The sequence below is a fragment of the Brachyistius frenatus genome, unplaced genomic scaffold, assembly GCF_029030835.1.
Source record: "Brachyistius frenatus isolate BFR_SWC_R1_liver_20210118 unplaced genomic scaffold, ASM2903083v1 Contig_152, whole genome shotgun sequence".
NCBI classification, from domain to species: Eukaryota; Metazoa; Chordata; class Actinopteri; family Embiotocidae; genus Brachyistius; species Brachyistius frenatus.
In genome coordinates this window covers 149,848-294,026 of record NW_027210751.1, presented here as the reverse complement: position 1 = coordinate 294,026, position 144,179 = coordinate 149,848, and the positions used below count along the sequence as shown (strand labels likewise).

At 40.0% G+C, this 144,179-nt stretch overlaps 2 protein-coding genes and 1 pseudogene across 2 annotated transcripts in view; 2 read left to right on the top strand and 1 right to left on the bottom strand.

Annotated features, from left to right (window-relative positions):
- The first annotated feature begins 46,201 nt into the window (after window positions 1–46,201).
- On the top strand, window positions 46,202–113,539 carry arhgef39 (Rho guanine nucleotide exchange factor (GEF) 39). Its single transcript, XM_069716124.1, has 11 exons — window positions 46,202–46,353; window positions 49,746–49,840; window positions 59,392–59,512; window positions 61,449–61,567; window positions 72,083–72,153; window positions 82,605–82,733; window positions 91,850–92,079; window positions 101,600–101,688; window positions 109,111–109,231; window positions 109,766–109,863; window positions 112,010–113,539. The coding sequence occupies exons 1-11, from the start codon at window positions 46,204–46,206 to the stop codon at window positions 112,044–112,046; spliced, it is 1,260 nt and encodes a 419-aa protein (XP_069572225.1). The 5' UTR covers window positions 46,202–46,203; the 3' UTR covers window positions 112,047–113,539.
- Window positions 113,540–117,889: 4,350 nt separating this feature from the next.
- On the top strand, window positions 117,890–130,371 carry LOC138631298 (NLR family CARD domain-containing protein 3-like; annotated as a pseudogene).
- A 10,167-nt stretch (window positions 130,372–140,538) lies between these two features.
- Window positions 140,539–144,179, bottom strand: part of rergla (RERG/RAS-like a) — a 4,819-nt gene continuing 1,178 nt past the window's right edge. The window contains 4 exon segments of the mRNA XM_069716147.1: window positions 140,539–140,688; window positions 140,691–140,821; window positions 140,907–141,057; window positions 143,119–143,196. Of these exon segments, the coding sequence (XP_069572248.1) occupies window positions 140,540–140,688; window positions 140,691–140,821; window positions 140,907–141,057; window positions 143,119–143,196 (509 nt within the window). The 3' untranslated portion in view covers window position 140,539.

The following is a 144,179-nucleotide window of genomic DNA, read 5'->3' as shown; positions in this document are numbered from 1 at the left end:
ACAGATGGTGTGGCCCTGATCTCAACATCATGGAGTGAGTCTGGAATTACACGAAGAGAAAGAAGACACAGAGACAGCCTTAGAAATACACACCTCCAAGATGGTGAACAACTACTTGCCAAGTACTTTGAAGGGTGTTCAGACCAAGTTGAGATTTTATTTAGTTTTATTCCATTTACTGTGCTTGTAATAAATTCATTGATAAATAAGGGTTTGTATTTCTCCATATTCTGTTATTTAACTTGTAAGTACTAAATCTATAATCTAAATTTTCAGTAGGCGGATTCCACCAGTTTTACAAATCTTGAGTTATAATCAATGGTCAAATCAAGAACAACCTGATAATTAATTAAGAACATTAAGCTGCATTTCTTGTATGAAAAGGGATTTACAGAAAACATTTATTATTATTATTATTATTATTAATTGATCAGACACTCGAGAAGTTACTTTATAACACCAAGTGGAGGATTATATTGTAGGTAACAATGTAATAATAATAACATTGAATTTGTTTCTTACTTAAACATTTTGTAAAAATCTGTGAATTGACATGTTTTTGAGTCTGATGTCATTACACTGCAATTCCACCGTGGAAAGGCTCAACCCAGATGTTGACTGTTTATGTCCTTCATCTTCTAGCATAGAAAAAACACCAAACAATAAATAGCTTAAGTGCCCCAATACACCGCCCTAGGTTAACCTGCCTCAGATTCTGTTGCAACAAAATGCAGCATTTAACACTCTTCTGTGTAAACCCAGATTCAAGAAATAACACTTTGCTTTGTAAATGGAGAAATTGAATTGTTCCTTCTGTTCACAGTAGAAGATGAAAAGATTGTTGCTCTAATAATTTTTCAAAGTAACAGAATCCTGTCCCACAGTATGGACCCAAAACATCTTTGGTTGTAGGTGATGAGACATCGACCGACCACCCAAAGTCCTGCCAGATGCTTTTCATTTGCAAACTTGTGAAGGTCAGACAGCTATTGTTGGTAATTAACCCCCAGTGTTAACGCAAGAAAACATTGCCAACAAAGCCTCACCCCAGAGGGCCATTCACCCTTAAACGTGTACGTATGACCCATAGCCAACAATCAACATCACCAACACACATACACTGGGAGGATGAGAAAAGGTCAAATGTAGCACTTCTCCAAACCTTTTGTGGTGTTTTGCTTTGCCACTGGGAGAGCTGCATGTTGAGGGACTGTCAGAACTATGAGGGCTCTGCCAACAGAGAGGTGTGCAACCTTTATTGTCCTGGCCTGGAGGAGTACCACCGCTCTCACCTTAACATTGTTTTAAAGGCCATGTGTACTATTTACACTTTACATTTACCCTTTAGTTTGTTGTCTTCTCAGTTAGGGGTATGACCAGCATATTTATGAGCAGCTATATATAATAGTTGAGACCACATAAGGCATGAAAGAATCCTGAAGAATGAATACACAAAGCCCTTTAGATTGATACCCCATTTAAACATTTCATTAGAAAATGAATTGTAGTCCATAGTACAGAAGGAAACTTTCATCTCACTCTCTTGATCAGTGCTTTTGGTTGCAAAGCATTCTGGGAAACAGAAGAAACCCTCAATGCTTGATTTTCGTTTTAGAAAGATGCATGCATACGTGGAAAGCAAAAAGTGTCATTTTTGACCAGGTCACAGTCATTTTTCCCAGAGAAGTTAAATTACTTTGGGGCACCGGGGAGTTTAATCTCAAGACAGACTTTATTATGAGCAAATGGCGACAGGAGTACTTGGTAAATAACCAAACACATTTCAGTGCAGCAATAGGCAGTCAGTCTCGTCTGGCATTAAATATCTGCAGAGAGTAAAGTTGGACGTCACATCTGGAAATCGCAGAGTCTACGAGCCAATGGGAAGAGAGTAGAGACCCCAGAACCGAGGTTGGTCATGTCTCTTAGCAGTTTTCTGTTTTTCTAAGCCTGACTTAAAAACTCAGGGGTGTAGTGGTAATTAAATGTCCATTGCAATTAAGAAACTAGCTAATTATTATTTCTTATACTGTGTAGGTATGCTTAGGTATATGCTTGAGGTCTGACTACGTTAAGGCTACTGGTTAAGGACTTGAGAAAGGTCATGGATTACTTTAAAATAGCTACAGAAGAAAAGTAAATACTTGATTTAACAAAACCAAGGCACCAAATGCAGCCAAGATTATCAGAGAACACTGTTATGCAATCAGTCCAAAAAGAAATAGACATAGACAATTTGCTACATTAGCAACAAGGTGTAAATGCAGTGTGTGTAACGTAAATGGAGTTTTGTGATTCTGGAGAGGTCTGAATTTTTAGACCTTTGCCAAGTTTTGCCACCAAAATTGCATTGCATCTTTGCGATAAGAGGTGGGACCAAAACTGTGCTGCACTGTCTAATTTGCATAAACACAAGCTCATCCCATTAAAGTATAGACATGCACTTTTGGTGGCTGGAAATTTCCACACAGGCATTGAAGGAAAAATATCAAGAATCTATAATAATTCAATCATTTGCTTTAATGCTGTTGGCAAACCACTGTTATTGTACCGGCAGGAATATCTGGCCTGTTCTGCCTCAAAGTTACTTAGTATCAAACCAGATAAAAACCTGCAATCTAAACATAGCCATAAAAAGTCCATGTGCACCTAAATGTGGTTTAATATTCTGATCTAATGTGTTGCAAGTGAATTCTGAGCTCATATTAGAACAAAGAGTTATGGGAAATGATCTATATGCCCTGCACTGTGCTGTCTGAATAAAATCAAGTGCTGGAGACAAACAGCAGTGGGTGGTAACTTTCACTACTTTTACCTCCTTAAATCACACTCCAACTTTCTTGAATAAGTTGTACCTCCATTAGACACGAAGACTTTCACATTCAAATGGACTCACATGGATTCACACTCCCACTGTTTTCATGCGATAGCTACAGCAAAAGGGGTTATATTATTGGGTTGTCTGTCTGTACAAATGTACATACGGATGTCTGACCCGTTCTTGTGAACACGATATCTCAAGAAGGTCTTGAAAGAATTTCTTCAAACTTGCCATAAACGTTCACTTGGTTCCAAGGATGAAGAGATTTGATTTTGGGGATCAAAACACAAGGTCACTGTGACCTCACATACACTCATTCTCATGAACATGATATCAAAGGAATGCCGCAAGCAAGTTTTGTCAAATTTGCAACAAATGGTGACTTGGACTCAAGGATGAAGTGAATCGATTTTGATGATCAGGGGTCAGAGGTAAAGGTCTCTGACTTCACGTCCATCCCATCCATCTGTCCCATTCTCATGAAAGGGATATCTCAGCAATGTCTCCAGGACATTTCTTTAAATGTGGCACAAACATTTATTTGGAATCAGGGATGAACTGATATGATTTTTGATGGTCAAAGGTAAAGGTCACTTTCACCTCACATCTATATTTGAAGTTCTTTTCTACTGTCAATCGCTTATTAGTGGATGTAAACTACAACCTGGCTGGTTGTGGAGGCATACAACCACAAGGCAGTCATTCAAGTTTACGTTTGCTATCATCCATATTGTATTCAGTCTTTTTCTTCTCAAACTCTAAGGAGGCCAATGCTCAGGTCAAAGACTTAGGTGTCGGCCCGCGACACCCTGGCAGCGTGTCGTATTTAAGTGGACATGAGACGTCTTAATTTTCGTTTTGCCGCCCATGTTAACAGGCTAGAGAAGTCACAGTGTGCGTGAGATGAGCCAGTCATGTAGTGCATCATCTAGAGCAGAGGTCTTCAACAGGGGGTCTGTGACTCAATGGCCAGTTTTTGTTTGTTGTCTCTCAATGCTCTTCTTTTCTCTCCACGCTCTCCCTTATCAAAACCAGTCGGAGCAGATTGTCGCCCACCTCTAAGACACACTCAGTCTGAGGTTTCATCATGTCAAAAGGGAGTTTTTCCTTCTAACTGTCGCTCATTTGGGAGTTAAATAATTGAATCAAAATGTTGGGTTTACCTCTGTAAGGTTGTAAGATGTCAACCTTTCTTTTTTAAGTGCCCTGAGATGAACTATGTTGTAAAGTGGTGCTATACATTAAATTATATATATAAATTATATACTGTATATATAGTATTTAATAAAATTCTTCCATTAAAGGCATGTTTATTTTTGTGTTATTATTTAAAGTATTATTATTTTTTTGTTGTTCTTTGTTTTTAGGGGAAGTCAGTTAGTATTACAGCATAGTATGTAAAGCCTCCTGCAACATTCATGTTGGATTTTTTTTTTAACCACCAAGACAAGTCGTCCCCTAAACCAAACCAAGTAGCCTAAATCTAAGCAAACCTTTGTGGTAGACGATAGGCGAGGCAGATCTGGAAAAGTTCATATGTTTTGTTTTGTGACATTCATACCATTTAGTTCTAGTTAAAGGACTGAGTATCTTCTGGCAATTCTATTGATATCCACATTATAATTACATGGACTTCATATTAATGGTTTGACCAAAAACCTTCAGAAAGCATTTTGAAACACATCTGAATTGGCTTCACCAGCATTGTTTTGCTGCATTGCTGTACCTCGCAGAGGTCACTGGTTTTTATTTTAAGATGTTTAAAAATGTTATTATCATGTCGATCAAAAGGTGCATTTACTGTTGCCGTTTATATATATAGTGCATAAACATAATTGTTTAAAGACCTGGTTGTTTCTTGGTTTACTCCACAATAACCCATTGCCTGAATATTTAATACCTCCGATGAATCCTTAAATTATTCTGTAAACTTACTGTTCATGTTTGATCTTTATTGAGAGTGAGGCATGTTTCATTACAGCTTTTACATACTGACACCTCTAAAGCTGTCAAGTAAAGTCATGTCCTATGTACTATATTAGTTTCACTGATATGGGCCACTCCCTGGCCACTACATGGGTTTTATTGAAAGGCCAATATCAGCACAATGATAAATGGCTTCAACACTAGTTTAGATGGCCCGGCTGGCGGCTCATTTGGAAGAGGAGCTGCATACAAAGTTCAATCCCATCTGTCTCCAGCAGAGTTAAGAGTCAATGCTGGTGCCACAAACACTCATCCATGACATTTGCAGTCAGCTCTAAGACACAAATTATCCTGTGGGGAGTCTTATAATTAGGAGTGTTTTGCATGATTTAATCGATCAACAGAAGGGGGAAAAAAACAGAAATATCCACAAGGTATTAATTACGGGTCTCTACAAATTTCTGTTGCCATATCCAGAATTCACTCAAGTGGGACACATTTACACACATAGTCTCTTCACAATGAAACATGAATGAGCATCCAGGGTGGTCCCAGCTTCCAACTATGCCCTGAGCCAATGCCATAGGCAAGGCGTTCCTCTGGCTCCTTTCTATACAACATCCCTCTAGCCAAGAACCAATGCCTTTTCAAGTGTGTTAGACAAAGTGGAAATGTTGAATATGAGGAGGAAGGAGGACTGCACAAACACAGGTACATGAATCAAAGGCCTGTCTGTGTCGGGGGAGGGGGAATACAGGAATACACACACCTTAATCAAGACAAGATTGTATATTTTATTTATTGCCTATTTATTATTGAGTATATATCACCATTAAATAATTCACCAACTTCTTCTTTCTTACCCGTAAGTTAGCTCTCAGTGCACAATACCTAGAGGGTACATTTTCAAATTCATTTTTTTCCACTGGTAACATGAGATCTCAACTTTATTTTACTCCCCTCAGGGAACCTTTGATTCATAATTCAATCATTAATTCCTTCAAGGTGAGGGAGGACTTCCAACTAGGTCCAGGTTTTGCTTTGGTAACATAATTAGCCATTAAACAGACACCGAGATATTCTAAAGGTGACATGCTCTGTCTATGTCAAACTTCATCACATCCACCCTTAAGGCTCACAATCAAACGAGGATATGTCCAAGTCAAATTACACAGATTACCAGAGTAATCACAGATGGTGTGGTGGCAGAGGCACTGTCAATCACCAAGCTGCAGTAAATGGTGTCATCAGGTGGTCACGTCAGTCCGGAGTCACTCCTGGAGCACGTGAGAAGTGAATAAACAGTGTTGCTGGCCAAGCAGGCTGCTGGAGATGGTTTAATTAAAACTGTGACATTATATCAGAAAAACCAGAAACCTAATCGTGATGAAATAAGTATAATGTAATTATCAGCCAGGTTATAAATAGCTTTAATTTCATGCTTTGCAGAAAATGAAATGGAAATGGCATCAAGGGGTGTGTGTGTGTGTGTGTGTGTGTGTGAGGGTAGTTTAACCAGCTTGTCTCCACCCTCTGCCAGCACCAAGAGACAGGAGCCAAATCCAATTTCTTCTCTCAGGTAACACGTCTGTCCACTCAGCCATCCTTCAAACTTCTCTCGATCTGTCACCCTCCTCATCATCATCCTCACTGCAACATTATCCAGTGTGACTCGGAAGGGATCCAGGACAGCAAGGAAGCCACCTGGCAAACCACAAAGTCCTGACAGTTTGTCACCTTCCCTTCCAGATGCTTGATTAATCCCACCTCCACACTCACCCCAAAGCCCTTACATTTTAATTCAGCGTGTACAAACTGAAACTAAATCCTGAATGACCAGAAGCAATGAAGGGAGTTGAGACTGTGTTGATGAGTTCAGAGACATTGCAAGATTATTTATAAATAATAACAGTTTTTTGCTAAAGTGGTAAACCTACTGTAAAAATAACCTTTTAAAGGGAGCTTTCTCAATTGTAGTTATTTCATGATAGTATTCAACTAAAATTCAACTCATGGCATGATGAAAATGATGAAACGTCCCCACTCTTCACTATGGGTTAAGTCTGATCAAACTTTACATCATGAGGCTCTCCAATGTCCAACCAAGCGGATAAACTCGTAGAATTGTTTCTATCCTGACAGTCAGGTCAAAGAAATGCAGTGATGCAGAGGGGCAGCTTATTTGATGCAGTGAAGGCAGAACAGCGATAATCATCAAGGGCCTGATTTACTGAAGGTTTGCGTGGGTAAAAGCACATGCAAACTTCACACCACCTGCAAACAAATGTCCAAGCTATGATAATATAATAATAATAATGTTTATTTGTATAGCACCTTTCATACAAGAAATGCAGTCAAAGTACTTTAAAGCAAGAAAATTACATGCAGTGTTTCACATATAGAGTAACATGTAAAAATATAGTAAAGAAATAAAATGCATAAAATAAAATAAAAAAAATTAAACACAATAGAATTCAAATATAAAATAAAGCAATATGCATAGAGCTTCAGGAGTAGCTAGTTAAATGCTAAAGTAAAGAGATTTATTTTGAGCTTTCTTTTAAAAGTATTTACATGCGGTCATTCTGTTTTTTCATGTCTGGAATCACTTTAAAACATGCAAACCTCTCATTTAAATAAAACCATTTGCACCTGATATCAAAATGCAATTATTTTCATTAAATTACCCGCAAAACGGGTGCAATATTAATGTGCAAACTTTTGGAATAAACGCGCAATTTAGTACCCTTTATTTGAGATATTAGTAAATCAGGCTGTAAGTGTTTATTTACTGTGGAATGCTGTTGTTACTCTGCTCGTCATGCTAGCTACATGTGTATTATATGATATGATATGATATGATATGATATGATATGATATGATATGATATGATATGATATGATATTATATTATATTATATTATATTATATTATATTATATTATATTATATTATATTATATTGTAAATGACCATAGTACTCCTTTTTTTCCAAGTCCAACCTGAAACCACCCTTACATTTAAGTTTAGTTGGGTGTTTTTCCACAGCATATAATCTGCATGATGCTTGGATAATGACTGGAGGGGAGGATAAATTAAGAAACTAGGGAGGATGATTTAAACTGGAGCCAAATTCCTTGTCATTATGATATTTGTAGGATTTAATTTACTAGAGGAAAAGCATCAGGAAGGCATGCACCTTTTGGTGAGCGGTCATTCGTAGTGGTTTTGGAAGGCATCAACGTTTTACATGTTTACTTTAGATGACTTAGCTAGTATATTCTGCCTGTTTTAACAGAAAATACTTTACAATAATTTACACAACAATATTAAAATCTTCTTGTGTCATTAAGGTTAAAGTTGTCCAAATGAGCCAATGTAACAAAAAACAAAACAACTCAGTGTTCTGTTCAATTGGAAGACAAATGAGCAGCTCAACAATCAACAACAAAGAGGAGAAAAGGCTGAAATGAAAGGAGCACAAACAGAATTGCGGGTTTGCTTGTGGGAGGATAGAATTTATGAAGAAGGTTCATGGGTGCGAGAGGTGAAAATCCAACCACCTGAGAGCCTAATGATCTGAAGGAGCCTTGAAGTACTCCTTGGGGAGCCTCACTAAAGGCAAGCGGGAGAGGACCACACCAAGAAAAGACATGGTGGTCACACTGAGCCAAGAAGTGAGATATCCTTTCAATAATGCAGAAGCTGATGAGGTTTGATCATTGGAAAATAAGGAAAGCATGTTCTGAGCTTGCAGAGAAACATGCGCAATGTTATAAATTGGAGTCTTTTCTAACTTGTCTCTGGTTTTTATGATCAAAACATAGTTTGATTAGCAGATGTAATTTGTGCAAATGCTTCAAGTGCAGTTTTTTTTCCCCGAAATGTATTTGCTAGATTTGCCTCATTGCATCTGAATTATGTTCATAAAATGTGGAACACTATTCATGATTTTTAAAAGGGTAAATAAACAGCAGGTAGGTCAGCTTTTATGAAAAGTATATTGAAGACCATTCTGGTAGGTCTAAGCATCAGAATCAGCATTTAATAGAAATGCTTAATGCTTTCAATGAAAAGCAGGGGCGATAAAAAGAGTGTTGCAGAATAATACTGGGCATTTTCAACCATCCACTATAAAAGACCAAATGAAAGAAGAGTCTTAATTATATCTGCAGTAATGGCCTACATATAGTGAAGACTGAATGAGCTCAGACCACACATAATGGTGAAGGACAAAGTCATTTTTTTCCCAGTGTAATCATGAAATATAATTCCCAGTGTCCATTAAAATAAACGAGTTTGTTATGTCCCAAATGCCAAAAGCTTGCTGATGATTAGAATGTCTCTAAAAATGGCATTTTCCTGTTTATGTTTATCTCAGCACAGACTCTTAAGTCTTTATTTATGCTTTTATTGTTTCATTTAGCCAGCCTGCTGCTTGGTTTTTAGTATGTCGTATTAATTTCCCCTGAAGTGACATTCTGATAAGAGCAGAACAGATGGAAATCCAGGATTGTCCTAGCAAAATTCATCATGAAAAATGCATCCGACACCTGTGTAATTTGCCTAATCATCTTTTCCTAATAAGCTCCCTCCATTAATTATGCACGACTTCCACAATGCAATCAAGATAAAAGTAAATCTGATGACTTAATACCCTTCAAAATAATTACCCCCTCCTCCTCCCCTCTCCCCCACACCCCACACACGCGCGCGCACACACACACACACACACACACACACACACACACACACACACACACACACACACACACACACACACACACACACACACACACACACACACACACACACACACTTATCCCACCAGCCCACACCCATCTCTGGGACACTTCTTCTTTTGATACCCCACCCCCCACCTCTCCCAGGATATTAATTGGGATTAGAGAACGGAAAATATCAAATGTGGCCTGTTTTCTGCTTCAGTGTAGATTTCTTTGCAAACTAAAAGTGACTTTAAATCCTAGCTTACTTTAGTATTCACAAAGACTTCACTGCATTTTTATTCTGTGTACTTTGTTAATTCAAAAACTGAACAATGTTTATCCTTTTCATTCTGTTATTTCATTGCATGCTAAATATCCAATGTCTATCATTTCTTACAGTATATTTTAAATGAGCTTCTTGTTCTTAAAAGTGACCACTTGTTCAGTGTTTGTGGGGGCCTGTAATGTTTTGTTTTCTTCCCAGTGTATAAGCTACTTAGCCTAGTTCGAGGCGTCATCATTTACTAAATTGGGCAGTAATGCATTAGTCACTTACACATCATTAAAAAAAAAATTCTCAGCAATTATAACATAAGAGAACACAATTTGAAATTCTGAAATTATATGACACTTACCGGTAAAGCTGGGTTACTTCAACATTTCGGGGGTCAGCTTGTTTCCCTTCTTTCTAGCAGCTGGATGTGATCGATGTTCACATAATACTCATGTCATTTTCTCAAACGCTCGTGCTTCCACTTGACAAGTACCTGTTGTCATGTGAAATATGCCTCAGTTAGAGCCGTGGGGGTTTTGAGGGAGAGAACTATAGTATTTGAAAGTGAAAACACGGGAACTCTGTCATAATTTTAGACCTACAGTAATAGAGGACCGAAGCGCAAGATTGAGACAGATCTGATCAAAACACATCTTTTTTATTGTCCTTTATAGGTAGCGGGGGTGGTGTACAGACAGTTAATAGGGCAATTTAGTGGGTCTGGCTGGATTCTATTGGCTCTTTTTAATCGGGCCATGTAATGGCGGCCACCACACAGGATAAGGAAAAGATCTCATCTGCACCTGGAGGAGGCTGATTGGTGGCGAGCTCCTGGTGGAGAAGTTTGGATGTCGGTGACAGTCTGTTCCTTATTCAGTCATTAGAGACTGACAGTCTGCTGCGCCACAGCAGCCTAAAAGGGCTGATTTGATTGGCCATGATTGAAGTCGGCTGTAGCAGACATTAAAATGATCAATTCCTCATAGTTCACCACTGCACCGCGCTGAGTTATGCTTGTGTTCACCAAAATACAAGTGGGTCTCACCTACTTGTACCCCAGCGCATTTGTGCTTGCGCTGCGCCTGCACTGTTCCTTGGAGGATGAAATTAGGGCCCATACTGTCCATACTCCTTAAACTCAGACAGGAGGTTAATGCATTTAAAGCTTTGTCAACTGACAACTGTCACTGTGTGCTGAACTCCTTTATTTGCTTTAGTTAGAATTTTTAAACGGATCACACCCTGCAACAGCCATTTCCACACAGTGCTTATTTGTGCAGTTACAGTTAGGTGAAGCCAATATGGTTTATGTATCTTGGAGAGAAAGAAGTGTCTTTTAAACATTGGGCTACACTTCAAGTTTCAGTCCCTCTTGAATGCACGAGATTGTAGCTTTCTGAGATCTAATAATCAACCAAAGATGTGTGAAAGTGATTAATGGCAGATTTATACTTTATGTTACGGGTAACCACGGGTCACAGAGGAACTGGCATGCAGACCGTTAAAATCTCAATGCATCGAGCAGACCTGCACATCAAGAAAGCCGATTGGTTGGTTCAACTGCAATGTCTTGGGTTTAAAACAGTGATTACAAGTAACATGAACATACTACATATAGTTCAAGTTTGAAAGAAACATATTTGAGTCTTATGAGCCATAATGAACATAATGAGTAGCTTTACAACTTCATTTGTCTGTACTTTTACTCAAATCAAATTTGAATGCAGAACTTTTAATTGTAACAACATATTTCTATCTTTGAATTGTTACTTTTATGAAAACAAATGACATCAACCTTTCTTTGGCCATATAGATGTTAAAGATGTGAAAAAGAGGAAGGAGATGACTATATTGAAATACAAAAATTAATAAAATACTCAAGTCAAACTTCAACTTCTCCCTTTTTCCAGACCTTTCGAGCTTGTTTGTGGTCCTCCTTCAGCAAGTAGACGTAGCCAGGCACTTGCCAAGTCAGCAGTGCTGAGTACAGAAATACAGAACCTTGGTCACATGATAGAAGGTGGTTGTATATGGGGAGTAATGGTGAACTCCTTCTCTAGGGGTCAGATGTCAGTGTCCTTGATCTTTCTTCTGCTGTACTGACTCCCAGTCGATGGCCTTGAGCCTCATTCTCATCAATGTTTTGAGGCAGCATTCAGTGACTGCTGTGCTTCTCAGCTCCTGCAGACTGGCATGGTCATGTCAATTCATTATACCTGGTTGTGGCATCATTATGTTACCTTCCCACTGCAGATCTCATTGTGCTTTAAATGAACTTGTTTGAGTTTGTACAACAAGACATCCAAGCATGTATACAGGAAAACTTATTTCTGTTTGGAGTTCAAATTCAAAAGACAGTGTGAAAACCTAATATAACCCTACAGACTGCTTACCAGAATTCTCCCCAATAATTGTCATGTCATATCTTTATGGTCTCAACACAAGGAGCTAAGAGTCATAAGGTTTATCGCGCACCAGAATAATGCTCCACCACGTATTTATACAAGAGAGGAAATAAAATGTTCAAAGTTTTCTTGACCTAGCAGAAATGTATTGACATTTTTGAAGTGCTTGAATATCCAATTATCTCTAAAGTGTATATCATGCAAACAAAATGTATGGTCAAAGTTGTCATATTGACATTTAATGTGTATTGATTGATTGACTAAATCCACTCGAGGCCTTGTTTTGATGAGCTATACCATCCTGGGTAACACTACATGCGTTACCTGTTGCTGTGTGGCGTGTTTTCATTTCAGAGTCCATGTTAACAGATTATAAATATAAATAGAATATATATAAAATAGAACCGACGCCTATTTTCTTCGTGAGCAGTTCCCAGCTAAGTTATATGGGGAAACTATCTGTGATCATATGTGCACTGTATAATCATAACAAAAACCCAGTGTAGGCTGTAATTATATCATGATGACACTTCCCCAGGTGAAGGGAGGGGATTTCCCTGCTGCTTTTTCCAACCCTCCACCTTTGGTTTCAGTCTCGTTGTGAGTGCCAGTGTGTGTATGAGCGTCTCGCTCTGAACGAGGGCAAACAAAAAAACACATGCCTGCTATTTGGTTACAAATCATCACTTGTTGAGCCCTAAAAATTCTAAATTTAGGTACTCATTGGTAGGACCTGCAGCCGCAACACCACAGATGACACGCAGCCGGTACCGAGCCACAGCTTAGCAACGCGTGATAGGTAATGCACGTGCCACGCAGGCAGTGTGTCTTTAGGCCTTGAAGTTACTGTGTTATGCATCAATAAAAACTGAACCTCTACTGTACTGTTTGAAATAAAAAAGACCACCAGTGTTTCAGCAGACAGAAATTCTTAACAATGCTTTATTTGTGAAACATTTGCAGGAAGATGTTGGGACTGAAATCAGAAACACTGTAGATGAGTAATCCAGAACCACCACTGAAAATAGCATGATTATATTGTTGACTTTATTAAATTTAAACAGCTAAAATATTTAGACTTCATTATTGACTATTTTATGTAAACTTGCCTCCATCTGGTTGCACAACCTTAGAAATGAGCCACAAATGAATAGTGTGTGTGCTTGTGTCGGCTCGTTACAGGTGCGCTCTGGTACTTCAACAAGCAGCACTACAGAGTGTTTGTTTTCAGAAGTAGTTTTATTTTATGACTCATAATGATGTCTTTCTGAACAATTGTGATTCTTCAAATTTCATTAATGGAGGTATCCTGTAATATGTACACTAATGTACAGATTTGGAAATACATGATTTTCCATAAAGCTCTCTACAGCTTTAGATTTAATCCTGTCGATTCCGTTCAAAGTGATCACCTCAATTAGACTCTGTCTGTTAGGTGTGATTACTTTAGCCAATGTAGGACATTTTTACGTTGCCTCCTCTTGCCTCTGGCCAGGTGTGTGGTCCCAGGTCACAGCTGCAGGTATAGATGAGTGTTGTTAAGGCTGACAGTATGACCTGCAGATCTAATGAGATTCTGTCGTTCCTTGGTTACTGTCTTGCAACGCCACCACCTGTCAGGTTGTTACAGGCTCCATGTGTCAAGACTTACTTTCCTAAATGAGCTGCTAAGGTGGAGTAAAGTTGGGAATCTTCAGGTGTCACTACTTGTGAAGCAGCATTTAGCATTCTAAAATATGACAGTAATTTGGCTGAAATGTTACTCATTGATTATTACTGTGACTTCTGCTCTGCCTGTTGCCGGGCAGACCGAGGGTTACCAGTGCCGTTATAGGCAGTAAGTCTATGCTGGTAATTTTAATAAGTGTGTCCTTATCAGTGTACCTTCTGCTTCTCTCCTCTCAGGGTGTTTTCAGGTTACCTGTATTTCCCAGTTAAATAATCCAACGGCAAAATTTATGTGTGTGCTCTATAGAATTGTGAGACTGACATTGACAATTTTAAAAGGAAATAAAAGCAGAAAAGCAGAGTAGAGCATATTTTGTTTTGTTTTAGTCTATTTATTCTTCAGTTTGTCAAAACCTGGAGCCCCCATTACCCACAATTCAACTCCACCAACTGGATTTATTTATTTTTGACTCCACATCCAAAGAGCTTCCAACCTGTAGTCTTCAATGTAAAGTGGTGTCGACCCAAGTGACATTATTTGAGGAATTTATCAGTATTTACACAACTCCTTCTGGAGACAATAAAGGGCTTTATTTTCAACATATGAAGTAGTACTGCCCAACACCTGCAAACACTTCGATCTGAAAGATCTTTGGCATTCCCCTGAAATTCTTGTAAATTTGATGTACACATTATTATTATTTCTTTCTGACATTTTTTCTATCTTGTCTGGTGCCTACATTGTCAGCAGTAGCATTAAACTGCAGAGAGTTCTATGCGAGATTCAAACTACAGAGTCCTCATTCCCACCAACATATTCATGAAACCTCTCTCTGGAGAGACTAAAGGTTTAGTACTCCTTTTAAGATGTGCAGTAGTGCACATTTAAAAAATCTGTCAGGTTGAGCTGAATAACCCTTTAAATCCTAGTCGTGTCATATACACTGTAATCCAAAGCAGTAAAAGTTTAAGATCCAATAAAAACTGTTGACAATTAGAACCTGCAGCATCATTCTATTTTAAATACCAGTATAGTGACAATTTGGGTGAGCTTCCATGTGGAAAAGTAGTCACAGACCCTTCACACAGTGGACATATTGACTGGTGTAAATCTGCAGTGTAAAGTGTAAATCTTAACAACGGGTCCATTAAAGTAAGAGTCAGAGTAGGATTTTCATTTTCAGACAACACAGCCATCATTAATTGTATCAATTACACTTCTGATTTTTCCACTCTTACAAGTCAAAATCAGCAAAAGACAAGCAACCTGTCGGAAGAATGAGGTCTGCATTTTGTATTTTACTGTAAATCCCATAGTCTTAGATATATCTCATAGATGATTGAATGGTTCAACTGAGCTTTTTCACTAAACCACCTGAGGGAAAAATCAAAACAATGAGTTAAATGAGTGTGAAAAGCACTGTAGGGGAAACCTGGCTCTGCCAGACTATAATCATAGCTTCAGCTTTCCGCTGTGATTATAGTCTGAACGTTCATTAACGTTCGTTTAGCCACTTTGAAGGGCAGACCAATCAGAAACTAGTGTTGGTGGTTAAGTGCAATGATGCTTAGGTTGAGTGTTTTCTTTTGTTTTCTTTTAAGGTAGTAACAGCAGTGGCAGAGTGTCGGTTGGTTCAGACACATGCAGATTGGTTAAAGCTGCTCCAATAGTTTCAAAACTAACTCAAGGTCTACGCCCAGTAGGATGCAATGACTGCGAACGATTGCCTGTGGAGGGTACACAGACCCAGATATTCACACATTGGATTTGGGTAACACCAGGATAGTTTAGGGAAGAGTTTAGTAAGAATTCTCTGTGGAGTTGTCACTCTGAGAATTTTTTCATATTGCAGAGTAATTTGATGCATTTGTAATATTATTATACTGTATAATTAGAGGCAAGAACATTTAGAAAAATTAGAGTTGATCAAAGTTGAAAACAATATTCCAGATGGAGGAAGCAGAATAATTATCTGATCAGTTGAACCCATTTCCTGAGACATCCTGTAAAATAAAGATATGCGTTGAGATATCAATATCTTTTATGTTGGGAAAATTAGTTGACACCAGCTAGTGTGATCAGGACTGCTCCACCCTCATGGACGCTGATCTCAGGATAACGCTTCCTTCTTTGACACCTGCACATCACAATGGTGCTCTGCGGCTCTAAGCAGCTGTTTACGGGGGCTTTTCCTTCATTCATTTGGTGACTGCTCAAGTTATAAGCAATGCCATTACTGTGGCAACCGAGCAAAACAGTACAGCAGAGTTCTTGTTGATTCTGCTCCAATGTTTCTGGCTCATGCAAAGAGAGTGACAGAGAAAAGATGGTGAGAAAAGGAGGGTTCAGTTTACAATACAATGTCTCTGCTCATTGCAATGGCAAAGCACATTTCCACATTTATTAATTACAACAAATTAGGCAAATTAACTAATTTGATCAATAAAATGTAACATTTACAAACTTGAATGAAGCCGGAACTCACCCAGGTTATTTTTTTTATTGGGGATAGCTGCCCATTAAGTCAGACTGTACTTCACTGACATGCAGGCAAAATCACTAACTGGGAAAATATTGCACTGGCCCCCCAGCCCTACGCCTCCTGTGGGACCTCACTCACTGTTTATCAGTTGGGTTGTGGTAAATTGGGAATACTGTACACAACTAATCACATTTAAAACTAAACTGATAAAACTTTCTTCTTTCTGACAGGGAGATCTTCAGTAGTCTTGAATAGTCTCAGAGCTGTGTTCAGTCTGAGCCGCGTGGAGGGGTTGTGGCATAGATGGTGGAGCAGGTTGCCCATATGTCATGAGGTTGGTGGTTCGATCTCTGGGTCCTCCTGTCCACGTGCTGAAGCGTCCTTGGGTAAGACCCTGAACCCTGAGTTGCTCCTAATGGCGGGCGAGCAGCTTGCATGGCAGCTCTGCCGCTGTTGGAGCACAAGTGGGTGAATTGGAGGCAAACTGTAATTCACTTTGACTCTGCCAAAGTGCACTAAAAGGCCAACAATAGGCGTTTTGGGACCAAACAGTTCTAAGGACTTTCATGAGGGGAACGACCCCCTGCAGAGTTTGCCCCAAAACTAGATAGGTTCTAAGGCCTTTTTCTGTTTGCATTCACATCGCCAATAGGACCTGTGAAATTACACTCTGCTGCTGGAGCGACACTCCGCCACTTATTTCTCTAATTGAGGAAATACAGTTTTGAGTTCACTTGATCTTGTTGAAATTCATGTACATATTTTACCTGTTTGAAGATCCATTGACGATGTATTAACTGATTCACTTGAAGCCTTGTTATGATCCGTTGCATTGTCAGTTTTGCATTATGGGTCAATAGAACCGCAACACTTCCTGTATTTTTTCAAACTAAAAGCCTGATAGCCTTTTATAAGAAAAGAAACCCCCCATAAAAAGGCCTTTATCGTAATACATTTGCAGGAACAAGTTGTGCCTGAAGTCAGACGATTACACTTTAGATGATTGCAACGGGGGAGAGTACCTAGGCAGAGGTAGGAGCTAAAAAAAAGTCCCACAAAACGTAGTTATGAGAACGAAAAAGGTTCTAAGTGACCCCGGGGGGGACACACACAACAGGGGGAAACCCACCATTCTTAGAACGGTGAAATAGTACCTCCGGTCCGAAAATGCGTAATCAACACCACTGAATGAACACCCCCCACAGACATTGCACTGAAAACCACATCCTCCATTGACAATACTTGTACTCTGCAATTACTACCTTTGTGTAATACCAAAACTGGTTGTATCCTGTTTCTTCAATCAGGAAACAGAAATATGAAACTGACCTGAAGTGCTGGAACTATTTGTTGAGGAATAATTTGCTGATCAAACTTTTCATCTGTGTAGTATCCCTGATTATAGTACAAACTGCACGATTAGGCTGGTTAACTCAGGTTTAGGTTTATTCTCTGGACACTGCTTGTTGTTTAGTATTTCTTACAAAAGATATTTTAGACATGGTCCCAGACAAAGTGGAGTAAATCAGAATATACTGCTTCGAATTCATTCCTCATGCTGTGGACTGATTGAAATGTCTTTTGTGCACATCTGGAAAGCTATAAAGCACAAAAATGAAGATCTCCAGACCTCTGGAAATGTTGTTTGTTGACATTAATTTGACCACTTTTTTTTACTAAATTATTTATTTAAAAAGAATTGTCCAAGGAAAAAAAATCCTCTAATACCTTAAAGTGGCTTGTAACACTACACATCTGCATTCATTCTAGTGGATCTATGAATATGCAAATAGCTCTTGCCTCTCTCCACCTACCTCTACACTGCTCGCATGCTGCTCAAACTGGCAACTTGATTGTGTGGAAAGCTCCGTAGGTTCCATTGGTACAGTATGTGCCAAAACCCTGGCTGTTTATATTTGTTTTGAGACTGTCAATGGTATTCTGTAATTCCACAACAAAATGCTCAGTTGACTCCTTATTTGGCTCATGAGATGTCTTCTAGCATATAAAATAGACCACATGGACATGTTAATGAGGTTAAAATCTGGATTTTCATTGAAGGGGTCTTTAAATTAAAGAAAGGCTGTATGGACAGAAATAGCATTTAAATAATGCAGGTGGTGAAAAGGGTGATATGTGAATAGAAACAGATTTTTCTTTGTCAAAATGTCATACCATCTTGATGATAGTTTGTGTGAATCATAAAAGTTACCAAGCCTTAAACAGTGTTAATACTGTTACACTTATTTATTCCAAAAATTAAGTCACAGACACACCGGCCGGAGTCGGAGCAGGAAAGGCAGCCGTGATAAACCAGTTTCAGCAGCTTTTAGTTGAAATACACATTTCCTTCTTTTCTATTTGGTGCTCCTGTCTAGAAATGCACTAAATCACATGTAACATTTTTCCAAACTTTTATTTTTAAACAGTGCATGAATTTCTGTCATCTGCACTATAGTATATGTTTTTTCTCCTTTGTTTTGTCATATCTCCAATAACTCCTGAGAATCATCCTGAAACATTATGAATCCTGTTTGAATTGCTGCGATGTGAGAAGTAAGGAACCAGCCTCCACTTAAAGACCTTTACTAATGTAATCTAGTGTCATTTTTCATAAAACTTAGAATAAAACATACCAAATGAGTTTAATCTTATAATTAAAAATATTACCAAATTCACGACCAGTTTGATACTACTATCCATTGACAAAACCCACTTTTGCCAACCAAACTGCTTTGTGCTGATAAAATGCTAATATTCTGTACTTCATGTCCACTATGAATAATTTCACAAAACAAAAAAATTAGAAGTTGTTTGTAAAAAAAAAAAAAAAATCAGTTGGAAGTTTTAATGGGTTTTATGTTAGTAATGATAGAGGAGGTTAAGAGGCTAGGGCACGGGTTAATGGCACTATCAGGACATAGACCAAGTTAAGTGTAAAGGAAAGGTCTACCACCAGAGGTTAATTAACCTTTCTAAACCCAAGGTGTCTGAATGCGTATACATATTGAATGGAAGCTGCCACAAAAAGCCTGTAGGTCACAGCTAATACATTCTGCACGTTACAATTAAAACATCATCAGACCAACGCCTGATCTCAATTTAAGAGCCATTTATGAAGCCACAATTCAGGAGGCAATTTATTACAGTCAAAAGTCATCTGAATGGGGGGGCAGGTTAGCAGATATGTAATTTTAGTCAATGCAAAAGCGGTGACTGGGAAGGAAAGGCCAGTGATGCAAGCAATGAAGCATTTACTGCATCCACAGGCTCTTAATTGATAGTGAGAGAACATTGAGATTATGTGGGCCCTCTGGAAGCTTTTTAGCACTTTGTATATGTTGTTCATGAAGTGCTTAATTGCCGTCAGGGATGGGGTTTCGTGCCCACAAAATGTTTTTAAAAATGTCCTTACCCAACGACATTTGCAATAAACAGTCAACAAATGCCTCCAAAACCTGTAAGAAAGCTAATTTTATCTCCTTAATATTTAGTGTTAAATTAACTCCAAAACAGACTGGTTGCTCACTGAACTCAACTTGCTTCATTTTTAAGGACACACATGTTAAATCTAAACCAGCGTGTTACTGTTCTTAACACATCTGCTCAAGCGTTCGGAAACAAGCTAGAGGATGAATTTCATTCAATCAGTTTCCTTTTGAAATTCTTGTCTGTAGTGTATTCTTCACTAAACTGTGTTGTTGGTCAACATACACACAATGTGCACACTGTCTGTGGCCACTCTGCACCCTGTGTGTCATCTGTGTTGTGCTGCTGATTTAAAAATTTGATACTAAAAAAACAGAGAAATCCTTAGAGTTTCATCAGTTTTAAAATGGGCTTTTATTGTACTTTTAATATTTGACCTTACAGTGAATCTGGGATAAATTGTACTTCTTTTTTTTTTGTCAGATTTGAGTCGTAATTATTCATGGTATAAAAAGATGGTACAAATACCTTAAAAAAAAAAAAAAAAAAAACTATTACAAAATGTAAAAAAAAAACCAACAACAACAAAAAACATCAGTGGCACCTCTCCACAAGGAAGAGACAGCAAAAGGACAAATCCACAACACTACCTGCAGAACCACCACAGTATGTGCCAACTACCAAATCCAGAAGCTACTTCATCCCACACAGGAAACAGTATGTGTCCATATGGCAGAACACATTAGCCATTAGTGGAAACACAAAACTTTAGACGAGAGGCCTGTACTACAAAGCAGGTTCAACAAACCCACGATATATTTTTGTTATCTGGCTTAACGCATCTGAACAAATGAGATCACACAGAGCTGGCTGCAATTGATTATGTCCACCCAGTGTTTTCCAATCCATCTCTGAGCACGTTCACATAAAAGAGGCGGTGTTTGCAGCCCATGACCAAATACAAACATGGACATGCGTACTGGCAGTGGAGCGGCATATTTCACAAACGAAAACTATACTATTACAAAAGAATGAGAGGAAGTTAAAGACATGAAGGCTGAAAGCAGCACAGCTTCAGCTGTTAAATGCAGGAAGAATGTGCTAGCAAACATAAAGCTGCCTTCTCTGTCTCGCTCCAGACGCCAAGCTCCACAGGATCTTCTGCGATTGGTGATGACATTTTTCCAAGAGAATTCATTAGTCAGTGGGAGGAGCTCCGGGCCAGGTTAAGTTTGCAGCATCAGTTACCATAGTGACGTAGCCAGGTTAAAAGACAGCTACCTTTGTGACATTGAGAACCCTGGCTGGCTGTAGTCTGAACAGACCTTGCTCAGGAATAATCATTCATTTCCAACCTAACTCACGGATCATGAGCTCGAGATGAGTCCGCCTGTAAGTGACAGCAGAGTCTGATGCTCAGTTTTCAGTTGGAATACTCAGACTATTTTATAAATGTATGGATTGTGCCCCAGAAACCTTAAGATCCAGGCATAACACTGCATACATTAAAAGGACAGGGGCTCCAACTGAGACATCAAATGGATCTTGGTGTTTTGTTTCATGCAACTGAAAGGGGATCTCTTCATGGCCAGTATGGAGGAATGCTTACCCTCCACAATAGAATTCATAACATATGGCATGCAGGTATTGTATCAAGATAGCTTAAGATATCCTTGAACCAAGCTGAAAAATCTCAATGCTGGGCCATATTTCTTTGTTTGTTGTCTGAGAAATATTCAAGTTCAGATACTGTGTTATACTGTAAATACTATAAAATACTTAAGAAGAATGGATGCCTCTTTGTGAAATGGTGTGATGATGGATGAAAAGCAGTTTTATAGGGACTAAGGTCCCACGCTGGATTCAGACACTGGCTGTCCTAGTAGTGAAGTATGAAAAGAAAATATGTTTTAAAGTGATGTTAATTAGATCTGCTGTGATTGGGGGTAAATTTGACTCGGTGTCAATGTGTTGCAAAATGTAATGATAGGTAACAGCTACACAAGATGTCGCCAGTTTATGTGGTATACTGTCCTGAAATTATTTCAACTAATGCATTACACAGGGTGGTGTTTCAGTTATCAAGCCTATTCTCACAGATATAAATAAAAGAAATTATAGATACACCTGCCACATGTCATACATTTGAATAGCGCCACAAACTACAACCTGCGAAGTGATCACACAGTTGAATTAACACCAATGGAGCTAATTTCCTAAACAAAACATGTTTTTCCAAATGCCCTCTGGTTCAGTCACCATCACTTAGCAGCCCTGGCTCTTTTCATTCAATTGTAAATTATATTGAAGTGCTGATGAATCAGCAGCAGATTTGCTTTGAGTGAATGCTACTAAATAATCAAAAGCTTTGTCAGTGACCCCAGATGTGTGTCGGTGGGGGTTTGATATTTAATTCTACAAACAGATTCCAGTTTATTGCTATGGGCTATACCAAGATAAACTGAATGTAATCTAATCTAATCTAATTTGATCCAATCGAATCTATTTTAATTGAATCAAATCCAATGTAATCTGATCTAATCTAATGTAATGTACTCTGATTTGATCTAATCTAATCTAATCTAATCTAGTCTCATCCAACATTCCTGTGGTAAATCTTCATTTCAAGAAAATTATAATGATCAGTTTATGTTCAAACAAATAAACAATGTATTAGTATGTTTGCATGTTTCATACAGCATACAAAACACCAGTAACAAACTAATATTTTTTTTGTAAATAAGTCCCTATCAAACAAATAAATAACATATTCCGCGTGCATCATACTTCAGATACGGTTGTATAACTCCGCTAACCACTCAAATTGTATTTTATATGCATATCCGTCCAAACTCATATAAATGTTGCTGCAATGAAGCTATCAATTCAAAAATGTAGATGCTTCACACACAACTTCAACCCTGATAACAAAGATCTTTACAATCACTACAATTTCTAGATGGCCACGCAGGGTAATATCATTAATTCAGTATCTGTCATACCAATGACCTTGACCTGTGACCTTTGGTAATGTGGCTGGACATTCCAAGTCAGATAGTTTAGATAACATCAAACTGCTAGAAAATCAGACAGGGGGCAAGAGATTTAATATTAACCACAGGCGATCAAAGTGTTTCCAAAACTTTCCCTCAAGGTATTCCTGAAATATCGCATTAGCGAGCATGGGTCGACGTGTGGTGATAGTGACCTTGACCCTTGAATTTTGACCACCATAATCGGATCATTTCATCGTTAGTACCAAGGGAATTTAGTTTGAAGAAATTCGCTTAAGGGGTTCTTGAGCTTATCGTGTTCAAGAGAAATGGATGGACGGATGGAAGGGACGTGAAGTCACAGTGGCCTTCAAGTTCAACTTTTGACCATCAAACTCTCACTGGTTCATCCTTGAGACCAAGTGAACAATTGTGCCACATTTGAAGAAGTTCCCTCTAGATCTTGCTAAGAGATCATGTTAATAAGAATGGGTCTAATTGACCAAAAAAAATCTATTCAGTTCATCCTTGGTACCAAATGAATAATTTTGCCAAGTTCAAAGAGATTCCCTTAAGGGTTTTTTTTAGATATCGCATTCATGAGAATGGAGCAGGCGGATGGGCGCCCGGAAATATACTCCGCGGAGGCATTAGAATATATCTTATGTGACTTTTGGCAAAATCTTGATTGTGTTCATGATGAAATCATGACAAATGAGTAATTCCACACTTGCCCACAACACAGGTTGATGTTATGAGTCAATTGAAATACACGGATGTTCTGCTTATCCAGACAATATAAATAAATCTTTGCAGCTAAATCTACTCTGACAAATAATGTATCCCCACTTTTAAATGTCTCCCGTCTCCCAGAATCAAATTTGGTATTGAGAAGGAATATTTGTCCATTTTGGCCCAAGATTGTGAACTTCAAACATCACACACTCACTTAATCTAAATGGAATGGAAAGAATCTGCATCTACTTTTAACTTTATTTCTGGAGATGCATGAGTTAGATGGTTTGTCAATAGTTTGATTTTAAAGATCGCTTCCATAAAAGTTTTACCAACTTAACATTTATGTGTTGTGTTTTTTTATATATATATACTATATCACACATCATAAGCAAAATAAGCAGTCTATGCTAATGTCTTTTTGTTTTGGAACCGCAGTGGCAGTCGGACAGTCACAAAAGGACAGATTGAGGCTGCCAGGGTTTCCATGTCATCCAGCTGCCAACTACAGCTGCAGGCGAGCAGTGGCGGGGTGGGTAGAGATAGAGGTGGGGACTACTTGCATATTCATACATCCGTGCATACTGAATGAAGGCAAAAATGTAGACTTACATTTAAACCAAATTATGTCCAGTGCTAAAACATTATTTGACAGCTTTAATCAGCAGTGCATCCATCCCTTACACTTAGAAAAGACACATTAAATAAAACTGAGGGAGCAATGATACAGTACTACCAGCACACTTTATTTGATAAACTTTTACTTGACTGATGTCATTCCAGATTTGTAGAACAATTTTTTTATAACTGTTTGAAATGAAACACCAGGTCAAACATCTCACAACTAATCAGGTTAAATGGCAACAAGTCAGTGACCTGATTGTGTACAAAAAGAGAATTTCAGAGGAAGAGTCACTCAGCAGTGAAGATAGGGAGAGGTTCACCACTTTATGAAAGACTGGATGCAACAATTTAAGAATAATATTGCACAATGTAAATTTTCATCATCTATGGTACATAATATCATTAATAGATTCAGAGAATCGAGGGGAAAATCTTTGTATGCAAGGCAAAAGGCTAAAAAAACAAAAACTGGATGGTCGTGATCTTCGGGCCCTCAAGCAGCATCGCATAAAAACACAATTCTAAAGTGGAAATCACTTCATGGGCTCAGGAACACTTCTGAAAATCATTGTCTGTGAACACAGTTCATTGCTGCATCCACAAATGCAGTTTAAAACTCTAAAAAGAAGAAACCAGATATAAACATGATCCAGAAACACCGCCACCCTCTCTGGGCCCGAGCTCATTTAAAATGGACTAAAGTGAGGTAGAAAACTGTCCTGCGGTGTGACGGGTCAGAATTTTTAATTATTTTTGGAAATCATGGACAATGCGTCCTCTGGGCTAAAGAAGAGAGGGACCATCTAGCTTGTTATCAGTGCTCAGTTGAAAAGCCAGCCATGGTATGCGTAGCTTGCAAATCTGAGAAGGAACCATGAAAGCTGAACAATATATACAGGTTTTGGAGCAACATATGCTGCCAGCAAGACAATGTCTTTTGCTTATTTCAGCAAGACAATGCCGAACCAGACTCTACATGCATTACAACAAGGAGTTCAGGTGCTAAACTGGCCTACCTGCAGTCAAGACCTGTCACCCATTGAAAAAATTTGGAGCATCATGAAATGAAAAATATGACAAAGGAGAACCTCAACCGTTTAGCAGCAGAAATCCAATATCAGGCAAGAATGGGACAACTTTCAAAACTCCAGCAACTAGTGTCCTCGGTTCACAAACGTTTAGTATTATTAAAAAAATTACCAAATTTTTTAACAACACTATGTAAAAGTTGCAACACAGTATTAAGCATGCCAGTGTCCCAACTTTTTTTTAAATATTTTGCTGGTATCAAATTAAAAATAAATACATAATATTTCATGATATTTACATTTTACACAACATCAACTTAACAGGGTTGTCGAGTTTCTCTGGTATTTCGCCGTTTATCTGTTCACAGTCTAACACATGGGCATGTAGTTCTCAACCGTGTTTCAACTGACTCATCTGCTGTTGTGGATTGCTCAGGATATTTGTGATAAAATCTCCATCATAATAACGTTGAAAATATTGTGCCAAAAATCACATCATAATTGTTTTGTATTGTTCATTTTTGCATTATAAGTAAGACCTGCTTAATTTGTTCCTGAAGCATGATGTATTATACCAAGAGTCTCCAACTGGTAGCTCGCGAACTACTAGTAGCCCCCGACCCGGTTCTAAGTAGACAACCGTCCAATTATATTTGGGGATCCAGTTTAGCCTTTTATTTTTTTTTATCTGTCAAAGAAAACAGCAGTATCAACGTGATGGATTCACTCCCGTCGCTCCCTTAATTTGTGTCTGCTCCATTCCAAGTCAGTGCAGCAGAGGTTGAGCTCCACCCTGAGTGAGACACAGAGATCAGAGGACAGAATGTGCGAGGAGGGGCAGGAGGGCCCAATTGAAAGGGAAACGATGGATTTTCCTGTTAAATCTTATATTAGAAGCTTTATTTTACACGTTTCAAATCAGCTTGGCCACAACACAAGTTGAGTTCACTGCAGTAGGCATTGAGGAAACATTTGTGTAATTGTAGCTACAGGGAATGGCCCCGGGCCTCCCCCACAATTGAAAGCAAAGTAATAAACAGAAAAAGCATGCACATGCTGTTGAATTTAAGCTGTTGTGATACAAAATGTGTGTCAGCATCAATTTGTTGTCATTCATACAAAGGAAGCTTATTCAGCTGGTTTGGGTGGAACTCAGCTATGTGTTTAAATGTTACTAAAGATAAGTAGGTCACTTTCATCTTGTCAAAGTAGTTCTCCATAAATGTTTTTCTCTAAGGTTGAAGACACCTGTATTATACATATGTATTTGTTTAATATTTAGCGTTTGCAACACAAAATGCATTAGTTTGTTAAATATGTTTTGTATTTGCCAATCACAACATTTGTTGTTGAATCGTAGAGCATTTGTGAAACATGATTTGCTTATTAGGTTTTGGCAGGAAATTAGCTCCATAAACACACCAAAAGCAGTTAAAACAAAAACTGAACCTCACAACTTTCTTGAAGGGAGGACTCATTACAGGACCGTTGGATTAGCCTGATTTAGCTTTAGCTTAGTGTAGACTCAAATTTCGTAACCCCCCCTACAGATACTTGGGGGCCACTGACAAAGCTTTTGATTATTTAGTAGCATTTACTTGGAGGAAACCTGCTTTTGACTTATTAGCGCTTCAATATGGTTTACAACTGAACTAGATGAGCCCGGTGCTGCTGAGTGGTCAAATGAGCTTTTTCCTGAGCTGACTGATTTAATTACATGTAGCAGGAGGTGTAACTGTATGTGCAGATAGCTTCAGCTAATCACATGCAGGTTCTGTGCTGCCTTACCCATTGGCTAATGCAGCCCTAAAGCTATGGAGGAAGTTAAAATGAGATGCAAACACCCACCCGAAGTAGCAACACAGCATCCTCTTTTAACCAGCCAGTACAGCGGGTTCTGCCATTCCCTCAGCGACTGGTGTCCCTGTTGATGTCTCCATGTTGAAGTCTTCCCCACAGGCAACACTTCTAAAGGGAAGGCATATCAGAAGCAGTTTTGCACATCCTGTCTTCAGGAAACTTCCATGAAAAAGGGCAATGTTAAATGGAGGATATATGGTAGGGTGGGGAGGGGAGGATGGGGTGGGGTGGGAGGGTTCATCGTGAGTACTTCCTCAGCTCTTACAGACAAACCCATACACTACGCAGCCACAAACACTCAAACTATCCTGTCTTCCCCACAAGTCTGTTGATCTGCACCGTCAAAAAAGAAGCAATCCACGCCCGAACAGCGGACATTTCTGACTGCCTGCGTAAATGCGCACTATCTCCTACATCCTCTCATGCTCACTCTCTCACGAACGCACACACGGATGCACACAACTTCCATACTCTATGATGTAATGAACCTGCAAGGCTTTGCCTTTTTCTCTCCTCACTTTAGGATGTTTTTTTTCAGCTGCGCTTTTGATTCACTTTCAGTGAAGAAGTTTACAGTATCATGCAACCCACCCCTCTTCTTGTTACATATCTTCCCATCCACCCCCACCCCACCACATTTGTATTTAAACACACATTTTCAGTGCATGCCGCACCTACTCTCTGGATGGAGCCTATTCCCCCAGCTCACTCTTTCTAAGTAATTGCCCTGTTTTTCAGCAAGTACAGATTCCTGCGCCACACTAGTGCGGTGCTTTAATTTGCGGGTAAATAGGTTTTCTGCTGAGTTTAAAGGCACTGTGCCCGTTGGGGGATTCAGATTTGGGGAGATACTTTCAGGCTGAGAGAAATCCTTAGAAGGAGTGGGAGGGGGAATGCTTCATGATGCAAACAAGCAGCCAGCAATGACCTGACAATGACTCACTTTTATTTTTCTTCACTTGGTGTGACAAGCTAGCTTTTCAGTGACTGTACAGGGTGTGGTTAAGGTGTGGCTAATATGTTTCATATAAATACCTATGCAAAATAATTGTTTTGCTAAAACTCTTTAAAATGATCATTACTGTGACTATAGGCTGGAAACCCAAACAAATAGCAAAAAACCCAAGCTTGTGTTTAATGGAGATTGAAAACAGGTTTTAAAGGGTGGGCTCAGTGACATTTTAAAAAGTTTTCTGTCATATTTCGGTTTTATTTTTCACATTCTGAGAGCTTGTCACAATTTTGTTTATTATCATCTGTTTCAGGCACAGGGTACCATTAGGTACAGGACGGTGCCTGTCAATCCACGCTTGTTTTTTTCTATAACAGCAAGAGCAGTTATGCTCATACTAATATAATCCAAACCAAATGAATGTCAAACTACAGTCCAGCAGAGTTGTCAAATGAACACTTATTAAGAGGGGCATGTAAAGACAAATATTTATATGAAGCTTGCGATTGAGAGACTAAATCTACTGTTATGCCACACAATAAGCATGTAATGACTGTGATTTACTAAACATACTGCTGTAATCTTTGTTCCTGTGGATGCTCAATGTCATATTCCAATTCAGATTTGGACTTGTACAAATGGATTTGAGAAGTTGCTACTTCCAAACAAGAATGAGAAATTATCCAACTTTAATACACTTGAAGTTTCATTTTCAACACTGGAAAGAGGATGAGGCATGGGTCACAAGTAGCGGGTACTGCGGCTCTGTAGGGTTCCTGGAAGATGGCCAATTAGAAGACTTTTGAGAAGCTTTTGAGAGACAGGAGCTAAAAAGACTTGTTTCAGACAGTGGATGAGCAGAGGGGCTCCATAAGGTACAATATGAGATAAATATGGAACAATCAATGATGTAAAGCTACTTTTGTGAAATCCCAGAACATCTATTTTTAAATATAAATGAGCACAATGGTCTCCTTTACAGTTTGTTTTTATTGAAAGTAACAGAATGTGAGAGGAGAGAGTGAAGGGCCCCGATCGAAAGGGCCGGCTGGCTGTTGGCTTAACCAGCAGCGTGGGGGTCAAAGACAACTTGCACTTGGGTGACTCGGGTCCCAAGGGTGAGGGAGGGTTAGGTGGGATCGAGCTAGCTGTTGAAGGGGCTAAAAACTCATCTTGTCGTGGCGGCAAAGCTGTGGAAAACCATGTCCAGTCCATTGCCTTTCTAATGTTGATGCACGTTATCTGTAAAATTAGCCAATGAGCAGACACCCCTCGGCCCCTTTCCCCGACGACAGACCCAGCCGGAGGTGCGTATATGGAGCGGCCATCGTTAATTGAGAACGCCTAAGAAATGCAGAGGAGAGCGGCAGCTGTGGTGTGAACTTCCACAGTCTATTCAGGTGACAGCTCAGAGCGCTGGTCAGCCGAAATGCTGTCCTGCACCAACGGCAGGGACAGCCGGCCACCAGGCCACAGGTTAGAGGAGGGGAGGAGACAGACCCTGACTGAACCCTCAATTAGTGGGACAACCTGGTCCCATTGCCAGCCATCGATGGTGCAGTAAGGCCGAAAAAGCTCTGGTGCCGGTGTTAGTCTGAGGCAAGGTGAGTCTGGCTGAGGCAGAAAAAACACCTCTCATGGGCATTGGAGTCCAGCAGGGAAGAGGCTAAGGCGATGCAAGTCTTCTCAGCCATCTTCGACTCCTGAGGGTGACAAAAATCAAAGATCGATCGAAGGTGGCTGAGTGTCCCAGGCTTTTTAGTAGCCCAGTGGTACTGCAACCTCCCAATCGGTCAAAAAAATCCGGCTCAGTCTGGCGATGGGATTAGAGCAGGGGTCTTCAACGTTTTTCAGGCCAAGGACCGCCAAACTGATAGAGATATGGAGCAGGGACCCCCTACGATATATATTGTATAAAATTGTGTTTTATATTAAACTGGGCCTAGTGCCATGTATAAACATACCTTGTTATTGTGCATTCAATACTAAGCTATTCAAATAATACACAGGTTCATATATTCATGTTTTTATTTTAAACATGTGCAAGGTACAGTGAGTGGGTGGCTGTGCCACTGCCATTTATAAACATACCTTGTCAACTGATACCAATGCTAATATCAACATTGTCTGTCAATTGCATGATAATCATGCATACAAGCTATTCAAATTGACGTTTTTAGCAGCATGCGTCCTTGTGTCTGGGATCTTAGTCAGCTGGGGACTGAATAGGCTCTCGGTCAATCACGGGGAACCTGACAGAGCCAGCATGTAACATGCGGCCTTGTGATTGGCACCGCAGCGATAGGGGCGGGTCCTCCTCTTTGTGTGCAGGAGGCTTGGAGGGACAGGTCCAGGTTAGTCTCGTGCTGTGAGTGAACCGGTGCCCAGTTTGAGTGAGCTCCTGTGTGTCGCTGAATGTGAAAAAAAATTGGGGGGAAAAAAATATGAAAAATTGTCTCATCAACCAAAGATTTCATGACCCCCTGCAGTACCCCCTAGGGGTTGCGGACCCCTAGGGGGTACCACCTCTGGATTAGAGGGCACAGCACGTATGATATACAATTATTACTATACTGTGTTCAAAAAGTTTCCTTTTATACATATTATTATTTCCGATTTTTGCCTATATTTTTTCAAATTCTTACAAATTTGGTCATATCGCTTTATACCAGCGGAGCTTGAAAAGTTAATGAATACTTACACTGTTTCTGTTAGGATTCCTATCTATTCCTAGTGTGTTTTCCTCTGTTTTCCCCCAATCACCTCTCCTCATGTGTGCTGTCAGTCCCCTGTCTGTTTGTCGTGGTCTGCCATGTGCTTGTGTTTTGTTGTCATGTCCTCCTGCAGTACCCTCCTCCAAGATCCGCCCTCGGCCACGCCCCCCTCCGTACATCCAGCTAGATCGCATTCCGCTGATGACCTCCAGCTGGGTTAAATACTCCGGTCATCCTCCTGTTCCTTGTCCGTCCGTTTACCTGCATGGTATCACGTCCCGTAAGTCCATCTGTCTCATTCATTGAGAGTTTACGGTTCTGACTCCCGTTTGTTTCCTGCCTACCTGCCATCCAGTGTTGAGCCTCGAATATTCACCTGTACGAAGAAGACGTCCAGATCGTTCCACGGAGATCATCTGCAGACGCTTTGGTAATCCTGTGTCGAACCTCGGGTATCACACATTCGACCCTGCCTCACTATCCTGTGTCGGACCATGGAGATCCACACAGTAGATCCAGCCTGCTGCCCCCTTGTGTCGGACCTCGGGAATCCACACAAGTTGATCCAGTCCGCAGCTCTTGTGTCGGGCCTCAGGACACCACACAAGGTGATCCAGCTCTGCTGCTCTTGTGTAGGGCCACGGGACACCACACAGTGATCCAGCCTGCCCCTTGTGTCGGGCCACGGGACACCACACAAGCAACGCCAGCCTGCCGCTCTCTGTGTCGGACCTCGGGAGACCACACTGCGGAGCCCCGCCTACACGGTAGGTTCTGTCTGTCAGCCTGTCTGATTGCTCGTCAGCCGCGTTCACGGTGAAGACAACTTCCAGCTCGGATCAGAGTGGAGCACGTAAACGCGCTTCTGGCTCACAAGACTCTTTCCTGCTGGTTGTTTCTGATGTCCTAAGTGTTGGCTGAGTTTTTCCCTCAGCTTCGGAGAAATCATACAAGGAAGAGTAGCCCACTTCCTCTCTGTTGGCGCCTGGCTGACTTTGGACTCAGACATTTTGTATTTTCCCTCTGTGTTATCCCTGCCGGGGAGAATAAAACGCCTGGTTCTGAAGAGATTCTGCTGTGTGTCTGCATTTGGGTTTGTTTCAACATCACACCTCATAACAGTTTCTGTTATTTTTGCGACCCTATTAACAGTAATAGGGTCGCAAAAATAACAAACTGTCATGTGCCTACACCCACTGCTAAGGCTGTTAGATTTGGTTAATTATTAGGCTGCGGTGACCAACACAAACAACATTATTACATTGTTTCAACATGGGACTCTGATTATCACTTTATAAACCACTTGCATTAGCCAGTTTCACAGTAAACCGCTAATCCCAAATATTCTGGGATTATCTACACATGGTCATTATCCATTCCAAAACAGAAAAGCTTCATCACAAAATAAATTGATCGTCCCCTACCATGAAATTATTTCTTAGTTTTTGTTCTATACAGTTCATAACACGGCCTGAAAAAAATACAAATTACCGATTGGATGACAGTTATCAATTAGAATTGTATTTCAACCCAAACACAGTTTTAGTGATCAAGTCTTTTTGCAGTGTGTAAAACATGCCCACCGACTACCTCCTCCTAAAATGGCCAGACTAAGGAGTGTCAGCATAGGCTCTACTGTCCTTAAAATTACCAATACACATCAAACAAGAAGCCTACTAGTTCACAGATTATAGACATCTAATACACTACAAATCTCATTTTTCTGCCATCATAGATATTTAATGGTGTTGGTCAGAGGATTATGGGTTCAAATCCGTCTCTTAATCAGTGATTTCACGCAGAAGTATAGATAGATGTATTTTGGGATTTATAAATGAAATTTTCCTTTTAAATTTTGAATAGGTTTATAAAAAAAAATCCACATATATCATAAGGTCATGTATGCCTTGTCAGTATTGACGCTTCCTGTTTTGTTTTTATAAACTCACAAATTGTCGTTTTAGAGGCTTGACTTCCTGTCTTTGTGTGCGTTTCAGCCGTCGTGATTACCTGCCCATTCCTGATTATATTCACCTATGTCTAATCGTCTCTCCCCCTTGTGTATATCGTCTGCCTGATTCCCGCCCTCTGTGCTAGTTCGTTTCTGTTCAAGTACTAAACATTCCATCTGTTAGTCTCCCTGTGTGGTTGATCCTCACTGGTTTTTGTTCTTTGCCTCCTCCTCTGCTTTCGTTTGCCTGCCTAGTTTGTACTATTTGTACTAAAGTGTGTACAGTCAAGACTTTGGCTTTCACTCACTGTTTTTGAATTATACTTTTGGGTCCATCAATTCTACATTGTTTATAAAATAAATTATATATAAATCCATGAACAAATGTATTCAAAACTATTTGCAATTTTCATCGAAACATGTTTACCTTCATATGCAAACTGTTGAACTATCATTTAAAAACTGCTTGTCATTTGTGAACTTCACTGGATTTGTGTGTGGGTTTTCCCTGGTGTGGATTGATGCAGAAATGATTCTTTTTTTCAACAGAGAATTATCTGTAGCCAACTAGATGTCACATGAGTATTGATTCAAGGGTATTATTTGCCGTGATCACAAGAGGATCAATCATTTTTCATGTCAGCTGAGTTTGAAAATAACTTGTTGTCAACAAGAACAGCGATTGACTACAGAAGTGGAGTAAAAGGACTGCTGGCAAATCAGACACATGCTACTCCCTGTGAGCTGACAACAATAACTAATCTTGCAGCGTTTGCCTTTTATGTTTGGGTTTGTGTGTCGTACAGCATTTTGGGCCCATAAATATGAAAAAAGAAAAAGAAAACATCTGTTGCATTACAAATTTGCATCATCATTAAGCAACATGCTAACATTTTTGGGAAATCCATACACCTATTTCACAGCAGCTTGTTGTTCACACAACTCATTGTGGGAAAACTGTACTGCTGTTCTGTGTTATTTGTTGTAAAAGAATATGTATTACCCTCAAAATGACAGTTATTTTGCAGAATCCAGACACACCATTAAATCACCCAAAAATATGTTGCTCAAAAACATTTTCAGGCCAGACACAAGTTCACATTCGTCTTTTGGCACACATGAAATAAAATCTTAGTAATGTTTTATTAAACATCGGAGACCATGATTTAAGATGTATGTGGATCAAAGTCACACAAGGAATTTATGCTGGAACAACACCTTCAGAGATGTTTAATTTATTTTTGTTCTATTGAGATTTATAGACTTGAGAATAATAGTAAAAAAAATGGCCTACATACTTACTTCAGGGTGAAAAGAAACATTTAAATGACAAGAAATATGAACTGCAAGGTCATAATTTCTTTTACAATATCAAACCTCTGAACTAAACTGTTTCTCACCTTTCTTTCTGGAGATTGAAACTATGCATGAAGGCAATTTGCAAAAACTGAGCTGTGAGAAGGGGATCAAATAAATTGGGAGAGACATCACAGGAGATGACGGATCTGAAGTCCTTAAAATTTAAACAAACCACACGTCTAGTGTAGCCTTGAACCAATCAAGGCAAAGTTCAGCAACTGCAGCGCCTGACTTTGGTTCTTATTGTTGAATGATATCAATGTACAAAAGCACAATGAAATAGAATCTATATCTCATAAAAATGGTCGTGGACAGGTTTGCCAGTCTCTGAACACTCTGCTCCACAACCCTCTCTAAAAGTGCACAGAGCTCCACAGGATCTTTTTCGATCGGTGATGACATTTTCAGGGAGAATTGATTGGTCAGTAGGCGGAGTTTTTATACGTTTTGATCTCAAATTTCAACTGCTCCGGAGCAGGTTATGCCTGCAGCACAAGTTACCATGGTGATGTACACTGGCAAGAAGTGAACCACCTTTGTCGTCCTGAAAACCTGAAGTTACCTCGATAAACACAAATCCTACTTGGTAGTACAGGCCTCAGATCTAACAGGATGTGAGTGTTTGTTTCTGTCACTTCCTGTTCAGACTGCAGGCTGCTGCTGAAAACTGTCTTTCTTCGACTTGAATGCAACACCGTGTCTCCGTCCCCGGACCCGTACCCGCTTTCCAGGTGAGACGCAGTTCATCTCAAACAAGCCGACTGTCCAGACTCTCATTGTTGTGCGTAACCTTGTCATCACACGGAAAGGAATAGAAAACATTCTTACCGATGAAGCCATTTGAGGACACGTGAGTTTTCAGCTTCTTTAAAGTAGCTCAGGCTGTACGGTGGTGCAGCGGTCCCGGTGCGTTTTTCTCCAGATGCTCCACCTGTTCATTGGTGACTCTAAATTGGTCGTGTGAATATGAGCATGAATGTTTGTCTGTCCTTCTGTTCTGGCGCTGTGATGGACTGGCGACTTGTTTAGGGTGTCCTATGCCTTTGCCAACATCATCAAGGAAATGCTCCCGGTGGGGATGAAGCCATGCAGAGGACGGAACAAAGATGTAACGTTATAGACCCGTGCCAGGTAGAATTCATGGATAAACAGACATTATTATTGCTTGCTTGATTACTTCTTTGACATTATGTTGTTCAGGGATTACAATCATCAAAGTCTTGCTTGAAAAAAAAATTTGAGTAAGACTTTCAGAAATTTTGCCTCACTATCATTCTGATTGAAATTGTGAGAAGTGAATTCACGTTGTTCTGTCCACTGAATCCACTGGAGATGGGCCTTGAATGCAGGCACTGCCACACAAAAGCCATTTTGCTGTTTTACCTCCTGCGGTGTCTCAACTCCAGATTTTCTGTAAGGGTTTACAGAAAATCTGGAGTTGAGATACCGCAGGAGGTAAATCAGCCTGCTACACTACAGTGCTAGTCATGAGTCAAAAAGGGCTTTTTTTGGTCATAACTGCAGGCTTTAATCACAGGAACCAAGGCATGTCCACACTCTGGTGAGCCCTAAGGGGCATGTTGTGCTCTGCATCTTGAAGACAGAAGTATCAATACCCATATTGTACGGCCATTAAAGCTGGGGTGAAAAGCTAGCTGTGGGGAGGCGTAATATAGTGTAGCATAGCAAAGGTGAATTAATAGCAGACAGTGATTCCTGGAAGGCATTCAGTGTACTCAATTTTTCACATGAAAAGTGAAACAAATAGTTGTGTGTTGTGTTGAGAGAGAAGTTCAGACCTCGGCTACTTTCTCACTTCTACTGAGCTGACCAACCACAGTGTGAAGTGGGTGTGAATGTTGTCAGTTTGCCTGCAACCATTAACCAGCCAGAAGCTTTATGAGCACTCTTTTTACAGTATTAAATGCAATGGAAAAAAAACCACAAACTGAGTGTCAACTTGTTGCTTCAGTCAGTGGAGTTCATCAAACAGGACAATTCCCACCATTACAGCATGTCTGCCACTGATGGAGGAAAGGGTACACTGCTGGAAACCTGAATGGAAACTTTACTTGGAATAAGTGTGTGTGGCATAGTGTCAGAAAATGAGGGAGACAATGACATGACTGAAACCACTGACGAAACCAGTGACGAACCCAGTACAGCACTGTTTCATGGTTTATTGCATGGCTGTGTATATAAAAAAATGTAAGAGACATCTGACAGTGGACTAATGCATTGTCATGTCCTTTTGTTATTCTTCCAGAGTTGATGGGAGAAGTAGGTGGTTGGTTCCTGGGAAGGAGGTTCCTGGTGAGGACTTTTGAGGGGGCTGCAGTCGTCCAGCGTGTGACCATCCCCAGCACAAGGGCATCCTGTGCGCATGGCGCTTCTGGAAGTGGCCGAGTCCCAACGGATGCCATCTTACAGACACAAAGAGAAACCATCCATGCAGATAATGCCATCGTACACCAATTGACATAAATAAGAGTTGCAATGTGTTGAAATTCAACAACATTAAAAGATCTTGTTCAAGGCAGGGCAACATTTATTAAGCCAACACAAAGTACTTTACAGATTGCAAGAGAAACAACAAAACAATGAACAAATACAGAGATTCCAACCAAAGGCTGTGTTGAACAGAAAGGTCCTTACTTTAGATTTAAAAGTGCTCACATTGTCTCAAGTACAAGCTCTTCTGGCAGCCTGTGTCACCTTTTAGCAGCATAGAAGCTGAATGTTGCTTCAATATGTTTAAAATTTCCTCTGGGAACAGCCAGGGATCCAGAACTAAATGACGTCAGAGGTCTGGAGGGTTCGTACAGTGGTGGATCCGATAAATACCTTGGACCTAAATTGTTCAGAGATTTGTGGACAAGCAATAGAGTCTTGAAATGTATTCTTTGAGGAACTGGACGCCATTGCAAAAATCTGAGTACAAGAGTAATATGCTCACATTTTTGGGTCCTGGTTCAAACCCTGGCAGCAGTGTTTTAGATAAACTGGATTTTCTTGGTCTTGGAGAGACTTGTGAATAGGTCATTGCAGTAGTCAAGCTTGCTTCAAATAAAAGCAAGTCCTCCAAGTCCTCTCTTGTTATGGAGTCTCTGTTCCGTGCAATATTTTTAAGGTGGTAGAAAGCTGTTCTCGTAACAGATTTGAAGTGGCTATTGCAATTTAGGTTTTAGTCCAGGATAATGCTGAAGTATTTAACTTGATTAGCACTGATTAGTAAGGTGAGCAGAGACTTTGAGTCTTTCTTCATTGGGCACAAATGCAACTTTTTGTTTAGTTAAAGGTAAATCAGGACCGTTCAGCTACTTTTTAGATTGATGCTCTGTCCCAGAGAGTTGACTGAACTGTAGTCATTTAGTGCTATATATAGCTGTGTATCATCTGCATATGTGGGATATGAAACCTTGAAGTTTTGGATGATTTTATGTAATGGTAGCATATAAAGGTTATGCAACAGAGGTCCTATGATTGACCTTTTTGGGACCCCAAATGTTGTTGGGAGACACTTTGATGTGTAATTACCAGTCAAAACAAAGAAGTCTCTGTCTTGCAGGTAGGACTCAAACCAATTCTGGACTGTGCCAAATAGACCAAGGAAGTGTTCAAGTGTATCAACTGACAAAAGGCAGCAATCAGGTCTAATAATGCGAGAACAGAGACTTTACCGGAATTGATATTAAGGTGGATGTCATTTAGAGCCTTGACGTCAGCTGTCCCAGTACAGTGGTGAGGCCTGAATCCAGACTGAAACAGGCCAAGAAGGTTATTTACGGCCAAGACAGTTGAGTAAACACAAAGACAAGATTTACTCAAGAGTTTTTGGAAAGGGTGGGGAAAAATACATTTTTGCATTACTGTTGTTTTACAAATGCTGCATTACATCCTCACAGATCCTTGCTCACAGTTGATGGTCTTCCTGTTGGGAAGGGGGTTTTGGGTCAAGTTCCCTGTGCTGGAGACAAGGGGGGGCAGGGGAAAAAAGAGGGCCTATTTTCTGTGCCATATTGTGAAAATAACCTTGTTTTTGGTCCTCCATAAGAAACATGTAGATCCCCATGAACACTATGTTAAAGAGTAAGGTGTTGATACGACTGATAAAAAAAAAAAAACACTGGAATTTGTAGTATAATAAAATACTGGTAATGATATGGTATCTATAGTCATTTTCTCATACAAACAATGAGAATCAGGTCCGGATATAGTCCAGAGTTAGCCTTTCGAACACACAACTTTGTTTTCTCTGGCAGCAATGTTTCCCCCGGGGTCTGCGCCATGGATGTTGTTATGGTTTACGCTCAACAGTTGCCATGGTAGCATTAACCTATACTGACATAGGCCCACCCAAAGACTGTACATAAAAGTGGACGTAGCTTCCAGGTCCACAAATAGAGGTCAATGCGGAAGCGCCATAAAGTGCAATACCACTGCGAGCAATTGACTCAAAAAAGGCGCTGGCTCCATAGATTCCCATTCAAGTTCTCTCATGAAATTCAAAGTCAATAAGTATTTTCTCCAAACAATAATGGTGTCATTCGCTAAAGTCACTCCATTTTATTAGTTCTTTAAATAGCAAGATGAAAACGTCCAAAATACTGAAATCAAGGCTTCAGAACAGCAGTTCACAAACCAGTGGGGGATGACAAGGTTGATTGCTACTTGCCACACCCCACTGAAGAGGGGGGTAAGGTGAGCAGTGGCTCATAATTAGTTAAAGGAACAGACACTCAAACCTGCCATTCTGAACACCGCTGTTTAGATAGGGTGAGAGGGTACTGTCCCTCTAGTATTTTGTTCAAAGCTTTCACTAAAACCTCATGGAATGTGTTAACCTGTGCGAAGGGAATATAATAAATCACTTAATCTTACCAGGAAAACTAAGAGACTGTATATATTTGGCAGGATAAGACATGCTTTTATGATATGTCCCCCACCACCACCACCCCATACACACACACACACACACACACACACACACACACACACACACACACACACACACACACACACACACACACACACACACACACACACACACACACACACACACACACACACACACACACCCATCTGCCTTCAACAAAGCATAAGGCACCTTGGTGTGGTTTCAGATTTAAATGAGGAGAGTAGATAAAGGATTTTGATAGTGTGTTATAATATAATGGATCCTTTCTCTAGCCCCCAGACCTTGTCTGTCTGACAATTCAGTACAGGCCCATTTTGCAGTTTGACGGTTGAGCGACAGCTTTTGAGTGAGTTTGTATCCCTGACCATCAATTAGGAGCAGACCTCATTGACACACATAAAAAACACTCCCATCTAGTGCTTTCAGTAATTGCGAGCATGACAGTTAATCATTATCCATGAAAACTGCTGGGTTTTGCAAATACATAGCTGCTTTGATGGTCTTCCACCACTTGAGTGTCACTCAATTTTGTGCAGCTGTTTGTTTCCATGTGATTATTATTTCTCTCCTAAGGCCAAATGGTCATTTTGCATTAATGAGCTCACCATTCTACAAAACACAAAGCAGCAGTGGGTTACGGAGTGCAAGGTTCCACGGGCTGATTGAGAGTTTTAACCAAGGCTGCTAAAGTTAAACAATAGACAATTATAGTTAATTTCTTCAACAACTCTCAAAAGCAGTCTTCTTTCATTTTTTTTCTCTTTACATAGTTTGGATTTTTTTTTTCTATCCAGAATTTAATATCTGTAAAGCTTGTGATTTATATACACTCCCGCAACCGCAGATTTGCAAATTATTGATGTCAACAATGTTGTTTTACAAGTTAAAACAGTGTGATACCAAGATAAAACTATGAATAGTTATCCATATTGAAAATGTTCAGGACAACTCATGACAACAGAGACCTTACTCTGAAGAGGTATCAAACAATTGTAAAGAAGCCCCAAACACATCAAAATTTTTAACTGAAACAATTATGTACTTGTGAGCAGCCCAGAAGCATGACTCAAGTGTCAACACTTGACGCCACAATTACCATTTGACAAAAACACTGTTAATTACAACTCAGAGTTAAGTGAAGAGCTGGCGCTGAAGCATTAGAACATAAATGAAGCCTTTGGCCCCCTTCAGCAAAGGTAGATAATGGGATTCCACATCAATAAACACTTAAGATATTTTTTCACATCAAGTGCCAACATCCAGTGGAAAAAGTGCTATTTGACAGTAATATTTCCCCTGTACTCACTTACAAGATTTCTGTCCAACAGTGCCCCTATTTATTTTGATGTGACTGTTATCTGTTGTTGTTTTTTAAAGGAGGTTGGGGTGGAGGGGGGCAACTTATTAAATACCTCTTGGTCTTGCAACCTTGTTTCATATAACATCTTCCAGCTAAGGTAGCCTTGCCTCCTATGTGTTAAATAATTCATCACTTGCAATCCAATACTATTGGATTGGGGAGAGAGGGACTCAAAAGTTGAATTACAAAACATCACATTCTTTCATCTCCTGAAGTTTTGTTACAAAGTGCAGAGGTCAATTATGAGTCCTCTGGCAATAGCTGGTATGAATAATACACCGAAGGGCTGCGAAACCTTGGGAGAGTTCCTCCACTTGTGTAGATTATTGACGCTTTTACTTTTTTCCCCCTATCCTCAGGTTAAAAAGTGGACCCTTTGTCTGTGGTCTCCTGCATGGCTCATACCTCCATCGCCTCGAGGCAAAGGAGGCCTAATTTGCACCGGCCTGTTTTGGGGCCAATTATTATAATACCAAATGTACTGGAAACAAAATAAAATTGAAAACAATAAAGAGCCTACCAATATTATGCATTTTAATAATCTTCTCATTAAAGATGCATTTTATCTGTTCAGCAATTTGCAGAGTTTTGCCTCACTCACTTAAGACTGCCACATTACCTGCAGAGCAGGGACATGCTGCTCCTGGAGTGCAGAAAGCTGCCGGCAGGCAATCAGAAAATCCATGTATGCTGTATGTTCAGTAAATAAATAGTCAATAATAGACTGTTCTGTTGAGCATTGCTTTACTTTGACATGCTGTCTGTTTATTATAAATATCATTATTGATAAAAAAAAATAGTAAGCAGATAAAAATGTTGTTGAGTTTATTTGACATCTGTGACATCTTTTAACATTATTGATTCTTTATTATGCAGTATTTCAGTTCCTTGAGGTTCATTAAGAGATTCACGTCACAAAAAAAAGGTTGTATCTGTTTCAAAGGACCGTAGGCAGGAAATCCAAAGGTGTTAGTCTTTATCAGTTGTTTACATGTGAACAGGAATTTCTACTAAAGAGAAGCCCGATTATCAAATTACTATGCATATGACATATATTTAAACTATACCGGTATATGTGAGATAATTAATTTTCAAACTGATTATATGTGTATTTCTATTTAAAGAACTTGAGACCACTGAGACTCCATATGATATCCAGTACTGCTGGTTTTCCAGCAGTTCGCCCCCCTCCTGACTCATGTTCTGTGTTTAAGCAGGACTTGGCGTCTATCAGCACTAGATGTCAGTGTTCTCGCTGCTCTGTGAAGCTGTAGACGACATGAACTGCAGTCTGGGGTTCGCTCCAGAAAAAATACATCCTATATTTCCCTCAAAAGTCTTTAGCCCTCATGGATTTTATGCAATTGCCTCGTGTGTTGCAGCTGGATTACTGAGGGCATCACTTTTATCTTGTAATGAGGTTCAAACTGTGCTTTCCTCCAGAGCCACTTTCGTAGCAACCAGTACACCATCGCTCATCACTTGTTGCCAGTTCAGTTGTGTTTTTAGAAGAAAACATACACGTTTACACATCCACAATAAAATCTACCTAAACAATGTTAAAAAAGTAAAATAAAAAAATGAGGAAACAGCACTCTAAATCCATTCAACTATTTTAATCTCAAGCATTAAAGTATGCTTTTTGTCATCATGTTATGTTTAGGGTCTTAAATTAGATGCTGGTTTAATGCCTGATCTTGAGGATTTGTCTTGAAAAAAGCACCTGTGTCAAAATGTAGTTTTCTGCTTATATGTAAAATCAAATTACCACACAGAAAATCTGGATCATTCCCAGCACTGGAAAACTACACAGTAGATAGAGAGAGAGAGAGAAGAAAGGTTGTTGTAAATGGGGACTAGGATCTTATTGTTGCCTCGGGGCCCAACAAAAGTACATATAGTCAAACACACACAAAAAAATAATTCTGAAACATGTTTAAAGCATTGAAATGGCTGACGCACCAGATATGTAAAATCATAAGGTCTAAATGAAAAAAAAAACACTCATCAGAAGTAGGTATTAAAGGAGTTTTGCCGTTCTGAAATTGCCCTACTGTAGTAACCTACATGTTGTTGTTTTTAAGGCTATTCCAATAGTTTTACACCTCGAAGAGAAAAAAAGGAGGATAAACTTTGTCTGTCACTGTATGGTTTCTTACGCGAGATGTAACAGTGAATGTCAGCATGTTAATGAGGGTCAGGTTGGAGCAGATCCACGTTCAGTTCCGCTTTACACGGAGTGGGGCGTTTCCTGTTATTGTCTCGATGTGAAGCAGCCAATCAGCGTGCGCGTCAACATTGCAGGCCGGAAAGAGGAAGCTCGACCCCGAAAAGAGCGCCTTGATTAAAAAGTGGAGACGTTATTTGAAGGTAAGCGCTGTTTTGCTCCTATATGCTCAAAACAAACTGATATTACATGCTGACAGCAGTTTTCTAACGCCCCGCTATTGTTACAATAGAACGAGCTCGTTGTTGTAAAGTTTTGAGGTTGTTTGTGTCGCTTCCTCATTCCAGGTTCAAACACTGACGTTAAAAGGATACTTTGCGACTAAATAACTTTACAGAAATATACATACGTTTTGTAACCTTTGATGTAATGTCACAGTGCGTAACATGGTGGTCGTGTTAGTTTGGAGAAAAGATGAAACATTTAAGCAACTGTCGCCGACAGTTGCTTAAATGCTTAAATGTTTCAAACTAACACTTTCTCTGCTCAGTTTGTCTCCGGAGTGTTTTATATTTTAAAGGCATTTGGACTTCTCACATGAACGTCAAAGTGAAACGTATATTATATGTAATATAACTTTGGAAGGTAGAACTAAGAAAGTGGATCTATAGTTGGACAACCAAACGGTGCTTATACTCTTCCAGCTATTCTTGCATAATTTATAAAGGATTTTAATTCTTGACTGAGACATTTGAATCTGTTTTTAAGGATGATTTTTTGTGTGTGTGTGAACAACATGTTGTCATGATGAGAATACATTCTGAAGTTCCTAACAAATGACTGTGACACCTTAAGTTACTAATTGATGCTCGATTCAGTCACCCTTATATCTGCAAGAGTTGACAAAGGACTCGTACTACGAGATCCATTTAGTAGTTTCAAACCTATAAAACAGTCTTTCTCAGCTGAGTTTTGATGAAATTGTAAATGTTTTTCCAATGTACGTTTTAGTTGCTATATTTCCATGTTTAAGGAACATCAAAGAAAGCAATCATGTTGTCATCTAAATGCTAAATTACATCTTGTAGTGGAAAGCAAGTATGTATTATTTTTTGTAAATATACAGTAAAATGGCTCTTTATGAGTCAGCTATACTGTACACTCTGGCATGAATGAGTAAGAGCACATCTTGCCAAACCTCATTGAACTCTTAATTTGTACGCAGGTTGAACAAATGTTAGTTCGAGTTTGAGGTCACTCAGAGACAGTGGAGTCAGTCGCCAGCTTGTGACACTCTTGACAATAAAGTGCAGAGGTGTGCTGCCGGACGGTACCTCGCAGTTAATCAGCTCATCATCCGGTCACAGTGAGGCATGTCCTGTGAGCTGCTCCCTGTGGGGAAGGTGTTCCTTTGCTTAGCATTGATCAGGCCCTCCTGTTTACGGGGCAGAGCTCTTCGGGGACAGCACAGGGGGTCAATTGTTGCGAAAGCTCCACTCTCGGCCCATTACTTGCTCTGCTAACGCAAAGGAAATGACACTAATGAGGAGATGCAGGGAGAACGCTGCTCCGGCTGCAGGTCAGCCGGGGGAGGGTTTGATGATCACCACGGCTGGTGTATCCGCATCCCCCTATTTGATTGAGAATGCTATTATTTATTTTGGAAGTTGCAGTTAGTGACCCGTACAAATATTTTTGTTGTAATCGGGTGTGCTAGAAAGACGAGTTCCAAACCTGTTGACATTAATGTCTTTATTGTCAAGCAGTGTGTGATAGTTAGAATTTTTTGCAAAACAAAAATGTAGCGTAGTGTATCCAAGACATCCTCAAATGAAACATCATGAGTGTAGTGAGCACTTAACATCATGGCTGACCCTTTCCGCTTTGTAACTGCAGCATATCATAAGGTTAGTTTACGACCCTGTGCCTTACTTGGAAAGTGGACGAGAGCAGGTCGCAGCGAGTGAACAGTGAGCAGGGTGAAACAGCTGCAGCGAGGTCGGACATTTTCCAGAAGTCTTCAGTCCGTACAGGACACACATTTAACACCATGTTACAAGACTCATATATTCATTGTAAGCCGTCTCCAGTAGTTTTAGTTATGACAGTGTAGTCTATTAAAATGTTATACAGGCAGTTTGTGATCTGTTCATGGTTCAACTTCCATTTTACATGGATTGTCTTTGTCAAATTGATGCTGTGTATTAACCTATTAATCTGACCTGATTCTCAAACTACATAATTAAGTTGAAAACATTAATAGTTTAACGCAGAGGAAAGAAGTCTGAGACAATAGCTTCCATTACTGATATGTCAGATATTTAGACATCTCATTGCCTACGTTTGCATGACGTCAGAACGAGCCAGGATCAAGTCAGACGGATATCTAACTTCCCACATCACCGAGGTGCAGGCGACAACCGGCAAAAACTGAGAGCCAAACAGTGTCTGCCAGTGTCTCATGAGGAACTCTTCTTAATTTAAAGATTTTTACGAAAATCTGCACCTTTGCGATTAATGCCTTAAACCCTCTTTTGCCGTGTTCGAATTTGTCACCTATACTGATGTTTAAGAGTCTGTGTTTAAATTGTCATGCACTCTTTTTGTGGATTGAAGTTAGTATCTTTATTACCCGTGGAGGGCAATTTGTTACACAATCATAAGGGAAGCAATAATAAAAGGACAATAAATACAGCATAACAATCAGATTGACTTATTTAGGTCTGTTAGGTTTGATGGGGTAGGGATCGGTTCACATTTTTCACATATTTATTTGAAATAAACACAAATATTGTAGCTTGTCTCTGCTATGTGCACGTCACGGTGCTGTGTACCATTTGCGCATAATATATACATATACTGTATCTACAGAATGTATAAATACACATTATTTGCAATGTTCCTTCAAATGTAATTATCAAACTGTTTTCACCCTTGTGAAAAAGAAAAATGCAATGAAGGATATTTTACAGTTTATTTTCCACCCTGATATCAGTGCACTGAAAAAAAGATATATCTGTGATTAACCAATATTGGCAGATAAAATCGGCCAGCTGATACATATCAGTCAGGCTCTGGTATACTGGAGGTGTTAGTTTTCTTTGCTGTTGTTCCTACTGTCCATACGGGCTTCAACAAAATACATGTTTCAAATTATTTCAGTATAAATGGAGGGGGGACAAAACACGTTGTGAAATGTAATAACCAAATCTAACAGGTATCTTATGAAGTTCTAGTGCTCTGAGCACTAAACTCCTGATTTGTTTACTGGTCCTGTTGCAGCTCAGCATGGAAACACTTTTTTTTTTTTGGACAAACCTGAAGCTTTAAGCAAATTCAAAATAACAAGTGCACACCCAATTGTGTAAGATTCAATAAAAATGTATTTAATCCCACGGTGGGGAAATGTAGTCCTCACAGCAGCATAGAAACACAGTTAGGAAAAAAGGTGCACACAATAAGAACAAATTACAAATATGTATACAGTAAAAATAAGATAGATACAAAATATTTTTTTTTTAGAAAAGGTAAGAACCAATGAATAAATACATGCACACACACACACACACACACACACACACACACACACACACACACACACACACACACACACACACACACACACACACACACACACACACACAATATCTATATACACAGAAATAAATAAATACAACTTGGGATGAAAAATATATATATGTAATATATATATGGGCATCATGTTCAAGTTTTTTTTAGTGCAACGCCTGTCTGTAAAACTTATCTAGTCTGATGGCTTGTGTTTCTACAGTGTCCTCCTCGTCACCTTGACCATGAGTTTCTCCCCGTACCCGCCCGGTGCCGTTGGGTGCAGCAGTATCCAGGAGCAGAGAGAACGCTGGGAGAGGAAACGCAGTCGAACGGCCAGAGAGTTGGTGCAGACGGAACAACGCTACTGCCAGCAGCTCCAACTCGTCACCACCGTATGTACTGTAGCAGTCATGAACTTTAACCTGTTGCAGGCCTCAGTGCCAAAACATTGAGAGACTCTATTTTATGTATTTTGTATCGAATAATACTACTATCAAAAGGACATTCTGATGCCGTGTAAAAGGTAAATAAAAACAGAATGTGATGATTTGCAAATCATATGAACCAATGTTCATTTGAAAGTAGAACAAAGGCAGCACATCGCATGTTGAAACGGAAATTGTATTGTTGTTTTGGAAAATATATGCTCATTGTGAAGTTGATGCTAGCAACACCGTTCAGAAAAGTTGGGAGGGCCATGTTGATGTGTTGCATCACCTTTTCTTTTAAGAACACTGCAAATGTTTGTGAACTGCGAAGACCAGTTGCCGGAGTTTTGAAAGTGAAATGTCCCCATTCTTGCCTGACGTAGGAATTTAGCTGCTCAAAAGTTCGGAGTCTCCTTTGTCATATTTTTTCATTTCATGGCCAGTTTATCAGCGGACTCTTCTTCTACGGAGCCATGCTGTTGGAACATGTGCAGAATGTGGTTGGATGTTGTTTTGCTGAAATAAGCAAGACCGTCCCTGAAAATAATGTTATCTGGATGGCAGCCTGTTTTGCTACAAAACCTGAATATATTGTTGAGTATTAACGGTTCCTTCCAGATTTACAATCTACCCATGCCATGTGCACTACTGCATCCCTGTACCATCACAGATGCTGGCTTTAGAATTGAGCTGATAACAAGCTGGCTGGCGTTTCTGGATCATGTTTAAAATATGGTTTCATCCATGCATTGTAGAGTTTGAACCTGCATATGTTGATGCAGCGAAGAACTATTTCCACAGACAATAGGTTTTGGAAGTGTTCCTGAGCCCATGCAGTGATTTCCACTACAGAATAGTGTGTGTTTTTAATGCAGTGGTGTCTGAGGGCCACAAGAACACGGCCATGCAATATGGGTTTTCCGCCTTGTTCCTTGTGTTCAGAGATTTCTCCAGATTCTCTCGATATTTTTAGGATATTTTGTACCGTAGATGACGAAGTCCCCAAATTCTTATCAATTTTATATTGAGGAACCTTATTCTTAATGGTTTGCCCACCCAGTCTTTTACAGAGTGGTGAACCTCTCCCCATCTTCACTGCTAAGAGACTCTGCCTCTTTGGGATTTTTTTTTTTTTTATATCCAATCAGGTCACTGACTTGTTGCCATTTAACCTAATTAGTTGTGAGATGTCCCACCAGGTGTTTAATTTAGCTTTACACAACTTTTCCAGTCTTTTGTTGCCCCTTGTCCCAACTTTTCTGTAATGTGTTGCTAGCATCAAAAACAAAATGTGCATGTTTTCTCAAAACATGAAAATATATCCATTTCTATATTTGATATGTTGTCTTTTAACTATTTTCAAATATGGATTTATATGATTTGCAAATCCCCACATTCTGTTTTTATTTACATTTTACACAGTGTCTAAACTTTTTTAGACAACAGGGTTGTGTTTAAACATGCAAATAAGTGCATTGGGAAGCCTTGGCATGACTTAGAAAGTTGATAACCACCATCGTGTGACTGCCTAGCGTGATTAAATTTGTTTGCTGAAAGATGGACTGCTGAGCCAGACCAGGTGAGCTGAATTTCCATCATGGCCCAACTGATGGTCCACCAGGCTCCTGTAGGGAGAGGTCTGTCTCAAGGGTTGTAACCCAGGGGCCTAAGAACCTACAGCTCTTAGTTGGAGCTCCTCATCACAGAGGTGATGTTCTACATCCCTTCTGCAAGTCTTCCAAGCCGAGGATCAGTAGACCTGGGGCCTTGCATCTGCCTGGCGCTCAGCGTTCACAGAAAAGGACCTTTGCAGGTGGCGGGCCCACAAAGTGTTGTTTTTTGGGTCTGTGCCCAACCAGGGCTCATGGGAGAAACCCCAGCCACCAGCCACTTGTGGGTGAGCTCCTCTCCTCTCTCCTGGGAGGCGAATATTGTTTCTATAATACAAATACAGACAATACTGAACAGTATGTTACACTGCTACATTAAAGCGTAAGGGCACTTTTACCATATAGTACATATTAACAGATTCATGGTCACATTCATGGTACTCTTGCTCCCTGTGGAGAGAACAGATTTTTCCACCCATTGCTGCTGCCTACTTTCTGCACAATTACTCGCCCTACAGCCGTTCACTCCAATTAGAAGTCATTTTAGGTCTAATGCACGTTCAGTCTGCTCATCCCATTTTCACTTCAAATGACTTGAGACCAGCACAGCTGCCGCTTTATAGTGTTGTGGTAAAACAATGTCTCTTTGTATTTGTGCTTCATATGGGGGCTGCTGAAATACAGCGCAATAAAATGTTAACAGTGGTGTTGGAAAGTAACTAGTTACACATTACTTGTAACATTTAATTGCAAGTAAAAACAGGTACCATTTAAAATGGTGGTGATTACAACGAGGTTACATTCAAGTAAAAGAGTGTATGGAGAATTTAATATTCATCTTGTTGATTTGCATCTTCTTGCCACGGAGGAATGCCTTCTGTTTCCAACAAAGCCTGGGCAGAGAGGCTCTTTTCATTTGGCAGTATGCATTTAAATTTTGAGTCTTGGTTTTGATTGGTTCTCTTGTTTGAATTCACACCGTCTCTCATCTGCCAATCAAATCAACGTGCATTGTTCGCAGCAACCAAGCCGAGGCGGTCGGCCATCTCGTGACATAAGACAGAGATATTTTTTTGTTATTTTATTGAAAAATTTTAAACAATAACCAGGCCAATTGATAGTTCTATCATCGCTGAGCATGGAGTTGACCTGAATCAGGACCTGGTTCGAGTTTTGTGAACATTTCTCCTGTACTGCTGTCAGTTGTGATCAATATATTTGGGCCCATCTTTGATGGTTATGGTTTAAAATCTAAATATTCTAATCTTAATTCAAGTTATATTTTAGAACTTTTAAGAAAAATGTACCTTTATTAATGTTAAGTTCTGTTGTGTAGTTTAAATTTAGTTTTCAGTACTCTTTTGCCCAGTTTTAAACAACTGTCAGAAAAGGAATCAAATGTAATAAGTTACATTACTTTAATAAAGTAAAACACTTACATTACTTATTACATTTTAATACGGTAACAAGTAATCTGTAACCTAGTGCATTTTAAACGTAACCTTCCCAACACTGGTTAACGGTCAGTTGTGATGACATCAACGTCCCTCCTGTTAGATGTTAAAGGTCTTTTATTAGCTCCTTTCGTTGAGAGAGAAATTGAGATGTCAGCAGTGAATTCACCTCCTCATCAAAAAATATTTTCTTTCATCAAAAAAAATATCCAATCAGAGACCACCCACTTCTAGCTGAACAGTACAAATGTGGAGAAATAACACTCCTTGTCTTTTCTGTTGTTTCCAACAGTTCTTTGTGGAGATCTTAAAGGCCAAAGGAACCCTGAGGCAGGACATCAGAGAAAGCATCTTCAGCTCAATAAAATCTATTCATTCAGCAAATCAGTAAGTATTCTCTGAATAGTATAAAGAATATCTGTGCACTTGGGGATGGTTGTGACAGACTGGGTAAAGGGATGGGTATCTATAGTATGTCTCTTGTGACTGTTGTCAAGATAAACTCTTACCAAAGCAGTCTTTTTTCTTCTTTTTTTTAAACCATTAGCAGAAGTCAGTGTTACTGTGTTGCAGTTATGAAGTGTGTTCTCCCACAGCAGATACATGACTGAGTGTGAGATACATTTACCCCAGTTAATATCAGAAATTAAGAGTTTATTGTTTCCAGAGAAGATGTATGAACTCTCGTTGCCTACCTGACCTTCTGTTCTCAGGAGAGAGGGTGACCAATTGAAATTCAGAGCTGAGAGAAGCTGATCTCAACACATGTCTAGACGTCAGATTGATCCTGCTGTCTGTGTGCTGTAAAATGAAAATCCCCAAGTGCGCTGGAAAGTCTTAAAAACTTTGGCTGCATAAATTAAAAGTTGAAAAGTTTGAAGTTAGTACATGTACATGCTGGAGCGCTAGATACAGCTATGCAATCCACAAATCAATTTAAAAGAAAAATAGGGCTTGTAATGGGTTTTGGAAAGCTGAACTAGCTTTGATCATTTCTGTGTGAAAAACAATATTTAGTATCCTCACTGGGTTTTTGTCTTTCTTATTTAGAAAATGTGTTTGAAGGAGGTGTATGTATGTGTGTATATTATTGCTCCTGTTGTAGCACTGTTATGTGCATGGAGCAGGAGGAAGGCATAACCCTAATGCTGAGCGATTACCCAAATGAGTAAGTGTTACAAATTCATCGCTTGATCAAAATCAGCACCCAAAGTTACACATGCTTTTGTTAGCGTTGCATCTGCAGTGTTTTACGCACCTGAAACTTGAGCCGAGAGCGCACATCAAAGTTTTGGGGAACCAAAAGAAGTTGCAGGGAGCCAAATAAGGCGAGAAGGGGTGGTGGGGAGTGTTATTGTGTTATCGTGGGTGAGAAGGTTGTGTGCTTTAAATGCGCTGTGAGCAAGCACATTGGCATTTGGGAGAACCCAAGTGCCATCACGCCACAGTTCAGGTCATTTGCGCTGAATGTTTGGCCCTAATGCGCCTCTTTACATCACAGAGGAACTTGGTGTTGACAGTCTAACCCTGGGGGACAAATTCAAGGTGCACCGCCCCCGCGAATGCCAAAGAAAACCCACCCTGTCGTGCCTGACCTAAAGCGCCTTTTTGTTTTTGTTTGGACAGTGACGTTCTGCCCCTCGGAAATGCTGGTGTCATTCAAAACACCTCTCCCGGCTCAGAGCTTCATTGCCATAGGCTCCCTGAAGCATTTTAAGGGTCTCCGTTGCAGATTTCCAGAGTTTGACACAAAATTGGATGTGCACCCTCCGGTCATGTCGACAGAGAAATCCAAGACACGCCGGACCAGCACTCACAAAAACATGTGTAACTTTGGGTGCTGATTTGAATCAAGCGACAAAATTTGTAACACTTACTCATTACGGTTATGCCTTCCTCCTTGTCCGTGCACGTCACGGTGCTGCGCAGCATTCTCGCACAACACAAGCAGTCTCTGAACTTTTTGATCCAACTGTCAGATTTGACAAACCCTCAGTCTACAGTCTGATCACTGTGTCATGGACAGAACATACACAGTTCAGTATCAGACTGCACAGCATGGCAGACTGTGGCGAAGGTGGTTTGGATACCTTTGATTGGGAATTCCATTTCCAGACTAAATAATGAGTATTGCGGGTTCCCCTGGGACCTCATCCTCTGCCGACTGACAGGCTCGCTTGTTGAGAGTGCTGCAATGAAGATTGAAGTACAAATTACACCGTCTGATGTATTGGATAAATGCTTGTGCACTTCCCATACGTCTTCATTATGAGCCCCTTATTGAATCAGTGGTTGAAACATAATGACAAGCTCTCCGTTTAAGACTGGTCCTTAGAGAGACAGTGTTAGTGCTCGACTGATTTACCACTACTAAGTGATTGATAATAGATTTTCCTATATTCTTTCCACTTTTGTGCCACTCTGGCATTTAGTATGGATTCTATAGGTGTGATAATGCCAAGAGTAATTGATATTGACAAGGGAGATAATTTGGACTCGGACTTTATCATCCATCAATGAGAATAGACATTTTCTTGCTTAGCATTGAGATCATGATTTTTTTTTTTACCGGATACAGAAGAAAACAGCAAAAAATACGATTGTACCTTTTATGGGACCGGCACATTAACTTTGGACAACAGAAAGGGAACGCTGCGTCATGAATTGGACTCTGAACATACAGTAGTGGTACATTTTTTGGTACCCTTCCATGAAAAAAAAGAAAAACCCACAATTCTCTCTAAAATATTTTAAAACTCACAGACGTAATTGGCCTACATCATTATTTAATCTATATTTCATAAAAATCAGACTTAGGTTTGATTTTTCATTCAACACAATATTTTAAATAATACAAAAATGAAATTGACAGTGACAAAATTAATTGGACCCTTAACCTACCATAACCTAATGTTTTGTTGCACAGCCTTCAAAGGCTATCACTGCAAACAAGGGACTTCTGTAGCTCTCAGTGAGACTTCTGCACCTGTCAACAGGTAGTTTGGTGGTCTCTTCCAGACCAAACCGCTCCCGCTGCCTCGGGTTTAAAGGTTGTCCTCTCCAGACTGCATGTTTCAGCTCTTTTCCATACATGTTTAATTGGATAGGATTTCCGATCAGGACTCAATGAAGGCAACTTCAGAATAGTCAAGTTTTTGTTCTCACCCATTATGGGGTGATTTTAGCGTCGTGTTTTTCATTATCATGTTGGAGGACCCTTGAACTGTGACTGAGACAGTACTTTCTGGTAACAAGGCAGCACGTTTCACATCAGTGTGACTTGATATTCTGGAGATTCTGTTGTACCCTCCACAGATTCAAGGGCCCCTTCGCCCGACTCAGCAAAGCAGCCGAAAGCGCCAGTTTGGTCTCATCTGTCCAAAGGAGGTTCTCCTGGAAGCATTGTGGCTTGTCAATTTATAATTCAGCAAATTCCAGTTGTTTTTCTTTCAATAGCAGAAAAACAACCCAGATGAACTATCTGGGTTGTTTTCAATGGAGGCCACTGCGCTTACAAAGCGACACATGCTCTAATCAGTCATCGATGTATCTGGACCTTTTCAGGGATTTAGCTTAGATCTACTTGTTAGATAGAAGTTTGCCTTGATTCTTTGTCTACGATTACCATCCTCACCCTGTTCACTCTTGGATTGATTTTTGTCCTGAAACTGCATCCTGGCAGTCTCATGAAAATTAACCTCGCAGATAATATTTGCAGCTGCAGTTAAAGGAACATAAAGCCGCCTGGAGATGGTCTTAAAGCCTTTCCCTTTACCGTGCTTGTCTATAATTTTCTCGCTAATCTTCACCGACAGATCTCCAGTGTGGTGCACATGATGATACCGAACAGCAGAGTGGTCAGTTTTCTCCATTTATATAGGCTCACCGATTACAAGATTGAGGATATATGTGATAAAATCATCTTTTAGATGAAGCAATAAGTTATCTTGTTTCACTTGTTTCTTCACTTTATATTATGTCATGTGCAGGTACACTTTGGAAAACTGCTTTTATTTAATCACTTTTCAGGAGGAATAAAGCATTTGTTAAGGCTACCAACAAATTCATCCACGACTATAAAAAACAATTTGAAGTCTCTTGTCTTCTCTTACTTAAACGCCCATTTAGCTGTGCGTTTTATTTTCACCAGTCTTTCACTTCACTGGATTCATTTACCTCTGAATGATTAGAAAGATTAGGTTTTTAATATGATATTCAGCAGTAGTTTACAGTATGCTGTAAGTCATAGTGCATCAAGCAGACTCGCTATAAAAAAAAAGGTAGATGTTGCAGAAGGCTTGCTGCTTCTTCTATCAGCAAGTGCTCTGTCACTCAAATAGTGGGCAGAGCATTGAACTCACCAAAATTATATTTTGTTATAGTGGCCCAAATGCGTATTGAATGTGTGGTCTGATTTAGAATTGTTTCTATATTTTTCTGGCCAAATAGATCCTAATTTTAATCATATATTGCCAATTTTAGTTATTTTTGTCCAAACCTGTATCACTGCTTGTGTTTTTGACAATATTTAACATTTTAGAAATGTAATTTGTTTCTACACAAAATCCTCTTTTCACATTTAACAAAAGAATACAATTTGATATTGGTACAGAAACTTGTCACTGTATCCAATACTGAGCCCCGATCAATTGTAAATCATTTATTTTTATTTGGATTGGAGGACACATTAGATGAGATACAACATGCAAAGTTTTTGGATGGCGTTTTACTTTTTGTTGTGTGAGGCTACAGCTTTGCCGTGAGGACTGGACCTCTTCGGGGTTGCCTGCAGTCACCAGGGCCAACATTATGCTTGCTGTGGATGGCCACTAAATCTCGAAACTGTAAGCTGACTGTTAAAACAAAAGGTCTCCTGCTCCATTTTTTAAATACAGAAATTGTGACATCAGGGCTCTCCCGTGCAAATAATTCACTCTTATATGCGACTAAAAATAGAGAAGTGCGATTTGGAAAAATAGTTTAGTCCCACAGTTTGGAGCATGTGTACTTCTTGGGGAAAAAAGGTTAGCGTAGACTTCTGTGATACGGTGGAGTTCACCATTATTTTTAGCTGGATGTGAATGTTGTATGTGCATGAAAAGTCCTTGCAAGGGAATTTACGCGGGTTCATGTTCAGAGAACCACCGAGAGAAATATTTTCGAGATTTTTGCAGAAATCCTCTGTGAGAGCGGGCTTGTCAGCTCAGCACTGCCTAATGGCTCTCTAATAGTGATACACATGTGTCTGTGTGCAGAGTGGAGGTACATTCATCTGATGTTTCTGTCTTTATTTACTTAACTGGAGAGTGACGCAGGAATAGCAGCAATAGATTCGTTTTTTCATTAAGCTTTGCTGAGTTACATAAGGAATGGAGACATGAATATATTGATATGCCTTTCATTCTGCTTCCGTGTGTTTATGGAGAAAAAGAGAGCAGGCAGAAGAAGGAGCAACCCAATTATCCCTAGTTCCTAACATGACAAACAGGAATCAGCAACTTGAAAGAGCTGTCAGCGGATCCAGTAAAGAACATCAATCACCGATAGATTTAAAGGGGTGGGGGGATCCTAATGAGAGGGGAGGTGTAGTCTGAGAGCTAGAGCAGACATGGAGTGACATGGGACACTATGTGTCAACACAGCAGGAATCACACTGCACAGTTCATTGAGAGCAACAAAATGCTTTGTTTCTCATCAGTGGGTATCTTCATTTATTTCATTAATTAGTCATTTATATTGAACTGATGCTCATACTGTGTTTGGACTATTAGTATTCCTCTGTCGAGTCTTCCCCAAATGAAGGCGCCTCAGCCTGAATTGTTTGGTTTAGGTTGTGTTCACCCCAGATGTCGCAACTGCTTGGAATTAATGTGGATTAACGTGACACACACGGAATGCTAATGTTATCTCCATACTGCTGCTGATGTCCAGACAATTTAATTGCTGTGAAAAAAGTATGAAAAATGTAATCCATAATTTCATATTTATCATAATAGCCTCTGGCAGAGAGAGGGAAAAAAAAAATCGGAAACACAGTTTTTCCCGCCCTTTGCCCTCGTTAGAAGCCTCTTGGCTGCTCCTGCATCTCCTGATTGTGAACAGAGCCTACCTTGGTGCGCAACTTCATTAAAATCTATTTAAATCAACTTCAACTGCAAAGTGCTCCTTCTCACAGCATGTACGAACAGAAGTCTCTGGGAACATCATTAGAGAGTAGAATTCTATGTGTGTGTGTGTGTGTGTGTGTGTGTGTGTGTGTGTGTGTGTGTGGGGGGGGGAGGGTACTTCCTCTAAGTTTGGATAACAAGCTTCTTCACAAGTGTCAACACCCCCAACCAATTGCGTCCATGTTACAGTAATGTGCCTGACATGCTGAACGACTGCTTTGCCTCTGCCTTGATCCACTTGTTTTTGTTCCTGAGTTCAGCTGCCGTGTTCTCACTACAAAGTGGCCCTGAAGGTAGACCCCACGTCTGGGTCCCAGTAAATCCGTCACCCATAGGGAGAGGCCTTCAAATAACCCTACAGAGCACTGCCTGCTAAACCACCCATTAACGGGGAAGCAATCCTCTGAACTTTGCTCAACCTCCGCACTTTCTCTAAACATGTGTGCCTTTGCTGAAAATGATGCTTCTGATGTGATCTTGCTTTGTTTGAGCGCCTCCTTTCCACCGATGCAGAGAAGCAGTGCTGTCTTAGGCAGTCATTTGCACTAACTCAAAGCCCACTGGGGTTTAGCTGGGGGGTAAATGCTCAGGTGGGTTGGGGTGAGGGGGGTCTATGATGCACATATTGAAGTGCTTCCTACTGCCATGCCGTGTCCTCTGCTGGAGTCAAGGATATTGTTGTGACTCACGATGTATGGTGTATTTGACGTTGGTCTGAAAAAATCAATGATTTTACAAATCATTTAATTGCTATGTTTTTACCAATATTAGGAGTGCAGTTTAGTTATTTTTGGTAAATTAATGAAAATGGCCAGCATAGTTTAACCAGAACTACTACTGAAAAAAATACTATTCGTAAATCATTCGAAAGTCTATCAGCATCTGACAGGAGTTACGCATTACAACCAGGTGCCAGTAAAACAGGGGAAGAAAGATAGTTGCATATGCTAATCAGATGGTTTTTTTTAAATATTTTAATGACTATTCCAATATTTAACAGCATAACCAGAAATGTACAGTGGTGTGAAAAAGTGTTTGCCCCCTTCCTGATTTCCATTTTTTTTTTTGCATGTCTGTCACACTTAAATGTTTCAGATCATCAAACAAATTTAAATATTAGTCAAAGATAACACAAGTAAACACAAAATGCAGTTTTTAAATGAAGGTTTTTTATTATTAAGGGAGAAAAAAAATCCAAACCGACATGGCCCTGTGTGAAAAAGTGTTTGCCCCCTCCTGTTAAAACATAACTTAACTGGTTTATCACACCTGAGTTCAATTTCTCTAGCCACACCCAGGCCTGATTACTGCCACACCTGTTCTCAATCAAGAAATCACTTCAATAGGACCTGCCTGACAAAGTGAAGTCGACCAAAAGATCCTCAAAAGCTAGACATCATGCTGAGATCCAAAGAAATTCAGGAACAAATGAGAAAGAAAGTAATTGAGATCTATCAGTCTGGAAAAGGTTCGAAAGCCATTTCTAAAGCTTTGGGACTCCAGCGAACCACAGTGAGAACCATTATCCACAAATGGAGAAAACATGGAACAGTGATGAACCTTCCCAGGAGTGGCCGGCCGACCAAAATTACCCCAAGAGCGCGGCGACGACTCATCCGAGAGGTCACAAAAGACCCCACGACAACATCCAAAGAACTGCAGGCCTCGCTTGCCTCAGTTAAGGTCAGTGTTCATGACTCCACCAGAAGAAAGAGACGGGGCAAAAATGGCCTGCATGGCAGAGTTCCAAGACCAAAACCATCGCTGAGCAAAAAGAACATTAAGGCTCGTCTCATTTTTGCCAGAAAACATCTTGATGATCCCCAAGACTTTTGGGAAAATACTCTGTGGACTGACGAGACAAAAGTTGAACTTTTTGGAAGGTGTGTGTCCCGTTACATCTGGCGTAAAAGTAACACTGCATTTCAGAAAAAGAACATCATACCAACAGTAAAATGTGGTGGTGGTGTGATGGTCTGGGGCTGTTTTGCTGCTTCAGGACCTGGAAGACTTGCTGTGATAAATGGAACCATGAATTCTACTGTCTACCAAAAAATCCTGAAGGAGAATGTCCGGCCGTCTGTTCGTGACCTCAAGCTGAAGCCAACTTGGGTTCTGCAGCAGGACAATGATCCAAAACACACCAGCAAGTCCACCTCTGAATGGCTGAAGAAAAACAAAATGAAGACTTTGGGGTGGCCTAGTCAAAGTCCTGACCTGAATCCTATTGAGATGCTGTGGCATGACCTTAAAAAGGCGGTTCGTACTCAAAAACCCTCCAATGTGGCTGAATTACAACAACTCTGCAAAGATGAGTGGGCCAAAATTCCTCCACAGCGCTGTAAAAGACTCATTGCAAGTTATCGCAAACGCTTGATTGCAGTTGTTACTGCTAAGGGTGGTCCAACCAGTTATTAGGTTTAGGGGGCAAACACTTTTTCACACAGGGCCATGTGGGTTTGGATATTTTTTCTCCCTTAATAATAAAAACCTTCATTTAAAAACTGCATTTTGTGTTTACTTGTGTTATCTTTGACTAATATTGATATTTTTTTGACGATCTGAAACATTTAAGTGTGACAAACATGCAAAAAAATAAGAAATCAGGAAGGGGCAAACACTTTTTCACACCACTGTATGTTGGTATGTTGTTTCTGCATGAATAAAATTAGATGAATAAACTTGACTGTTCATCAGTTTGTTTCCCAGGAAGTAAACTCAGCAGCACATACCACCTCTACTTATCAATTCACATGCCAGTACAAGATATTACACGTAAAAGACGTTTACTGGAAACAGATTCACTGTTTCATGTTTAGCTGTGGCGCGTTATTAGCCTGGTGCAAACCCGACCCAGTTACACTGCGTGAATATGGGTCTGGACACCCTCCATAGGGAATCATTTGCAATCATTTCATCCTACTCAGATGTAGACTTCGGGTTCATTTTAACCAAAAAGCATGCGGCAAAACTGGCCGTCACTCTGCCACCGCGGCAACTACCTGCCACTGTGTCCACCGCAGCCATTTTTCCTGAGTACAGCATATTATTCAAGTTATTCTTAATGAACGCCAGCAGCTTGACGAGGTGCTGAGCGTTTATTCTGCGCTGAGCGCTCAGTGTTCAAAGTTAACGCTGTCACCGGCCATCCAGTCACAGGGAAGGAGGGGCGGGACACACGCGGTCATCCGCCGACACTGGTTGCTGACTGGTCCGACCTTCGGAGTAACTGTGCAAACGCTATTACGAGCCGAGTTCGCAGACTGTATTCACAGCGAAGAGAACCGAAGCTGTGAGCGACAGTCGGCACTGCCGGGCTCCCACGTTACGGCCCCATTAACCTACAATAAATGATATCTGACGACACGTGATACTAATCTCTGACAAATGACTAATGATTGTAATGCAGCTGACAGTTCTGCGTTTTAATTGCCTAAACTAATGTCCACATTAGCCTCTCAGACTGTGACCTGTCTCACTGATATGAGGCGATCACCTTGATCATTCATCAAGAGCAGGCTGGATGTCTGACAGTGTTTTTGAACAGCTCAAACTGTTTTTTCAAACATTGAAATTTCCCATGAGAGCTGTGGTATTTGATGAAAACCAGTTTTTAACTGAGCCAAAACTGGCATTCAGAGAGCCTATTAACCAGACAACAGCTGAGAGAAGTTAATAATTGAAACTTCAGCTCTTGGCAATTGAAAATTACACTCTTTCAAATTGTGATTTTTGATTTATAATAATAACTTGTTTATTTTTTTCCTGCAGATCTCTGCTGGTCCATTTGGAGAATGGCTACTTTGGCAAAGGTCTCGACCAGTTCTGTTCACATCTGCACCACTACAATACATATGTGGACAACATCTACAATGCCAGCAAAGTGCTTGGGGTAGGAACACTGCATTTCTACATGGCTTTGCCTGACTCTGTGTTGCACTTAGGAGCATTTCACAAGCTGTTTATTGCATTAGATTACATGAAATTATCCCTGCGGAGAAATTTATTACCAATGGTATGTGGTTATTGGACTCTTCTGATATTGACACAGTCATTTCCACCACTGTCAGTGATGCCAGTACTGTCATACTTCCAACTTTCCTGTGTGATCTGCACAGCATAGCAAAACCAATTTTTCAATTCCACTTAATTTGTTTCACTTTCAACTTCAGCACTATTATTTAGCAGTTAAACAACTTGTGGTTTTACTGGGAGATACATGCTGTTTTTTGGCAGCAACGTCCTGGAGCCAATGACTGTAGTCTTGTTAGCACACTGAGGTTTCCAGGTTTTATACTATTGTGCATTTAAAGAGACCAACGCCAACACCTGTAGTCAATAACTGTATCTGGCAACCAACACTATAGCAGGGGACAATGCACAGCAGTAAAGGGCGGAAGGACACTGTTTTTTGTCAAAATATTGTTCGAGCTTGTAACAACCCCTAAATATTGAGCTTTAGGTATAAAATATAAACTCTGAACAAAACTTTGTGAGATCAGATTTGATTTGTTAAAATTCTCAGTTTGTGAATTGGCCTGCTGATAGTGACCATTAGAAATGTAATTTGCCAGCTTTCCATTAAGGCTGCAAAGGACAAAATTGTTCTAATTAAGACTAAGGATGTGTCCGCGGAACATTGACCAACCGCATTGATTATGGACGAAGCCCTGCAACTTTCTATTGATCCTCCTGCAGCATGACATCCTTTATACTAAACAAGGAAGGGTGTTGTAGTGACGGTGTGCTTGTTTAATCAGTTGACCAGTAATCAGTCTTTTAAACAGTAGAAACCTACTCACTGCCTTAATGAATGTAACCCGTGACCCACATTGGTCTGATTATGTTTTTAAATTAGTATCAAATATTGTATCTGGGAAACGACCTGAAAAGGTATTCTGAAAATATAGACGCAGCAGTAGTTCTGCCGTCATGCAATATCATGGGCATCGCAGTCTTGTGTAAGCAGTGGGTCATAATTCAGTATTATTATTAATACTCAGATTTCACTGGAAGTCTATTGCAATGCTATGTTTTCATCCTGGAAGTCAAGTCAGTTTTTTATATAGCACATTTAAACACAGCATTAGTTTACCAAAGTGCTGCAGAACTTCAGATAAAATTGAGCCATTAGGAAAACAATGTAAACAAATTCTGCCATCAGTAAAGACATAATATATTAAAATAGTATAGAATATAAAAGTTCGGCCTAATCCAGTAATCCCGAAATTCGAACGTTTTGGAGCTGCCACTGAGAAATCCCATTTGGCCCTAAAAAACAGTCGGAATCTAGGAACTACCACGAGGTGCTCGTCCATTGACCTCAGCAAGTAACATGGGGTTGTGGGGTGCAACAGGTCAGACAGATAAGTCGGGGCACCTCCATTTAAGCATTTGTAATCCATTGTAACGTGTGTCAACCAGATGAGTTATGGGTTTGTACACACCTAGATAGTGACGTGAGATTCAATGGATGCGACATATCCAGGATATGCTATTAGAGAAAAACATGGATAGCTTGCAGTGAATCCCAGAATGTACACAATCCATTAGAACGTTATGCTCCCGTTGATTAGTCGCTATTCAGAATCCTACTGACATTAAACAAATTGTAATACATAAGGATGGGCATTTCAAGCAAAGGTACTATTTAAAGATTAGATTTTGGATACTTTTCCACAATATCATACGAAATTCTAACACCATAACAGCCTAGTAAAATCCACAGCGCCAGATAAATATGCCTTTGCGTTGTGCTCAGCTGTGTCTTGTGTATGTGCTTGTATGGCTCTGAGAGGAACCTTACCGTGTCTTCTGTGTTTTCTTAGATCCAGCTGAAGAAAAACAAGGCCTTCCAACGTTTTAAGAAAATACAGGAAGCCCGACCAGAGTTCAACAACCACAAGCTAGAAGATTTACTTCAACTCCCTATTCAGCGAATTGATCAGTAAGATTTTCTACATTCTTAAAAAAAAAAAAAAAAAAAAAGACTATATGTTACTTTTCTGTTTCTTTGAGGATATGGATTTTTTTAAACAACAGATTGGGCTGGTTTGAGTTAAGTTGATTGTGCAACACTACCCGAGGTTGTTGTTACAGGACTAGAATGTAAAGACCTGAGCCCCTTTGACAAGGGCCATATTATTACGATTGAGCCAAAACCCCTCTGTAATGCCGAGGCTTGTAGGGTGCTCCTGGTCAGCGTTGGTGAGTACCAACAGTGGTCCAAGGAGGAACAAACCATGAACTGTGACATGCTGCTGAGGGATGTTCTGGAAAAAGTCTGATCTGTGGTGGTTCAAACTTGTAACTTCCAGGACTTAAAGGATCTGCTGCTAACTTCCTGGTGGAGGCACATTCAGAGGTCTTGGAGAGTTCATTGTGGAGTCATGCAAAGCGCCAACAGCCTTTCAAGCAGGTGGTCTTCGTGTTTTGATTCACCAGTGAATACGGTTACTGTTCACAAGTTTTAGGTACTTTGGTCTTACAAAACCGTTTTTCTTAGATGGGTATTTTATTTCTGTTTCATTAGTACGATTGTTTTGGTTTCCAAACATTCTTTTAGCCGGTGTTGAAACATTCCAGTAAGATATTTTTATGCTGTTAAAGAAAGTAACAGACAACTTTCCCAATTAAAAAAACAGGTACATTTCTTGTCATGTCGCTCAATACACGAATAAACCGTTGTTAACTTTGTTTTTTTTTACTTTCATTTTTGAGAAAACCCCAAACAGAATGTTTGTAGTGTTGCTGTTCCACCATCGTGAGCACTGATGGACTGTAGATGGGTCACAGGTTTTCCGTTTCAGCTGTTTTTTTCTGTTTACTTGTTTTCCTTTAATCAGTCACCCGCTGCATTGCACAATGTATAGTCTCTGTGACAGATGTAATTATTATTATTTGATGCAAGTACTCAGGCTGTCCAGAAACTGTCAAAATCTGTTTTGTTAAGCAGCAGTTTTTCTTGTAATTTCATGCAGTCTCGATCCTGCTTGTTAATTAGTGGAACAAGAGGAGAAATGGGCTGAAACGTGCTTTTCAAAGCAGCAGATATCATGACATCACTTTATCAAGCTGCTAGCTTGTGTCTTAATTAGGCCCTTCTCATCTCTCCAGATGTACAGTTGAGCACTTCAAATATTACCTCCATCTATCATGCAAGGGAGAAGTTGTCGGTGAAATGAGCTGACCCTCCACCTTAACATCTGAGACACTTTACCATATATCTCATTTTGTCACCTTTTCCCTCCACAACTAACGACCACCTTCCCTATATTTTCTCCCACACTTACAATACTAATGTGGAACTGTGGAATGAGGTTTTGGAGGCCATGAAAAATCAACATAGGTAATTTCCAATGCAGAGATCCATTCCAGTGCCAGTTCTCTCTTTTTGACAAATTCAAAGTCTGTATACCTCAGTGTGTGAACCAGGGCAGTGAATAGATTTTCTTTTATCGCAGTTAAAAAGCAATGTACTCCCACAGTTTGGTGGTTTACCACAAGTGTAAGATGATCACTCAGTGAAAGTTAGAAGCAACTAAATATCGTTCTTTTATTTCTCGGACTGTCTGATACTTATTGAACGGACCGGATGCAGAGAGAGATGTGGCTCATGATTGCAACACAGTACTGGCAACTTTCTCTGGAAAATATGTTTATCTAAGAAGTCACAAAATTAGTTTCTGGGTGCTTTTTTTAAGAAATAGAAAGTCACTAAAACAGCTAAGTCTAGCGATAAAGTTTTCGTCGACACTCTGACCAATCAGACGTTGTGTGACAGCTCTGACACTTTCTCATTAAATGCCATTAGCTAAATTATCTCCTGATCAGTTTTCTAGTGATTCATCTGAAAATAAATGAATCATTAATTCAATAAAAGGCTTTAAAGGATGTATGTTCGGGGCATGCGTGGAGTGCAGTCAGGTTGCTGGAATGTGTTTACATTTCATAGCACACACCACATGCATTCTTATAACTTTCTCCAGCAAAAAAAATGCATTGATTGCAGCCATGATCACCTGACTGCATTCATGCGTTTATTGTCATAGCCTTAGTGTGCACCTAAAGGGAATCATGTTTATATAAGGTACGCTTATACATGTGGTGTCATATCATTACATTAATTAAAACTGCTGACTGGTGTTTATTTAACACGGTTCCTTCATGGGTTGTTTACTCACAAGGCTGAGGGGATTCAAACGGCTGCAACAGAAGTAATGAGGCACTTTTGCCTGCTGGTGTACCAAAGGCAAATAGCTCATTGAAAATTAATTGGATTCTGGAAAGTTGATACGATCGAAGAATGACTGGATTAATCCCGATCCCCATCTTGTGTCATCATCGGCTCGGATGTGCTCATCTGGACAGCAAATGAGAGAAAAATGCGTTGTTGTTGTTGTTGTTGTTGTTTTTTTAGCTTGATGGAGACCAACGTAGAGAAATAGGACACTGATGTATCCTGACAAGTCAAAGTGCGTCTTTGCTACAAATGATTGAACACCAACGGGTGTTACCAATTGGACCAAAGTCTTTTCTTTCTTTTTTTTTTTTTACCATCAGATGAGCAAAATGGAAGAAAAAAAAAATCCAGAAATGTGGTGTCAGTCTACTAGTTGTAATTTAGAGTTTCTATCTGCTGCAATATTTGCAAGTGGGCAAAATATACTAAGCAAGTGGCATCACACCTGTGGTAAGAGGACTGCAAATCCTCCATCACTGGCAGTTGAGGTTCCGGGAGCCTATAATCGTTGAGTAGGCACAAAACAGGGCCTGAAAGATGGTTATGCCACTCCTCACTCAAAAGCTGGGAATAATACGAAGAATCTTGGTAGGAAAATGTGCGCACCTGTACGTAAACTCTGACCCATGCGTACGCACATTTGAGATGATGAGGTGGTGAATTGAAGCCAAATTTTGAAAATTAAATGTGAGAAGCATCGTTGTACATATAAAACGATTCCTCTCACGTTTAATTTCACTTCATATCATGTTATATAGGCCTAGATCCACTCTATCGTTAACATTCAAACTGGTGGTGTAACTTGTGCTATTGGGCCATAACTGTAAATATGAAGTGTTGATGAACTTTCTTTAACGGCATTTTTATTTTTAGTTGTTAGCATTTAGCAGAAAGTTAAGCCCTTACCGGTTAGCAGCACTGTAAAATTTGAGGATTTATTCTCTGTCCATGGGAAACCTGTGACTTCCAGCTGAAGTTTCAACAAACAGCTTTCTGATTCGTGTGTTGACGCTAACAGGCAACCTAGCTGCCAAAATTGCTGTTAGCAACTAGTAGTTATAACACTTTCTCGGTGTAAATAATAAATTAGATATTGATTCACGAATCAGTGTGGAAAAGAATTGCAATACTTAAGTGAATTGATTTTTGTTCTCCCCCTAGTGACGCTGAGGCTGGCAATAGGGGTAACCTTGGAATAGTATGAGAATGTAATATTGACTAAGTCAGTGTAATGTGTGGTTTTCCTGCTCTTCCCATTCATAGCATCGTGTGAATGCAACGTCAATTCCACAAAAATTATAGTATGTATTTGTGTCGGTGTCACTGAACATGTCCTTGAAATATTTCCTTTACAAGAAAATATTAACCAATAGGGAAAAATAGTATCATATCTCCCATATTCGCATCCTGACCACTGCTGTATTTGACATACTATTAGTCAGCCTCATTCTCTCCGGCTCATTTCTCTCTCATTCTGCCTTTTTCTCTATTTTCCCATCATCATCATTGATTTGTCTGTCGTTCTCTGGAAATCTCAGAAGACTCGAGTGATATGTCTAATTGTGTGATGATTTCAAGTGGCAAGGGCAAGATCATCATCCATGGCTCGTACCTTACCTTGCTTAGGCTTCGTAGCTGGGAATGGCAGGAAATTGTTGTCACTTATGACAATTCAAGGATAATGGATAGCAAGCAGGGCCTGGAGGGTGGATACTTATGTTGCTGCTCGGGGAGGAATAAAATCATTGGCTTTATTTAGTGGCATTCAGTAGAGCTGGCTGGAGCAGTCATCAGCATCCTCCCCACTGAGCTCACCATTATGACAGTGATGGGGTCTCGAGTTGATTGTGGCAGTGAATAGAAGCCTTCTGTGGCTGCATTGGCCATGTTTGTTTCAATAATAAAGATGCACCTCTCAGAGATGGCAGCAATTGGAGGCCTTGGGCTATATCTACTCTAAGCCACATACCATTTAGAGAATGGCCCAGTGGTCGGCTTATTGTGGAGAGCTAGCATGCTCTATGTAAAGGCTGTACAACTCCAGAAGTCTCAGGGTCATTGTCGTATTTCCTAAGCATTGAGAGGTGTGTAGATGTGTGCTACACAGGCACACGCTTGATTTTGTCTTTCACTTGTCAAGGTAGGATTTCAAATTGACTGCTTTATGTGCGTAGTGCCATCATCTCCAGCAGCTGAACACGGTGAGGTTTTCCAACACAGGGTTCAAGTTTATATTAGTTTGGTGAAAGAATTCAGAAAGATAAGTGGCTCCTCTGCAGGTACAGAGTGGTATTTTGGTTAATAATTTGTATTATATTGTCTGTCAATTCACCCTTCAGTTCATTGCCAAGTTTGAAGTGTTCCTGGCGATGAGACAAAGTGCCTTAGTTATGGTGTGAGACAGTGTTTTGTCACGAATCATTTGTTGATTGTATGGACCCTGAACGCAGAGACAACACTTCAAAGCTGAGGAGGAAAGATTCTGAACATTGAATATGAGCTCTTCATAATCAAACTGACCAATAAGAATATAAAAAAAGGTTGTTATTCTGAATCATTAGTGTTGCGTAAGTCCAAAGTGCATGGTTGAAATATTCTAGGCTTGGGAGGTAGGTAGTCTCTCCACAGCTCCATAACTCGGGAGGAAGCATCATGCCATATGATCAGCATTTGATATGACCAGCGTATACTTTAATTTATTTTGGTTAGAACTACTGTTGGGTCGTTCGACCAAAAACTTTTTCATCACGATATTTGTTTTATTGTATTTTTCACCTGGTAAAGTGTTGCCATGATGTGATGAGAGCCTTCACTGGGTTTTTGCTATGACTCCACAGTGCACAATTTTGTGTCGTCTGCAGTTAATCTGATGGTGAAGTTGGCAGCTGTGGATCAGAGGATACAGCAGGTCATCCTTTAGGTGACTGATACAAAGTATTGACCGCTAGATGTCTCCACAAAATGTGTAGACGCATACTCGGAACACAGAAGAAAACGCAAGACAACAGACAGTATACATACTGAACTCAAGCAACTCTTTGTAGAAGAAACCTAGGGCTACATGCTCTTGAACAACTACAAAAAAAAGACTCAAATCAATTTCTTCATTTAATTCTGGCTGGACTGTGGCCTGTATTTGGTATATATCAAATTTCGTTCTCTGCAATAATAATTTCAGTCATCACCTCCCCGAATGCTCCGTGCTTTAATGGTCTCGAGGCCTTCAACCACGAGGCTGTCAGGATTGCTGTTGTGCACGTTATAGAAATGCTTAGCCATACGGTAATCCAAATTTGCTTTTCTGATTGCATACTTATACTTATACTTATTATATCTCAGTCCATTTACCATTATAGCATATCAGACTCCCACAACACATTTCCATCATCCTTCTCTATTTCCGTCACACTTATAAGGCATTATCAGATTTTTGGGCAAAAGTGGGTTTGTAAAATCTGCCATGCTGTTTTCCTGTGGCGTTCTCTGTACAATGGCACCAGAGAAAGCAAAGTCTCAAGTACTTTGAACGACAACTTCGGGTTTGAATTGGGGGCTGGAAATAACAGGAATTCATAAAGGTTCACAGGTCAGTCCGAATTATTTACCTGCGAAATACTCTCTTGAAAATGTCTGATTCCAATTTTCAAAATGATTTAAGTTGACTCAGTTGACAGCAGCACAGCTGTTTGACCGATAAGTGGTTTTTAATGTTTACATTTATTCAGAGTTCCAGTCTTTCTAAATAAATCCCTAGTAACCAGAGAATGATGAGACACTCTTCACAGTCACTTCATATCACATTTCAATTGCTCAAGTTTAGACAGTGGAGTATCTCTAGTCTGTATTTTCTACAGATATGCATTTCTTTCCTTTTAAGCTATTAAAGTTAGGTAATTACCCAGAAGCCTGCCAGTGCCTCTTGTCTCTTAATTACAAATTTGAATCCTTAATACATGTATGGCAAGAAAAAGAATGAGATATTTCCTCCATCTCTTTTTCTTCTTTACTGACATGTGCAAATGCCCAAATGACCTGACATATCTGCCAGGAGAGAGTGAGAAAAAAAAAAAGCCTGTAACGGCAACAGCAGGCGCATCCCTCACCAGCACATGCCTTTTAAAGCTGCATTCTTCATTAGAATATCGGAACTGCTGAATGTGATTCTGATTATGTTTTTGTCTCATTATCTTTGCTTTGCTGCTAATGAGCGGGACAGGGCAGCTAAATGAGAGTTCCATTGACATTATATGAAATGTGCCGTAATAATGCTCATTAGGGTGTTCCCTTTTTGTTACACAGTTGCTTTAATTCGATTTCCATCTCCACTCCTTAATAAGAACGAGGGCATCCATTGCTAATAATGCCTGTAATGTGTTTGTTATTACAAGATGAGACATAAGAGAAAGAAGTGAAATTATTTCTCTATTTAAGTGTCTCTTAATTGAAGAAGGCTGAACTGGAGCTTTTTTGGCTTTTGTTTCCTTTCCAATGAGTTATCCAACTACAGAGGCAATGCTTCCCCCCCTCCTTCTCCTCCTCCTCCTTCTCCTCCTCCTTCTTCCCTTCCTCCCACAGACCTACCACTGTACTAACCTGCTGTTCTATAGTTTAGCACATGCAAATTAATAGAAGAGCAGCATACGAACACTTGACCAGATTACCTCACTTTTTTATAGCGTATGGAGTTACATAGTTGTCGGGGGGGAAAAAGTACAAAACATACAACCTTGTTTCCAAATAAACAGCTAGGCTGTTGTGTAGAATGTAAATAAAACCAGAATGCGATGATTTACAAATTATGTAAACTCATTTAATAGAAAATGGACCAAAAACAACTTAAAACTGAGAAATCTTATCGTTTTATGAAAAATATATGCTCATTTTTTTAAATTTGATGCTAGCAACATGTTTCAAAAAGGTTGGGACATGGGCATGTTTACCACTGTGTTGCTTCACCTCTTCTTTTAACGAAGCCAGTTTCTGGAGTTTTTAAAGTGAAATGTTGTCCTATTCTTGCCTGACATATATGATTTCAGCTGCTCAACAGTTCGGGATCTTTGTCATATTTTTAATTTCATGATGCGCCAAATGTTTTCAATGGGTGACAGGTCTGGACTGCGGTCAGGACAGTTTAGTACCCGGACTCTTCTTCTACGGAGCCATGCTGTTGGAAAACATGCAGAATGAGGTTTGGCATGGTTTTGCAGAAAAAAGCAAGGCCTTCCCTGAAAGAGACATTGTCTGGGTGGCAGCATATGTTGCTACAAAACCTGAATATATCGTTAACATTAATTGTGTCTTCCCAGATGTGCAGCCATGCCATGTGCACTAAAGCATCCCTATACCATCACAGATTCTGGCTTTTGAAATGTGTGCTGATCACAAAATGGTTGGCCCCTGTTCTCTTTAGCCTGGGAAATTTGGGGTCCATGTTTTCCAAAAAGACTTACAATTTTGGATTTTTCATACCACAGGACAGGACAGTTTCCCACTTTGCCCCAGTGTATCTTAAATGAACTTGAAACCCAAATAAGGTGGTGTTTCTGGATCATGTTTCTATCTGGTTTCTTCTTTGGAGAGTTTTAACCTGCATTTGTGGATGCAGCGATGAACTGTGTTCACAGATGATGGTTTTTGCAAGTGTTTCAGAGCCCATGCAGAGATTTCCACCAAAATTCTGGTCGTTTTTAATGCAGTGCTGCCTGAGGGCCAGAAGATCACGCCCATCCAATATTGGTGCCATATGGCCGTCTGAAATCACCCCTGGGTGCTTTGAAGCAGATGCACAGAGAAGGGAACTGGTTGGGCCACGGGGTGCGTTTGACTGGCAGTGGCTGGCTGAGCTGTCTGTGGGAGGGTAGTCTGGCTTAACCAAACCTATCTGCACCATACTATGCCAGTGCTTGGGCTACAGTGTATGAACAGTGGTATTACCGGTACTAGGAAGACGGAAGAAAATGGCTCCAATCGCAGCAATGCCAACATAAAATCTAACTTTTAAAGCTTCCATATGTTAAATCCAAACACAACACTAGCTAGTTTGGAAGGCACAAGACATTTTTTTCCATTTTGCGACGAGTTGGACAAAGTGTTACATAATCATCCAACACTCTACCCTATGGAAGAAGCTTTTTTGACAGTTTTACACACAGCTGCTGATGAATTTTCTCACTTAGAATTCACTCACGTGTAAATGGAGCAAAACGAAAACGTGTTAGTATGGATGTTGTGACGTATTGTGAGACATCTTTCGATGCTTGGTACTCCCAAACTAATTCAGTTGGTTCCGTAAAAGTATCAACATTTTTTACCCAGCCCTAATAGATGCCGTCACACCAACTTTATCAGTGTATGAAATCTTTCAGGTTTTACTGCCACTGCTTAAATGTATTTATCCTCAAAGAAGAGCATTGCTGCTAAAGTTCAACACTTTTTATTTAATCTGTTGCAAGCATTTTTAAGGCACTATATCGTGGATGATTTTACACACTCAGACTTTGGAAATGCAAAAAAAAAAGAAATATGCTGGGTGTAAATATAGTGCAGTTACATAACTTAAAGAATCAGCCTAGTGTTACGTTTTCTACACATTACATACCAATACTCTCACATTACACTGTTGTCATTCACCAACACATGTCTCATCCCACTCAGGCCACCAAATGCACCAGTAGCAATAATGTGTAGTCTGCTATCAACACTAATGGCCTCTCTCAGTGGCACCACTATGTCTCTAAAACAAGCCCAGACTAGACAAAGGGAGGGCTCCAAAGACTGAGACAGACACAGCGGAAATCAATGTCAACTGTCAATGCACTTCAAGGTCACATCATCCTAGTTAAAAGGATAAAGATTTCTGAGGAAGCTGATGCTCCTCCCAACTGTTACATTAGATGGAGACTAAATTTGTGACAATGAGGTACCTCATTTATCACAAATTGATTGCATCTTTTAAATTTGACATTTTTTGCCTTTTCTTTTTATGTCATCATAATCAGATTGTATATTTAGCTTTCACTCCCACTCATCCATTTGTCATTAGTGAGAGATTAGTGATATCCAGGGAACTTGTCAATTCCTGGACGACTACAACTCATGCTCATTTATAAGGGAAAGGCACAACAGGCATATATACAAATGAATGTTATAGCGCAGTCAAGCTGTGTGACATGCAAATGTGATGTCAGTGACTTTATATATCTGAGCCTGTGTTTGGAGAGGCATCCTCAACTTTTGGTTGAACAATAATGTTCGCGTAATGAACCTCCACTCTTTGTTAAGTGTCAATGTAAGTTACTGGGAAAGCCTAATATTCATAGTTGAGATCTTGTCAAATGATCAAGGTCTGTATTAGCCACACGCAATTTGAGTCACACATCCAGGAATGTCAAAATGATCCTCTTTTAGACCAGCTGTCCTTGAACTTGCACTTTTCCAACACTTATTAAGAAAACAAGTGAAATGGAGTCTGTTTGGTAGAAAATATTTGGTTCATAGGACCAAAAAACAAATATCAATGTTACTGTACCCAACATTTTGGGATGGATACATTTACTGTTTCACCTGTAGTGAACAAGGTCTCTGGGATACGACTGTGTTAATAGAGTTTGTAGGGAGAATGAGGAGACTGTCCATGACTGATTATCCATCAAAAGAATTCATAAACCTAAATTACTCAATTCTTATTGCAGGGTAAATTTTAATTTGAAAGTGCTATTTTCTGCAATTATCATAAATTATAGATTCAAATGTTGAGGTCTATTTTCTTAGCGGTTTCTTGCAGACCGTGATTCACTCATCATTTTTAAACCCCAGATGGAATAATAGTCAATGTTTCATTTGTTCACTATCTAGTCAGTCAGTCTGAGGAGGAAACGAGTAAAACCAGTGTAGCTGTCCGTCTTTTCATGGTTGCAGCTGTATCTGTCAGTATTTGTCACCATCAACATCACTTCAAAGCAAAACCTGTCCTCTCCATCTTAGTCAGGAGCTTAAATCTGACTGTGCATACATGTTCTGGTCTTTTTCTTGGCTGTATCCAGTCAGTGCTCAGCATTAGCTGTCGCTGTGATAATAGCAGGGCTACATGACTAATGTTGGAGGGGAAGGAATAGCCTGTTTCACTCTTTTACCAAGTGTTTATCGTTGTTTTCTTCTTCAGGTAATATTATTGGACAACGAGCACGCAGTGACCCTGTTTATTTTCTATTTTTCTCACAGGTATAAGCATTTCCTAGACGATTTGGCCGCCAACACAAGTTCAGACAACCCAGAGTTTGAGCAGCTTTCAAGTAAGTGTCTTTTCAAATCATGCTGCTGCCACAGTCATCATTTTGTTGCATTTCAAAGAAAATATCTGGTGGGGCGATGTGTCTGGAGCTGCACATGCACGTGAAGCTGAGGTTGATGTTGTCACATCTTCCTCTAACACTCCGTCACTATTGGTGGGTTTTTGTCAGCGGCAGCATCCTAACAACAAGTGATAATTGTGATGATGTGCTTTACATCACCAGACAAAAATACTTTCGGCTTACTCAAAGTGGAACACTTGCTACATGTGAAAAGCACTTTGGAGCACAGGGAGTGAAGCAACGCTGTATCTGAGGCTAGTCCTCCAACAGCAGGAAAAAAACAACAACCTGTGAAGACTTTCATCACACCAGACTCTGTGGAAGTGAAAGACAGCCCTCATTATCTTCATTTGAGGAACAAAGGAAAGTGCTCTCTTTGCCTTTCATTCCTCATTTGTTGTTATTGTCACAGCAGCACTTGCCGAGCAGAGAAATGAAAGCAAGGCAAAGCTCAATATGCGTGTAAGTTCTAGTTTGATGTAGATTTTGACATAATTAATTGGGAGCGGATCAGAGGATATTAAGCGGGAGCTATATTAATAAATAAAATCTTCAACATCAACACAAATCTCGATAATGACTAATTTCAAACGTCAAATAAACAGCAAATCTGACTCAAGTGCGAATGTACACAAGGAATTATTTATGTGTATCAATTAAAATCTCATTGCTGGTGTGCTGCCTTTGCTTACAAATTAAAACAGCCTCTGACTCTAAGATGAAGGTACATATCTGACTGTACCCCACCATCGCTTCTTCCTCTTCTCATTAGAGATCCTTTTTTTAAACTCCACTGCACTTTATTGTGTATGTGTGTGTGTGTGTGTGTGTGTGTGTGTGTGTGTGTGTGTGTGTGTGTGTGTGTGTGTGTGTGTGTGTGTGTGTGTGTGTGTGTGTGTGTGTGTGTGTGTAGGAAAACTTCCTGTTGTCAGCCTGGTTGTATTGTAAAGGGAATTGTTTAAAAAAGAAATTCCAGACAAATCATATTGTATCTGATTAAGCAAACTAGCAGATTGAATCACAAGAGGCATTGTTGTTGTTTTCTCTTGTTGTGCTGTTGTGTCTCGGTTTTCTTTTTTACTTCTTTGTCTCTCTTTTTTTCCCCCAAGCTTCTCTTTTTGCCTCACAGTGCATTCAGGCTGGATTTAATTGTTGTAATTGCAGTGCTTCAGGAGTTTTCATTAGCCTCAGTCTTCGCCGTGGTAACCATTACCAAGTCTGACCTGACTGGAAGCAACTTTCCAACTCAGTCAGAGATTTAACAGAAGAAGTTAACAGTGCCCGTCCCATGGTCAAATACTATCTAAATAGGGAGTAAATGGAATAAAGAGCTGTAAGAAATGGACGATGTCTTTGGAATGTCTAATAGGCTAGATGTATTATTAATGCCTCGGCCAGAACTCAGCTCAAGAATACTGTAATTAGGAGTTGTTGTTTTTCTAAAGCAGGCAATGGAAAATATTCCAAACACGTACAACAAAGGGAGAAAGTCTACACGGATGCCTTGCTTGGTTTACATTGTAATTGTTGTGAAGTTAAGCGAGCCAATTAGGCCATGATTATTTTAGTGAAGACAAGTCGCCCTGAGGATCGAGTTCATCCGCTGAGTTTCACTGCTCAGAACAAAAGCAGGAAAGTTGAGCTTGAAATTAGAATCCATCTGTTTGTTGTTATTTTGGACACGTTAATGATGTAGTTTTAAATGTTTACAGCAATTATTATGGCTGGCACACAATAATTGGATGCTTCTGTCTATTTTGATGATTTGCCTATTTGTTCTGGGGCAAAGACTTTAAAGCTTTGTACAACGTAAAAAAGGTAGTTTGTGGAAAAATGATTTACTTGCGAACAGATGTGTGATTAGTTGACAGAAAACTCATCAGTGATGGGTTTACGTTGTTCAGTACAGTTTTGATGTTCTGTGAATAAAGGTTTTTGTGGAAAAATGCTTACAGTGAGCAAGCTAAGGTACAGAGAAAGCCTCCAAACTAAATAACAAAAATGACCCATAATTCCTAATGTAAACCTTTTTCAACACCCCTTATTAGTTCCTTTCAAAACTATTCAAAATAATCACCACTGCTAAATATTGGTACACTGCTGTAAGCAGACAAAAAACTAAACTCAAATCAGTACACAGTTTTTCCAGGGTACTTGGTAGGTAGATTGTTTTTGGAGAACTTGCCATAGTTGCTTTGTTAATTTAGGCTGTCAGTGTCTTCTGTCTCATCATGTAATCCCAGACTGACTGCACAATATTAAGATCAGGGCTCTGAGGGTTCCACATCTTCTGCTGCAGGTCCTCTTCTTCTTCTTGTTTAGGCTCAGTGGGTTTCGGAGGATATCGTGTGTTGCGTGATGGCTGACAGTCTAAATATCTACAGTGCAAAACTGTAAATGTACAAGGGTTGTGTATTGGCAAGAATCTTTTGATATGAAATGTTTTATGATAGAGGGGTTACAATTTGATGCATTCTAATATGTTGCAATACTCAGCAAGGCGATATATGGTAATTTTTGTAATCAAATTTTAGAAAAACTGGCAAAGTATGAAAAACATCATATGTATACAATCTGAGGGAAAAAATGTTTTGTTTTTTTAATGCAATCCGGACAGTGGGGTTTTCATTTATCATCGGCCATGTAATAAATGCAAAAGTCAAAGTACTAGTATATCTTGCATGTCAACTGTTATTTCAAAATTGTTTAAATCTCTATAGTATCAGAAGAGATCATTCTCTATTTTATTGATATTTTCTCATATCCCTATATTGTTTATAATGAGGACTTTGAAAAACAATTTGGCCACCAAATTTGACTCTGGTAATCTACATAGTTGTAAACAATGCTTTGAATGAGGATGTTGCTTCAAAGAAGCTACACATTCCAACATGTGGATGCTTCATACACATCTTCAAACCCGATGGCCCAGAAGATTTATTTAATCAACCACAGTTTCAAGGTTGTCACCCAAGTTTGTCACCAAGTCACAATCTGACCAAATGGGAAATGGGAAGAATCTATCTTGGACCTGGAGCAAAGCACTGCCAAGCACAATACTAGCGTCTTTGCTGTTTTCAGACCGACACAGCTCGTCCAGCACCCATGTTGTTTAAATAATAAATGTACTTGCACCCATCTGGGCACCTTAAAATGAAGTGTGGGCAGGTGCATCGTTGCCGTTTTGCAATCCTGAAGCAGCGGAAAGATATTGACCAACAAAAACTTGGTGCCTACATAGACTGGTGCACAACGCACATACTCTCTTTGCATATGAACATGCGAAACATGACAAATAAAGAGAAGAGTGACAGCACTAAACATGAGCTAGTATTTGTGTTATGCTATCAATTCAACCAGCTGCACTTAGCTGGGATGGTTTGATAAACTGAGGGACATTTCACTAAATGAACTGCGTTTGTTGGGGCCTGCTGTTGTCCGCATACAATTACAGACTGACAGCTCATCGCACTTCCAGGAGTGCAATGCATTATGGACTACAAGAGGCCCCCGTGGTAGAGACCAGGATCCCTCTAATTAAAATGGACATGGTTAGGCACCCCTACACACACATTCATACTCAACACACAGCCCCAGCCTGATCCACTCAGCAGACCGTCAGGCCCACTCGGGACTGTTTGGATGTTTCAATTTGCCTAGTTCGGTTCAGTTTTCTGCAGCAGCTCACTGATGAAATCAAGCAAAATCAGGCCTCCAAAAATATGGATTCCAGCCACCTCGCTTGCGTATGTCAGTGCACTGATACAGCATTTGGTAGGGTGCAAGTGATTTTATTGTATTACCACAAGTATAGCATTTTAATGTATTTAGTCTCGATTTTCAAATCTTAAAATTTTGATTAAAGCCCTTGACTTAGTTGAAAAGTCAGTAGTAAGGAAATGATCGGTAGAGAGACGAGGGAATGGGATGCATCAAAGGTCTCTGTCTATACATGAGCTGGGGTTGGTACAGTCGCTGCTGGGTGTCTGGAGGTCGAGGCCACCAGGATGCCCCAAAGCTGGTTGACTTACTATGATATCACTGGTCTCTCCGTTCCACCAAAATTAGAGGTCGACCAATATATTGATCAAAATGAAATCAGTATCTCGATTACACATAAAATAGAGAGCATTGCAAAGTTGTTTTCTTTAGCTGCATATTATCCTGTTGAATTCATCTCTTCGTCACATTTTTAGTAAGAAAAGGTGAATATTGTCTAGTAACTTGTAACTTTAAAGATCTCTTTAAACTAAAAGAAGAGAAACCATGCTCTCATCTGTAAGACTTTTGAGACATTTAAAAAAACGAATCAAATTTGGACATTGACGAAGGTGATATATTTAATTCATTAGAATTTATTTTGTTGCTCAATGTGAAAAATGCCTGAACCACAAAATCATATGAGCAGTGTTTCCCCTTTTCAGCAACCTGCTGGGTTTGTATTAATTGTATGTACATCAGTGGAGGAATTTTGATACGGAAAGAGCTCCTACATGCCCAATATTGCTTGTTTAAAATGCCACAATAATCGAGTTATTTTTCTGGGGGTACCAACAAATCTGCTAAGGCCCTGTTAGCATCTCTCTGTAGAGAAAGCAATTTATATGTTTTTTTGTTTTTTTTAACACTTTCTTTGTTTTACTCTATGACATACCAAGGAGTGCAAGTGTACGTGAGAAATATTTTTTTTAATTTCATCCCTTTTCAGGTGGAAGGAAATGTTTTTTTTTCAATGACCTGTTCCAGGGTTTCAAAAAACAACTGTATCTCTTTGTCTCGACCACATGGCCAACCATTCTGGCGTGGTTGCTTGGAGCATACACATTAGTTTGATTGGCAGACGAGAGGTGGTGTGAATTTAAAACCAATCCAAGCAATGGTTAAAATTTGAGCACATACTGCAATATGAATGGGGCCAGAGGCCTGTACTGTGAACCAGGATTTGTGGTTAGCGCAGTAACTTCTGGTTTAACTGGGTTTTTTAGTACAACAAACTGAAGCTGGTTCACTTCTTACTGGGATACATCGCCACGATAACTTGTTCTGCAAACCTAACCTGCTCAGGAGCAGGTTTAGCTTAAGATAACAGATCAAAACATATTAACCGCCTACGAACCAATCAATTCTCTTGGTAAAAAAATGGCATCATCGATTATAGAACACTGACAAACTTCTTCTGACCATTTTTAATGAGATATAGATTTTATTTTGTTGTGTTTTTGTTCATAGATTTCATCCTACAACAGAGACCAATTGAAGCACTACCTACCGCTTTGAATTATATTTTTATATTTATTTCTTATTTGCCCCCCAGTATGTTTGACATCATCAGGGGTGCAGCTGAAAGGATAAGACAACAACTGTCATACATGCCATAAATACACATCATATTAAACTCTATAATCTGCTGTTCCACATCTGTGAACTGATCATACCTACAGGACATTACATTAACACAATAATTAGCAGGCTATTTGTACTACAGTAGTACTACACTGCACATTACACATATTATTTAAATAGTATACATTTACACTAAAGTAGGCTACATTTTGCTACTTTATTGTGAAATGTTATTTGTATACCACTTGTCTTTTGCATTAGTTGTATTTTTTCTCATTACTTGATTCTTCTCCTATACTTTAGATTTCCATTGTTTTGCACCACAACACCAAGACAAATTTATTGCATACTTGGCAGTAAATCAGATTCTGATACATCTAAGCAACACATTCATTTAATGGAATGTACTTCTGCCCAAATGAAGGGCCAGTGATATTAGAAGTGTTTTAACTGGCACATTTACGCAGTCAATGATTTTTAACAACTCCACTTTTATGTGAACGCGCTCGTGGCTGGATTGGGAAAATCTGGGTCGACTTTGCTCGTTGATCGGCAGCTTTGTGTGACCGCTTGGCGTGATGTTGTTTGTTAGGTTTAGTTAAACCAGATAATGGAAACCTGGATATGTTGAACGTGCTTCATAGTACAGGCCTCAGACGTGGACAGAAGCAATTCCAGCACAACATCTGTGTCACCATTATGAGTCGATGCAAACTTTTGAGGGGACATAAATCTGCTTACATATTCACATTGTGGGGACCAGCCGCTGTTTTGGGGACACAAAGCGAGTCTCCGTGTTGCTATGAATCATTACATTTTACTATGAAGACCTGGTTTAAGGAGGGGCGGTAAGATTAGGATCACGCAAATGGTCGATATGTTTGGGGTTGGAATAGGCCTCCAGGAAATTAATGTAATTCAGTGTAAGGTCCTCTGAGCTGGTGGAAACATGACTGGGTGGACGTGCCACAGTGGAGTGATGGGTAAATGACAAACATGCTTCCCCTGAGTGAGACTGTGGCCACAGGTGGAGAGGGAACAGAGAGGCGAGTGAATTCCCCGGTGATCCCCTTTTCATTTCCATTCCACACTAAACTTCAAAGAACACGACGCCACACAGTGACTCTGCTTTGACTAATGCATTCAGGCAGCGCTGAGCCTTGTGATGTGTGTATATACACTATATGCACATGTGTATGTACACGTCTGTTTGTTGTCATGTTAAACTCGTGAGCACCAGGGGCCTCATTTATAAAACAGCACATAGGTTCCAAACGAAACGTGTACATGTACACAAAACCTGAATATGGTATACAGTGACCCCTCGCTATAACGCGGTTCACCTTTCACGGTCTCGCTGCTTCACGGATTTGCATCGTGCATTGTGTTCTGCATTCTGATTGGCTAAACAGTCTCTCCGCTTCTTCTCTACCTGTTTGTCAATAACGTTGCGGTTTAATATGTACACGTACGTAAAACAGCTTGCCAAATTAAAAATAATCGATGGTGGCATGTCGGTTTATAAGAATCTTTTTGCCCAGAAGAAAAAAGAGCGACAACAACTACCGATAACTATGTTCTTCTCTCGAAAAACCACACCTGCACCGCCGGCTTTAGAAGAAAGAACCGCTGCAGAGCGGAGTCAGGATGCAGCGGCTCAGTCAGAAGAGCAGTGAAATACACGAGTCACTATTTGTCCTACTGTACTTTGTATTTGTTTTCATAATCATTTTTCATTTCCTCCCGTTCTAATCCAATGACTCGGGTCGCAGTGGGGCGGTGCCGATCTCAGCAATTTGAAGCCTTCAGTTCGTATTGATGATTAAAATTATTATTTTACAGTACAGTAGTTATTTGTAAAAAAAAACATTTATACAGTACTTTTATTTGTTAAACAAATGCTTGGGCTTGTAAAAAGGTTTTGTTCTTTGGTTTCAATGTATTATGGAGTATTTCATTGTATAATAATTGTAAAAAAAAAAAAGGTTCCTACTTCACGGATTTCACCTATCACGGTCTCTATTTGGAACGTAACCCCCGCGATAAACGAGGGTTCACTGTATACCAAAAACTTATCAGACTTATAAAACTGCCCATGTTGATGCATCGAGATGAGCCTGCTGAGCTGTGCTTCTTTATGGTGAATCGTGGCAACAACGAAGAGCAAGACCAGGAAAAGGAATGTTTGACACAGAAATAGAAGTGCTTGGATGAGGTGGTTAGAAAAATAACATTTAGTTTTGTGGCCTCAGCAGTAGGGGCACAAACAAAACTAAATGCAGCGAGTGGCAACATGTTGCTGCTGCAGTGAATGTTCATTGAACAGGACAGTACCTGTCTGTTCCTGGTGGGGTCTACCCGGGCTGTCACCAACGAACACCCGAGTGTATGGCAGCGACGGTGGTGTCTCCAGTGCGCTGCACTCTGTGTGTTTGACACAGTGTTGCAGAGCTTTTACACACAAAAACAATATGAAAACTCATGCTGGGTGATAAATATGCATATTGCTGCATCATTATACCACCAGTAGGTCTCTTATGTCTTCTGATCAGGGCTTACTGGCTGTCCTGCACACCCATTTGAAAACTAAAGGGGATTGCTTTGGAAACGTGTTCTCCAACTCTTCCCCTCAACGTACGTTTGGCAGTGTCAGCTGACGCCTTCAAAAGACGTCTTAAGACATATCTTTCCAGATTGGGCATCGTCTCACCTCTTGATATCTACGGTCTGCTGTTGTGCTGCTGTGATCGTAGGCTGCTTTTAATATTGTTGTATTCTGCTGTTATTTCTGTTGTGAAGCACGTTGTGACTTCGTCTGTGAAAGGTACTATATTAAATAAACGTACTTACTTTTACCTACTTACTGTTATTACAAGTTATTAAAAACTATTGACACTCTTTTCGGCAATTCTTTAATGCTATTTGACATTGTCTTGGAATTCTACAACCGGTTATGATTGTTTAATCTGTTACAAATGTTTAAGGTGAAAAGGACTAAGTATATTTGCGCCTGATGTTGGGAAAAGGCTGTGCTTCTGTGCGCTCCACAGCTGACCACAAAATGTGATGAAATTTGACTTGGCTTCCATCTTTTACAATTGATAGATGCTTATGGAATAGTTATGGCTCACTAGCACAAGCACAAATTACCCTGCTGGTTTGAAGGTTTATGATAAAGTGCATTGATATGACACGTGATGTGAAGTGACGTGTGAGTGGCATCGCTATACGAATAATGATGACTCTCGCATTTAATTTCTATAATCTGTCTTCAATTCACCACCTCGCCAATGAGTCAGACGTTGTCCGCAGTTCTCTAAACTTTGCGTTATTCCTGTTTCATATTAGTTGCTCATGATCTGCTGTAGTGATAATTACTGTGGGCCTTTTTTGTGGAGGTTTTGTTTGCATGTCCCCATTGTTCTAAACAGTGGGTGATGTGTGGAACAGTAATTAAGCAGTATAAAAAAAAAAATACAATGTGAGTTGATTTACCAGATTCCGAGTCTTATAAACAATCAAATTTAAGTTTGTTATCTTTGGTATCAGATGATGAATGTGTGTTTCCCATTATAGTTTACGATCAAGTACAACACAGAAATTGTTTCAAACACTCTATTTCCACATTAATAATCCCAGATTTTAAACTTGTTTTTTATGACACACTTACCAAAAAATTATACATTTTGTTTCGCTTGAATTTAAGGAGAAATTATAACAGTGCTTGAAAGTTTGGGAACCCTTTATGATTTTCTATATTTCTGCATAAATATGACCGAAAGCATCATCAGATTTTCACACAAGTTATAAATAAAAATGGAGAGAACCCATTTAAAAACAAAAAAAAATAGATACAAATATTATACCTGGTCATTCATTTATTGAGGAACATCATCTAATATTACATATCTGTGAATGCAAAAGTATGTGAACCTCTACGAGTTGCATTTAATTTGAAAGTGAAATTAAAGTCATGTGATTTCAGTCAATGGGATTATATTCAGGTATGTGTGGTAACCCTATTTTATTTAAAGAAGAGGGATCTATTAAAGCCTGAGCTTCACAACACATGTTCGTGAAAGTTCTCATGGCGATTTCTAAAGATGTCAGAAAAAGAGTTATTGATGTCCATCAAGCTTGAAAAGGTCACAAAACCATCTCATAAATTTGAACAAAGATTACTCTGAAGGCAAGGCGTGTGATAGTCCGTGAGGTCACATATGAACCCAGGGGGAGTTCTGAGCAACTAAAGGCCACTCATACATTGGCCAATCTTAATGTTCCCCCTGCCCCCCACTCCCACCAAGATCAAATTAAATTAAAAAGAATGCCATTTGCAAATAACATACGTTATACCAAGTGAAAACTTTATAGAGACCATTTAAAACAATTTTTGACTAAGAATCTGTGTTGAATAATTAATGTCTAAGGACTTCATCATTAAGCCAAAGGTAATTTGAGAGATGATGACTCGGTCATGGTTTTAATGGCGCCAACCTGATGGCAAAAGTTCAGCCGTCTCCAGTCTTCAATTTGGACAAAAAAACAGAACCATGTCTGAGGATGTTCAACTGCTCAGAGGATCGTGAAGGATCAAAAGTACAAAAAGATGAGTATTTCTGAGACGTAGGTGTGATTGCACTGATCTATGTTAAACAAATGACCTAAAAAATCCTCAACATAAATATATAAGGCCAACAACTTTTACATATTGTTCATTGTGATTGATGGGTTTTTGTAGAGAAGTCTATTATATGGACCTCCCTCCATTCCCAGAATAGAAATTTATTGCGATCAGATTCCACTTTAAACGTTCTGGCACTGCACCCGTTCTTATCTATCAGCCGTATCATACCATATGATACTTATTAATGCTATTGATATTTATTCATACAAGATGGCTATTTCTATGGCTGAAATTGCTGCTATGGCTCTAACGATGAATTTATATCTATATATATCTATAGATATATATCTGTATATCTATATATATATAGTTAAAAGAGTTACAAAGGGACATTTTATTATTGTGTGTGTGATTTCTGTAGGGGCGGTGGCTGCAGTGTGCGAGGTGTCCCAGCGTATCCAGGACAATACCCGGTGCCATGAGAACCACCTGCAGCTTTGCCGGGTGCAGAAACTGCTGAAAGGGCGAAAGACGAAGGTGCTGGCTGCAGGTTAGAACTTCCAATCACATATTCCTTTCATCTTCTTCAAGAACCATCTCCTCTCTGCCTCTCTCTGCATCTATAGCTGTGTATCCTTTGGGACACGCTGAGGGGGAGGGGAACGCAAGACAAGCACAGATAAACTGAAGTGAAATTAGGTTAGTATGGAGACATTCTGAAGACACTTGCTTATATTGCTTTAAATTGATGGAATTTATTGAACTTTCTCCAGGAAACTAAAGTATTTTGCACATCACACTGAATTTACTATATTAGTAGAGCCAACGGTCAGTGAGTGAATGTGCTTTCCCTTGATCTGCCTTTTGTCTCGTTCATTTATTTTCCCTCTGCCATTGCGGTCCCCTCTCTACTTGTGGAGCATTGGCCCTTTTCTTCCTGCCACTCCCCCTCCCGGTGTTTGTCTCCAGAGAATCTGGCCTTGTCGTTGCTCTCCTTGCCCTGCCAATCTCCCCCAGGACCAATTAGAGTCGAGCCTCATCTTGCGGACCAGCAGATAAAAAGGAAGCCAAAGTGTGTGTGTGTGTGTGTGTGTGTGTGTGTGTGTGTGTGTGTGTGTGTGTGTGTGTGTGTGTGTGTGTGTGTGTGTGTGTGTGTGTGTGTGTGTGTGTGTGTGTGTGTGTGTGTGTGTGTGTGTTTGTTTGCTTGCTTGCTTGCTTGCTTGCTTGGATATGCAGGCTTGTTTTATGTGTGTGTATGTGCGTGTGTTGGTATAGGCTGGGAGAGCGCTGAATCGCTGCTCATCTCTCTAATGCTGATGCGGGAAGTTTCAAAAGCTTCCTCTCATCCAAGTTCTCAGGCCCTCTCAACTCCAGCAGCTTCCTTTCCAGCCAATAAAGCTGCGGTCCCACCAGGCAGACTTCATAGCTGCAGCTGCACCACCCCGCCCCGCAACCCCATGCCGACCCATTCTCCTTCTTCCCCACCAACACCACCTCTTGTGTGGGTAAAAGAAAAGCTCTGCCTTTTACAGATGAGAAGCAATGTAGCCCCTCAAACATATTAAGTAGCTCTGTAGGAGATGAGGGGGGCGATTGTGAGACACAAAGCCTGAATCAATGGGACATCGATACAGCAGACAGTCAACCTGTTTCCCTGGGAGGCCGCAGATTTATGTCTGCTTGCCTGTTCCTCCAATTTAAAACAAAGATGCCTCAGATTTTCTATCATATTTCACATTGATCTTTTCCAGTTTATCTCCCTTTTTGTTCCTGACTGCTGCACATAATTGTGTTATGTATTTTTTGTCATTTTTATGTATTATTTTTTTCCCATGCATCTTTAGCTCAATCACTCTCCCTCCCTGAATCAGCTCAGAAAACACTTAAAGAAAAAGAAAATTGATGAATAATTTTCTTTATTTCCGTTTGAAAAGTTCCTACAATATCGAAATGCAAATCCACTGAATATATCTTTTCTCATTTTTATGCTTAAACAAAACAGAAAATTTACTGATAGCAAGTTTGACAAACAAATCAACATCTAATGCTTTCATCAAGAAAAAAAAAACATTTTAATGGTTCCAGCTTCTTCAATGTGAGAATTTCCTTATTTCCTCTATTTTCACACTGTGTGTCAAACTAAATAACCATTTTGGAGTCTTTGGAAATTGTAATAGGTGTTTTTACAATTACAACTGTTAATTAAATATCCGGTTCTGTAACGCAATGATTCTCAACTCTCTGTTTGCGACCCTCATGTTGGTGGGTCACCAGATGATTGTGGATAAAACAAAATCTAGTTAATGGCTGGACTTTGTATGAAATGTTAAAGGACTTTTATTTTGAACCAAGTACTTTTAGTTTGAAACAATCAGAGTGCATGTGTGAACTTATGCCACAGTATTGTACTTAAGTTGTAGCCAGTTTTACTAGTTACCACATCGAATGACTATAAAAACAAATGGCTTCTAATAAACTATATTCCAGCTCAAGACTCTAGCAGACAGGAGGTATTTTACAGTGAGTCACCTGAAAGTCCAACAACATCACTATTAGCGGATTAGTGGAAGGTTCCAGCGGTTCCAACAGAGACCCAAGCTACCAATTAATGCCAGAAATAACACCCTTTTAGTTACCAAGCAAATAATAAACAAAAGGCAAACCCTAAGCATATATCAATGATATCTGAAGTAATGATATCTGTTATTGATCAGTAGTGTTGAAAATAAGTTAAAATTTAAATGGTTATGATTAATTTCATTTTTCAACACTACTGATCAATAGCGTAGACTGCAAATAAAAGTGTTCGTAGCTTCCGGCTCTGAAAAATGAGGCTGATGCGGAAGTGATTTCAGCTGCGATACCACCGAGTGCCACTAGAGGTCGGCTCCAAAAAGCCTCTGGCTCCATAGACTCCTATTCAACTAGTCTCCTAAAATTCTCCATCAATAAAATGTCTCCAGTACATAGGTTGTTAGCTGAAGTCGCTCCTGCTTATTAGTTTTCTGGCGGTCCATCTGAAAAAAGCCTCTGGTTCCATAGACTCCCATTTAAGTTCTTTCATGAAATACAATTTCAAATTTGTTTTCCCACATTTCAATATGTGTCATTTGTAAGATTCAGTCTTTCTGATTCATTTGCTGGTGGTACATCTGAAAATAATTCCATAGGCCTCACGCACATTGCAAAATAACACGCATCATAATGGACACTTATACACAATAGAAAATACAACACCCTAATTGATATAGAATTGGGTATATTTCTTTTGTCTTTGCCAAAGAGGTTAGCTCATTCGATAGGAGAGTTATGTTCACTGAGCAGGTATATGAGTGCGTTGTAGGTTCTCCTTTGTTTGATACCAAAGCCAATCAGCTGCATACACTATGAAAAGTGCAAATTGCCGTGGTTATATTTTGTTGTGAATATTGTTGAACCATGTGAGAGTTTGGCAGCGGCACTAATAATTCATGTTTCTTTGTTAAAAAATTATTAACAAGATGTGTGTTGCCACAAGCATATTAAACGATCCTTCTTCCTGATTTCCTGACAGCAAAAGCAATGTAACGATGTCAGGCAACAATTTAACACAGGAGGGTTGCAGGTGTGTCTTAGAAGGTTACTTGAAATAGGTACAAAAAAGACTGTTAATAATAGAGGAATAAAAACCATGTGATTTATGTATGTAGCCAGTTCGATGGAGAGGTTCAGGTCATATACAAACACATATAGTGAGTTTCTTGGACTGTATTTTGACAGAAACATCCATCTTTGTTGGATTTTGTACACATTCTGTGTTGGATCTTTGGTTGTATATTGGTAGGGATATTAATGACTGTTGAGTTGTTTTTTTCTGATTGGTATAGATTGATTTGTAAACCTCTACAATCAACAAATTTATTGAGTTTAGTGGAGTCAAATGCTTCCAGGTCATTTAAAAACAAAGAGAATGAGGCCTGTGTACTCTCCACACTCACCAGAACCAAACCTGACTTTACCATCACTCTGACACACCAGCTGCCCTCGGCCTCTGTTATTCCTCCGGCCTCGGACACAACAGGAGGAATAGCACCCTTTGTAGATCAACCTTTATTTCCTGTCCCACCGTCCCCAGCTCCCCCATCTGGTCCAGCCCATAACACTTTGTAGTAGAGCAGAGGTGCTCTTTGACAAGGAAAGTTCAAAGGCCTGGACATGTAGAGGAGTGCTTGGCACTTCCTGCTCTTTGAACCTGCTGCTGCCTCAAAGCTCTGCAGATGGTCAGATGTAAGCAGGGGGTCTGAGAACCTGGTCCACAAAGAGACTCTTCCTCACTCCTCCAGTCTCTCTGACCGTCAGCTTTGTCAACCAGGGGTCTGGTTGGGGCTACCTCATGAAGACCTAAAACTACACTTAAGTTGTTGAGGGAGTTCTGAATTTAGTTTCAATTAAATTAGTTTATTAAATTAATTGATTTTCTTTTCTTCTTTTTTTTTAAGTTCGTACATTAATTCTTTCTTTGTCTCATTCATTTTTTATTTATTGTTTCAAAGGATGGTAGCCGTCAGACAGTAAGACATTTTATTATTTAAAGTGTTATTTCACCAAAGTGAAAATGCCAGGACCTCACCACCTAAACTGAAAGCACAGGACAGGACATGGAGTTGGAGATCTTAATCACACACTTCCTGGTCGTATGTATAGTTTGAATAGTCGGCAGAAGGAGATCCCAGCATGTCTGAATAATCAGCACACTTGATGTTTGCTGAAATGGATCAGTTTCGGCACACTGGGCACAGGCAGCATTTTAATGCTTCTGCAAATGTGTAACACATTACTGCCCATGCATTGATTAAAACTGTCGTTGTCACAGAACGGTGCTACATTATGCATTTTCCTGGTCAAGCTAAAAAAGACTTTGTAATAGAGCAGGTTAACAAAATGACCAGATTGGATTGTGCTATGACCAGTTGTACTTTTGTCAACTTCTTTTCATAGAAATCACTTTTTGTAAGTGTTTGGTGGATGGTTCTAAATACTAGAATATCCATGTGGCTCAGCTGTTGTTGCTATGAAAAAGAAGCCAATCAGAGGTGCAAATCGGAGTAGTCATTATTTCAGAATGCTTTAATGAAAGAAAATAAAAAACACATTACCACAGTTATTGGATTAATAGGAAATTCACCCAGATACCAAAAGAGTGTTGACTCTGGGATCGTAAAACAAGTTGTTTCAATTTAATGCTGGTTGGTATACTTGTTATTTCCAGGTGATTTCCATTTTGCTGCAATGATCACCATTGATTGCTGTGTAGAATGTATTGGGAAGGGAACCCATATTAACTACGTACTAATGGTCAGAACATTATAACACATCAATTAACACTCTAACGGGGCAAGACACTTTGGAACACAACAAACACATGAACAATTTGTGACATTAATAATCGTATATTCACTGGGAGAGGCTCCATCACAACAGTACAGTAACAGAAACGAGAGGTGGGGAATGAAGAAAGAGACACCAGAGTTGCATCACAACAAACTTGTGCCTGAGAGAGGTGCTGTGTTTGTAAGTTTTTAGGTTTTAAAGTTTGTCGAGCCACTGTTGTCGTCAGTGGTGGTAACAGCAGTAACATACTCTACTACTTCGATAGAGAACATGTTCAAAAACCAAGAATGTATGCACTTACTATGAGGCTGTTAACCAGCAGCACCAGTGAAGCAGTAAAGCCAAAGGGTCAGACACTGCTTGAAGAGACATTTTCTCAAGGCACAACATATGATAGGAAAAGCAACCGATGAAGTGACATTACATACGCAAGAACAATTCACCTATGAAATAGCATGGTCCTGCTCCAGGCAGTCCAGAAAGGCAGCTTCAGAGTAATGCTTAACGGTAGGTATTGTGTAGTTAGTGGAAAGTTGTTGTGCTCTAGTTTCTTGCCCTCAGGTATAGTTCACATGAAGACAAGAGTTGTTACCCCCTTATGCCCCAAGAGGCAGTATACCCTTGAGTGGGCACCTCTGTCAAGTGTATACAAAGGCAAGGCACATATGGTCGTGCTAAGAGAAAGGCTGGACAGATTGTTTCTATGTCTTTGTATTTTGCAGAATACCAGGTCAAAGAAAGAATAATAATAATTCACACCAAGACTTTATTCAAGTGTGCAATGTATACATGGTGACATTGAAATAGTATATGCTGTTTAGTCCTGACAGTATAATAAGCCACTGTAAACCTATATAAAGAGCCAGTCCTGTAAAAAAAAGAGAAGAGACACTGACATACTGTGGAACTGGCAGAATCTTAAAAAATACAGTGATACAAATTTTTGATCATACCACCCAGCACCATCTCAACTCCAACTTCCACCTGCCATTAGCGGATCATACCACAGAGTTTTAGGCGTGGTGATTGAATGTCTCTTGAAGAGAAGCAACTTGGGAATGGTAATTAACGTATCCCCTAAGGTTTTTATGTCCACATGCCTGTACTGTGACTTTTTATCAAAGAGCCACATTTTCTGATGCAGTTTCATCTTTTGCACTGATGATTAATCTGTGGCAGTTTCATGCCCATTCATGATGTGTAAGTGCTCCATCTGTGAGTTGCGTAATGTCGTCAATGGGAAAAATGAATGGGCCTCCTTTTTTTTCTGGTACCAGGGGCCCAACGAAGCTCCTGTCCCACCTCTACAAGTTCAACTTTGAGGGCTGCAACCAACGTTTATTTTCATCATCAATTTATTTCTTCATTTTCAGCAATTCAAAAATTGTAAGTGGTCTTCTAAAAAACATTGCCAATACAATTTCCCATCATTTAACTATTGACCCTCTTTAATAGCTTTTATTGTCCAATCAACTGCCAAAACTGAAAGATATTCAGATAAATGTCACATACGATTAAAAAACAACAGATGAACCAGTTAGCCAATAAATTGATCAGTCGATTTGGAATACAAGTTTGCAACTACTTTGACAATGGATTATTTTAGTTTATTTCAGTTTTCAATAAAAGATGCCAAACATGTGGTGGTTGAGAAGTGTAGAATAAATGCATTTCTTTGTTATATATTCTTTATTTTTACACGTGACCATTTAAAACCCTGCAAAACACTCTGTAGTGTAGTCCTGTGTATACTTTTGTCCTATTGTGTGCCTGTACTTGTCTCTGCCATGATGAAGAAGGAAAACTTAGTGAATGGAGAAAAGGCCTTTCAAGTAACATATGTTATTTATCTTTTGGGGAAAAAAAAAAAGCCCCAGGTCTGTCAGTTGATTGACAACGAATTGAGGCACAGAAGGATCTGTTTTCGTGACGCCATTTTTCCCTGCCATCATCTTTTATTCAAAATGTCCTGAGTTGAGTGGTGACGGGCCTTAAGTGGTTTTTGTAACATGTTAAAATGATTTCTTGCACTTCAGTAAATGTATCTTTGACAGGTTGCATGACGCTTGAACAGGACGTCATCTGTATCATATATTTAATAGAACGATCACAACCACTGCTCCAATCTCCATGCAGCAGCTTAGAGTCATGGCGTGCTCTTGACTGTTTCTTTTTGAGACCCATGGCATTTTAAAAGCAATTTGACCCACACCTGGCCCCAACGCTTAATCTCAGTGGGCTTGTCTGTTGCTGAAAATGTCCTCTCTGAGCCCCAGAGGCAAAGCTCCGGCTGCTTGGGCTAGCTGCAATCACAGGCTACTGGCTGGGGCAATTACAAAAACACCCTGGACCCTGGCTGAATTTTCATCTTATCTATTCAAATGTCAGCCTCTTGCTTATTAGGTATCATCACACTGCTGCCAATCATGGTGAGAGAGATGAGCGCTTTCCTCAGCAGCCACACCCCAACATGCCTCCCTCCCGCTGAGTCTGTCTTAGAATTTCTTTCGTCTCTTTTTCTCCCTTCAAATAGCTTTCATTTATCTTTTTTTTTTTAATTCAGCGAGTTCTCTGCAGTTTGATGCTGAAAAGGTGAGAATTATTTCCACTTTTACATTGGCATATTGATGTTGGTTAAACCTGCATTTTGTCAATGTGGCTTCAGGCTCAATAGCTTTTATCAAAACCGAATTCAGCACTGATTTGCAGCTTTCAATACTTGTTTGTACCTTAAAGCAAGACTGTGTAGCGTTTGCTGAGTAGCAGCAACAGTGACCTCTGCGGACATAAGTGGTAGTCACCCACAAATAGTATTTATATATGTAACTCCAGTTCTTTGAGTACATGTGTAGCCCCTCTGAGGGCAAAGCACAAACACAAAAACACAAACCAACAGACACTGATGTTGAGAATACATAGGATGCTAGCAGATGAAGAACAGCTACTCAACTAAATTGATCTAATAAAACTTGAATTTCCCTGACACAAAGACATCCAAACTTGAATGGCAAATTAGCTAACACAGCGAGACAGCATCCGATGCAGAAGATGGTGTCATGTGACACAGTAGAGCATTGTGTTATGCACGTTTTCTGGGAGATCGTAACTGATCGACCCAAGTCACATAGTGACGTTGCGGAATGGGAATGAAGAGATGCCATTCTACCTATTACAAGTCAGTGGATTATCCAGATGATGTTAAAGCTGTTATTTTAAGGTAAAAGAGTTAAAGAATGAGAACAAAAACACAAAATTATAAAGATTACTAATTGCCTTTTGTTGGCTGCATAGAAATATTGAGTGTAACGTATTTTGACTGTAGACAGCCTTTAGCTAAAACCTCAAAATGAGCTGAGCAGCAGACAGAAATACATATTGATTTAGTAGATTAGCTGTAGCCTACTGGCTGTTAGGTTTTTCCATTGCTTTTTTTCACAAATCAAGACCTTAAGTATATGGCCATTGTTGGTCTTGTTGAGTACAGATATAAAATGTGTTATCTGACTTTTTAATTGTAATCAGACTCAGGTACTTTCTTTTTGAGATGGTAATTTATTATTTGTTATTGATCTTTAAATGCCGTAATGAACTGATTATGAGACATCATACAGAGGACATGAATGTGTGAACTTAGTGTTTGAGTGAAAAGATTCTGTGAACTGAATAATTTATGTCAGTTACATGTCAACATTTTTCAGTTTTTTTAAAACTAACATTTGACAAAGACAAAGTAAATTCCAGGTAACAGAGGTGTTTGCACCTGCTCTGAATGGCCATACTTCAACAGTGGGATGTAAAAGTCTGCTGTCATAGAGCGGGTTGTGATATGATGAATTGTGTGAATGGTGATAGCAGAGCAGCTTCAGTCTCTTATCAAACACAGAGTCACGGTGTTTCACTTGGTTGTTCACACAATAACTACAATTACTTTATATTTACTCTGTGTTCTCTTGTTTGTTTTTTTATTGTAAAATAAGTCAGGACAGCTTTAATGAATTTCAGAGCACTGACAAAATATGTAGCGGAAGTTAGATCTCTGTTGTTTAACTGAGTGGAAATAAAACGGGTGTCTTCATCCCCCAAACAAACTGCTGAAAGGGTTCCATTAGGAGCTCCACAAGGAACTGAATTTAAATGTGATGAACTGTTGTTAAACACCGTTCCTCGTCGGGTGGTTTGGGAACTTTAAATGTCCAATATACCAAAGTCTGTGTAAGATATCGTATGTTCTCCAGATGTAACCCAGGCTGAGCAGCCAAATGTCCGTTTGTGTTTGTTCTCCCCCTCCTTTCACAGGGAGGTGGTACATCCGGGAGGGCTGGCTCAAGACGGTTCCTCCAAAAGGTGCTGAGGCCAAACCCAAGATGTTCTTCTTGTTCTCTGACATGCTGCTTCAGGCCAAGCGCTGCAGCCCACTTCATCCCGCCAATGGAGACAAGTTTGCCGGCCAGCACGCCTTCCCCCTGCAGGACTGCACCCTGGAGATGGTCTTTGGCCACACCAGGAGCCAGGGAGGCCTGCTCAGCGTGAGTGTCAGCCAGCTGGTCTAATAACTTCCAACCTGAGTATTGTTCATGTGACAAGCTTTTATCCAAAACATGGATGGGAACAGGGAGTTCCTTGGATATTGGGAGATATTGCATTCAATTGTTGTCGGCTCTATCGGAGAGAAAAACATCACAAACAAACCAAGTAGATAGAAAGTGAATAAAGGAGTTCTTTATAGCTCAAGCTAATATTGGGCTTCAGCAATGTGAGTTATAGAATTTCAGTGGATATCTTCCACAGTTATGGTGTTTGTTATAATGGCGTTCTGTATTTTATCAATCTGAATGCTTCTTCCTTGATAAGAGATACATCCTGGAAGTTCACGTGGGCTTGTTGCTGGGGAAAAACACCATCAATAACCCTACATACTACTGCCAGGATGAAGATACCCACCCGATTTGTCTTATTCACACTGTTAGAGCTTCAGATTGGTATCGGCTGAAATCTTGAACGTGTTTTTGCACCGAACGAGAACCTCCTGTCTACTCAGTGTTGTCACTCTACGAATGGATCTCTTCACAACTCCAAAAAAAGGAGGAGTGATGTGCAACCAGTAGCTCTTTTGATCTACGTCGCCAATACAAGTACAGTATTAAAACATACTTTAGAAATTCCAACCTATACAGGGTATAAGATTTAAGAACATAATCCCACTATTCCATAAATTTAGTTTTTCTCCGCAATAACAAGCATAATTTAAAAAGAAAAAAAAAATGAACACGCCTCAAAATCAGCTGCGGTAATATATGGTTAACTAAAACTGAAACAGCTCACTTAAGTCTCCTATGATTCCTATTATGTTCTTTATTTATTATATTGATTGCAAACGATCTGTTATTTACCTGCATGTTTTATGTTTCAATTCTAACAATTTATGTGGTAGTATATCGGGGTGGTGGTGCCATGGTTAGGTTTAGGGTTCCAACCTCGGCCAGGGCCTTTCTGTGTGGAGTTTCCATGTTTTCCCTGTGCCTGCGTGGGTTCTCTCCGGGTACTGCGGCTTCCTCCCACCCTCCAAAAACATGCATCTCAGGTTAATTGTTTTTCTAAATTGCCTGTAGGTGTGAATGCGAGCGTGCCTTATTCTGGCTGTCTTTCTGTGTTGGCCCTGTGATAGACTGGCGGTCTGTCCAGGTTGTGCCTTCACCCACAGTGAGCTGCGATAGGCTCCAGCTCCCCCGTCATCCTGTTCAGGGTAAAGTGGGTTCAGATAATGAAATGAGGGATGGACAATTTACGTTAGCAGTGTACAGCTTTGCTAGTTATTCTAACACACCTTGCGAACTCGTTTATATTCAGGTCACCATACCAGAATTAAAAAGTTGGTTCAAATTGAATAAACATTTTTATTGAACTTTTAGTTTAATCGTACACTGTACATCACTTCTTTAAAAGCACAGGTGTCATTGTGGAACAGAAGTCGTCCTGCTATTTGTAAAGCTAAGACCATCTTCAGTAAGTGACACAGGATTTGTAGTTTCATGATCCAAAAATAAGGAAAAGTTTCACTAAAAAAGAAAATGTGTTTCTGGGGCAGCAGGTGGGGAGACATCTGTTCACTGATTTGAGTATACACATGAGTGAGTCTTTAGCAGAAGCATTATTTAATTTCCCACTTTTGATGTATGTAGCTTTGATTTGTCTCACTAAACTTACTTTGCCGGGGCAGTTGTGGTTGTAGGAATATGCAACACAAAGGTTTCCTGAATATTTTCAGCCTCACTAAATGACATGTCATGTTGTTCAGTTTGTCAGAGGTCCCCTCACCTCTTCTTCTTTGTGATCACTTCAAATCCTTATTGAAGTCAGCCATAAGTTGGACTTCTAATGTCTCTCCTTTCAGTCCGATCTGTCTAGCAGGTCCAAGTACAGCTGCTGGCTGACAAATTATGTCTGAATGATGTAGCTGCTGTCATGAAACATTGAAAGGAACGAGTCGCGCATCATTGAGCGAGTAACAAAAGCGTTTATACAGCGAGTGTTTAGCGCCAGTGCTGCATGGTATCAATATTCATTTCAGCTGATAGACTCTCGCTCAAAGTGCTCTTTATGTTGTGCTGGGAATGCACTTCCCTGTAATTCCCAGTAGTTGCATAGAGGTTTCATTACTGTCCACTGTTTACTGTCCACTGCTCTCTTTTTAAAAATGTTTACAGCATGTGATGCGTTTTAACATTAAAGCTTAATCAACACAGGACTAGAAGTATACGGTTCGGCTAATAAAATACAACTCGGGCAAATTAGACAGAAAACTAACCAGCTGCAACTCCATTACTGCTTTTCAGTTGAAGTAAAATCCTGTGATGTCAAACTGAGAAATGCAATACATTTAAAAAGCTGGATTTATGACATTGTATTTTTATGTTTGATATTTTTTATGGTTTGGTCAATAGAATTATTCAATAGATTATTCATATTATCGGTCAAGCTGTCTATTATTGAAGTAATTAGTTAAATTGTAAATTATTTTTGGGGAAATAATGGACACAGCGTCCCCTGGACTATAGAGGAGAGGGACCACCCATCTTATCATCAGCTCACAGTTAAAAAGCCAGCATTCGTAATGATATGGGGGTGCATTAGTGCACATGATATGAGCAGCTTGCACATCTGGGAAGGAAACATGAATGCTGAATGATGTTTTCAGGTTTTAGAGCAACATATTCTGCCATCCAGACAACGTCTCTTTCAGGGAAGACCTGAAGTGTTTGTCTTTTTTTTGGTTCTGCCTTAGCATTTTAACAAAAGCTACTTCGGATAATCAGTCAGTCAGCATTTCAACTGGCCTGGCTGCCTGTGCAGAGAGCAATTGTGCACACACACTTTGAATAAGGTTGTGGGTTTGCCAGGTTGCGGTGACAGATGGGTAGAAATTGTTTGTAATGTGTGGTTTGTGTGTGTAGGTATTGTTTCACAGATATTCTGGCAACTTGTGTAATGTCAGACAAACGTACAAAACTTGTTGATCCGTAAATGACAAATATTCAAATAAAGTTTGAGGACTATGCAAATTACGGGAGTTTCCTGTGAGAAACAACAAATTGGGAGAGCTAGGAGATGTCCTTGAAATACAGGAGAAACACAAGAAAATTGGCACTGTTGACAGGTATGTAAGCTTTAGATGTTTAGTTTTGTCTGACCAATTGTTCAGTCTAAATTTGTTGAATTTACCAAAAAGAAAACAAAAGAGCAGCAAATAGTCACATTTGAGAAGATAAAACCAGACACCCAACTTTATCCAATTGTGAAAATAATAATAAAAAAGAAAACCCATGACATTTTCTGTCTATTCACTAATAATTGATTAACTGCTTGTTTCAGCTCTAATTTTAAATTTATAATTCGGTAAGTTACAATTAGTTTTTATCATTGTTTTAGAAATTTGTAAAGTAAATGATGCATTGGTTTAAAGTTTTTAAATAAATGAATGAATAATGAAATTAACTGTTGCTAGATCTCAATGTTCTGGTGATTTTGTTTGTTTATTTGTTTTTCTTGAAATCCTGAAGGTCAACTCCATTCCCACAAAACTCTTTAACTCGTGAAACAAAAGTTTTTAAAATATAAATATTATCTAAACACAAGCAGTTATACTCATATACAGCCTGAATAAAATAAGAGCTACAACAAAATTGTATTTATTATTAATAAATGTTATTCAACGTTTACGATTAATAATTAAATGAGCTCAAGATGACGTCAGAAAATCTTTTTGCTTGTCAGACCATTAGTCCTGAGATAATACATTTTATCATAATTTGCATGCACTTTTGACTGATAAATGACTTAAACAATGAATTGATTATCAAAACTGTTGTTGACTGACATATCAATTATTAATCTTATCCTGAAGCCCTAAATATGCACAGACCAGACAGTGAATTCAGGTGCTGATATTCCATGATCGTAGTATTTGTAAGTTTACAGGTATTGTCCTGACCAGGCCGATGTAACGTCACTGTTGAAGACAGAGTGAATAAATAGCATCCTTCAAGACACTAATGAAAAGGCAGTTGACGGGGAGATTAGACTTTGAGTTTTTTTTATTTGGAGTGTGTGTGTGCAGGTGCGTATGCGTGTGTTTGCATGTATGCACACGTTTTTATTACTTCCTTGGGACCTTTTCTGACTCTAATGAGGCGAAACATTAATGGATAGGTTATATTTAAGGATGTCCACAATGAATGTCCTAACAAGAATAGCTGTGCAAATTTGCGTGTGTGCGCGCGCGTGTGTGTGTGTGTGTGTGTGTGTGTTCATGTGTGTGCGTGTGTGTCACGAGCTGAGGAGTGTTGTGATGGCTGCCTGCTGTAACAGAACCCCTCAGTTGCTGCATCAGATTAGGCTGCAGATCCATCTCTTCCGGGCCTCCAGTAAATACATCTTCCTCAAGCCTGTCGCTGCTCTCCGCGATCCTGCTGCGAGTTATCTAATGGCAGAAATGGCATTTCATTAGCCTCTTATCCCGCCGAGGCCCAAATGCATACTCAATAGCATTACACGTAATTTCTCATAAGGACACATTATTGATCCTGGGCTCCTACCTGAGCTCAAGGAAAAGGGCTGTCAGCACTCCAGGGCCCTCCTCATGCAGGGCCAAGAAGAATTAAAGCCAAATTAAATTTGACAGTTGTAAATGCCATGGCAATCTATATGCAAAGTAAAAAAAAAAAAAAATCGGTTTTATTAAAATTTCCGCTGGTTGTTTTTTTTTCTCCTCGGTCACATGTTTGCAGAGTACTGGCTGTTATTTGTGGCTCACCCTCCATTTCTCTCTTCATCTCCTGTCCTCTCCTTTCCCTCCGATCGTCTCGACCTTCCTCATTCTCTCCTCTCTGTCTGCAGCCTTCCTCCTGCTAATATCCCCGAGCTACTTGAATATTTTCCCACATCCCTGACAGATTCTCTTTGATGTATAAATAATCAAGCTAAATTATGTGCAGCGATGAGGCTCCGCGCTCTGCCATTCTTATTATACAAAGTAATTTCTACCTAAGAGGGTCAGATTTCCTGACAAATCCCTAATTAACACATTGCAATAGAAGTGGAATCTATTTGTGCATAAATCAACCGCCGTCCCCCAAGTGGTGAGTGCCTAATATCATGCGCCACTCAATTTGGCCCCACTCACTGAACTCTGTTAATTAGATAATATTTTGGGTGATGGTACATTTGAAATCTTAATCTATTTATTGTATAATGAGAGACACTCCCCTCCCTCTGTGTAAAAACATCATTATGTTTGGTGAGCTACATGCTCCTGTGTACCGGAATAAAGTTCTTTCTACCTGGAAATGATCGATATGTCACTGCTTCACAAGCTATTTTCCTGCGTAGAGGCAGCAGCCGCAGGTAAATGTGAAAGGTCATTTAATATGGTGAAGGCCTAATTTTGATCCTCTGTAATAGCTTTCCCGGTGTAATTATGCTGCTCTAAAAGCCCCTTTTGTTTGGGCTTGGACATCTCCCTTTGGTTTGTTTGACAAGAACGCTCAGTGGTTGGTTTGAGCAATGTGAATGAGAGCGTTGATAATTACTGTTGACCCAGAGGAAGAGAATCCTGTCACTGTAGGACAGAGAGGAATCCACAAGAGGTCTAAGAGCACATTTCTGTCCAGCAGCCTACAGAACAGAACACAATTTACCTGTCAATGTGACCCGATTGCAATAGATTCTGTTATTTTACTTGACTTATTTCCTCTGTTTTCTCGACCTTCAGATTTCAGTCGGTTTTAATCGTGATGAATGGCTTTAAAAAGCAGCAGTAGTTTTTTCTGTATGAGCTGATAGAAAGAAGATTTTCTTTTGTTTGAGTTTGGCCTGCCCTCTCCTGCTTTTATAGTGTTACTGCAGTTAGTTTATGCCCAGCTGTTAACAGATGGCCAGGCTCTGGAAATACAACAAAAAACTACAAAACTGCAGTTTTTATATTTCACGTGCGTCTCTGCAAACCTGCAAGGCTTTAATGCAACTTTAAAATCATGGAGCTGCCTCGAAAAATTCAAAGAGTTTGTGCGAGAGTACCATAACACCAGGATTTGGCCTGAAATAGTTTTTAGCGTCGAAGAAACTTCCGCAGCTACGAGAATTATCAAAAATTCAATGAATGGTGTAGTGTCAGTGAATTTCATAACTGCTTCTGAATAATAGACTTTGGTATCCCCACCCATTCTTCTGCCTGAGACAGCCACGGACACGAGGCATCGGGTTTTCAGGTTGTCCATCAGTCTGTATGTGTCATGAACAAGATATCTCAGGAAGGCCTTGATTCGATTTTGGGGCGGTAAAAGGTCAAGGTCACTGTGACCTTATGGCGTCCGAGTCTTGTGAATGCAATATCTCTGGAAGGCCACGGGAGAACTTCTTAAGATCTGACACGAACATGCACTCAGACCAAGTGGCGACCCACCGTGACATCACCCAGTGGTTTGTGGCCGGAAGCATCTTTGGTCTTTTGATTTTTTTTGGACTTTTTCAATTTAGGTGCACCTAAATTGGTCACCATACCTTTTGGCCCAACAGAAATACATTTTATGCGTTACCTTCTTTGCCAAGTCCTACACACATTGTTGAGTCATTAACACATTATATACCTGACTGATGACTAAAACAACATCCTGCTTTATCCTCCACTGCTGGTTGTCCATTCAAGTCACTACCATTAGGAAAATGTGTACACACAGAATCCAGGTGTCCTTGAGACAGATTCCACAGCGACACAGCAACACCAGGTGACTACTAGTTCCCTTTCTGGAATTAATGCTGGTACCAGTAGGTTTTGGGCTAATCCCGTGAGCCATTATTAGTGCATCAGATTTTTCTCTTAAAAGGCTGTAGCTGACAGATTATTAATAGGCTGGTGCTATTTGATGTATATAATTATGAATACTTTTAATTTCTGCTAACATATCAGCCCAATTCCTACTGGACCTCGAAGTAAAAACGTAAATGGGGAAGTTTTTTCTTTGGCAGTACTTTTACTGTGCGGTAGTTTGCCTGCAGCCCCGAAATCACCGCGTGATCCACCCCTGCTCTGATCGATCTGAAACTAAAACAGTGAATTTCTGAACGACAACTCTGATGATGCTCTGACCATTTCAGATTAAATTTGAGTACATTCATAAAAATCAATGTTAAAAGAATGTTGTTACAGTCTTAATTTGTTGATACCTTTAACAGCTCATTGCAAAAACAAAAATAACAAATGATGAAATTCAGAGAGTGGCCTCAGAGCTACAGAAACCACCTGTTTGCAGGGATTGTTTCTGAAGGTGCCACAAAACACTGGATCAAGGGTTCCATCAATTTTGTCTTTGCCATTTTCATTTGTAGTATTATTTTTTAAATTCTGTTGAATCAAACATCAAAAGCAAAGTCTGATATTATTTGAAAACAATGACCAATGAAATTACTTTTGTCAATTCGAAATTAGGGTGTGGGTATGTGAGTGGGTGGGTGGGTGTGAAAGAGAACTCGGAGACAGGGATCTCTCCTCTGGATTGAGAATAATGAAAATGTATCATAGACAAATGTCTTAATCAGAAACAGAGCTGGTGGGATAAAATGTGCAGGAAGTTTTATGTTGCAATAACAAAAACTAAATATATTTCCTTAATTCCTGTAGTGCTGAGAGCAGAACAGATACCGTTGGTTCTTATCAGTACTACGGCTTTTAATAATTTAGCACCAGGGCCCATTTAATACCGGGCTGCGGTACCCATTCCTACTCTCCGCGAGTGACTTCAGATGGACTTAAATGAACTAAAACGCCCCAGAACTCTGAACTGCGTGGTGTTTGACTCTCGTCAAATAATACAGTATTATTACTGTATAAGTACTGTATACTGTGTTCAGAAAATATGTTTTTAGTAGTTGGTAATATGCTAAATATCAGGTGCAACCAAAGGTCACTCTAGACAAATTTTACAAACCTTGTTGTGGCTTTACTGTAACAATCAATATGCTAATTATGACCAAATTTGCAAACTGATAACATTAAATGAAAAAGTGATGGCACTTTTATAACCAAAAGGTCAAAGGTCAACTTCATTGTGAAAACGTGATGTTCTGCCATTAGCAGCAACATCCATATTTGAATCGTTGTCTGGTCATGGCTACAACTTTGTGTTCTATCCCAGAGGTTCCCAAACCTTTCAAGGCCATGTGTGCTCAACCAAATTTACTGAGTATCTCTTCCCACTGCAGATATCAACTCGTTTTCATACAATTCACTGATTTAAGCAAGCAGTAGCCTCCGAAAAGCTAAATGAAAACAACATAAGGCTACTGTGTCAAAATGAAAGAATAAAATGAATCACACTGAATGGGTAGATTGTACAAATTATGAATTAAAAAATTTCCCCTCGGGGATTAATAAAGTAACTACCTAACATAACCTAACCTAACCTAACAAGTGTACAAACAGCAGTCAGGTAAAGACGACGTGCACTTAGATGAGCTTCCCTTCGACAGTTTCTAACAGCGTTGGCAGAAATTCTTCGATTGTGCAAACCAACGGTTGCATCAGCTGTTTGGATGGCTGGTCTGAAAACGCCAGGTTTGACCATCCTGCGAAGGTGTGGTGGTTTGCGTTTGGGAGGCCAGATGAATGCACCAGCAAATTCTCAGAAAACAACATTGGAAGCAGCTTATGGTAGTGAAGTGAACATTCAACTCATTGGCAACAGCTCTGGTGCAGTCAGCATGCAAAGTGCACGCTGTCTAAAAAAGACGTGACATCTGTGGCTCATTTTAGAACGGTCTTTTATTGTGAAAGGTCCAAGGAACACCAGTACAACGGCCACATTGGTTAAATCAGCATCTTGATGTGCCGCACCTGGCAGATGGGTGGATTATTTTGGCAAACGTTAAGTGCTCACTAAAACAGATCTCTAAACAAAATTTGAGGAAAATCAACCTATTTTGTGCATAAATCATTTACTTCAACTCTTAAAAAAATGCAAAAGGGTATGCAACACTATACGCAACCTTTATTTTGGCTCCCATTTTTCAAGATACTGAAGCTTTCCTAGTGGGTATACAGCATATATCCACACATCACACAGACTACACTGCTTTCAGCAAGGCTCTTGCGTAACACAGTTTGGGAATCACTGCTCTATCAGAATCTTAGTCATGCATGTGTACATGTAGTGTCCAAGGATTCCTTCAAAATCTTGACATTGAATTAGCATAATGCTTCTGAGCACACACTGCAAGGTACTCTACCTTCTGCACTGCACTTGTATGTATTTGACTGGCGAACCTAGTCTGTACCTGGATGGAGAACATTAGCCTGAATGTTTTTGTTGAAGCGACAGCACGACTCGTTGGACAAACACGTTCATTTCTTTGAGGCAAATAAGGAGCCAACATTTTTGCTCTGCGACTGTGTGTGTATATAGTATGACAGAGCCAGACGGCCATCGCAATGGCTCACATGAACCGTAACACCCAACAAACATTTGAACTACTCTCCTCTACCTCCTCTTCTTCCAGTTAACCTTCCCCAAAGCTAAACTCTTGCTGATGTCCAGCAACCAGGAGGATCTCAATGACTGGTACCAAAGCCTGAGTTCCACTATCAGGTATGTACCCGCTTTACGCACACACATACACACACACACACACACACACGCGCACACACACACACACGTACACACACACACACACACACACACACACACACACACACACACCTGTGTTTGTGCATTTAAACTACAAGCACCCTCATAGAAGTAATGTACTCCCTGGGCCCAACCCTAATAAACTTCACCATCAGATCTATATGCATTAAGCTAAAGCAGGGGTCCAGGCAGGGTTCGAACATTATGTATATACAGTGGGTACGGAAAGTATTCAGACCCCTTTACATTTTTCACTCTTTGTCTCATTGCAGCCATTTGCTAAAATCAAAAAAGTTCATTTTATTTCTCATTAATGTACACTCAGCACCCCATGTTGACAGAAAAAAACAGAAATGTAGAAATTTGTGCAAATTTATTAAAAAAGAAAAACTGAAATATCACATGGTCATAAGTATTCAGACCCTTTGCTGTGACACTCATATTTAACTCACATGCTGTCCATTTCTTCTGATCCTCCTTGAGATGGTTCTACTCCTTCATTGGAGTCCAGCTGTGTTTAATTAAACTGATTGGACTTGATTAGGAAAGGCACACACCTGTCTATATAAGACCTTACAGCTCACAGTGCATGTCAGAGCAAATGAGAATCATGAGGTCGAAGGAACTGTCCAAGGAGCTCAGAGACAGAATTGTGGCAAGGCACAGATCTGGCCAAGGTTACAAAATAATTTCTGCAGCACTCAAGGTTCCTAAGAGCACAGTGGCCTCCATAATCCTTAAATGGAAGAAGTTTGGGACGACCAGAACTCTTCCTAGACCTGGCCGTCCAGCCAAACTGAGCAATCGTGGGAGAAGAGCCTTGGTGAGAGAGGTAAAGAAGAACCCAAAGATCACTGTGGCTGAGCTCCAGAGATGCAGTAGGGAGATGGGAGAAAGTTCCACAAGTCAACTATCACTGCAGCCCTCCACCAGTCGGGGCTTTATGGCAGAGTGGCCCGACGGAAGCCTCTCCTCAGTGCAAGACATATGAAAGCCCGCATAGAGTTTGCCAAAAAACACATGAAGGACTCCCAGACTATGAGAAATAAGATTCTCTGGTCTGATGAGACCAAGATTGAACTTTTTGGCGTTAATTCTAAGCGGTATGTGTGGAGAAAACCAGGCACTGCTCATCACCTGCCCAATACAATCCCAACAGTGAAACATGGTGGTGACAGCATCATGCTATGGGTTTTTTTTTTCAGCTGCAGGGACAGGACGACTGGTTGCAATTGAAGGAAAGATGAATGCAGCCAAGTACAGAGATATCCTGGAAGAAAACCTCTTCCAGAGTGCTCTGGACCTCAGACTGGGCCGAAGGTTCACCTTCCAACAAGACAATGACCCTAAGCACACAGCTAAAATAACAAAGGAGTGGCTTCGGAACAACTCTGTGACCATTCTTGACCGGCCCAGCCAGAGCCCTGACCTAAACCCAATGGAGCATCTCTGGAGAGACCTGAAAATGGCTGTCCACCAACGTTCACCATCCAACCTGACGGAACTAGAGAGGATCTGCAAGGAAGAATGGCAGAGGATCCCCAAATCCAGGTGTGAAAAGCTTGTTGCATCATTCCCAAGAAGACTCATGGCTGTACTAGCTCAAAAGGGTGCTTCTACTCAATACTGAGCAAAGGGTCTGAATACTTGTGACCATGTGATATTTCAGTTTTTCTTTTTTAATAAATGTGCACAAATTTCTACATTTCTGTTTTTTTCTGTCAAGATGGGGTGCTGAGTGTACATTAATGAGAAATAAAATGAACTTTTTTGATTTCAGCAAATGGCTGCAATGAAACAAAGAGTGAAAAATTTAAAGGGGTCTGAATACTTTCCGTACCCACTGTAAATTTAATAACACAGTCACTTGGTAAATCTGTTTCAATTTCAATGCAGTCAAGTTCACAGACAACAGCCCCCCCCCCACCCCACCCCCTCCCCCCTCCCTGTGACACAAAGCGATTCAGAGTTCAGCCAATAATGCTGTGTTCAGCAGTTGGGGACTCCTGAACCTTAACACCAAGTCCATCCATCCATCCTTTATCTAGACACGCTCTGTCCAAGTCATACAATTTATTGCTTTGATGTCATTACACACAGACTAGTCTTCAACTTAAGCAGCTCCGCCTGACGACAGTTTCACTTCTAAAACTAAACTTATCTTCAGTTCACCCTTGAATTCCATTTTTTACAACGTACGACAGAAGAACAAAGATGAGTCCAGGCATACTCTTTATATATATATATATATATATGTATAGATATATATATATATATATAGTGCCAGTTCAGTATAGTCCATCAAATTGGATTATTGTCCATGTAAATGGCATAATTTAATTAATGCATTATTTTTTTTATTTTATTTTTTTAATAAATTTCCCTAAATTCAGCCTGACATACAGCAACTGGAGTGAGAGTAAATCGCACTGTGTGTGTGTGTGTGTGTGTGTGTGTGTGTGTGTGTGTGTGCGTGCGTGCGTGCGTGCGTGCGTGCGTGCGTGCGTGCGTGCGTGCGTGCGTGCGTGTGCGTGCGTTTTTATGACTTCCTTGGGACCTTTTCATGAAGTTATATGTCAACCAGTGCAACAATGTGCCATTCATTGAAGTGTTTCTACTAGTTTTTGGAGATCAATAGAGTTCTAGGATACAGAGGATGCAGTTCATCACTGGTTTGTCCTTGAAAATACATTTGTGTGATTTTTAGATGAGAACTGACTAGTTTCTAAATACAAAACACCATTAATAAGTAAATGCATATTGTTTTACGAATACAAAATCAAACAATTACACAACATATATGTATTTTATGATGCTTCAGAAACAAAAACAGCATGTCTTACAAGTGCAAAAAAATATATCCTTCAAAGACTGTCTTGTGACTTTTTGCATAATCTCTCTGCCGTGGATGTGCTGAAGATATTCTTTAAGATGTCTTGAGTAATTTGTGTTTCATAACAGCAGGTGGAAGGTGTAAACACAAAAGTGTTGTTTTTTTCATCTTCATAGAATATATATTTTTGTACCTTGTAAGACATGTTATTTTTTCAGAAGTGTAATGGAAATATGATGTGTACTTTTTATTTGGTGCATTTTGTGTTTGCAAAACAAATTGATTTTATGACATTTATTATTTTTGCTTTTCTTCCAGTTCCTCACTACCCTATCTGATGAAACGCATGTAGCACAGAACCTCCCCTGAATGTGGTATTAATGCAGTTACACTTGAGCAGGAATGTGCAGAGAGAGCTGTGATAGTCAGCAGGTGTAGAATGACTTGTAGTAAAACTTTGACACAGGCTCATACTGTACCTCCGGCCTACCTGTCTCTCTGACAGCCTCTCAGCATTGATCAGCTAGACCTCAGTAACTCTACTCCTCGCCTGCCTGGCCCCAGCTTCCCAGAGGAGGGTCCGGGTCAGCCTCACAATGTGGAGGGGCCGGCTGTGCTAAGGGCCCTGACCCCGGCGTGCACAGCCGGGCTAATTAGTTTATCACTTTGTCAGAGAGGAGGCTGTCAAAGAGCTCAGACCACCCAACAGATGGGGGCCCGGGTTCTGCAGGCTGACGGCTCTAAACTCCAGGGAGTTTAATTAGCTGTGGTGAAGGACTGAGGAGAGGACAGGCTGAGAGGACCAGGGGTCACCGGCACTCGCACCACTAGGGAGGAGGGCAGGGTTGAAGCGTGTGTGATTGTCTACACACAGTTGAATTATTGATTTAACAAAGACTATGAGGCCATCGAATGTTGCTCTCAATGATGATCAAAATGATGGGAAAGTGATATTAGACACCATTTTGACACGGTATTCATTGTTCCAGTGCTTTCTCGGTTTTTGATGGAAAAACATCTATTTTACTGAACTTTTACTATAAACACTCATCTGGGATTCATATTCACAACCAGCCCATCTCTCATTAGCTTAGAGAAAGCTGTTACTCTTCAACACTTCACAATGAGTGTTTCCTTTTGTTACAAACAAACACATGCACATAAAACTCCGGACCAAGAGGCTGAATTAGCGTGTGGATTAAAGTGTGTTGAGGTGGACTGAATAGTGTAAAGTCTCATCCACAAAGTTTCTAAAAGGGAAACGTCTTCAGAAAACTTGCCTTCTGATAACACGTATTAGATATGCAGTATGTAGTGTAATGCTGGGCATCGTCCATATTAGCATCAAATCCTGTTATTTTTTTATAAGATTCCATGGCCAATAGTAAAGTTATTGAGGTTATTGATTTTCATTCAGTTTAGTTCATTTCAGTTTACTGGCTGTAGAAAAATGAACTGTCCTGGTGGTAGAAGTGTCCTCAGATCAGATGTGGAAATCTTTCTGAATTTTGTTAATGCTACCTTTAATCCCACCTGCTGGTGGATGTACAGGGACTGATGCAGCGACAGTGGAGGCTGCATGTCCAGCTGCAAGTTGCATTATACTATCTTATGGTATTTATTTATATTTTCTCTGTCCCCTGACCAGTGTCCACCCCTAGAACTTAACATGAGATACTGTTTATGGCAGAATGTGATAATTGGTTGGGAAGCAGTCAGAAGACAGAAGGATGCTTTTTACTCTCCGTCTGTTGAAATGTTTGTGGAGAAATTCTGTACATACGTTTGAGGTCCCACAGATTCAGTGTTTGTTAAACGGTGTGTACAATCAGAGAGAACTGATGGGTTTATTATAACACAGTCTACTCGTGTGACACGTATGCTTTATAACACTTGTAATTTTTAGGCCTGCATGTGACTTTATGTGTATAGTGTAAATGTTTTCTGTTATTTCAGCTTTATTTTTCGGTTTTATTTAGTGCTTTCAAAAGTTTCTGATTTTTTAGCTGGTGTTTCTTTGTTATCACATGTTGCAGCCATTGCTGCATTGACCTTCACGGTGCTGTAAATACTCTGCAGTTTGTTGTGTCGTTAGAGTTCATGCTGCCCTTTGTGGCCATAACCACCATCGTTTTTACCATAAAGGCTGAAAATTCACCTCCAGCTTCAAGTTGTCAGTGACAGACAATGAGAATAAACCATTAGAACTATACACCAAAACTAAATGTGGCATCAAGTGTCAACCCGTCGTGACTTCACCCGGTTGTTTGGTGAGCTGCCGGTTTGAATCCTCCAGTCTGGTACTTCAGCTGATGCCAGCTCGGTTTGTTTGGAGCCAGAAGTGACTGTATTGGCCGAGCTGGGGAGGAGTGAGGGTCAAATCTGACTGAGAACGCCAGACATGTCAATCAAACCAGGTGTGTCCCCAAACATACTTCTCTTTGAGGCCTAAGATCTCACTTATTGTTGAATTGTGTTGAGAAAGAATTTAGCTAATGTCACCATGATGGCTTGTGGAAAAATGGACTGACTTTGTATTTCATGAGAGAAGATGACGCATTTTTCATGGGAGCCTATTGGGGCCAGATGTTTTGGGGCCAGCCCCTAAGCACCCACCGTGGTATTATACTTCAACATCAACTTCACGTTGCACACCTGGACTGTTCCCCCATTTTTGTATATAAAGTCTTAATGTAGGTAGGTAGGTAGGTATATACTTTATTAATCCCCGAGGGGACATTTTTTTCGCCACAGCAGCATACATACAGGAGCAATAATAGAAACAATAGAATAAAATAATAATAGAATAGAATAATATAATAGAAAAGCAATAAAATAAAAAATATAAATATAAAATATAAAATGCACAGTACATACAGTATATATACAGTACATTAAATATCTATATATATTATATACAACAAACCAATAAACACAGTCAACATATATATATATACATACGGTACAGTATATATCTATATATATAATATACATACAATATACAAGCAACCAAGAAACACAGTCAACAGTGTTTTTGTACTGTGATGGATTTTGCCAGAGGTGAGTTATTGTACAGTCTTATTGCAGTGGGCAGGAATGATCTCCTGTATCAGGAATGATCTCCTGTATCTGGAATGATCTCCTGTATCAGGAATGATCTCCTGTATCTGTCCTTGTGACAGCGGAGCTGGAGGAATCTTTTAGAGAAAGTGCTCCGCTGTCCCTGCAGCAGGTGGTTGAGAGGGTGGACAGGATTATCCAAGATGGACAATAGTTTGATCAGCGTCCTCCTCTCCACCACCTTTTCCAGACTATCTAGTTTGTAGCCGATGATGGAGCCGGCCTTCTTAACCAGTTTGTTGAGTTTGTTGGTGTCACCGGCTCCAATGCTGCCCCCCCAGCAGACCCCAGCGAAGTACAAAGCACTGTCCACAACAGACTGGTAGAACATCTCCAACATCTCGCTGCACACAATGAAGGATCGAAGTTTCCTCAAGAAAAAGAGTCGACTCATCCCCTTTTTGTAGACAGCGTTGATGTTGGTCTTCCAGTTCAGTCTGTTGTCGATGGAGACACCAGGTACTTGTACTCCTCCACCATGTCCACCTCCTCTCCCAGAACTCTCAGCGGTTGTGGAGCCGTCGTCTTCCTCCTGAAGTCGACCACCATCTCTCTGGTCTTGGCCACGTTCAGGAGCAGGTGATTTCTTCCCGCCCACTCCACAAAGTCCTCCACTACTGCCCTGTACTCATCCTCCCGTCCATCCCTTATACATCCTACCACTGCAGAGTCATCAGAGAACTTCTGCAGATGTCTTGACTCTGAGTTGTACTGGAAGTCAGTGGTGTAGAAGGTGAACAGGAAGGAGACAGAACAGTTCCCTGTGGAGCTCCAGTACCACTGACCACCGTATCAGACAGCACACTGCCCAGACGGACAAACTGTGGTCTGCCTGTCAGGTAGTCAGTGATCCAGGAGACGGTGGGCGCATCCACCCCCACCACCCGCAGCTTCTCACTCAGCAGCAGTGGTTGGATGGTGTTAAATGCACTGGAGAAATCAAAGAAAGTGATTCTCACAGAGTCACCGGTTCCATCCAGGTGAGACTGAGCTCGTTGCAGCAGGTAGATGATGGCGTCGTCCACTCCCACACGAGGCTGGTACGCAAATTGCAGAGGGTCCAGAGAAGATTTCACCAGCGGCCTGAGGTGGGCCAAGACCAGCCTCTCCAGCACCTTCATCACATGAGATGTGAGGGCAACCGGTCGGTAGTCGTTGAGGCCAGATGGAGTCGTCTTCTTCAGTACAGGAACCAGGCAGGACGTCTTCCACAGCACCGGGACCTCCTCCTGCTTCAGGCTCAGGTTGAAGAGGCGTTGTAGGACCTCAGCCAGCTGGGCGGCGCAAACAAACAAACAAATGACCCCGGTCTTTAAGATCCATGTTTAGCCTCCTAAAGTGAGCATCTGTGTTGTGTTAGATTGACATCTAATACATGAAATGGTGCCGTTAAACCTAAAACTACAAACTTGTGTGTGCCGTCTTCACAGGAAGCTGCAATCTAAACAGACCGTCGTCCATCACAGAGACGAGTTGTGCCGTCGACCTCTCCGCTCTGCTGCCGACGACCAAAACACACCGAGCGGTGGTCTCAGCCGGAAGAGAAACACGGTGAGTTCGGTGTAACGCGCACAATAACGCCTCGAAGCTACCGAGTGTGCGTTTATCTGATATCTGAATGATCTGTTAGGGCAATCTGTTAGGCAGATTAAAGAGTAGTTTGAATTATTCTGAAATTTTATTTTAGATTCAGAATACTAGTTTTATATAAAATGGATAACATTTTGATGAAATGTAATTTCACGTTACAAACCCTTATTTTTGGTTTGCGGCCAATTTCATCCAGAATAATTCCTGGCTCATTATATTAAAGAATTTATCACAAATTTGATATATTGAAATAGATTTTGTTTGTTCGTGACTGCAGCTTGGATGATGATCTGACCTGATCTTTAGGACAAATTCCAACATGAATGCTGATGGATAATGAATAACAATGAAGGATATTTATTTCCAAACTTTAATTATGATGTTGCCTATTTAGCCATTTAGTACATTTTAAAGAAATGTTCAGGATTTGAGGCTCCAATACACAAGCATCTATCATGCCATCAGAATAAATAGCGTCTGTGCTGCTTCCTTCAGGTGAGCGCTGAGACCGGTGAGCATGATCGGAAGCCTCCAGTTGAGCAGGAATGCAGCGCCCCCAAGAGGATGAAGCAGTCCGATGCTCCTGCACAGAGGTGAGATCGTTGTAGTTGTACTGGTCTCAACTTTTTATTCTATCAGCAAGCTTTGACTTCCCTTCCTCTCAAACATGTGTTGTGTTTACTGTCACTTCACTGTGAAGTCACAGCTTCACCGGATACGGTCATATAGAAGTGCTGTGTCCTTTTACATACATCTGAAGGGGAACATTTCTCTGTGCTGGAGGTACCAGATGATTTTGTAACATTCATACAAGTTTGGAGTAAATTGTGGTCGAGTACGTAACATACTCAAGGATCAGGCACACGAGGAGACGCAAGGAGACACAAGGAGACGCAAGGAGAGTGGAGTCGAAGCAACAGGCATTTAACACAATGAGATATCGTTGCTCACTGGAGCCTCATTTTAATTCTCCATGTGTTAGAAACGTACAATGTATTTCTGAACACTTGAGTTTGTAATTTACAACCTGACTCTTCTGGCGTGACCCGATCTTGTTGGTTCTGTTTCAGATGACATCTTTAATCCAGCAGTTCTGAGAGGGTCCAGTTATGTTGTGATGTGGTGGATAAATAAACTGTGTAGAGGCGGGGCTCGCCCACAGTTGTGGGTCTGATGTGGGTTCAAAATTACAAACATGGTAAACTGAAAGAAGGGGGGGGGGGAATTAAACCCAGAATCCACCAGTTCTGTCTGTGGGTGAAATCTCTGCTTATTCAGAGGACGTCAGTTCAGTAGGTGGTCCATCGGTGTGGTCTCGGATGGATTCACATTCGCACTGCTAGAAGAAGGTGGCCACATGTGACCCGGACCACCTTCAAGTTTGGTCTGATCAGATCGGATCTCAGTGCATCCTTGATGTGGAGGCTGTTCAGACCTGCCATTAACATGAATATCAGTGTTTAGACAGGTTTTATATTGCATTACTGCCACCTGACAGGAGTAACAAATCACAACCAGGCGCCGGTAAAAACCCAGGAAATAGAGAAGGACAACAGTCTCGTATACTATTTGACCTTTTATGTTTTTATGACTATTTGAAAATCCTGACCCATCGCTAATCAGTAACTTGATGATGAATTTTCCTTTTAAAATGTAACATGCTGCAGGATTATCAGTTTCACTGCTAGTGTTAACGTTAACTTCTGAACAAAGAAACAACGATAAGTTGACTCGCGAGCTCACATTGTGGGCAACATTTTAATGGCCTGAGCACATTGTCTAAAGGTCATGGTACAAGTACTTTTAGGACCTGTCAAAATCGAAATACATAAATATTTTGCCTTCTTTTAATCTGAGGCAAAGTAAGGGCCATCTTTCTTACTTACTCTTAATGGATCATAGCTGTCAATCAATCAGTGTCATCTTCAATTTCTTTGAAGAATCAGCTTGTATCTTGTAGCTCGGCTCATTGCTGTTATAACAGCGGGTTTGACAAGTAGTTGGAAAGAACACTTCACTGCAGAGCAGGCAGATCAGCTCGTGCAGAGAGAGCAGATTCATCTTCACAGTAATAATCTTTTACATTGCAAGTTTTTCAATCCCATAATCGCTTTCAGCTGCCTCAAGATAGCGACGAGCCAACCTGACCACACCCCATTTTAGGATCAGCATGCCCGTGGGTTCTCAGTGTCACAAATACATTTGTTATTTAAATGAGGTGGGCGCTGGACAGGAAAATATGGTCATGATTTTCGAAATGGCATTAAAGAATAAAAACCTGCGTAATTTATGTGACTAATGTCTTATTACCTGTATTTTTACTGGCACCTGGTTGTAATGTGTTACTACTGCCACAGGGGGGCGGTCATGTAATTTAAAGCTGTTTCCCATCTGCCATTAAACAACAAAAAGAAAAGAAGAAGAGCACATTACTATCAAGCTCTGGTAGAATGTGTGTGGCACAGTGAGAATAATTGCTACGGCACAAACAGCAGATAAAAGTCAATTAGTTCCCAGCAATTATCGAATGGTATTTCTGCCTGAAGTGTCATTCCCAAGGGATAGTATGCATAAGATGTAGTCTTCATGATATTTCTTGTGGCTTAACATCTGAATCCATGTGTGAAAATGATTTGGGTTTACAAAGTAGTATTCATATCACAAAATGAGTTGTAAGTGGTGGCTGGTGTGTATATGATTGAATATGAGTTGAAACCATTTTATTTGTGTGTCCTGCAGCCCAGATGTGTCCACCTCCAGCTGTGTGATCCTGTGATCTTCAGACTTAAGAGAATTAAGTCTGAGATGAAGATGGACACTGAATGCTCCGTCTGAGCTTTTCACTTCAGACTGACTTTTGTGTTCCACTCAGCTTTGCCAAATATGATAAACATGTAACTGTATGTCTGGGCCGTTAACAGTTTCATTATTTACTGTTTTTAACATGAAGGTAGGAGAGCTTTGTTAATGAACAACCACTTTACTGTTTTCTATCCTGTGCAATCTTAACTGTGTTGACATGCTACTCACTAAATATGTGCCTAATGTTTAAGTGTGAGCAGTAAGCTGCTGGTGTGCAGCAACGATTCATCTCCTCACAGGAGACAGCAGTGGTATTAATGAGTTCACTGCTGGAAGTCCTTTTTCTCTGTCTGTACCTGAAGGCGTCACTCCACCAGTCTCATTGGTCAGTGAATTGTACATCAAATTCACAGGCAGTCTTTAGCTTTAAATAAAAATACAAAAATATATTTTGAAATAAGCAATAAATTCTTGGAAACATTCCATAAAATTCAGCTTATTATTATTGGACCGCAGTGGTTGGTAGGAATCTTCTAAAAGGGACCTAATGTCTGACTTTCAAAGTATCTAGTAACTTCACACGAGCATTCAGACCACTGATTCTGTCCAGTCAGCTGGTCTTCAGCTGCCTTTACTGACTGAAGGGAAGAGAAAACTGCATATAGTGCTGTTTTCTGCACTTTCTCTGAAGCCAATAGGTAACAAAATACAACTATTAAAAAAAAAAAAAAAACAGGTCACAATAATGACTTCAGTGGTTAATTATTTGTTCTTGGTTCATTTCTAAGTTGTTTTGCATTTATTTTCAACATTATAATGGTGACAATGATTATTATGAATTATTATTATTGTTTATAGTGTCCATTACAGTCTTTCTATAGGTATGACTAGGAATGTACATTTTACAGCCTGACATACATGGATTCCAGTCAAAGTCCATGAGCTAAGGGAACTGATGGGAGCATCAACAGCAGTCCCTCCATCATGCAGCTTGTCGTTGTTGTTCATTCAATGCACACTCGATTAATTGACTGAATGCCAGACACACAAAAGTTAAAGCTTTTTTATGAGACACATTGTGGTGAATTGACTGAACTGAATGAGTGCATTTAATGAGCTCCGAGGGGTCTAGAAAAGAGAGTCTATATTCATTGTAGAGTTCTATGAAGTATCTGCTTCCAGGCGAGACAACCTGGTCAACAGATATGATGTTTTCTATGATTTTTATTTTTTTTATTACATCATATTTTTATCTTTCATTATACCCTTTAATCATATCCTTTATCAGCAAATCAACAAATGTTAGTGTTTCCTCTGTGTGTATCATGTATTTTATCAACACTATTCAGCATTTTCATTTTATTGTGTATTTTTCAGATTATCTTTGAATATCCTGCCTTATGCTCTATAAAGCTGTTACACTGGTTACAAATCATAAATAGTGATGGACACGATGATTTCCCAATAAAACTCAATAAGAAATCCTTGTGTTTGTGTATTTTCCAACTCTGATTCACTGGATGAAGACAGAGCAGTGTTGTAGCAGCATTTTTCATTAAAAAAAAACAGCATAGACCTGGTTTTGTTTTTATTAGTACGCCAACAAATAATTTATTTTATTTGTTTTCATTTTTGTGTGTGTGTGTGTAGATGTTCTTTTAAAAAAGCAAAAACTCTTTTCCAACTGTGAGTCTTACTGGCAGCATTCTGCCATTCATCACTTCATCTCCACAATTTCCATCACACTTTCAAGGCTATCTTAAAACAATCGTCAGGTGATCCAACAAACAGATTTTACTCAGTGATCATTGCTTTTGTTTTTACATGTGAAAGGAAGATCCCATTTGAACATGCTTCTGTTCAGCAAAAATATACTGCAGATTTGATCAGAAGTTACTGCAGTCTTGAGTTACAATGAATTCAAATTGTGGAAATGTTCTTCCAATGCTGGTGGTTTTGTTTGTTTGTTTGTTGTTTCTTTTGTACCAAATTGCCACGGTGTTTTCCCAGTCATTGTTCTTTCTTCAGCTGTGACGCAAAAACAATAATACAATTTGTGTTCTAAAATAATGACAAACCGCGATTGAAATGACTACATGGTGAAACAGCAAGAACAACAGACTATTAGGATAAAGAAAGACGAGTTGAGAGAAAAACTAAATAATATCAGAGATCAGTTTTTGCCATGTCAGCGTAACAAGAGTCAGGATGACATTTGCAAAGAAAAAAAAGACGTGGTCGAAAGATCAGGTCCACGTGTTATATGCAGGGTTCACAAATCAAAAAGCATTTAATGTTAAATTATGTCTTTAACAGAATCATGACTCACAAATTGGATTATTAATCCTCATGCAGTAGCATGCCAGAATGATGCTGATGAAGACATTTTAAATATTCAGCACTTCTATATGTGGACTGCAGAGAGGGAGTGATTAGGTTTCTATTTTAGATGACAGAGGATGGGTGGTCACTTCATCTGCAAAGTCCACGTCCTGTGAAACTTACCGCATGGATCACTTTCTTTTCAACAGTAGATGGTCAGACAGAAAAAAATGTGTCTGAGGCGCCACTTGTTCAGTGCTCAGTGTGTGCAGTACCGCTTTACCAACACAAGAGGGAAGCAAAGACAACTCTACCAACTCTGTGGCATCGAATGAGCCAGTGTCTACTTCAATACAGTCTGGTCAGTACAATACTCCAATTGGACAGCACCGACAATTGCCAAAGGTGCAGTTCTGCAGTTATGCCGTGACCACGCACTGCGATTGTCCATTTAAAAAGTTGAGTGCAAAGAGGAACACGTGACTGCACTTCTGGTAGATACGAGTTTATGCAATGAAATAAAAAGTAAACGTCTGAAAGCTCAACGCAATGCAATTTGAGAAAACACGTACAGATCGACAAAATACAAGCAAATTAAGAAAATATCTTCACAAATCTGACATCACAGATGCAGCGTTTATTTTTAAAAAAATGGAGCACGCAACTTTCTTCTGCTGCAAACATGGTGCTCAATTCATGACCTTTTTATTCAGCAACTTGTCTAACTTTGTAATAAAGTTAGTGTTGCTCAAAGTACAGTAAGCTTATATAGAGTTTGACGCACAATCGTACAGTATCACAGAGGGCAAGCCAGTAAAATAGCAGCTTTTTTTTACACTTTTTAAAATGTGACATTTCTATCTGTATTTGCTGAAACAGTCAGAGACACTGGGCTCAAACGAAGGATTCACCCCACAGCTGCTTCTACAATCCCGTTTCCCAAAAGGTTGGGATGCTGTGTAAAATGTAAATAAAAACAGAATGCAATGATTTGCAAATTGTAAAACCCATTGTTAATTGAAAATGGAATGAAGATCGCTTATCAAATTTTTAAACTGAAAAATGCTATTGTTTTATGAAAGATATGTGCTTATTTTAATTTTGATGCCAGCATTTTTTTTAAAAAGTTGTGACAGGGTGATGTTCACCACTGTGTTTCTTAACAACACTTTGTAAATGTTTGGGAACTGAGGAGACTCGTTTCTGGAGTTTTGAAAGTGAAATGTTGTCCCATTCCTGCCTGAGATAGGATTTCAGCTGCTCCACAGCTCAGGTTCTCCTTTGTTGTATTTTTGATTTCATGATGCTCCAAATGTTTTCAATAGGAGGCAGGTTGGTACTGCAGGCGGGCCAGTAGCATCGGTTCTGCTCCCCCCTTATGTGTTCCAGGTGATGCCAGTTCCCAGGTGACAGCGAGAGGATTGGGTTACACCTGGCAAAGAGGAAGGTGCACATTCCTCTCGCTTATTTTAAAAGTGGTTCTGTAGGAATGTGGAGGGGTGCACCCTCTCTTTTGCTTTGTTTTTTCTTTCTTTGTTTTGTTGTTCTAAATATATTTCATTTAATTAATTTTTCTATTTTGTTTGGCACGACCATTTTGTCCCAACCTCCCCCACATCCTGTCAACCTGTGTTCGACTATTAATGAACGGCTTTACTTTGCTACTGCTGCATTAACTCATTTACATGTTGGTTATTGTGTTGTTGTTCTCCTTAAATCCTACCAAGGAGACCTAACCAATCATAACCCTCCAGGGTAGGGTGTGGATGGCCATGGATTTTGAAATATCCTCTACAGCAAAGGTCCCCAACCACCGGGCTGTGAACCAGTACTGGGCCACACAGAAAGAATAAAAAACTTGTATTTATTTATTTTAATTGTATTTACATTAGCCTGCATGGTATTTTATTTTTGAAAAATTACCACTTCCGTCAACGCCTCTTTCTCTTTTTTTCATGCACCGATAAGCCCACAAGTTAGCCCTCGCAAAAATGAGCAGAAAACAAACGTATCTGGGGAGGTTCCTTATAAAGGGAGAAAGACCGAATGATGAGACAACAGAGAAAAACAAGACAAAAAAATAAATAAATAAACTTTGGGTGGGTTGGGGAATATCAATACCAATACCACTTATCTGAACTGATACTTATTGATATTCTTATCCAAAAAAAATTAAAATAAAGACATAACATAAAGATGAGACAAGATTCAATTGTTTTCAATTATGACTCATTTTCCTTCAACCTGCCCCTCAAGCGCCGAACTGAAAGCAACGAATGAGTAGATGACTTCCTTCCTTGATTTTTACGGTCGGGACACATTAGTTTTTAATGGTCTGCTCACAACAAGATGCTGAACACGGTCGGGGATCTGCCTAAGGAGCATTAAATGCATTAACTTGTCACATCATCTCTAATTCCCGTAGTATCTGAGTGTTACAGCTGTATAGTGTTATATAGAAGAAGAAAAGTACTGCGAGGGAAAGCAAAAGTAGTCCTGAAAAAACCTTCCCTTGTCATTTTCCATTAAATATTTATTTACATGATTTACAAATAATCATATTATTTTTCTTTACATTTTACACACCGTGCCAACTATTTTAGAAACAGGGTTGTACAAGTTCTACTCTGTCTTTGTCTCATGTTGTGCACATGTTCTAATGGAGATGCTTTTTTTTTATTGTTGACATTCATTGTTTTTTGTGCCTTTTACTATAACTTATAGTCACTCCATAAATAAACGTCATTTGATTTGAAGACGGTTTTAGTTTTGTATTTATGAAACCTTGTCCAACACACACACACACACACACACCGCACGCGCACACACAACATTAGATAAAGGAAGTGACCACTGAAAGTTGAAGTCTTGCGGTTCAGACTTCATTTTGGAGGCAGGGTGACTTTTAACAAAACTTGATTATTGTGTTACTGTCGGAGTCTCTTCCGGTGGTCGGAGGGAAGAATGAGCTGATCAGCTGGATAGATCTGTGGATTCAGAGGCTCCAGCTGATCAACTGCTCTGAACTCTGAAACTGCGTCACAGACGTTCAGAAGTCACAGATTCAAATCGGGAACAAAATCCCCATCGAGTCCTTCTTCTCGTTCTGTTCTCACTGTGTTCACTGTAAACTTTTGGATGTGGCCACTGAAGATCAAAAAGGAGCCGCAGATCGTGAAGTGACCGCGTTAACGGTTCCCTCGCTGTGCATATAAACTACTGTCATTAGTCCAATATTATTATTGTTATATTACTTTTATGTTGTTATAAAATACTCACAATACAACCTAGTGTGTGTCTAGACTGTCATAATTTAGCCCTCCCCATGTACTCAGGTCTTTCATAAAAAAATGTGTTTTTATCTGTCATTTCCCTAAATGACGGAAAAAAAATTGATCGATGACAACTTGCATTGAACATGCAACAAATGACCCCCCCCCCCCCCCACACACACACACACACACACACACGCACACACACGCGCGCGCGCGCACGCACGTTAGATAAGGGAGTGCCTCGCGAAAGTGAAACTATGAAGTTCAACCTCCATTTTGAGTCGACAGAGCAAGCGGGAGAAAGCTGAACATGAGGCAGGGTGAGTTTGAACAGAATATGATGATTATGTTACTGTCGGAGTCTCTTCCGGTGGTCGAAGGGAAGAATGAGCTGATCAGTTGGATTCAGAGGCTCCAACTGCAACTGCTCTGAACTCTGAAACTGCGTCACAGACAGAAGTCAGATTCGAATGAATACCGTGTGATTGTCGTTGCTCCTGAAGTAGTGTAGTTACGGTAAAGTCCTGCTGCAGCCAATAGATGGTATATTTACAAGAGACACGTGAGTCTTTGTTTAACGTCACCCGCAGGATGGAGGAATATCTATTTTCAAAATAAAATACCCTGTGACACTCCGTTTGTATAACACCACACCACTACAGTAGTGTCCACCTTCTGTAAATACATACACTACACGTATTTATTTATCTATTTAATTAAAAATAGGCCGAAGACAACATATCAAATGTTGAAACTGAGAAATGGTATTGTTTTATTTAAAATATATGTTCATTTTGAATTTGAAGGCAGCAACACATCTCAAAAAGTTGTGACGGGGTCAACAAAAGACTGGAAAAGTTGTGTAACGTTAAAAAAAAACACCTGGTGGAGCATTTGACAACTAATTATGTTACCTGGCAACAGATCAGTAACATGATTGTGTATAAAAAGATCATTTCCGAATGATGTTCCTCATAGTACAACTACAAAGAATTAGTGGATTTCATCGTCTACGGTTCATAATATAATTAAAAGATTCAGAGAATCTGGAGAAATCTCTGAACAGAAGGGACAAGGCTGAAAACCAATATTGGATGGTGGTGATCTTCAGGCAGCACTGCATTAAAACAGACACTATTCTATGATGAAAATCACTGCATGGGCTCAGGAACACTTGTGAAAACCATCATCTGTGAACACAGTTCATCGCTGCGTCCACAAATGCAGGTTAAAACTCTCCAAAGAAGAAACCAGATAGAAACATGATCCAGAAACACCGCCGCCTTCTCTGGACCGAGATCACTGAAGATGGACTGAGGTGAGGTGGACAACTGTCCTGAGGTCTGATGGATCACAATCTGAGATTCTGTTTGGAAATCATGGACGCTGCATCCTCCAGGTAAAAGAGGAGAGGGACCATCCAGCTTGTTATCAGCGCTCAGTTAAAAAGCCAGCATCTGTGACGGTACAGGGATGCATTAGTACACATGACATGGGTAGCTTGAACATCTGGAAGGAAGCATTAATGCTGAATGATATATTCAGGTTTTGGAGCAACATATGCTGCCATCCAGACAACGTCTCTTTCAGGGAAGGTCTTGTTTATTTCAGCAGAACAACGTCCAACCACATTCTGCACGTATTCCAACAGCATGGCTCCGTTGTAGAAGAGTCCGCTGATAAACTGACATCCTGTAGTCCAGACCTGTCAATCATTGAAAACATTTGGAGCATCGTGAAATGAAAAATACGACAAAGGAAACCCTGAACTGTTGCAGCTGAAATCCTATGTCAGCCTAGAATGGGACAATATTTAAAAACTCCAGAAACTGGTCTCTCAGTTCCTAAACGTTTACAGAGTGTTGTTAAAAGAAGAGCTGATGCAGTTCAGTGGTGAACATGACCCTGTCCCAACTTTTTAGAAACGTGTTGCTGCCATCAGATTCAAAATGAGAATTTATGAATAAATATGGTCATGATAACGGTCCAAATGAGGTTGTGAGTAGTTTTTAGTCAGATGACCGCCGCCTCTAAATCACCTTACATCTCCAGAAACAGGGAAACCAGACTTCCTCTGGTTTCTGATGATGTTGGTGTTCTGAGCTCACAGTCAAGTGTTGCTGCTTTCCTTCTCAGACTGACTGAAGATGAGTGTTTTAATGGAGGAAGAGGAGGACCGAGAGGAGTCTCCAGGATCCATCTGTCTGTCCATGAAGAGTGATCGGTCCAAAGATGATCCTCCAATCTTCAGTGGTGAACCAGGACCTTCAGACTCACAGTAAGAGACTTTTGTTTGTACCGGTTCATATTCGGGGCACCACTTTCTGTTAATTACAAAGACTCAAGATTTACATTTTATATATTAAAAATGTGATCAGTCAACATAGTCTGAAACGTGAGTTCTACATTCAGGGATTTTCTTTTAATATCTTCCAGGAAATACACAAAAACAAGTGCTTTGTCGAAATAAGGATATTTATTGAACAATATTTACACCAAGAATAAACTATATGAATATATATTGTAGTGTATGGATCATGGATGTGATGAACAGGATTTCTGAGCTAACAGTGAATAATAGTTATTAATGATAATAATAATAATAATAGATTATTAATAACGGAGCTAGTTCCTGATGAAAATGAGAGATTATGAATTTAGAATTGGATAAATTTAGCTATCAGAAATCAACTCAATGGATCAAAGTGCTCAGATAGATTCTGTCTACTGGAGGGTGGTCCCATCTTTACTGGAGGGTGGTCCCATCTTTACTGCGGACCTCCATGCAGATGTCAGGGCCTGAGACAACAGAAAAAACTCAAAAGAGATAAAGCTACATCAGGCAATCTGTGGGTTCAAGATCTTTTGTGCTTGACAGAAGGAAGCAGCTCATTTAGCTAAAAGTAAAGCAGAGCTGGTGGAATGGAAACATATACCAAGTTTTCACATTTTCATTTTTTTGATTGTAAACTATAGTATTCGTAATCACTAGTGCAGTTTCCATTCATCATAGTCTGATTGGCAGCATGATTCCTGGCTTGTGGTATTGCTGTGTAGCTTTCTGTTAAGAGAGTGAAGTTTCAACAGGATGAAGAACAGCCATCAGTCCTCGTTATCAGTCACTACACAGTCTCTGGTCTGTCCTCTGTCCTCCGTCCTCTTTAGCAAAGTTTTCCCAGTTAAATGTTACGTTAACGAATTTGAACTCAACAGCCTCACATTTCTACTTTCATTCGCTACTCCAGTTTCAGTCAGATCTTCACAGATGTGCTACCTCGGGTCTGTCCCTCTCTGTGTCCCAAATGCTGCCCGGTATTTTATATTCTCCCTTCTGCTCGCTCAAACTTGTTACTACCGTAGTTTGAGTGCTGATTTGACTTCGGCACTCAAAAGTGAAAGTGCAGCCTCAGGCTTATCAAAACGTCTGATCAAGGCAGACCCAAAGTAAAATGAAAACTGTTTTTTAACCATTTGTAGTAGAAGTATGAGTTTGGTCTCGTTTGAAAGGAAACACTCTGAAGTTTTGTCCCCAACAGTCAGAGTGTTACTGGCACTGACTTATACAAGTTTGAACACACTAAAATAGAAGATTTTTTTTATTCTTGCCTGAATATTTTTGTAAAAAGTTCCTGTAAATGACTGAAGCTATGAGGTATTAGCTGGAAAACACAATGAGGCTACAGTATAAAGTCTGACCTCATCCAGATTGAAAGATGATAACAATAATACAGAAAAATAATGTTTTACACATGTTCTTTTCAGTGTATGTCCAGGCATTTCCAAAGAAGATGGAGACATACCGAGTAATATGGTGGAAAATGTAATTTATATAAAGAAAGAACAGATCAAACTATTTACAATAACACATATGAGTACTATAAAGTTTATAAAAGGTCCATCTGGCATCGTTTTCATGATAAAACTCTTAAAAATCAGCTATCCAAACGTATTTCTGCCCAAACACACGGGAAGAGAGTGGAGGATTACCATCTTGACAGCCAGAGTTAGGAAGCTGGAAGAATCGCCCCTTAAAGACAAATATCCTCTGTTCAGAATCTCATTGGTTATACAAAGCGGCAATCATTGCCAAAGTAGCTTGTGATTGGATGCAGATGTACTGCAGATGTGCATGTATATACATGAAAGATTGGCCCAAGCTGGTATCGAACCTGCGTAATGTTTTGGAGAAGCCTTCTACACAAGGTCACACCAATACAGAGAGAGAGGAAATAAAATGGAATAACATGCAAGAAACAGTGGCCACAACGTGGTATCAAACCAGAAATTTCTGGCGAAGAGTTCTAGTCGTCATGTGGCATGCTTCTAAATCACTTGACGATCACATCATACTTATGCAGACATGGACACTTTCGACACAAAATGTTCCTGCTAACATTGTGAAAGAAAACATAAATCAGAAATGGTCTTCTGCTGCCCCCCTCTGGATTGTAACAGTAACTGAGGTTTGCTGCATTACCTGTCAGCATGTAGGAATGAACAGCCTTACCTATAAGTTGGCTTGTGATCTTGTATTTTTGCTTCAGTTTCATGGCACAATATAGTAATATTGTATTATAAGAGAAAACTTTTAAAGGGTATAATTACATATGAATGTATGAACATTTGCTAGTTTTGATCAGGACGGATTTTGTTTAAAAAATAAACTCTATGAAAATGTTATCTATACATATTTTATGTCATGTTTTGAAGCAGATAACTTTTTCCTCTTAGTTACTAGTTTATTTCAAAGTGATGCACAATGGTTGAAAAGCTTAAAAGTTAGAACAAAGTAAAAATCAGAATAAACGATAGACAGCAGAACAGAGCTGATGACTAAACTTTCTACAGCTGCATCATACAGAAGACAGAGACACTGGCAAACAGGGGATCTCTCTTCTCACTAAGAAGTACTTTTAAAGTCAAAACTGGACCTTTTATCTCCAAAATGAGCAAACTGTGAGCATCTCACAACCTGGCCATACAGATGTGTGCATTTTTTATATTCTTGGTGCACAAATCAGGATTTCATCATGAATTTAAAAAGCTGTAATTTCTGCTGTTGAATGAAGTTCCAGCTGTGATTTTTGTATGGCAGTGAATGGCAGAGTGGAAGAGGTTCCTGTCATTGAGGCGTTTTCTGAACAAAGTGGAAGTCTGTTGGTTAAGACCGGCCCACTGTGTGGAAGAAGAGCCTTTTTCCTACATTAGTTGAAGAAATGATGCCTGTAGAGTGAAAATTATGGCCCTGGTCTCCAGTTGGAGAGAAAATTCTCTAAAGACTTCTTGAGCTGTCAACTCTAGAAGACACAATACACACCCATTATAAACCAAAAACTGGTCCAAAAACATAATCATACATCAAGTATGGTTTTGAGAAAACTAAAAATGAAATCAAAAAGCCTGGAAATAAACCAGTGGCAAAGATTTTATGGAAAATGCTTAATATTTTCATATTTACAACGCCTATCCAAATGAAAAGTAAATGCACCATTGTCCCGAAAGAGCTGAACATTTTGATAGTTTGATTGTTTCTGTAGCTGTAAGTGAGCGAACTGTAGCAGCATTTACACTAATAAAGGTTCAAAGATAAAAATAACCCGGCACAGAAACAATTGTGTTCGGTCCCGATGTGGCTTGAACCCTGATGATGAACAAAAACAGCAACCAGAAGCACCACTGCTCTGTGTCACAGCTTTTTCGAGCTCCTCTCAAATTTTTTGTAACCCAGGCTTCTATCAGAGCGACTGGAAAACAGTGAAGGACACCTGTCTGTGGTGGGATGTTCATGCTGTGAAGTAACTTCAGCAATCAAAGTGTTTGTATCCATAGAAAACTGCAGGCAGATCACAGTGTTTAATAAGACAGAGAGAGCAGTTCATGAGTTTCTGAACACAGGACAGTGGAAATAGAAGGAAGCATCATCTTCATCACAGACCGAATGCTGAATTCAAACAGAAAAGTAGCTTCACTTTCACTGTCCTCTGTGTCCTCTGAGCTTCTGACAGACATGTTAAATCCTGATTTTAACAACAATCAGCAAAATATTTTCGTGATCATGAAATGTGTTTACAGGAGGGGTGTGACGAAGAGGAGGAATGTCTCTGAGGACCAGCAGCTGTCCTGCTGTGTTCTGTGTAAGGACGTCCTGAAGGATCCTGTCTCCACCAGCTGTGGAAGGAAACATCATGTTCTACCAAGAAGACCTGCAGCGGTGCAGTCTGGACGTCACAGAGGCCTCGGTGCACTCAGGAGTTTGTACAGAGATCTTCAAGAGAGAGTGTGTGATCTTCTGTAGTCTACTGCTTTGTTCATCTGAGCGTTCAGGAGTTTCTGGCTGCAGTCTACATGTTCCACTGTAAAACCACCAGGAACACAGAGGTGCTGCAGCGCTTCCTGGGAGAAGACTACAAAGACTCATCTCTGGATGACTTCCTGTTGAAAGCCATGGAAAAATCCCTCCAAAGTCAGAATGGTCACCTGGACCTGTTTGTTCGCTTCCTTCATGGCCTCATTCTGAAGTCCAACCGGAGACTCTTAGGAAGCCTGCTGGATCAGAAAGAGAGTGGTCCAGAGATCATCCAGAGAGCCACCAAGTATCTGAAGGAAATGAACAGTTATGACATCTCTCCAGACAGAAGCATCAACATATTCCACTGTCTGATGGAGATGAACAACCTCTCAGTCCATCAGGAGATCCAAGACTTCCTCAAGTCAGAGAACAGATCAAAGAAGAAACTCTCTGAGATCCACTGCTCAGGTCTGGCCTCCATGCTGCAGATGTCAGAGGAGGTTCTGGATGAGTTTGACCTGGAGAAGTACAACACATCAGATGAGGGACAACTGAGACTGATCCCAGCTGTGAGGAACTGCAGGACGGCTCGGTAAGTCCACATGTGATCATTAATGTTATCAGTCAGATCAGTAGTTTGGTTCTTCACAGACACACAGGATGTATTTCTTTAGTTTAAACAGCTGACCGGTCAGTTGTGTTGTTTAAAAAGCTGTGATGATTCAAATGATGATCAAACTGTTCTTCTGTTGATTTACAGGTATTTTTACATGATTTCTGAACCTTTCTTTTCTCAGTACATCATTAGTTGGGATGTTCCAGTCGGACCGATCCATCCGTTTTGAATTGATGGGTATTGATGACACTGAGCTGTATTCAATTCAATTTTATTTATATAGCACCAAATCACAACACAGGTTATTTCATGGCATTTAACCCATTAAAGTTCTTCCAGCAAGACTTTACAATATTTTACAGAAAAAAACAACAATTCAACAATTACCACATAGGTTAGAAAAACTCCTCTTAACAGAAAGAAACCTCTGACAGAACCAGGCTCAGCGGTGGGCGGAGCATCTGCCTCGACCGGTTGGGGTGTGAGAGGAGAGCAGAGAGAGAAAAGGACAGCATAGAGATACAAGAGAAGAACTGTTGGTGGAGACGACAAGCGCAGAGCAGAGACATGCAGCTCCATGACGGGACATCTGGAAAAGAAAGAACAGAAACTACGCGAGCGAGTGAACTGAATGGAGGCAACAGACAATAAGCAAAAACTATGGGAGAGAGAAAGCATGAAGTTAATGAGATGTGATGGTGAGACATGAGTTATAGAGAGTGAAAGAGTGAGAAGAAAGAAGCTCAGTGCGTAACGAGGTCCCCCAGCAGCCTCGGCCTATAACAGCATAACTGTAGGATGGTTCAGGTCTACCTAAGCAGCCCTAACTATAAGCTTTATCAAAAAGGAACGTTTTGAGTCTAACCTTAAAGCTAGAGAGGGTTTCTGCCCCTCGAACACAAACTGGGAGCTGGTTCCACAGGAGAGGAGCCTGAAAACTGAAGCTCTGCCTCCCATTCCACTTCTGGAAACGCTAGGATCCACAAGTAGACCAGCGAGAGAGAAGATCTCTGTCAGGATGATGACAACAAGGAATTACAATAATCCAGCTTGAAAGTAACAAATGCTTGAATGAGTTTTTCTGCATCACGCTGACGAAGGATTTTCCTGATTTTATTAATATTACGTAGATGAAAGAAGGCAGTTCTGGAGATTTGCTTTTATACGGTGTCTAAAGGACAAATCCTCATCAAAGATGACTTCAAGGTTCCTCACAGTGGTTCTGGAGGCCAGAACAATGTCATCAAAAGTAACTAAGTGATTACAGAAAGAGTTTCTGAGGTGTTTAGGACCAAGTACAATAACTTCCGTTTTGCCTGAATTTAGAAGCAGGAAGTTTTTGGTCATCCAGGCCTTTATGTCTTTCAGACACTCTTTAAGTTTTACTCACTGATTTGTTTCAGCTGGTTTTATAGAAAGATATAGCTGAGTGTCATCTGCATAACAATGGAAGTTTATGCAGTGCTTCCTGATGACATCTCCTAATGGAAGCATGTACAAAGTGATTCAGCTCTGATCCTTTGTGTTACGTCAGCTGTCACATGGTGTCATGAACAGAGAGCTCAGTTTGTGTCAGGATGGAGAGCTGAACTCTGACATGTGGAGACGTGAAGGCTGTCAACCCGAAAGCTGGTGAAATCTTCACTGGACCCTCTGCAATTTACGTACCAACCTCAGGTGGGAGTGGACGATGCCATCATCTACCTGCTGCAACGAGCTCAGTCTCACCTGGATGGAACCGGTGACTCTGTGAGAATCACTTTCTTTGATTTCTCCAGTGCATTTAACACCACCCAACCACTGCTGCTGAGTGAGAAGCTGCGGGTGGTGGGGGTGGACACGTCCACCGTCTCCTGGATCACTGACTACCTGACAGACAGACCACAGTTTGTCCGTCTGGGCAGTGTGCTGTCTGATACGGTGGTCAGTGTTACTGGAGCTCCACAGGGAACTGTTAGGAAAAATAGTAACTCATTGTCAGTGTGTAAATTAAGTTACTGTTATGTGTAAAAAGTTTCCGTTAGTCTATGTAGATAACTGTAGCTGAAAGGTCACTACTACATACACAAACCACGAGTTCCTCTCTTGCAACAAAGGAACTGGCTTATCTAGTTTAGCACACACATTGATTAAAAGCAAACATACTCATATAGGGTGCAAAGAGCATTGAACCCCTATGCACTCACGGTACACAACATGTGACCTTATCTATAGTAATGAAATCACGTGATGTTTTGTAACCCCATACATACAATAAAAGGAGCAAAGAGGGAAGTCTGATTCGGAGTTGGCTGATGCCAGGTGAAGAGCTTACAACTCTAAGACCCTGCACGGACTTCCCTTGCTGCAAGTAAAACTCAGATTTGGGTCCAAGCCTTGTTTTGTCTGACTGTGGGTTTGATTCTTATCCTATCAGCGCTATGTTACGGTTCTGAACTAACAGGAACTGTTCTGTCTCCCTTCCTGTTCACCTTATACACCACTGACTTCCAGTACAACTCAGGGTCATGTCACCTGCAGAAATTCTCTGATGACTCTGCAGTGGTCGGGTGTATAAGGAATGGACGGGAGGAGGAGTACAGGGCAGTAGTGGAGGACTTTGTGGAGTAGGCTGTTAGAAATCAGCTATTTCTGAACGTGGCCAAGACCAGAGAGATGGTGGTCGACTTCAGGAGGAAGACGACGGCTCCACAACCGCTGAGAGTTCTGGGAGAGGAGGTGGACATGGTTGAGGAGTACAAGTACCTGGGTGTCTCCATGACAACAGACTGAACTGGAAGACCAACATCAACAAACTATTATCCATATTGGATAACCCTGACCACCCTCTCCACCACTTACTGCAGGGACAGCGGAGCACGTTCTCCAATAGACTCATCCAGCTACTGTCACAAGGACCGATACAGGAGATCATTCCTGCCCACTGCAATCAGACTATACAATAAATCACCTCTGGTTGTTTGTTTGTTTTATTTTAATTCATTGCATTATTGTTTTGCTTTGTTTTGTTTAGTTTAATTTAATATTATTCTATTTTTTAAAATATTTTTTACTACCTTTATTTTTTTATCATTTTTATTGCTTTGCCCTGTATGTGGTGCTGTACCATTAAAAAATTCCCTTTGAGGAATTAATAAAGTATCTATCTATCTATCTATCTATCTATCTATCTATCTATCTATCTATCTATCTATCTATCTATCTATCTATCTATCTATCTATCTATCTATCTATCTATCTATCTATCTATCTATCTATCTATCTATCTATCTATCTGTCTGTCTGTCTGTCTGTCTGTCTGTCTGTCTGTCTGTCTGTCTGTCTATCTATCTAATAATATTAAAAAGAAAGCATCACAACAGCTTGTAACATCTGTGATGCAGCATCAATAATAACAGAGAGATCTTCAGGGGAAGCCGGTCTCTCCAGATACAACCCCATTGCCTAAAAAGTTGGGACACTGTAAAATGTAAATAAGAACAGAAGAACCGGTCGAGGCAGATGTTCTCCACCTCTGGTTCTGGTTCTGTTGGTGGCTCTTCCTGTTAAAGGGTTTTTCCTTCCAGCTGTCGCTCATGTTAAACTGTTGGGTTCCTCTCTGGGATGTTCTGCGGGATGTTCTGTTTTACTGTGTTAAAGAGCCCTGAGATGAATAAAGTTCTGATTTGGTGTTAAATAAATCAAACTGAATTGTTTATAACGCTGATTGCTGCTTTTATAATAACACACTTTTGTTATTCTCTCATCACAGATTAATACGATGTGGACTCTCAGAGACTCACTGTGAAGTCGTGGCCTCAGCTCTGAAGTCCTACCCCTCCCACCTGACACATCTGGACCTGAGTTACAACGACCTGAAGGATTCAGGAGTGAAGCTGCTGGCTGCTGGCCTGGAGAGTCCGAACTGTCGACTGGAGACTCTGAGGTCAGTTCACTGCTGCTGCTGCAGTTCTTCTCTGTTCATGTGTCACACTTTAGTTCATGTTGGAGATTTCTGAGCACAAATAAACTTCAGGTATAAACTTCAGAACTTTCAGAAAAGTCCTGATGAGCTTCAGACCTTCAGACTGAAACTGAAACCAAATAATAAAGCGTCTGCATGTTTGTCTGAGCACACAGGTTCACACATGTTTGAATACAACACTCACATGTCCATATGGACATGAAAAGACCTGTCAGCAGTCCTCCCTCCTGTCCACTCTGTCTGGGAAGAAATCCTCTGATCACCTGACTCCAGCGGTACCAGATGGACGACATCATCCACAGCCATGTTGTGTGTGAACATGTAAAGCTGACAGTGATCCGTGTCCTCAGCAGTCTGATCACAGATCCAGTCGCTGTGTTTCCTGTGTGAGCTGCAGTGGAGGGACAGGAAGTCAAAGAACCAACGTTGTTCTCAGTCGTCTGTCCCTCTGCTGGGTTTGTGATGGATTTCATCCATGCAGAGAAAATCAGTGAAGAGTTACTGAAACTGAAGTTACATGGAATCTTTGACTGGAGTTTGGAAGTAACTGATGATGTTTGTAGAAGACCGACATGATGATGATCCACAGTCACAGATCACAGAGGACAGACTTACTCTTTAAAGGAAAAACTGATGTTACATTTTTATCTCCATCTTTTATTCTTTATTCAGATTGAGGGGTTGCAATATGTCAGAGACCAGCTGTGATTCTCTGGTCTCAGCTCTGAAGTCCAAACCCTCCCATCTGAAACATCTGGACCTGAGAGACAACAAACTACAGGATTCAGGAAAAACGCAGCTGCGTGGTTTTCTGGAGAGTCCAGAATGTAGACTGGAGACTCTGGAGTAAGTTTACTGTCTGTTACTGTTGTAGATCTTCTCTGTTTAATCAGCAGCTGCAGCTCATTCATGTCTCATGTTCATGACTGCAGACTGACGTCAGTAGAGGGTTTCTGACAGGAAGTAGAGAGACGGTGGTTCTCATCTATCACATCTGATCTCAGACTGTTTGTTCTCTCATTTCAATCTTGAACAGCTGATAACTTTCATCTGTGTCACAGATCTGAGATCAGTCTGACTGCAGCCTGCACATCACAGAACAAGTATTACATTATGGGGTGGCACGGTGGTGCAGTGGTTAGCATTGTCGCCTCACAGCAAAAAGGTTCCGGGTTCGAATCCGGTCCTGGGCCTTTCTGTGCGGAGTTTGCATGTTCTCCCTGTGCTTGCGTGGGTTCTCTCCAGGTTCTCCGGCTTCCTCCCATCATCCAAAAACATGCACCTCAGGTCAGGTTACCTGGCGCCGCGCTAGTGGCAGCCTGCTGCAGCAGTTCCCCCCTGAGAGCCCCCCTGCTGTAGCGAAGAAGATTTTTATTTCCCCTTGGGGATTAATAGAGTGAAATAAAAATTAGTAACCATGTTGGACCTGCTGGAGTCCAGTAATTATGACTCAGCAGTTTGTTTCCTCAAACCGTGTGCAGGTTTGTGAGCTTGGAGCTTTTAGCATGTTGTCTCCAACATGTTAACATGAGAGCTATAAGGAAGCAGGCTGCTGCTGCTCTGAACAGGACTGAAGTTCTGCTGCTCTTTATTCTGATGTGCTGCATCACTGACTGACAGCTGATGGAGGGAGTCTCTGCAGACACTCAGTTCTCACCTCTGTTCTCTCTGCTTCTCTCTACAGATGGTGGTGATGATGTGTGTGAAGGAGAACAGGACTGATGATCAGAGAGGTTGAAGCAGCAGCAGGTGTACAGAGACTCTGACTGGGCCGGGAGGATGATGATGATCTGATGATGTCCATTGTTAAATCTGTGTGTGGTGTTTTTTGTGTTTGGTAACAAGGGAGGCAGAGTGGTGCAGTGTTTAGCATTGTCGCCTCACAATAAAAAAGTTGTGGGTTCGAATCCGGGCCTATCCCTTTTTGTTGAGGAGTTTGCATATTCTCCCTGTGGTTGCGTGGGTTCTCTCCAGGTACTCCGGCTTCCTCTCACCATCCAAAGACATGCATCTCAGATTAATTGGTGGTTCTACAAATTGCGCTTAGGCGTGAATGGTCTTTGTTTCTGTCTGTCTCTATGTGTGGGCCCTGTGATGGACTGGCAACAAGTCCAGGTGAACCCTGCCTTCGCCCAAAGTGAGCTGGGATAGGCTCCAGCCCCCCCGTGATCCTGTTCAGGATAAAGCACATCAGATGTATCGTCTCACCACGCTGGACGTATGTCACACGTTTCGTGAGGTTTCAAGCATCCCTTGACCTTAAACATCAACTTCCTGTGTCACGGTGAGACATCCAACTTTGCCGCATCGTCACGGCGACGCCCATTGACAAAGTCGAACGAATGTCTCAATATATCATCAACTACATGTTTAGGTTATTGTGACCCGACTTTACGTTTATGTGATCAATCAGCTCAACGTAGAATGGGAAAGTATGAAAAGTGTAATTTCCAGTGGCCAACAGGGGGCGCTATGACTATGAGCAAATATTACCACATTGTGTCTTCAGGGTGGGGCTGTTATCATACCTGTGATGTTTGGAGAAGGTCGGTCCATGTACATAAGATTTAAAGCAACTCGTAGTTTCATGGCGAGACGCTCAAAATGGCTGCCTCTTACGGGCGCACACATCGACGAAAACAAATTATTTTAAGAAGATTTAATCCCAAACATGTTTTCTATCCATAGAACCTAAATTCAAGTCAGCCCGACAAAATCCCTAGGAGGAGTTTGACAAAGTACAACGTGTCAGAATCGCCCAAAATGGCAACTAAATTCAAAATGGTGGACTTCCTGTCGAGTTGACGTAATGGTGCAATGTAACTTTTTTGTGCGTCTAGGTGTCCACCGGATTTCGTGAATTTAGGTAAATGTGGCCGCCGGGGCATCTCGTTCGCTCTCGAACCATTTGGCCGCGCCCACTTGCGACTCCACTAGAATATGAAATTTTTCTCCAGGAGACATATGTGTATTCACTTTCATGAGTTTTTGAATATGATAAACCCTCCAAAAAGGCAAATCACTTTACGTAAGAATAAGAACGACCAAGAAAAAGAACATCTTTACGAAATACAATAGGGCTTTCGCACCGATTCTCGGTGCTCGGGCCCTAATAAGACTGAAAGATGAACACTGAAATGACTCTGTAAGAGTGAACTGGATGCACTCCAGCATACACCTCTCTTGTTGTTTCCATGCAGTGTAGCTCTCAGAGGAAAACATGTTCTAGAATTACCAGCAGAAAATGTTTACTTGCTCATTTCTGGTCAGCACTACTCTGCAGGATTTGAAGATACCCTCGTGTTTTCATGCCAGTTAAATCACAATGTGGATTTCTTGAACATTGTGTACAGAGGAGAAGAATGCATCCATGTGTGATAAGCTCAGGGGTTTGTTATTGTCAGGCTGATCTGTAGAGCAATGTGAGAGAAAGTTGAAAGGATTACTAATAGATGGAATGGATTAGGAGCCACCATGCTCTGTGCTGATGAAGACTCCACTGTCATAACAGAGGGATCATGTTGGATGCTGTCATCGAGCAGACCCTCCTGTCCTCAACGAGCTTGAACCAGAGCCACGTTAGTCATCATGCTGCCTGTACATCAAATGGATTCCAGGCCTCTGAAGCAGGCACAGCCCTCTGACCTTCTCCTGGATCCAGTCAGGATTAGGATATACACGGCTGCATGAACACTTTCAGACCTCCCACACCTCCAATTATTTCTGCCTGCGTGACTGTTGAATGTTAATAGAAAACTTAGAGTCTGTAAAAAAAGTTTTTGGCACAGATGCTGTTGCAAGAAACAACATTTTGACTTCTCTTCTATCAAATAGTGCAGTTCTGTAGAACAAATGGAAATGTATCCATATTTTAAAGTAATGTTAAGCTTAGATATTACTGTGATACTTTTTTACTTTGGACAACTATGTGAATCTTAATGTTCAAGTTTTGGAACTTAATTTTTCTCAAAAGTGTCACAGTTCGCCCTGAAGTTAATTTACTTTTCTGTTGTTTTCAGTTTTGATGTGGGGCAGGTTGACAAGGAGGACAAGACACCCCTGAAATCACCTACTGATTGTCATTATTGTCACATATTTTCAGCATATAATTCAGTTCATGACACCATGGTATCTGTTTTAATAACTTTATTTACAGTGTGAACAACCATCTCAGTGTACAGAACGTCTTTTATAAGTTTTCTCCTTGGTTGCTTTGTCAAGGCTCACCACTCCTGTGTGGTCCATCTCAAACCTTGTGTCCTTCAGACAGAAGGAGAAAATAAATTTAACATTCTAAGTGCTTAAAGTTGGACCAGAGTTCAGTTTCTCTGGCATTAGATTTCAGGAGGATGAGAAATTGATCAAAATAGATTAGATATTGTTTTTAATTTGCTTGTGTTACTGTCACTGTGAGGCTGTCCTCTTTGAATTGCAACAGAATTACAGTATTCTTGGAAAGTTTTCTAAAGGCCCAGTTGATTATGTGCTGCTACACCTTTGCTGCATATTCTGTAAACGTAATGTAAGGAACAGCCCAAAGGGGACTGATTTGTACCTGCCCTAATGAAGGCCTTAGAGTCATGAGTTTTTACTGTGATTGAATAGCCATTAAAGGCTTTTTAATTAATCACCTTCTTGAGTGCTTCAGATTTTGTCAAGTTTTCAACTCAAACGGTTTGATCCCCAGAATTTAGAGCACCAGAGGGACAACAACTCACAAACCCGAGCAGCACTTCGCACTGACAGTTTTTGACACTGTACAGATATTATTCTGTTTGAAACATTAATTTTACCTTTTAAAATTGTTCTTATTTTATTAGGTCTGGGATAGTGATATATATTACATCAGAAATTACAGTCTACTGATTTCTGGGTTGAGGGATCTACAGTATATAGACACACAACCCTGACCAATATAAAATACATTTAAATACAGATAATATGGAGCAGAGGCATTGTTTTATATAAACTTTAATGGGGATATTTGTCATGAAATGTATCAAACCAAGCCATGACTTACGTCATATTTAGCTTGTTTACCTTTGAAACAACCACTATTAGTCCATCAAACTTTCTAAATAAACAATAGTGCCCACGTTTTTTGTAAATAAGATGCCCAGTGTGGCTAATTGATGTGTTTTTAATTTATTTTTACAACAAAGGAGCTCTATGGCACAGATATATATATAAATATATGTATATATAATAATATATAAAGAGAATAGGATCAATTGTACGATCGTTGGTCAGGAATTCTTGGCAGTAAGAAAAATATAGAAAATCACCAGCCTTTAACCAAACTTTTTTTTATGGCTTTTTCTGGCATACAACTTCACAGTGTTGCCTCAATGTACATTAAGCCTACAACCCCGTTTACAAAAAATCGGGATGCTGTGTAAAATGTAATCAAAAACAGAATGCAATGATGATTAGCAAATTAGTTCAACCCATATTCAATTGCAAGTAGACCAAAGACAACATATCAAATGTTGAAACAGACTTTTTTTTTTTTTAAATTTATAAAAATATATATGCTTATTTTGAATTTGAAGACAGCAACATGTTTCAAAAAAGTTGGGACAGGGTCATGTTTACCACTGTGCTGCATCACTTGTTCTTTTAACAACAGTCTGTAAATGTTTGGGACCTTTGGAGACCAGAGACGTGTACAAAGCAAGTTCAACATACCCAGGCTTTCTTTGTTTGAGCTGGCTCAACAAAGCAGCAAATTGCAATCAGATAATGTATATTTATGACAGTGATTATCTTTCCTTGCTTTCTGCTTTAGATCCTGAATGCATTCACATAAATGAGGGCGTGTGCAGCATCATTTCTCTCTTCTTTTGTTAAAAGAAAAAAACGTAATGATCATGCAGTCAGGAAGAGTATAATGGAGAGTTACAATGAGAACAAGACAATTATAACGGCAAAAATCAACCCTTGTGCTGCAAGCAGAGCGAGAGAGGAATGCTGGCAGAAGATTGCAGATCAAGTAAATTTGTACGTTAATATACATTTATTTCACCACTTAATGCATTTTCAGGGCCTCCCATATTCAGGGCCTCTTCAACTTGAAACTTGATGCAGCAGAATTAATGTTGGCCTAAACTCATGAAGTGTATTTGGGTCTTTTGGAAAAGAAAATGTCATTAGTGTTTAGGTTTTAATAGGTTTTAATGTTTTATTTCTATCTTTTTTTATATGGTGACATTGTGGTGACCATTTATGGTTAATATATCATTGACATCGTTCAGGAAAGACTCTTAGGCCAATGGAGACAATTAAAACGGGATTTGATGACCCCAAAGGTCATCTCTATCCTGACCCTACATTTTCCGAGGGCCACATTAAAACGCCTCTGTGCTGGTGTCTGTGGGTCAGGATAGAGGTCAGGTACCACGTGCACAGGTAGCGTCTGTCTCCCACTATCAGTCCATCATAATGACCCGATAAGTAGGTATGGGGAAATTACTTCATCAGTGTCACAATTAAACAAACAATAGAATTAATGGTATGTATCTGTTATACTTCACTCAAACCTCACCCAGTAATGAAACCTGGAAAATGCGGGAGTCACTTCGCCTCCACACATGTGACCATCAGACAATCAGCTGGTGGTCACAGGTCATCTGCAAAGGCATTTCAGGTTAAGTTCACAATGAAAAGACAAAAAACAAAGCAGTGTTTCATTGTGTACCTGCATGCTATGTGCCACCAATCACCCGACAAAAATTTGTAGCAAACAGTTTCCTGAACATTGATACTATAAAAGGACTTTCTGTTCACAAAGTCACCCTCATGTTCCCTTAAGGCTCCACTTATTGAGATATCATACTGATTATTTATACAGTGAATTATTAATGTAGCTATGCTACCTGTGATTTTGTAAAACGCTTCTTTCACAGTAAGCGTGGGCAAATGACCAGGAAACACTACAAACATATTCAGTAGTTCAGTGAGTGCAACCTACAACCTTGCAAATAGCACGACATACTGTATTCTTGTTCAGTTTTTCTGCTTCACCAACTTCAGATGCATACGGATTGCAGTGGCAAAAAAACACAGCGATAAGCACACTGACTGTGTAACTGTAAGCGCAGAGCTTCTTTTAGTCCCATTACCAACATATGGATCCAGCAGTTTGCATATATAACATATAAAATCCCTCAACTGAGACTCTATAGCATTCATAGAGAATATCGTCCGTAAATGCGAGCGGATCACTCCGGTCTCTAAAAGCTCTCTTCCTCCAAAGACAGCTTCTCACAATTTGGGCACCAAGGTCCACGGGATTTTCTAAGAACAATGATGACATTTTCAAAGGAGGTGTTTCGAGATAGGGCGGTGCTTTTATAGGCAATTAAGCTGAAACTTGAAACACGGAGCCATCTTCTTACAAATCTAGCCATCTTAAAGAGAGCCACCTTCGTTAAACTGACAACCCCGGCTTTACCTCACTAACCTACTAATCTCACTTCCTCTAACACCCCTTAGTTTCTGGAGTTTTGAAACTTAAATGTTGTCCGATTCTTTCCTGATATAGGATTTTGGCTGCTTAACAATTCAATTGTCGTAACATTTTGAATAACAGGTCTGGACAACAGGCAGGCCTGTTTTGCATCTGGACTCTTCTACCACGGAGCCATGCTGTTGGACTACGTGCAGAATGTGGTTGGACATTGTTCTGCTGAAATAAACAAGACCTCCCCTGAAAGAGACGTTGTCTGGATGGCAGCATATGTTGCTCTAAAACCTGGATATATCATTCAGCATTAATGCTTCCTTCCAGATGTACAAGCTACCCATGCCATGTGCACTAATGCAGCCTCATATCAGCATGGATGCCTGCTTTTGAACTGTGTGCTATAACAAGCTGGGTGGTCCCTCTCCTCTTTAGCCAGGATGACGCAGCATCCATGATTTCCGGAAATATTTAAAAAAAATTGTTTCGTCAGACCACAGGACACTTTTCCATTTCACCTCAGTCCACCTTAAATGATCTCGGGCCCAGAGAATGCAGCAGTGTTTCTGAATCAAGTCTTGTTTCTTCTTTGCATGGAGTTTTAACCTGAATTTGTGGATGCATCAATGAACTGGGTTCACAGACAATGGTTTTTGAAAGTGTTCCTGAGCCCAAGATCACCACCATCCAATATTGGTTTTCAGCCTTGTCCCTTGTGTTCAGAGACTTTTCCAGATTCTCTGAACCTTTTAATGATATAATGAGCCATAGATGATGAAATCCACTAATTCTTTGTAGTTTTACATTAAGGAACATTATTTTTCTTTTGGTGGTAATACAAAGACAAACAGGAAGAAGCTTATCAGCTGTTTAACAGTGTTCATTTAAAAGAATGCTAAAATAACCTAAAGGTACAAATTGTAAATTTTAGGAAATAATTCATCAAACAAAGTTGCCTCAAACAGTTGGGCAGTGGTTAGCATTGTCGCCTCACAGCAAAAAGGTTCCGGGTTCGAATCCGGTCCTGGGCCTTTCTGTGCAGAGTTTGCATGTTCTCCCTGTGCTTGCGTGGGTTCTCTCCGGGTTCTCCAGCTTCCTCCCATCATCCAAAAACATGCACCTCAGGTCAGGTTACCTGGCGCTGCGCTAGTGGCAGCCTGCTGCAGCCCCCCTGCTGTAGCGAAGAAATTTCCCCTCGGGGATTAATAAAATAAAAGTGAAATGAAAATGAAATGAAATGAAATTATTCGCTCCATTACGACCTCCTCAACTGAAGGTCCCCCCTTCTGTCCCTCAGGTGAAGATGCTGGACCCTTCTGCGAGCTCATCTTCTCTCCTGGTTGGAGTGTCGTGACGCCCCAACCTTCATCCTCCATCTCTTCCTCCTCTGCTGTTCGAGGACCCACACAGTCTTTCACAGACTGATGAACCTCTCACCATCTTCACTGCTGAGAGACTCTGCCTCTCTGAAATGCTCTTTTTATACCCAATTATGTTACTAACCTGTTACCAATTCACCTAATTGGTTGTGAGATGTTGAGCAGGTTTTTTTTTTTTTTTTTTAGCATTACACAACGTTTCCTGTTTTTGTTGACCCTGTCCAAACTTTTTTTAAACATGTTGAACCCATGAAATTCTAAATGTGCATGTATTTTACATAAAACAACAACATTTCTTAGTTTCAATATTTGATAAGTTGTCTTTGGTCTTTTTTCAAATAATTATGGGTTTACATAATTTGCAAATCATCTCATTCTGTTCTTATTTACTTAAACACTTTTTCAACATTTTTGGAAATGGGGTTACAGAAAATGTAAGTTTTATGTCATACGTTTGGGGAAAAATGTATCCTTTTTGTTCATCAGCAGTAGTTGTATAATATCTGAGGAGAGTGTCAATCTGATATGCTTACTAGCTTTGGAAGGAGTTAGATTCTTTTTAACTTCAGTGTGAACTAAATACTGAAACCAGTCTCGGTGTGTGTGTGTGTGTGTGTGTGTGTGTGTGTGTGTGTGTGTGTGTGTGTGTGTGTGTGTGTGTGTGTGTGTGTGTGTGTGTGTGTGTGTGTGTGTGTGTGCGTGTGTGCGTGTGTGCCTGTGTGTGTGTGTGTGTGTGTGCGCGTGTGTGTGTGGGAGGGGCGGGGGGCACTCTGGACAGGACTTCTGACCAACCTGTTACCTGCTAAACATTTAAGTACCTAACTTTTTAGTTACTTGATTTCAAGTTGCAAAGCAAACTGATGACATTTCAACACTGAAATGTTAAAGTGGAATTTGAATTCAACTGTTAAATAAGCACTCAGATTTGGGGGAGAAACAACAGCACTCTAACCGACTGAGATCATAGTGTCAGGTTAAACAGTCTCTCTGTTCAAGCACTATATTTCCTTACCAAATAGTGATAGAAATGTGTTGTATTGAAAATGTTATAATTTTCTCGGGTAAATGGATAACTTCCAGAAAATAACCAAAAAATACTCATGCGAATATGACGTTACCTTTTCTTCTGCAATTGCTTCACTTGCAAACTGTAGACACAAACTTAGAGATTCAATCGTCGAAACTGATTATAATTTACGAGTGATAACTATTTAGGAAATGTAATTCACAAATCAGACTACAGTTAAGGCAATGAACAGACCTATCCAAAATCCCATAGACAGGTTTGGCGAATGTACTACATATTTCATCCCAGTTGCAATAAATAATAAAACAATATTATTTTTTTTTAATGCAACCTTCTTATTCAGTTATACACTTAAGAAAAATAAGCTGACTCGTATGTATTAAATCCGATGTGAATAAATTGCAATTAAATTATCCATTAAAGGATTACAATTCAAAAGCATTTTCATCTACTCATCTGGTTAAGTGATGTACTAGTTGTCAAGGACATGGAGTGTGACGCTTATCATTTACGCACAAAAGATTAGCCAATTTACACGCAACATTTTAGGCCATTTAATTAATGACACATGAATACAATCCTCCCAATGCCATTCATCTAAATACAGCACAACATCACTGACGTTTGGAGCACATTGCTCCTCATCTGTGTTGTTAAGAAACAAGTTACAGTACATCGGGAGCTTTGAATATGTATAAATTACTTATGCTCTCTCCTCAACATTGTTCCTGCACCTGATTTCAATATATTGAATGACTGTACTTTGTTCACTTTTATATTTTAACGACATAGCAAATTAAGTTTTGAATTAAATTATCCTCTTCTTCAGCCATTACCAAATTGATAATACGCTGAACCATGGCAGTTTTGAAGGAGGATGAGAGGAGTTGTTTTTATTGAAGATGATTGAAGAAGAATTTAAAAAAAAAAATAGTCATGTAACCCCAGTTAAAACCTCTGACAGATTTTCATAAAGTACAGGGCATGAAAATCCCTGACAAATTTCATCCTAGAAGTATTTATCTGACTCGACACCCATTTTGAATATTTCAGTTTGACACATACTGGTCATCTGTTACCAAACCCCACTGTCAGTTTTTTCAACAGTACCTTTCATGTCATAATTTTATGGATTTAGTTCTCCTACAGGCTTATTATTTACCCTAAATTTCACAAGCTGGTTGGTGATATGTGACAGGGATCACATCAATGCAGTGCACATTTAAAAGGCTGACCCAGGTCAGTTTGTAGAGGACAGATTAAATACTTGAAGTCATATGGTACAGCTTTGACTTCACTTGTTTGTTCTGGATTAAATGCCAACAATCCTTAACTCATCATTTTGAAGTGGGTTGCTTTGTTTGAAATGCTTTTGGGCATGTCTCATAAAATAATTCCAGTGATCCTAAAAAGTATTAATATGTGGAGTAAAGAGCAAGCAGGCGTGTATGTGCTTTTTACTTTTCCGTTCAGTCCAAGGTAATGTTGCGCTTGCAATAAATAATGCAAATTCAAGCAATTTGCAAGATTCCCACGATTTCTCTACAATAAAGGTACTCAGCTTAGGTAATTATGCCTGTCCCCACAAAACTTGCTTTATCAACTAAAATAGTTTCTCTTTTACTCTTAGCTCTTCAACTTCCCCTTTCATCATCGAAACAAACCACGTCGGTCAGTCTACAGCAGACGTCTCCAACCTTTTTTCGAACCTTTTTTTTTGACCAAATAAAAGTGTCCGGGCGCTCCTCTACCTCTCACTACCTCTCGGACAGTAATTCGCGAGCTATCTGGTAGCTCATACTGCAGACCCCTGGTCTACAGTGTTAAAAAAAAAAGAAGCTTTCCTGAACTTATCATATTTGCTAATTGCAGTTTTACTTTTAACGCCTGCAATTTTACTGCAAAAAATTACATAAAACTCTAAAAATTGCATTGTAATATTTGAAAGAAGGGCAAAATCAAGCATTTTTATTTCTAACAATAACAAAAACACCACACAAATTGGAGGGACTGCCTATTACAAAAAGGCGTCACTTTAATGCAAATCAAAAAACATAATGAAAGAATCAAAGCCTAGCCAGAGTCTGTGTTTCAGTCCCATGCTATTGGTTCAGCCTTGACTGATAGCTGTCCTTACACTGATTTCCTCCTCTTCCCGAACACATTGTTGATGAGTTTGACCATGGACTTCGAGCCGCTGGGGCGTCTCCTGCGTTCGTTGGCCTTGTAGCTCACACTCGCGTTATGTACCATCTTGGAGAATATGAGTTCTCCTGGTAGTGCTCAGCTGCAGAAAGCTCATAGAACTGGCAGCGAAACTCAGCAGCAAGACATTGACCTTCTTCACGCCCTACCTCTCTCATGTGGCACAGGTCCTGTTTGTTGCCCACCAAAAATACGAGTGAGTCTGTGTCCCTGTGGGTCAAAGAGCAGAGCAGGGTCACACAATCAATGGATTACCCTGATTTGCATATTAAATTACCATAGTCTTAGCACATACCTTTTGGCAGTTCCCAAGTGTAGTTCTCTAATTAGGTGCACTATGGCTTTTGCAGTGAAGAAGGAGGAGCGGTTACTTATATCGTAGACCACAATGAAACCATCAGCCCAGTGGATCTGATCATTTAAAGTAGCCTGGAAATAGTGAGAGACTGACAATGAAATTGCATAGGAAAAAATGTTTTTTGTAGTCAAAAGAATTCATTCACATTGAACCAGCCCCTTCATAACGCAAAAGTTAGAAAAGAACCACGAAGATAAGGCATCCACCAGCGAGTAGTAGTTAGTCAGTGTGGTTCACTGTTAATCCTTGTATACACTGCATTAGACATACAGGTTATAGTACTTCATATACAGCATGTGGACTATAGCGCTTTACAAAATACACATAAGACATAAGATCATGAAAATGAATAAAAGAGTGGAATACATAAACGAAAGTCTTAATACTAATAGAGGTTTGGAGTTTTTGTTGGTGGTGAGGTGACACTGGGATGGTCTTTCTGTCCTCATTCTCTAACTCATATTAATGGACTTGAGACTCCACTCTGGATGGAGGCATTGGTTCAGCTGACGGCAGCTCTGCTTGATTGACTCTGCAAAGGAAGATGGATGGGATGGACTTACTTTTGCTTTCCACTCATTGAGCTCTAATTTAATCATGAAAGGAAGTGCATTGCAATAGATGTTGTGTACAAGAACTGTCTGCATCTCTACTGGCTAATTTGGTTGTGCGTGCAGCAGTGCAAATGATCTGAATACAGATCAAAGGGGAACGGGGTGGGGGACTTATTTAAATAATGTTTTTGCTTGAAATGCCCATCACTAATATGCGCTACACCTCGCTGTACTTAAGATTTCTTGAGCAATTTCACAAAAAAGAAGCAATGTGGATTTGGATGCATTGTGAATCTGTCAGGCACTATGAGTTACCCATGTGTCCAATAGTCTCTCAGTAACCATGAATAAATCAAATCAATTGCTTTGATACTACAAAATCATTGCAGAAACAGTGATCTGACATTAAACAATCCAAACATGACTGAATTGGGAGATGGAGATGGAATAGGATTAAGATTTAACTAAACCCCTGTGGTTTAATTCACTGCTTGTTAAGTGGATGATCAGGGTTTAGCTATTACATGTCTTTAGCTAAATAAGGTTATAGAAGCTGCTATTTAGATTTGGTCAGAGATAACTATTAAGAGAGAGATGATAAGAGATAAACTATCAGGATGGGTCAATCTATTTCAATAGATGGGTGTCATCGTTAGATTAGAACCTATTGATGTGAGATACAACATGCGGTGAGAACGTAGGTGAGAAGATGAGTCGATAGTTAGGGTAACTCAATAAGTAGATTAGTTATCTAATCTTGCATAAGCAAGACAGCTGGTAAAAAGAGAGTTACGTGAGCTTTGTACAGTGAGCAAATGATGGGGCTTGGTTAGAATTAAATACTTGGTAATAAGTAGAATAGTTGAGCCTCGCAAAATGGAAAAAACAGCGGCTGGAAAGAGTCAGGGTTAACTTTAACACTTATCAACTGGTTTATTCGGTTTCAAATCCCAGTTGTTACACCTCTTCAGTTACATTTCTCTCATACAATCAATTTCTATTACAGACTCTTTGGCCCAGGTAAAAGATAACACGCTGGGACAGATCATCAATATACGAGTTAAACAGAACCGGAGGCAGAATTCCCCTTTGCCTGACACCATGGATAACCACAAATGGGGCTGAGACACTACTGCCCCATTTCACCTACATAATTGAGATGGTGAGTGTACCAGTAGGCCAGTATTCTCACAATGTATTGAGGCAGCCTTCTTTGACTCAATTTAACAAACAACTGCCTATGAGTAACACAATCAAAAGCTTTGGAGACATCAATGAAACACATACAAGCTGATGAGTTCTGACTTCTGTATTTGCTTACAATTTCCTTTTAAAGCATATATTCACAGTTCTGTGCCATGTTTAGCCTTAAAGTTAAAACTACATCACATAGAAAGGTCATAGAATACCATATCATTTCATTCCGAATTATTACATCTACTGTAAACCTCCTGAGATATATCCCCTAATTTTTAAAGATGTTCCAAAACACTTTGTTTGGTTAGATACATATAATTATTATGCATCCTTATTTGTCACTTATTCATTATGGGATCACTGCAGTAATTTGTGATGTCTTACATGACATGATAAACTCACCTGGGGGCATGGGTCATAGAGCTCTAGATTAATCTGCCTCCCATCCACGGACAGACACTTTCTGTACATACACTCTGTAGAAGAAAGAGGGAGCAGCAGAATGAAAAAAAGGATGGACTAAAGGACTAAACTCCCTTTTTTGTTGGCTGCCTGTGCACACAAAAAATATTACAATCTGAAAGTTAAAAGTACAAAAACATGACAATGAAAAGTGACAAAACCTCTGTACCTAATTATATACAAGACTGTGGGACCAAAGCAATACATTAACACTAAAATTGTCATTTGTTAGTCAACTTAAGACCTAAGTGATTTTTACAGTTTCTGATTTAAACCCAGAAAAGACTGGCAAAAGCAGTGCACCTGTTCTTATCTCAAAATCCTGTGGTGTGCACTATTTTTGCTAATATTTACAATACAATATACAATATATACAATAGTTTTAGTTTTAAAAAAAAATGTCAGTTTAAAAATTGTATCTGTCCCTTACATAGTTGTACATAATTTATTAGACCAGAAACCGAGTTGAGAGGGGTTGCGTCGAAAGAACTGGAGCTAGATGAATATATATATATATACCGTATTTTTCGGACTATAAAGCGCACCGGGATTATAAAACGCACTGTGAATTAACGTGTCTATGTTCATACATAAACCGCACCGGATTATAAGGCGCATTAACAAAAACAACACAGTCCGGTAAACCAAACTTTATTCAACTCAGTTGTAACAACAAATACCGGTACAGAAAAATACACTCACTTAGCGTAGCTAATTGCTTGGAGTTTGAAACCCGCTTCGTAAGCATGCCTCTTAACAGGTGCCATTTTTGGAGTCCTTTTACGTACACACAAATGTACTGTAATATAATGTTGAAGCACAGTAAGTATTACGTATAAAAAGTGGAGGGGGTAAGCGTACTAAATACTGTTCTCTGATTGGTTTATTGTAGCTAACGCATACTCCGGGCGCGGGCTGCCTCACATGAATGCACTTTTAGTTCAGACATTACATTCCTGTTACGGGCCGATCAGGTCGTGACACATCGTACCGTAAT

Bases quoted from the DNA above. Each gene is read 5' to 3' on its own strand.
- arhgef39 (XM_069716124.1), top strand. From the start codon at position 46,204: ATGAGTTTCTCCCCGTACCCGCCCGGTGCCGTTGGGTGCAGCAGTATC. The intron at 92,080-101,599 runs GTGAGTGTCAGC...CTCTTCTTCCAG, and splicing joins GCCAGGGAGGCCTGCTCAGC to TTAACCTTCCCCAAAGCTAA. The intron at 109,232-109,765 runs GTGAGTTCGGTG...TGCTTCCTTCAG, and splicing joins TCAGCCGGAAGAGAAACACG to GTGAGCGCTGAGACCGGTGA.